This window comes from Taudactylus pleione, unplaced genomic scaffold (assembly GCF_031769625.1).
Source record: "Taudactylus pleione unplaced genomic scaffold, aTauple2 ptg000027l, whole genome shotgun sequence".
NCBI lineage: Eukaryota > Metazoa > Chordata > Amphibia > Anura > Myobatrachidae > Taudactylus > Taudactylus pleione.
The window spans coordinates 2,245,661-2,389,839 of NW_028284429.1; the positions used below are offsets into that span (position 1 = coordinate 2,245,661).

Genomic DNA, 144,179 nt, shown 5'->3' on the forward strand with positions numbered 1-144,179 from the left:
TCATCACTACTACTCTACTATGCAGCTTAGTGCTCACTGCTACTCTACAATGCAGCTTAGTGCTCATCGCTGCTACTCTACTATGCAGCTTAGTGCTCATCACTGCTACTCTACTATGCAGCTTAGTGCTCACTGCTTCTCTACTATGCAGCTTAGTGCTCATCACTGCTACTCTACTATGCAGCTTAGTGCTCACTGCTACTCTACTATGCAGCTTAGCGCTCACTGCTACTCTACTATGCAGCTTAGTGCTCACTGCTACTCTACTATGCAGCTTAGTGCTCACTGCTACTCTACTATGCAGCTTAGCGCTCACTGCCACTCTACTATGCAGCTTAGTGCTCATCACTGCTACTGTACTGTGCAGCTTAGTGCTCATCACTGCTACTCTACTGTGCAGCTTAGCGCTCACTTCTACTCTTCTGTGCAGCTTAGCGCTCACTGCTACTCTACTATGCAGCTCAGCGCTCACTGCTACTCTACTATGCAGCTTAGCGCTCACTGCTACTCTACTATGCAGCTCAGCGCTCACTGCTACTCTACTATGCAGCTCAGCGCTCACTGCTACTCTCCTATGCAGCTCAGCGCTCACCGCTACTCTACTATGCAGCTTAGCGCTCACTGCTACTCTACTATGCAGCTTAGTGCTCACTGCTACTCTACTATGCAGCTTAGCGCTCACTGCCACTCTACTATGCAGCTTAGTGCTCATCACTGCTACTGTACTGTGCAGCTTAGTGCTCATCACTGCTACTCTACTGTGCAGCTTAGCGCTCACTTCTACTCTTCTGTGCAGCTTAGCGCTCACTGCTACTCTACTATGCAGCTCAGCGCTCACTGCTACTCTACTATGCAGCTTAGCGCTCACTGCTACTCTACTATGCAGCTCAGCGCTCACTGCTACTCTACTATGCAGCTCAGCGCTCACTGCTACTCTCCTATGCAGCTCAGCGCTCACCGCTACTCTACTATGCAGCTTAGCGCTCACTGCTACTCTACTATGCAGCTTAGCGCTCACTGCTGCTCTACTATGCAGCTCAGCGCTCACTGCTGCTCTACTATGCAGCTTAGCGCTCACTGCTGCTCTACTATGCAGCTCAGCGCTCACTGCTGCTCTACTATGCAGCTCAGCGCTCACTGCTGCTCTACTATGCAGCTCAGCGCTCACTGCTGCTCTACTATGCAGCTCAGCGCTCACTGCTACTCTACTATGCAGCTCAGCGCTCACCGCTACTCTACTATGCAGCTCAGCGCTCACCGCTACTCTATTATGCAGCTTAGCGCTCACTGCTACTCTACTATGCAGCTCAGCGCTCACTGCTGCTCTACTATGCAGCTCAGCGCTCACTGCTGCTCTACTATGCAGCTCAGCGCTCACTGCTGCTCTACTATGCAGCTCAGCGCTCACTGCTGCTCTACTATGCAGCTCAGCGCTCACTGCTGCTCTACTATGCAGCTCAGCGCTCACTGCTGCTCTACTATGCAGCTCAGCGCTCACTGCTACTCTACTATGCAGCTCAGCGCTCACTGCTACTCTACTATGCAGCTTAGCGCTCACTGCTACTCTACTATGCAGCTTAGCGCTCACTGCTGCTCTACTATGCAGCTCAGCGCTCACTGCTGCTCTACTATGCAGCTTAGCGCTCACTGCTGCTCTACTATGCAGCTCAGCGCTCACTGCTGCTCTACTATGCAGCTTACTGCTCACTGCTGCTCTACTATGCAGCTTAGTGCTCATCACTGCTACAATACTATGCAGCTTAGTGCTCATCACTGCTACTCTACTATGCAGCTTTGTGCTCACTGCTACTCTACTATAGAGCTTAGCGCTCACTGCTACTCTACTATGGAGCTTAGCGCTCACTGCTTCTCTACTATGCAGCTTAGCGCTCACTGCTACTCTACTATGCAGCTTAGTGCTCACTGCTACTCTACTATGCAGCTTAGCGCTCACTGCTACTCTACTATGCAGCTTAGTGCTCACTGCTACTCTACTATGCAGCTTAGTGCTCACTGCTACTCTACTATGCAGCTTAGTGCTCACTGCTACTCTACTATACAGCTTAGTGCTCATCACTGCTACTCTACTATGTAGCTTAGTGCTCACTGCTACTCTACTATGCAGCTTAGCGCTCACTGCTACTCTACTATGCAGCTTAGCGCTCACTGCTACTCTACTATGCAGATTACTGCTCACTGCTACTCTACTATGCAGCTTAGCGCTCACTGCTACTCTACTATGCAGCTCAGCGCTCACTGCTACTCTACTATGCAGCTTAGTGCTCACTGCTACTCTACTATGCAGCTTAGCGCTCATCACTGCTACTCTACTATGCAGCTTACTGCTCACTACTACTCTACTATGCAGCTTAGTGCTCACTGCTACTCTACTATGCAGCTTAGTGCTCACTGCTACTCTACTATGCAGCTTAGTGCTCATCACTGCTACTCTACTATGCAGCTTAGTGCTCATCACTACTACTCTACTATGCAGCTTAGTGCTCACTGCTACTCTACAATGCAGCTTAGTGCTCATCGCTGCTACTCTACTATGCAGCTTAGTGCTCATCACTGCTACTCTACTATGCAGCTTAGTGCTCACTGCTTCTCTACTATGCAGCTTAGTGCTCATCACTGCTACTCTACTATGCAGCTTAGTGCTCACTGCTTCTCTACTATGCAGCTTAGTGCTCACTGCTACTCTACTATGCAGCTTAGCGCTCACTGCTACTCTACTATGCAGCTTAGTGCTCACTGCTACTCTACTATGCAGCTTAGTGCTCACTGCTACTCTACTATGCAGCTTAGTGCTCACTGCTACTCTACTATGCAGCTTAGCGCTCACTGCCACTCTACTATGCAGCTTAGTGCTCATCACTGCTACTGTACTGTGCAGCTAAGTGCTCATCACTGCTACTCTACTGTGCAGCTTAGCGCTCACTTCTACTCTTCTGTGCAGCTTAGCGCTCACTGCTACTCTACTATGCAGCTCAGCGCTCACTGCTACTCTACTATGCAGCTTAGCGCTCACTGCTACTCTACTATGCAGCTCAGCGCTCACTGCTACTCTACTATGCAGCTCAGCGCTCACTGCTACTCTCCTATGCAGCTCAGCGCTCACCGCTACTCTACTATGCAGCTTAGCGCTCACTGCTACTCTACTATGCAGCTTAGCGCTCACTGCTGCTCTACTATGCAGCTCAGCGCTCACTGCTGCTCTACTATGCAGCTTAGCGCTCACTGCTGCTCTACTATGCAGCTCAGCGCTCACTGCTGCTCTACTATGCAGCTCAGCGCTCACTGCTGCTCTACTATGCAGCTCAGCGCTCACTGCTGCTCTACTATGCAGCTCAGCGCTCACTGCTACTCTACTATGCAGCTCAGCGCTCACTGCTACTCTACTATGCAGCTCAGCGCTCACCGCTACTCTACTATGCAGCTTAGCGCTCACTGCTACTCTACTATGCAGCTTAGCGCTCACTGCTGCTCTACTATGCAGCTCAGCGCTCACTGCTGCTCTACTATGCAGCTCAGCGCTCACTGCTGCTCTACTATGCAGCTCAGCGCTCACTGCTGCTCTACTATGCAGCTCAGCGCTCACTGCTGCTCTACTATGCAGCTCAGCGCTCACTGCTACTCTACTATGCAGCTCAGCGCTCACTGCTGCTCTACTATGCAGCTTAGCGCTCACTGCTACTCTACTATGCAGCTTAGCGCTCACTGCTGCTCTACTATGCAGCTCAGCGCTCACTGCTGCTCTACTATGCAGCTTAGCGCTCACTGCTGCTCTACTATGCAGCTCAGCGCTCACTGCTGCTCTACTATGCAGCTTACTGCTCACTGCTGCTCTACTATGCAGCTTAGTGCTCATCACTGCTACAATACTATGCAGCTTAGTGCTCATCACTGCTACTCTACTATGCAGCTTTGTGCTCACTGCTACTCTACTATAGAGCTTAGCGCTCACTGCTACTCTACTATGGAGCTTAGCGCTCACTGCTTCTCTACTATGCAGCTTAGCGCTCACTGCTACTCTACTATGCAGCTTAGTGCTCACTGCTACTCTACTATGCAGCTTAGCGCTCACTGCTACTCTACTATGCAGCTTAGCGCTCACTGCTACTCTACTATGCAGCTTAGCGCTCATCACTGCTACTCTACTGTGCAGCTTAGTGCTCACTGCTACTCTACTGTGCAGCTTACTGCTCACTGCTACTCTACTATGCAGCTTAGTGCTCACTGCTACTCTACTATGCAGCTTAGCGCTCACTGCTACTCTACTATGCAGCTTAGTGCTCACTGCTACTCTACTATGCAGCTTAGTGCTCACTGCTACTCTACTATGCAGCTTAGTGCTCACTGCTACTCTACTATGCAGCTTAGTGCTCACTGCTACTCTACTATGCAGCTTAGTGCTCATCACTGCTACTCTACTATGTAGCTTAGTGCTCACTGCTACTCTACTATGCAGCTTAGCGCTCACTGCTACTCTACTATGCAGCTTAGCGCTCACTGCTACTCTACTATGCAGATTACTGCTCACTGCTACTCTACTATGCAGCTTAGTGCTCATCACTGCTACTCTACTATGCAGCTTAGTGCTCATCACTGCTACTCTACTATGCAGCTTAGCGCTCACTGCTACTCTACTATGCATCTTAGCGCTCACTGCTACTCTACTATGCAGCTTAGCGCTCACTGCTACTCTACTATGCAGCTTAGTGCTCACTCCTACTCTACTGTGCAGCTTAGTGCTCACTGCTACTCTACTGTGCAGCTTAGTGCTCATCACTGCTACTCTACTGTGCAGCTTAGTGCTCACTGCTACTCTACTATGCAGCTTAGTGCTCACTAATACTCTACTATGCAGCCTAGTGCTCACTGCTACTCTACTGTGCAGCTTAGTTCTCACTGCTACTCTACTATGCAGCTTAGTGCTCAGTAATACTCTACTATGCAGCCTAGTGCTCACTGCTACTCTACTATGCAGCTTAGTGCTCATCACTACTACTCTACTATGCAGCTTACTGCTCACTACTACTCTACTATGCAGCTTAGTGCTCACTACTACTCTACTATGCAGCTTAGTGCTCATCACTGCTACTCTACTATGCAGCCTAGTGCTCACTACTACTCTACTATGCAGCTTAGCGCTCACTGCTACTCTACTATGCAGCTTAGTGCTCACTGCTACTCTACTATGCAGCTTAGTGCTAACTGCTACTCTACTATGCAGCTTAGTGCTCATCACTGCTACTCTACTATGCAGCTTAGTGCTCACTGCTACTCTACTATGCAGCTTAGTGCTCACTGCTACTCTACTATGCAGCTTAGTTCTCATCACTGCTTCTCTACTATGCAGCTTAGCGCTCACTGCTACTCTACTATGGAGCTTAGCGCTCACTGCTACTCTACTATGGAGCTTAGCGCTCACTGCTACTCTACTATGCAGCTTAGCGCTCACTGCTTCTCTACTATGCAGCTTAGCGCTCACTGCTACTCTACTATGCAGCTTAGCGCTCACTGCTACTCTACTATGCAGCTTAGCGCTCACTGCTACTCTACTATGCAGCTTAGCGCTCACTGCTACTCTACTATGCAGCTTAGCGCTCACTGCTACTCTACTATGCAGCTTAGCGCTCACTGCTACTCTACTATGCAGCTTAGCGCTCACTGCTACTCTACTATGCAGCTTACTGCTCACTAATACTCTGCTATGCAGCTTAGTGCTCACTGCTACTCTGCTATGCAGCTTACTGCTCACTGCTACTCTACTATGCAGCTCAGCGCTCACTGCTACTCTACTATGCAGCTTAGTGCTCATCACTGCTACTCTACTATGCAGCTTACTGCTCACTGCTACTCTAGTATGCAGCTTAGTGCTCACTTCTACTCTACTATGCAGCTTACTGCTCACTGCTACTCTGCTATGCAGCTTAGTGCTCACTGCTACTCTAGTATGCAGCTTAGTGCTCATCACTGGTAATCTACTATGCAGCTCAGCGCTCACTGCTACTCTACTATGCAGCTTACTGCTCACTGCTACTCTACTATGCAGCTCAGCGCTCACTGCTACTCTACTATGCAGCTCAGCGCTCACTGCTACTCTACTATGCAGCTTAGTGCTCATCACTGCTACTCTACTATGCAGCTTACTGCTCACTGCTACTCTACTATGGAGCTTAGCTCTCACTGCTATACTACAATGCAGCTTAGTGCTCATCACTGCTACTCTACTATACAGCTTAGTGCTCACTTCTACTCTACTATGCAGCTTAGTGCTCACTGCTACTCTACTATGGAGCTTAGCGCTCACTGCTACTCTACAATGCAGCTTAGCGCTCACTGCTACTCTACTATGCAGCTTAGTGCTCATCACTGCTACTCTACTATGCAGCTTAGTGCTCACTGCTACTCTACTATGCAGCTTAGTGCTCACTACTACTCTACTATGCAGCTTAGTGCTCATCACTACTACTCTACTATGCAGCTTACTGCTCACTGCTACTCTGCTATGCAGCTTAGTGCTCATCACTGCTACTCTACTATGCAGCTTAGTGCTCATCACTGCTACTCTACTATGCAGCCTAGTGCTCACTGCTACTCTACTATGCAGCTTAGTGCTCACTGCTACTCTACTATGCAGCTTAGCGCTCACTGCTACTCTACTATGCAGCTTAGCGCTCACTGCTACTCTGCTATGCAGCTTAGCGCTCACTGCTACACACGTATTGTATGAGCTGTAACAAATAGAAAACACTGAGATGACTGGAAAAGAGATCACATATATTATATTGTATTTGCAAGTCTGTATTTAAATACAGGGTTAGTGTTAGTGTACTTACCTGATGGTGTCATGATTCTGAATGCCGGGGTCCCATACCCAACCCCAACAGCCGCAGCGTCGGCCATGTTATCTGTTGTCACCATAAATGTGACATCATGATTGTATATTAATACTGCTGCCATTTTTACTATGGTATCTTGTGTCTTTCCATAGGGAATTTACAAAGACCATTAAACGCCCCTTTGGACTGAAATACAACCCGTACACCCAAAGCGTGAACATCCTTAAAGACACCAGGAGCATCACCACCGTGGTGAGCGACCTGCGCCATGAACTAGACATCGTCAGCGATGCCCTGAACAAGATGAACGTGCAGCTCGGCGTTTGACGGGATGCGGCTGGCGAGCCTGGAGGTCTCTAGCGTCTGACCCTCTGAGCCACCTCTTATTTATTACATAGAGAGCTGAAAGACTTGTTTGTGTCCGGATATTGTTTATCAGTGACATTCTATCCTAGCACTCGCATGTTACAGGCCCTTCCCAGAGATTTATTTTTGTAAATGAATGACTTTCTGTAACATGCCTGCACCGATAACATTGTAGAGGAGATGTTCCAAGGCTTGAATCATCTCCCCCTGTGTGTCCAAAGTAGCATCAGGAGGTGACAATGGTCCATGCTTTAATGTTGCTTTATCTGAATGTTTCAGGTACAGCCCACACCTCAAAAAAGAAATAAGTTGAGACAATACTTCCGGCATCTACAGAACTTGTAAAAAGAATAATCATATTAGACGTGATGTAATGTGCCTACGTTAGTCATCCCTGATTTTACTGATGTGCCCGCATAGAGCAGCACCTGCGTTATTCGCTACGGCCACAAGATTTTGATGTGCCAAGCCACATTTAGGGGCAGATGTACTAAGCTCTGGAAAGTGATAAACTACCAACCAATCAGCTCCTAACTGCATTTTTCAAACACAGCCTGTAGCATGACAGTTAGGAGCTAAGTGGTTGGTAGTTTACCACTTTCCAATTTATCACTTTCCAGAGCTTAGTACATCTCCCCCAAAGTCTGTAAAGTGACAGGTAGAAGCTGATGGTTGGTACTTTCTCTCTCTCCAAGCTCTGATAAATGTCCCTCTAAGGGGGAGATTTATCAATCCTTCTAAGAGGACAAGCGTAGGTGTTACCCTTAGTAACTAACCAGACTCTAGCTACTATTTATCTAGTACACTCTATAAAATGATAGCTTGATGCTTTTTAGTTGCTCATATTGTCCTTTTAATAAGGTTTGATACATCTCCACCCAAGGCTGAGATCTCTACACCATCTACAGGACAATCAGGACCCTGTCCCCAGATGTCACGTCATTGACACCAGCGATTAGTTGACTAAACAATAAATTTCCAACCTGGGGACATCCGGGAAATAACGTAGCGGAGGGACGCGATGCGATGGCCTCTGCGCAAGTCTCTGGTGCTTCAGCTGAACTGAAAAACAGCAAGCATGGCACTTTACCCCTTCTCTGATCTATTGTCCTAGTACAATGGCTGGTACGGTGCCCTCGGCTCTGATAGTCTAATCCTCGCTCAGCAGATAAATGGATTACTGAGACAGATCCCTGCACGTGCACCTTATGTCACCGCTTATTATTAATCCGGTCACCAGTCACGTTCATAATGCTCCATGTGACGGTTTAGAGGAAAATTGTACCTATGTTCAGCTCTCCCCGTTTATCTCCCAGCCTGGGCGGCCGCACAGTGCAGATATTAATTTCCAATATGGCTGCTCTCCTGACATTTTTTAAATGGAAGCCATTGTCCTTACTGTGATCACTACCTGGTGGCGACACTATTACTGATATTTATGTAAAACAGACATAAGTTCAAAGGTCAGCGAAATAGTGGGCACCCCCCCCCACCTCCTGGCATTTCTGTCTGAAATGGTTTCTGGGGGTATTTAAGCTGGTCCTCCGGGCTGAAGAGGTTTCCCCTGGCATGATAATACCAGCACCCAACAATTCATTCATCCCCATTGTAGCAATTAGGCTCTAGACAGAGCTTTGTGTTGGTGAGGGCTCTGCCTCTCTCTTTCTGCGTACACGCCATTTTGGCGGAGCCTGTTGTGAACGACAAACACTTCCACCATGTTTGACAAATGAGGACGGACAAATTCTCAAAGTCTTTGCAGCAGACGTGTCAGCCAGATGCCATGTTTGTTACTGATTGCCATGTTTAGTTATTTAGCAGCGGTACGGGCCATTCCACAAAGGACCGAGGCACCAGCAACTCATTTTCCGCTTTTGCGCTGTCGTTGATTGGAATCGCCATTCCTCTCTGTATTGGTAAATCGCACTTTCTGCAATTTTTAGAGCTGGGAGAAATGACAGAAGCAGCTAATTCTGCCCTGCGGGGTGGTTAGGAAATAATAAGGTAGAAATTTGGGCAGAATAAAAATTCAGATCGGGGCAAAAATGAAGGAACAGTGAAGACCAAACTCTACCAGGAAACTTCTACCCCCCCTAAACTCCATATTTGCTTTTTCTATGTTTATTAACACACAAGCAGAATGGTGATCTCTGTACAAACGGATTCCAATTAGACCTAAGCACAAAGCATTCAGGGCCTGATTCAGGTGTCGCCGGACGTAGTGGAGCGATGTTTTGCAGCGCACGTGTATCCCGACTGCGTCCGTGCACAGTCACACTTCTAATTTCAGGTGCACGCAGGGAGGAGCGTACTGAACATGTAGTGGGTGTTCCTGGGTGGTGACAGGGAGGTGTTTTAGCGCATGCGCGGCGATGGTCCGTCCTATGGGCGTGTTAGGGGAGTGTCTCAGGTGTGTGGTTGCATGCAGGAACGCTCGACCGCTGGCGTATGATACATGGAGACACTGCGTCTGCCATAGGGCTGCTGCTTGTTTCAATGGTGGCGTCTGTATTACTGCGGGTACAGGCGCTGACAGCGGGCGCCTCTGTCCTTGCACATTTGGACGCACCCAAGCAAAGGGCTTTATAGTGGCTTTTGCATAAAATCGCAGGCGGGCGACCTCCATTAGACGCAGCTGCGAGCGCTACCTCGTCCAGCGCTGAATCAGGCCCTCAAAGTTATTCAAGATAGAGCAATAATAACATAAGGGGACTTTACTGTTATTGTATACGGCATGAAAACAGCATTTACTGCACTAAGGACCCTGGATTACAACGACTTTTCTGTTTATATATCAGACTCATTTTGTTTGTGTGACATAAATACTTGGATCATTCTATTTGGCTTTTCAGTTCATATGTTTCTTTTCTTATTGAAGCCCCATTAAAATGAGATACATTGATTGTATGATCACACCGTGCCTGCATTTTATCATTTGTTTTCAGTCTATTTTTTTCTAACTATATATATTTTGTCATGTTGTTGTGTTTGTTTAGAGCTATTTACAAAAATAAAACTATACGTATACTCACCGCTGTGTATTAATTATTATATTATTTTGTCTGTGTCGCACACTGACTGACCTGTTGGTCTTGCTCTGCGCACATTATGATGCTGCGTACACGGCAGACTGGACTGACATGGAACCCAGGACCGTGCTAAGGTTCGTATTGTCTACGCGCTGGCCCAGTACTCCGCTGTTCTGGATCTTTGGGCGCATGTGTGAATTGGCAGGATGTCATGTGCACGTGTAATCAGGGCCGGATTAATAATGGGGTTGATGGGACTACGGCACCAGGCCTCCATATCAAAATAGGCCCACCCGTGAGGCAGTGGCAGATGAATAATTGAATAAACCTGTGAGAATCCGACAGCGGGAGGATGACATTTTGCCTCGTTTTGAGATCCGAGTCACGCGGGAAACCTCGAGCCATGTTCAGAGTTCGGGTGGGTCCGGCTCTCTGAGTACTGTATATATGACTTGTGGTAGCGGTGCCAGATGCTTGAACAGCGGTAATAGCACGATAATATACCAGTTTGCTTAAAGCTAGGTGGAAGACGTCTGTCTCCCACTGTGCCACTCTCTCACAGTAAAGACAAGATGCCCCCACACATGCTCAGTAGTACCTTTGGTGGCCATCTTAGAACAGGGAATGAAGCCTTCCTAGGAGGAACAAAATGGAGGCTGCAAAGTAGCTTACTTCCTTATCAACAGGTACCACCGAAAAAGCCGCTACCAGCACTGGGCCGGCTGGGTTGGTGACAGAATAACAGAGAAACCTGCAGCCTGCGTAAATTATGCAGAAATTACTTCCAAGTATAGATGTGGCCGGCTGTGTTTAAATCAAATGCTTTTTTTTTTTTTTATAGAAAACCTCTATTAAATAGTTTTTGTAGAATTGATACCTACCCACACACAGGAGGACACTTCATTAGGAGATAACCAGACCGGAGGCTAAACAATCTGCATATTTATGAAGAGCACAATATATCCATTGTGGGACATACTCCAGCGTTATCCAAAGAGAAATGCAAATTGATTTACATAGATGCATGTTCCATTATGCCCGATTATTAGTATTACTTTTGCATTGTTATTCGTAGGACCTGTGATAAAATGTCAGACGTCTAGGCCTGGTCTGTCCAAAGGTCGGCCCACGGGCCATAGGTGACCCTGAGCGATTTGTGGCTGCTTGTGCCTTTCACATCTCCACATATGTTATCTACAAACTAAAAATAAAAGTGGCTTCTGGTGTTTTATACAATGTGAAGAATTCTGGGTTAATTTACTTACCATTTAGTGAATAAACCCCTCTATCTCGACTTTCAGATTTCCCATTTTTGTTTAATCCTTTAAACCAAGTCTTGGAAAGAGATAACGGGCCCGATTCAGACCCGCACGCTAGATGCGTTCGCGCAGCAGTCTGCTGCCAAAGTATGCAAATCCCGCGATCGCACGGCAAGACATTAGCATGCCCACTATGTCTTGGCATGCCATCATGGTGTGTATTTAGACGCCCACCAGCCTGTCACAAGACACCAACTTTCCCTTAGTAATACATGTCATCTCCAGGAAGTGTATGAAACAATCGGTAACATCGGACCCATACGCTTACCATACCCTACCGCAAGCACCGCGAGTGCTGCTGTGTGTAATTCTGCCATGTGACATGTATGCTGACACTGCTTCTTAATTATGTACACCCATGAAACGGCGTTTAGACGCACAGACGCGCCTGCGTGCGCACCACCACACCCCCGTTACCATTCACCATCCCCTGTCGCCACCCACAAACGGCACGTCCTATCACTCATTCTAGCGAGGTGTCTTTGTACAGGGTGCGAGCGCTTCTCGATCGCAGTGACTGGTTCGCGCACACACACTGCGTCTTATACGCATGCGCAGATTGTAAATATCGGCAGGTTACGTGCGAATGCATCCTAGCGAGCGGGTCTGAATCGGGCCCAAAGTGCACAGAGATAAAGTACCGATCAATCAGCTCCTAACTTATTTTTCAAACACATCCTGTAACATGGCAGTTCGGAGCTGATTGGTTGGTACTGGCTTAGTAAATCTCCCCCTTATGTGAGAAGGTGTTCCCAGGAAAGCTGAAATGGTGCACAGAATTATGATCAGCATCCAATCTTAGTTACATCTCTTTGTGGGAAACAGAAGCAAAACAAAAAGTGCTCATTGTAGACCAGAATAATGCATATAAAGAGGTCAGTAAATTCTAAACTTACCCTTCTCAGGGGTTGCAAAGACTTGTAAAGAATGAAGGAACTTTCCAGAGAAAGTGCGCAGTGAAGCTCACGAAACGCATTACAGTGGTAGAATACTAGATTTTATTCAAGACTTTGAGAACATTTAAGGGCAAGACCGAGATAAGAGCAACACAAATTTGATTATTCATATCTGCTTAGAGGCCTGGAATGGGTGCACTAAACAATTGCATGTGACTATGAATATTCAGAATAGTTAGTGGATTATGGTGAATTTAATCATTTTCATTGGATCCTGTGCGGAGTTTATATTGGCTAATTTTATGTTATTGATCATTTTTTACATTTACAAACTAAAGCTATTTTAAATTTGTTTACAATGTTTATATTAATATTTTTTTTGATCAATACAGTACATTCAATTGAAAGCTATTGTTTGGATTCAGCAGTGCTCTCTATTTCTACTGTATTCACAATCAGGGTTGTTACATACGTGATTCACTTTTCTGGGGATAAAAAGAGACCCTGTCATGTGACCTTTTGCAACAAAAAATATGAATCCATTTGATTTGTAAACATTGATGTAAAGTGATAATAGATTATATTACAGCCTAAATGTGATCAATCGCTTACATCATTTTAGATAATAAATCACTATGTATGAAGTCAATAATACAAACTGTAATAACAAACTGTATTCTGAAACCACATGACTAGGGGGTCATTGTAACACCAAAGTATCTGTTAGTATTCTGGTTAGTCTGATTCAGGGAGGGACGATAATCCAATCGCAACTGCATTCTCTCACAGATAGATTTGCTACAATATACTAATGTAACACCCTCACCTGTTTAGTGTGGTAATGTCTATCAGGCGTCTTACCAATTTGAGTTCAGTCCCAGAATAGAAAGTATCCTGTTCTTCATACAATGTATAAGACCAACTAGTTGATTGGTTGGAATGAAAATCTGGTAACGTATGGGAGTAACTGATGATCAGCAATTTGCTCCTAAATGCCAGAAAACAGATGAAAATGGTCGTTAGACAAGTTTGTTAAATGTTTGATCTAAACAATTTGTTCATACAACAGTTTTTGTCCATTTTCCGGCATTTGGGAGCAAATTGCTGATTGTCGTTTGATTTAATACGTTACCAAATTTTCATTCCAACCAATCAACTAGTTGGATGGTTGGATGAAATTTGGTCTAGTGTGTGGCCATCTTAAGTCTATCTGCTGAGTTTGGCAATTATCAGCTAATGAAAGCAACAAGCAGGCTGAAGTTAAGATAATACTGAACCCAAACACTGATTAATGGGCAATTGGCTGATTCTAGTCTTTGAAGTCTGCCTAGTAAACAGTCCAGCTCTACTGGCAATACAGGTCCTGCAGTGTGGTAAGATGTGCTAAGCCTAACATACAGTAAGCAATTATGTCTCACTGTAGCAGACCCTCCAACATGACCCGTTCCTTTAGGTACAAAGTACTCTGCTCCTGGACTTCCTTCTCAATTTATGATTGCAGCCACCTGTATTAAAGCACCTTTGCAGGGTTAACCCGGGTTGCTTCTGGGTGTAAAAGGGGCCAGAGCCCGGGTCGGGGGACCCAGCAATCCAACCCAGGTAACTTGCAGGGTTTAAAACTGGAACAACTTGTGAAACCCTGCATTGTAAACGGCACGATCTGGGTGACGATGACACATATTGGGCCGCATGCCGCCCGATGACGTCATCTCCAAGCAGAAGAGCCGGGTCAACAGACCCGGCTCTGGTGTGAACGTCACCGACTCAGGAATATCCTGGGTCGACGCCGCAGTATGAAGGGGTTAAGTTCCGAGTCTGATCCGGTATTGAACCCTGTTCCAACCCCCGAGTAAAGGCCCCCATACATCAGCAATTGATTGCAGCAATCGTGTAATTTGCAATCGATTGAAAAAGGGAAAGATTTTTATACACAATCGATTGCAAATTGCACGATTGCTGCAATCAATCTCTGATGTATGGGGACCTTAAAACCTGGAACTTTGGTGTAAAAGAAGTATTAATTGATGATTGCAGCCATCTGTGGTGAAACACCTGCCTCATCTTTTAGCTAGCTCAGCACAGGTGTCTGCAATCATTAATTAAGAGAGAAATCCAGGAGCAGAGCATTTTGTACCGGGTGGAAGGGGCCATGTTGGAGGGAAGGCTTTAGGGGTAAATTTACTAAGTTGACGATTTCTATTTGATGTCATCCGAGATCAATCTCGGAATTCATTGTCCGTATTCATGTGTTTAATTTTTTGAACAGGTTACTGAATTTACTAGGCTGCCGAGTTGCTGTCATATTGTTCGATATTGTATTCTTTTGTATTATTCAGGGGTGTATTTATAATAGGTGCAGGGTGTGCAGTGCATACAGGCCCCTGAGTCTAGGGGACCCGCACCGCACACGCTGCACCCATACTTTTTTCTTCATACTTACCTCTCCGATGTCCCACGCAGTAGCGCAGCTGACATCACTGGGGAACTGGCTGCCTCGACGTTTTCCAGGTGAACTGCGCATGCGCAGTAGACTCCGGGCACATTCTAGTGCCCAGAGTCTACCGCTGCTGTCAGTTCGCTGACAGCAGCCGGGGAGAGAGGAGGAGGCCCCAGACGGGGAGTGAACACGGGCCCCCTCCTCTCTTGACCACTTGCCTGGCATGGGTGTAACAGTTACGCCCACACCAGGCTTATCTTTAACTGACATAGTCGTCATGGTGACCAGTCAGAAATGCCCAGTAGGCAGCTGCAGGAAGTAATCCCCTCTAGTGTGTCCCGATCACTGCTGGCCACTGTGATGGGGCACCCGGCAGGACCCCCTCCCTGTGCAGCTGCAAACAACCGTATTTTCAACAGAAGCAGCAGCTGTATCTCATCATGGGCAACAACTGTTTCCACTGGGGCCTGATTTACACAAACAACATCTTAATCATCAGCATCCTCATCATCAACATCCTTATTAGTGTCAGCTATGCAAATCTCCTCATTATGGTGCAGTTCCACAGAAGCATCCTCAATTTCAGCATGTTGACTTGTGCTGCTCATCCCCACATTTGCAGAGGATGCACAAGTGGTGGAAGGAGGCTTCTCTTCGAGTACAGTATTGGAAAGGTCAGGCTCACACATGGCACTCGCCAACACAATTAAACTGTCCCTAGGGATTTGTGACATTTCTGAGCGCACAGTTGGTTCCTGTGCCTTAATGATTTACATTTTTAAACATCTACAGGGAGAAGGGCTTACATCATCATAAGAGGCAGAACCACCAGTCATAAATAAAGGATCAAGGTCTTAGCCTTTCCTTGCCGCTTTCAGTAGTGAAATTCATATTGCCAATTTTCTGTCTTTCTGCAACTAACTTTCCCTTTAATGTTTTTTTCTTTACCATTGTAAAATGATTGGTTCTTTGATTTTAGATGCCCTGACTTAAGCCCTGTATGCCCTTGGGCATCGGCTTTAGTAGATGATGTAGACGGACTATTATCGTCATGACTGGTGGCACTGGCAGCAGCTCCAGCACTAGTATGTGGTTCCTGCTCTCCACTCAACTGATCATTCTCCATATCAACAAACAGAATGAAGTGGGTTACAGCACACACATCAATTTGTACAAATTTTAAATATTACACTGTGGTATCAATGACTTACGGTGTCACAATATTTTTATGAATACGAAAAGAATAACACACTGCACTACCACTTACAGTGTCATTATAATATTTTTTATGAATAAGAAAAGAATATCACACTGTGCTAACACTTAGGGGTAAATTTACTAAGAATCAAGTTTGGTCGAGTTTTTTTTTTTTAAACTCGATTTGCATCGCCAAAACTCGGGTGAGTTTTTTTTTTTTGCATTGCAAATTTACTAAGAAGCGAGTTTAGCTGAAAGTGAGTTTTTCGATGGTGAAACAAATCGAGATTTCTCGCCCGAGTTGCAAGTGAAGATGTTATTACTCACCCGAGATTGCAGTTATCTCTCTGCAAATCTCGCCCGAGCTAGCAGCCTGCACATATCAGTGAGATATGTGCTGGCTGCTTGTGTTGTACCTGTAAAAAACAGGTTTGTTTGTTAAAAAAATGACATGAGGTCCCCCCCAAAACACTAACCAGCCCTCTATTTGGCAGCCTGTCCTGGTACCTAAAATTACGGGGAACAAAATGAATAGGGTTCCACTGTAAATTAGGTACTAGCACCAGGCAGCAGGGACAGGGCTGGTTTTAAATATAGGGGTACTCCTATGCAGATTTTTTGCCCCTATATTTAAAACCAGCCCTGTCCCTGCTGCCTGATGCTGGTACCTAATTTACAGTGGAACCCTATTCATTTTGTTCCCCGTAATTTTAGGTACCAGGACAGGCTGCCAAGTCTGGGACTGGTTAATGTTTTTGGGGGGGACCTCATGTCTTTTTTTTAAATAAATTAAATAAATATTAATGAAAAAAAAACAAAAAAAAATATTGATTTATGTATGTTTCAGCAAAACTCACAAATCTGGAGGTGTAAGTTTAAAACATCAATTTGGCAGCGAGTTTGCAGGCATCTTGCCCGAGATTTTAATCTCAATTCTTGGTAAATTTGCGAGATGTATTTCTCACATGTTAAAAAAAAAATGATTTTTCCCGATGGTGAGTTAAGGCGAGATTTCCATCTCGGGTGAGAAAAAAGTGAGAAAACAAAGCTCACTAAAAAACCCATCCGAGTCTGCCCTTAGAAAATTTGCGAGATGAAAAACATGCCTAAAAACACCCGAGATTGTCATCTCGACCAAACTCGATTCTTAATAAATTTACCACTTACAGTCTAACAAGATTTTTTGAGTAAAAGACTGCGCTACCACATACAGTGTCACAATATTTTTTATGAATAAGAAAAGAATAACACTGCGCTACCACTTACAGTGTCACAAGATTTTTTATGAATATAACACTGCGCTACCACTTACAGTGCCACAAGATTTTTATGAATAAGAAAAAATAACATACTGCACTACTGCTTACAGTATCACAAGATTTTTTTATGAGTAAAACACTGCGCAACCACTTAGTGTCACAATATTTTTTATGAATACGAAAAGAATATCACACTGCGCTACCACTTACTGTACAGTGTCACAAGATTTCTTATGAGTAAAAAACTGTGCTACCACTTACAGTGTTACAATGTTTTTTAGGAATAAGAGAATAACACACTTCACTACCACTTACGGTGTCACAATATTTTTTATGAATAAGAATAAGACACTGCGATACTACTTACAGTGTCAAAATATTTTTTTATGAATAAGAATAAAAGAATAATACACTGTTCTGCCACTTACAGTGTCACAAGATTTTTTTATGAGTAAAACACAGCGCTACGACTTACAGTGTCACAATATTTTTTATGAATAAGAAAAGAATATCACACTGTGCTACCACTTAGAGTGTCACAAGATATTTTGAGTAAAACACTGTGCTACCACTTAGTGTTACAATATTTTTTATGAATCGAAAGAGAATAACGCACTGCGCTACCACTTAGTGTCACAAGATTTTTTATGAGTAAAAGACTGCGCTACCACTTACAGTGCCACAATATTTTTATGAATAAGAAAAGAATAACACACTGCGCTGCCACTTACAGTGTCACAATATTTTTAATGAATAAGAATAAGATACTGCGCTACCACTTACAGTGTCACAATATTTTTTTATGAATAAGAAAAGAATAACACACTGTGCTGCCACTTACAGTGTCACAATATTTTTTATGAATAAGAATAACACACTGAGCTACCACTTACAGTATCATAATATTTTTTATAAATAAGAAGAAAAGAATAACACACTTCACTACCCAGGGCCGTAACTAGTATAATGCGACCAGTGTCATGGCACAAGGCACCGCAGGGCAGGGGGCGCTGTTCGGGCCTGTCAATTTTCTGTTTATTAATCTCACTTGTAGCTTCCTCTTCTTTTATCCCCAGCAGCTCCTGGCCGCCCCTATCTCTTCCCTGGCCCTTCCCCATGAGGCCATGGCCCTCTCTCAGGTGCACTATATTATGTCCCTATTTATCCCCAGCATCTCCTGGCCTCCCCTATCTCTTCCCCGGCCCTACCCCATGAGGCCATGGCCCTTTTTCAGGTGCACCATCTTATGTCCCTATTTGAAAAAGATTGGGGGGTGCGCCAAAGCTCTCAGGCACAGGGCACCAAAAAGTCTAGTTACGGCTCTGTCGCTACCATTTACAGTGTCACAATATTTTTTATGGATAAGAATAACACACTGCATTGTGACTTACAGGGGCATATACAATTAGCCGTGGGGTTTACCCCGCGACTAATTGTCGCGCTGGTGGTAAGTCAATTAGTGGGGATTGCACGTGTCCATGAGACCCCGTGCGCGAGTCCCCCGCTGTCGTGCTTTACCTCGCACCTCTCGCAGGTGCAAGGTAACAGCTGCACGAAGCCGCCCTTGTTGTCCTCACGCGCGAGACAATAACACACTGTTTCCGCACTTCTCGTGGAAATAGTGTGTTCCCGCGCGCGAGAGCACATTTACCGGCGCGGGGAAAAAGCTATTTTATTGAATAGCTTAACCCCGCGCCACGGAACTTTCGAGCCCCAATTACTCGCAGAAGAAGTCCCGCGGGTAATTATATATCCCCATAGTGTCACAGTACGTGGATGATAAACGGTGATCTGGGCAGCAGTGTCACCGAACAATAATAGTGTAGCTAGCACACACAAAAAAAACCTGAAAAAATATTTTATTTTTTATTTTTTTTGTGCAATGCTAATTTTATTTAACTTTTATTTTTTTACACTGGGGAAGAGCACCCCTGGACGAGGCAGCAGCGCCTTGATGAACATCACAGCACCTGTTTATGGACAACAACCTGCAGAGTCACAAATACGTGGATGATAAACTGCGGTCTGGCTGGCAGTGTCACCGAACAATAATAGCATAGCTAGCACACACAAAGAAAAAAGGAAAAAAAAAAGATTTTAATATGATAATTATTAATTTTAACATTTATTTATGTTTTACACTGGGGAAGAGCAACCCTGGACAACACAGCAGCCCTTTATGAACTGCAGCCCTAGCCCCTTTGATTGACTGGACAACAGTGACACAGCAGCACCCCCCACTTTATGTACTGCAGCCCCTGCCTGACAACACTGAATAACAGAGAAGAACAGAGCACGTCTGTTCTGTACACTCTCCACAGCGGGAGTGAAAATGGCACGATCACCGGAACCTTTACTGAATCCAAAACCCGCAAGAATCCGACAGCGGGAGGATGGCGTTTTGCCTCGTTTTCGGATCCGAGCCAGGTGTGAAAACCCGAGCCGGACTTGGATCCTACTCGGAATTGCAATGTTCGGGTGGGTCCGGTTCTCGAAGAACCAGACCCGCTCATCTCTCGTTTCGACTATAATAATTATCAGAAAAATTAAAAGAAAGTATATATATATATATCTTCTTTGCATTATTGTAATAATTTTTATCGCCAAAACTCTTGAGTAAAAAGTGTATGGCAGGTGAGGCACTGCCTCCCCTGTCTACCTTTTCCACACATCCCTGATCAAAACTCACCAAAATTCCAGCACTATATACTGCTGCACCTTTGATGGGCCACTAACTAGTCCCTATATAATAAGTGAGAAAACAAGTCTGTCTGTCTGTTTGTACTTTAAACATGGCCAGAGTTTTGGACCTAGCGCCACTAAAATTTGGCAGGTGGTGTAATTTGACCAGGACTAGGCTTTTGCCTAGGTTTGAACTTTGTCAGGGCTACACACTGTCACACATTCCCTAAAAATGGGCAGACTCTTAAATGACATGTTTCAGGGCCTGCTCCAGTGGAAATTGGCAGTCTACCAAAAACCTGTGTGAAAGCTACAAATGTATCCTTTTAACCTCACAGTCTGAGCAAGTGTCAAACTTTATGACTCATGCAAGTTCATATTAAATCCATGCCTCATCTGACCTTATTATGGGATTACAACATTGTGGGCCACGTTCATGAAGAAGAACACTCTCTCCTATAGGTGCTCCACCCCCTGCAGAGCCCCTTCCACTATAGGTGTCCCACACAATGTAGCAGAGCCCTGCACCACCGGTAACATGGCAGGTATCTCAGTTCTGGGGTAGAGAGTGGTCTCTGTATAGTTGCCATGTCCCAAGAAATGGATGGGGATCTAGTGCGACTCCGCACTAAATCCCCGAAGTCTGAGCTGCTGGAGGCGTTGTGCCGGTCATGCCGGCCAACAGCATATACGGCCAAAGAAGCAACACAGCAGGGCTCCTGAAGTGGCCGCTAGCAGGAGCAGTTGACAGCTTCAGTTTTTGAGTTCCGCAGTGGAACGCAAATCCTGGAAGCGCCACAGACGACAGATAGCAGATGTAGGAATCGGCCTGGGCCCAGCGGGAACCTTCCCGCTTTTCTGGTGGCCCAATCTGCCTCTTCTTCCATACAACAGAGCTTTCGAGTCGGTCGAGCACTACCGCATTCACATCTCCCATATGAGAAAAAACCTGCTCAAGCCACCCAGTTTCCTACATGCAGCCTCCAGCTTTAACTCTCGGGTTCTGCTCCGTGTCCAGAGAATTTTTGCACGCAAATTTATTTTAAAAATATTTATTAATTGTATAACCGGAATGGGATTGAAATGCCGGCCGCTGTTTAGCAGATGCCCGACAGGAGGAGATCCCGACTGGGGCAGGCAGGTATCCAGGGGTGCCTAATCCTACACCCCCTCCCCGTACCCTAAACCTAACCCTCCAGGGGGGGTGCCTAATCCTAACTTCCCCCCGGTGATGCCTAACCCTCCCTTCTAGGGGTGCCTAACCCTAATCTCCCCCCAAACCTAACCCCGCTAAGGGCCCTAATCCTAACCCCCCCGTGGCTAACATTAAGGGCGCCCCGGACTTACCTTCATTCGGGCTGGCGTCCTCGGCGTTCCGACGTCGAGATTAATATAGGCGTCTGTATTTCGATGCCTATGTTAACTCCCTTGCCGGGATTCTGCTGTCGGGATTGAGACCAGCGGCCATGCGGTCGCTGGTATCATAACTACATCCCGTATGACCACATCAGTGATTAAATATGTGTAAAAAGAAACTAAATTGAGGATCGAGGAGCATGAAAAATATATTTTTATCCACATTGATAATGCTAAAACATTATTTTCCATAATTCTAACCCCCTAAGGCGACTGAACATGTTCAATTAGAAAACTGAGGGGGTAATTTGCAAAAGAAAGTAGCAAAATGAGATATGTTTTGGATATTCAAACTCCAAACTCTCCATCAACAGTGTCTATGTGTCTATGAGCACATTTTAATGATTGATGCTCCTCTAATTAATTCCACAGGATCATACAAATTTAGAAATATATCATTAAGTATCTTACGGTATATTATATTGCATTGTACATGTGTTTTTTATTTTATTGTTGTTGGTTAGTTGTTTTTTTTTTTGTTATTTTTCTGTCAGCATATCATTTCACTTCACATTGACTTACTTCATATTTCCTTTTTATGTCCATTCCTTCCTTTAACCATGACAAATTGACACATATCTATTTTAATTTATTTAATTTATCAATTTTTATGTATTTAATACTTCCTTAAATCATTAATACAGTATTATTTTAAGCCTATACTAGAGATATACGTAAGCACCTCTACTGTAATTTTGTACCATTGTATAACAAATTCCAAAACTACTGGTGCTCTTAAGGTCAACCACTCTATTGCCCTGTATTGATCCTGCAGCTCACAAAGTGTGTCCTCCAATCCACTAAAAGTCCAAATATACAGAAAAAGAATATGTGAGCGCTAGTCCAAGACAGTGGGTGAATAAAAAAAATACATATGCAGTATCACTTTAGAAGATTTAGAAAAAAAGACAAATAGGCATAATACAGCAATAGATATTTCTAAAGCCAGACAAACAATATAAAAAGTATCAATGTTGTTTAATTTGTTTTATTATAATAAGCTGACACCTTGTGGGTCTTTATTAATAAGTAGAGTCAATCCGCGTACGGAGTGGTAGAGTAATGATAGTAAATAGGTTTCTTCACTTATTGTCCTTAAATAATACGCTGAGCTGCATATTGTATGTCCCGTGCAGTGATACTGCATATGAATATGCATTTTATTGTTAATAAATAATTTTTTATTCACCCACTGTCTAGTTCTGGCGCTCACATATTCTTTATTCTGTATATTGTATAACAAGGATGTATTTCCCATTTATGATTTACCACTTTACTTATGACGATGACTATAAAGCAATATTAACAGAGCAATTTAGTTAAATCCAAATGCATGAAGAGATGAAAGTGATGCTATAATCTCACAGGAATACCATAATAATCCTCAAATGTAGCCACTCTCTGTCTGCATTATACTCTCAGCATTGGGGAGTTGCTGCCTTTCCTACAAGATGGCGGGGGCCTCCTCAGGATTTCCAGCTGAGATTTCCGATTTCTTTTTGTTTTTTATGTTTTTTTTTTTACTTTTCTTGTACTTCTCACTTATCACAGCAATACAGGATGTCTTAGCGCAAAAAAGAGTCACCAGAGATGTGTAACGGTAACTCACACCTCCGGCAACCTCTGTCCCACCTGTATTGCATCTGCAATAGAAAATGGCTGCTGGGCGCCTGCATTAAGCTTTCTCGAGATCTTGAAAAACACCCCCGATTTCATTACCAGTGAACTGCGCATGCTGGAGGAGGTCTGGCGGCTGTACTCATAAGTAACTACACCAGCACCTGCAGATGGTGCTATGTGTAAATAGACAAGTGATGAAAAGCTCACCTAAGTGGCCATCACAGTTTACCAAAGTGAGGGGCGATGGTGAGTGGGTACTACTTACCTGAACTCAGGCTGGTTGAAGGGGCCTGGTCAGCGTTCATCCCCACTGCTCTGCCCACCGCCACCGGCTATGCCTGTATAGCAGCGCAGCTACAACGGCACATCGGGCAGTGAGAGAGAGCAAAGACCGCTGCTGGAACAGTCTTCACTCACCTGCATGCGTGCCGCTGCATCTACTCTGCTATATAGGAGTGGCCAACGGTAGTGGGCAAAGAGGAGAACTGTTACTGGTGGGCGGGATCACGCTGAACGTCCTGTGGTGAGCGTGAGGCGGCACCGTTTGGAGTGGATGTTACCATGCCTCCCAGTTTTGGCCACGTACCCAAGTACCCAGGTACATCAGGGTTCTTGACGGCCCTGGCTTCACTACCATAGCTGGCTGTGGCATTATTAGGAGAAGTCAAAGGCTACGCCGGAGAAATCTCTGGTCTGCCTTTAATACTATTTGGAAAAGTGCTAATAACCTCTTTTTTGGAGGCTGAGGGCAAAATTTACTAAGCGGCGGTTTGACAGCGGGTTCTATTCTATTCTAAACCCCAGGGGTTTGGTGGCGGTTTTGCAGCGGTTTCTAAATGACAGCCCTGTTCTATTCTATTCTAAAATATGTTTTGATGGCAGTTTTGCAGCGGTTTTGGCCTTAGTAAATCTGCAGATAGCAAAACCGCCACCATACCACAGTCAAAACACATTTTAGAATAGAATAGAACAGGGCTGTCATTTAGAAACTGCTGCAAAACCGCCACCAAACCCCCGGGGTTTAGAATAGAATAGAACCCGCCGTCAAATTGCCACTTAGTAAATTTTGCCCTAAAAAGCAACAAAAAGGGGTAATAACTGATTGATACGTTTGACCTGATTTGACACCATTCATTCCACAATGTGATGCCTGGGCTACCGCAAATGAGCCCGGCTAGTGTGGTTAATCTGGTATGTACAATATATATATATATATATATATTATATATATATATATATATATACTGTATGCTCGGTAGTGTGTGGTTTGGTCTGGAAGGGCGCACGCAATTGGTGGGAATATATTGGTGTAATATGAGTAGTGTATGTTGTTCTGCATTTCCAATAAGCCTGAACCAATAGAAATAAATATAGTATTAAAGGTGGATCCAGATAAATTAAACATGACAGTTTATTGTGACACATTCATTCTGTATATATATATACAACATGATTCTAAAACATAACTTTACTTATATTTATAAAATTCTCATATCAGTCTATCTAAATAAATGAGAAAAAGAGCTGTCCAGATAAAAAAAAAAGAATGAAATCATCCAGCAATCTATGTATATAGTGGAGGAAGGTTGACTTTGGTATTCAGTGTGAGCTGTAGGAAGGCTCGTCCAGTGTATAAATCTGGTATGTACATACTGTACATTACTTCCTGAAATTAACCTGATTATTGGCACCATTAAGTTATTTTCATGCAGATTTACGGTTCTATTTACTAAGTAGTGTTAGGAGATAAAGTGAAATGAGATAAGGTACCAGCCAATCAGCTCCTAACTGCCATCTCACAGGCTGTGTTTGAAAAATGTCAGTTAGGAGCTGATTGGCTGGTACCTTATGTTCTTTTCACTTTATCTCCTAACACCATACTGGCCGACATTCAGTTCCCTCCTTCTGGGAGGGAGCTGAATGCCTGCAAACAGTGGGGCGTGGCCGGTCAATGGGTCAGTTTGGGGGCAGGGCACATTGGGGGCGGGGCACATTGCAAAGCAGGGGGCGGAGACACGATGACGCGATTCAGTGCGAATCGCGTCATCGGGCTCCCCTGCTGCGGGGTTTTCTAGTAGGTAGTCGGGGGGGCAGGCGGCAGCCGGGAGGCTTGCCTGCCTTTCCGGGGGGTCAGGAGCGGCACCCGATATTCGGGAGGCTAGGCAAGCCTGCCTAACACACCTTAGTAAATAGACTCCTTAATGTGATCTGCGGATGCTTGGATTATACACATATGCGATGAGGTGGCCCCCTGTGTGCCTGCCCCATCTGCCATCTTGGGACATTTATATTCTATGCCCTACTGATATTTCCCTAGAGTTTTCATACATTCATATCTTCATAATGAGATTGTGTGAGGTATCATTATTGTATAGTGGTTTTCTATGTATATCCAGGGCTATTTTTCAGCAGGAAGAAGCGGGAACTCAATTCCTGAACCTCTCATTAACTATGACGTAATGTCCTGGGCCAAAATGTACCTAATTACCAGAGGAATTCATCATTCCTCCTCCCCATAAGTATCTATTCCAAAAAGCTGTCATTTTTGCGATGACTGCCTTTCGGGAAATAGATACTTTTCCCTACCTAGTCCTACCTTACCGCAGCTGTAATCAGTGCTGTGTCTGCGCCGTTACATCCGTAAAAGCACTGCCTGCAGCTGCGGTAACTGTGTGTCCCCACAAACTTTACTGTGTTCTGCTGGGAGAACACAGTGTCAGCACAGCAGACGGAGCCTGAGAAGTGACCAGAGTGACGGAGGGAGCCGGCGGAGGACCTGCCCAGCTGACAGCAGGGAAGTGTAACCCGCTATACGCTACCTGACAGTGGCGTATAGTAACACCATCAAATTCCGAAAATACATAATTTTTGGAATTTGATGAATAGCCTAATTTCTACATCCCCCGTACTAATGTACTAATGTATGGGGAGTGTGGAAATGAACGCAGGGGGACTTACCCAGGAGATATCAGTGATATTTCCTGTGTTAAGTCTCTTCATGAATACTAAAATAATGGTAATTAAGGAAAATGTCCTTAAAAACATTATTTTAGTGTTGATGGATACCCCTGAATCTCCATTGGTCACTCTCTGAAGTATATAATTATAGTGTCCTGGCAATATTACTCTGTTACAATGGCAGGAGTCTTAAGAACCATCTACAACATTATAAAAGTATATATAAGTGCGCGTTTACATGTCTTTCACTCCCTAATGTATATTTAGACGAAAAGCGCAGAGAAGGTAAATTTATATTTTACTATGTTTTACTAATATTTTCCATCTGTGTTTTGCAGCACTTTTCTGGTTTCTGAAGTAAAAAATGAGAGATTCTCCTCGTGGTCTGGGAATGTGGCTTCCACAGATTGGTTGTGGCCTATGTGGCTGATGGGACCTGGCCTGTAGTGTCCCAATTTTCAGATTGGAAATTTTGCATTAATGTGAATATTACCAAGGTCATTTCAACCTGAATTGAACATTTAAAAAATAGTTTAACAATACTATTAACACTAGCGTTCATACTAGCTGTGTCTGGTAGAGGTAATGTTGGGGGGCAAACAGGGTACCCCCAATAAACCCACTTCCAGCTCTGGGCAGACTGGGCTGGTGACAGCATAACAGATAAACTGCAGCCAGCATAAACTACGTAAATTATGCGCAAATTGCTTCTAACTATAGATGACACCGCTGTGTTTAAATCAAATCATTTTTTTTAAAGAAATTAAAGCATTTGTTTTTATTTATAAAATACCTCCCTAAAATGTTTTTTGCAGAATTGATACCTTGCCACACACAGAAGGACACTTCATTAGGAGATAACCAGACTGGAGACTAAACAATCTGTATATTTATGAAGAGCACAAAATGTCCATTGTGGGACATACTCCAGCGTTATGCAAATGAGAAATGCAAATTGATTTACATAGATGCATGTTCCATTATGCCCGATTATTAGTATTACTGTTGTATTGTTATTCGTAGGTCTTGTGATAATGTCACACGTCTAGGCCCAGTCTGTCCAAATGGGCCAAAGGCGACCCTGAGCTATTTGAGGCTGTCTGTGCCTTTTAGATCACCACCGATTTTGGGGTCTATTCAATATGTTAATTATCATAATTTGCGGTGAGCACCAGAGCTATTTATCATTGCTCCGGCGCGGAGACACTTGATCCGCAAATCATCTGTCTACCCGAATGTTTTCACAGCTTCTTTCAACGCAGGCGCACAAGAGCTCTGACGTCTGGCGGAATGAGCCGGACAGGGGTGATGGGATCAGAAAGAGCGGGTGTGCAGGGATCCCGCAGTCAAGCTCCGAAAATAATATATTTTCGGAGCTTGATGAATTTAGGTCCCCATAATAGTGTATGGGGACAGCGGGCCACATCGGAAGTGAAAGGTAAGATCTTTATGATGAATGGACCCAATACTTAATTTCTCCATAAGTAGGTGAAATTGTTAATTTTAAGCTGCTTTGTAGAAATGAAGTGATAATAAATAGACCCCTATATCTCCAAACTAGAGATAAAAGTGTCTGGTGGTGTTTTATACAATGTGAAGTATATGGGGTTCATTTACTTCTTTAAAAGGCAAAACACCGCACTTATACTCGCCAGGAAGCATTTGCAAGTTGCCACTTAGTGAATAAACCCCTCTCTCTCTGCTTTCAGCTTTCCCATTGTCATATAATCCCTCAAACCGAGCAGAAACATACACTGAGGGGGATTTACTATTATTATGCTAACTAGTATGGAGTGGCCCCCACACTCTGACGCTGGGCACTGCGATCACGCACGCACCGAGGAAACCATCGCCATGTGAGTGACAGACTGCCAGCTGACCATAAACGGGGCAATTTCTGCTCAGTTTTGATCGATATCACCAAACTTATTGTTCATAGTAACTGCTGGGCTCATCCTATCCTATCACATGAGGGGGGTCCTCAGGAGGGGCTTGCGTGCAGCTGCTGTGTGAGCCCCCGCCGAGCATGTCCTCAGTAGACTATGGCATGGGTGCCATTTTCCCTGTGATTTCTGTAGTGCACATGCACAGAGCTCCAGAAACATGGCGCCATGTGAATGTTCTAATGCTCTCTCTGATCTAGGGCCTGATTCAGCAAGGAACGCACAGGAGAGAACGCACGCACTTGTTTTTGCAATGCGCTTGCACTGCGCGTCCGCAAACTAGCCAGTGCGATCGGGGAAGGGTACGCAGACTACACACAGTGTGTACGCAGACCCTTCTGATATGCATTTACAGGAAGTGCTGTTTGTGGGTGAGGTGACCGGGTGTGGTCAGGTGAACGCAGGCGTTATAACGTCGTAATAGGGGCGTGCATAATTAAGGCAGTGCAGCGGCATACGCAGCCAATACCGTAAGCTGTACACAGGAAGTGGGCAAAATCCTGGGTCACCCACTATTATGCTAATGGGTCCGATGCTTCTCGATGTTACCGATGTTTCCGCTGTCTTGCGTGCTGAGCAGTAAAAGGGAGTATAGGGAGATGGGCGGCTTAATATGGGGCTGGACGTCTGCAACTTGTGCTGCGGTCTCCGTGCGTATGCATTGATTAGCATATTCGCACAGCGGACAGGGGCGTGCGTCTGCATTGTGCGTTCCTTGCTGAATCAGGGCCCTAGTCTCGTGACTGTTACGATGCTCTGACTGAGGATGGACCCTAGACCTAGGAATATTTACTGTAAATCCCCTGATTGGGTGACAGACTGATCTAATCCTGCAGGTGATGCAATGCTGTGATTGGTCACAGGTTGGTCTCCATCTATCAATGCGCAAATGTTTTTACAATAAATCTCCACTTAACACAGAATTAGTAAAACTCGTATAAGAACAGAAATGTATTAATTGTTAACTTTTATTTGATACATTTTCATCACAGACTGTTTTGTCTGGAGCGATTGCTACCTGCGCAGTCTGCAGGTAACGCAGTAAGGCGCTGGTATAGCTCTACGTGTTCACTGCCTGGCAGGAGAAATGGGGTGCAGGGATGTTGTAAGTACTTTTTCTTCCCCAGGTAATTAGAGCACAATACTACAGTATATTAGTGAACGCATGGCGCAATGCCGTATCTATAATGGGTGCAGGGGGGATGTAGTCGGCATCCCAAACGCCAGGATCCCAATACCGGCGCTGAAATCCCGACAGCTCGGGCTCCCGGCACTAGTATCCCGACCGGAGACGAGACGCAGCCGACCACTTTAGGGGGCGGGGTCAGACTGTCACCTAATTAGGTCTCGTCACTTTAGCCCCGCCCCTCCATACAGAGCGGCGATTCCGGTATTATCTCTCCCCATCCTGCCCACTTCATTAGGAAGGGAGCGGGATGCAGGAGATCTGGGCACTCTTTCAGGAGCCTCCCGCATCTTCTGGGAAAGTAGGCAAGTATGTAACGATGGCACGCTAAATGCAATATACAACCTATTATTGCTCGGTCATACACCAGATTGAATAGTGTGTACGGCGCACGCGATATATCGTTCCATTGCAAAGTGCCATTGACTGGGTACACATCGCACAGTGGGCCCGATTCAGAACCGCTCGCTAGATGCGTTCACACGCAGCCAAAGTATGCAAATCCCGCGATTGCACGGCAAGGCATTAGCACGCCCACTATCTTTTGGCGTGCAATCACGGAGTGTATTTAGACGCCCACCAGCCTGTCTTAAGACGCCCACTTTCCCTTAGTGATACACGTCATCTCCAGGAAAGAGTATGCAACAATCGGTAACATCGAGTACCATCGGAACCGCACGCAGCACTTGTGGCTGACCATACCCTACCGCAAGCACTGCGAGTGCTGCAGTGTGTAACTCAGTCATGTGACGTGTACTATGACGCAGCATCTTAATTATGCACGCCTCTGAAATGGCGTTAAGACGTACAGACCTATCACTGAAGCTAGTGAGGTGTCTATGTACTAGGGGCGATCGCTTCATGATCGCATGGACTGGTTCGCACACGCGCATTGTGAAGCGCACATTGCAAACATCGGCAAGCTACGTGCGAACGCAGCCTAGCAAACAGGTCTGAATCGGGCTCAGTGTGTACCCAGATTAAGATTCCAGCACTGTCAGCGGTAGTTACCTTCACATATTACTGCGTTTCCAAATTGTGTTTTTTATATAAATATGTGTGAAGCACAACGGGATATGCTAATTATAAATAATATATAAGTGTAACCATGTTAATAAACAAAAAATACATATGTGACAGATAAAAAAGTAATTTTTTATTTAATATTATTATATTATTTATGAATTATTATAATATATGAGAGTATGGATAAACTCTTTATTTTCATTTTTATGCAGCATCACATGAGTAAACAAAAGGGGGATTATTTTGATTATATTGCAGTTTAGTTTTTGGTTTTGTGACATCCAGCTGCCACACTGAGTTATTTGCGCAGCGCGGGACGGTCTCTCGCTGCCAGGATGGAGGTGTTAGTATTAGTAAATGCCCAGGACAGGGGAACTAGCTCCTCCCAGGGTTGTGGTTTCCCCACAAGGTCTCACATTACTGATGGGACATGAAAGTGAGAGGGAGACCAGATAGTGCAGACTGGGTGACAGGGATCCTTCCGTGTCCCAGACACAAGCCACAAGTGAGGGCTGGAAATCGGGACTATGCCCCCTCTGCTGCTGCTCATCACAGCACTTCTCCTGGGGAAGGTAGGACCCTCACTGGTGACAACTGCTATTCTCATTCATTTCCAAGGGAATCACCTGTGCTGTCCACACTCATATATACATATATATCATACTGCACTGTGCACCCAGGTATATGGGATCTATCTATCTATCTATCTATCTATCTATCTATCTATCTATCTATCTATCTATCTATCTATCTATCTATCTCATATGTATCTATCTATCTCCTATGTATCTATCTCCTATCTATCTATCTATCTATCTATCTCATATCTATCTATCTGTCTCTCAAATCTATCTATCTATCTATCTATCTATCTATCTCATATTATCTATCTATCTCATACCTATCTAACTACAGTATCTATCTATCCATCTATCTCATATGTATCCTTATCTATCTATCTATCTATCTATCTATCTATCTATCTATCTATCTATCTATCTATCTCATATCTATCTATCTATCTATCTATCTATCTATCTATCTATCTCATATCTATCTATCTCATATTATCTATCTATCTCATACCTATCTAACTACAGTATCTATCTATCTATCTATCTATCTATCTATCTATCTATCTATCTCATATGTATCTATCTCCTATCTATCTCATATCTACCTATCTATCTATCTATCTATCTATCTATCTATCTATCTATCTCTCAAATCTATCTATCTATCTCATATCTATCTATCTATCTATCTCATATTATCTATCTATCTCATACCTATCTAACTACAGTATCTATCTATCCATCTATATCATATCTATGTATCTATCTCATATATATCTAATATCTATCTATCTATTGCATATCTATCTATCTCATATCTATCATCTATCTCATATCTATCTCATATTATCTATCTCATACCTATCTAACTACAGTATCTACAGTCAGGTGCATAAATATTGGGACATTGACAGAATTTTCATTTTTTGGCCTCTATTCACCACCACAATGGCTTTGAAATGAAACAAACAAGATGTGCTTTACCTGCAGACTTTCAGATTTAATTTGAGGGTAATTACATCCAAATCAGGTGAACGGTGTAGGAATTACAACGGTTTCTATAAGTGCCTCCCATTTTTTAAGGGGCCAGAAGTAATGGGACAAACTAAACAATCCTAAATCTAACTTTCACTTTTTAATACTTTGTTGCAAATCCTTTGCAGGCAATTACAGTCTGTAGTCTGGAACGCATAGACATCACCAGACGCTGGGTTTCATCCCTGGTGATGCTCTGCCAGGCCTCTACTGCAAATGTCTTCAGTTCCTGCTTGTTCTTGGGACATTTTCCCTTCAGTTTTGTCTTCATCAAGTGAAATGCATGCTCAATCGGATTCAGGTCAGGGGATTGACTTGGCCATTGCATAACATTCCACTTTTTAGCCTTAAAAACTCTTTGGTTGCTTTTGCAGTATGCTTCGGGTCATTGTCCATCTGCACTGTGAAGCGCCGTCCAATGAGTTCTGAAGCATTTGACTGAATATGAGCATATAATATTGCCCGAAACACTTAAAAATTAATTCTGCTGCTTTTGTCAGCAGTCACATCATCAATAAATATAAGAGAACCAGTTCCATTAGCAGCCATACATGCACACGCCATGACACTACCACCACCATGCTTCACTGATGAGGTGGTATATTTTGGATCATGAGCAGTTCCTTTCCTTCTCCATACTCTTCTCTTCCCATCACTCTGGTACAAGTTGATCTTTGTCTCATCTGTCCATAGGATGTTGTTCCAGAACTGTAATGGCATTTTTTAGATGTTGTTTGGCAAACTCTAATCTGGTCTTCCTGTTTTTGTGGCTCACCAATGGTTTACATCTTGTGGTGAACCCTCTATATTTACTCTTGTGAAGTCTTCTCTTGATTGTTGACTTTGACACATATACACCTACCTCATGGAGAGTGTGCTTGATTTGGCCAACTGTTGTGAAGGGGTTTTTCTTCACCAGGGAAATAATTCTGTCATCCACCACAGTTGTTTTCCGTGGTCTTCCGGGTCTTTTGGTGTTGCTGAGCTCTCCGGTGCATTCTTTCTTTTTAAGAATGTTCCAAACAGTTGATTTGGCCACACCTAATGTTTTTGCTATCTCTCTGATGGGTTTGTTTTGATTTGTCAGCCTAATGATGGCTTGCTTCACTGATAGTGACAGCTCTTTGGATCTCATATTGAGAGTTGACAGCAACTGATTCCAAATGCAAATGTCAGACCTAGAATCAACTCCAGACCTTTTACCTGATTAATTGATAATGAAATAATGAGGGAATAGCCCACACCTGTCCATGAAATAGCTTTTGGGTTGATAGTCCCATTACTTTTGGCCCCTTATAAAGTGGGAGGCACATATAGAAACCGTTGTAATTCCTACACCATTCACCTGATTTGGATGTAATTAGCCTCAAATTAAATCTGAAAGTCTGCAGGTAAAGCACATCTTGTTTGTTTCATTTCAAAGCCATTGTGGTGGTGAATAGAGGCCAAAATGTGAAAATTCTGTCAATGTCCCAATATTTATGCACCTGACTGTATCTATCTATCTATCTATCTATCTATCTATCTATCTATCTATCTATCTATCTATCTATCTATACATCCATCTATCTCTCTCATATCTATTTATCTGTCTATCTATCTCATATATATATCTATCTAATATCTTTCTATCTATCTATATTCTAAAATATTGAATATACGCTAAGACAGCCTAATTCGTTAATAATGGAGTTGTATTAATAATTGACAATCAATTTATATTAGTTAATGAAGCAGCTATCTTCAGGTAAAGTCTCTATGTTAATACCGGTAGAGACAGGGCTAAAACTCTGTAAATAAAGATTCTAAGGAGCGCTAATTAGTTATTGTTAATTTTCCCAACTTGCAATAGTCATTAACGTAATAGATATAACAGGTACCAATAAGGAGGTAAAGGATGATTTTCAAAATACACTAGATTAGTTATAGAAACAAATACACATATGTATTAATATACAATAAAAGTAATACATTTAAGATTTTTCAGTATTATACAGTACATAAATGGAATGTCCTTATTGTAGACCATAAACCTGTTAATGCCCCATTTCCGGGGGAAAATTAAATTATAGCTTGAACCTCACCAATTCAGGTTAGCGACAGTCAACCAACCCAAATCATAACGCAATTTAATAAGGAGAATAGGACAGTCAAAAGAATCCTATCCTAAGGCATTGGGGTATTCTACAAAAATATCCGATACTTGGACCCCATCTTTCAGAGAGACCTACAGTTACATTTAGAAAAGCGGCAAATTTCAAAAGTATTTTGGCCCCTACTGAGTTACAGGTGGAAAACAGAAACCTACAGCCTCATAAGTTTGATTTTTTTTTATCTAGGAGAACAGGTAGTTATCCAGGTAACAAATGTATGTGCTGCAAATAGATGGAAAAATCCCCAGAGATACGTGATGAAGAAAATAAAATATATAAAATAATGGCGTACTTGCAATTCCAACTATGTTATCTATCGAATTACTTGTGGCTGCAATCTCCATTATGTAGGAGAAACAAAAAGAATCCTTAAGATAAGAATACAAGAACATCTAAGGAATATTAAGAATAAAATGTTGACACATAGTCTACCTAGACACTTTTTGGAATATCACATATTCATATGTAAGCAGCTTAAAGTTCAATATTTTAGAATTTGTAAAAGAAAAGAAAAGGAGGAGGAAATAGAGACGTCCAACTATCAAAAAGAGGATCCTTTTGGACTTATACAGTACATTAAACACCTTGACACCTAAGGGTCTTTATGAGGGAGTCAATATAAAGTAGCTTCCTTCATGTGACCCTTATTGTTAATAAAGTAAAATAAATAAAAAATTTAAAAAGTATATCTAAAGTTGAGAGATTAGTGCAACTTATTTTATTGTGCTGTTTAATACTATACTGTATGATGAAGCCCTTACAAATAATAGGTTAAACCAGGTTATTGGAGATAAGTTCGGCATATTAAGGATGTCTATAATATAAAATTAGGAATATGTCTGATAGTTGGTCTCAAGGATTTTATATTTTGACAAAATTGTTATATATATATATATATATATATATATATATATATATATGCTATTTAAGATCTGTTGGTATGAGGCTGCACCTCTGTGTTCTATATGATTTTATTTCTGGCTTTAAGTGTATTATTATAAAAATATGAAAAATGCATTTAATTTGGTATTTAAATCTGTTTTAGGACTTTAAGTATATTAAATGTATTTATATTAGGTATGTATCTATTGTATTTAACATAGAAAAACATAAAAAATAATATTTTCTAAGATAAAAGAATGTAAAATATTGGTCATCTGTGGGACCCTAAATAGAATGAATGTCCTTTCATGTAGTGGATTCTTTGTATCTGCAAATTATTGATGCTGGGGATATCAGTTTCCATAACAACGAGATGCCGTTGGACACAGGTACGGCGCGGTATCCTAAAACTGTGAGCCCATATGTCCAGCCTTAATATGTGCTGGTTCATTATTGGTCATAGGGTGGGAATAGTCGTGCGGCATGTGTGCCTACATTGTACCCAGCCTTGGACCACGCGTGCGCCAGAAGAGTGTCGCTGCTTGCCGGGCAACAGTGGACCGCACCAGGTAGTAAAGTGCGTTCCACTGAAGGGAAGACCGAATGCGAATGCGCCATTAGAGCGTGAAAATGGATGCTGGGCACCAATGGAATGCACTAGGAAGTAAGGTGCGTTCCACTATTAGGAAGTCCGCGCCACTTTAGAAATGGGACGGTGCAGATGTTATTGTTGGCCCCTGTGGCAATATGCTTTATTTAGCAGCACATAGTTGCTGCATTTTCATTGGTGGACATTGAAAAAAATGGGAAAGAGGGGCGGAACACACTCAGGAAAGTAAAAATCAATTGGAACGCAATTACATTAATTAACAGTTGTTCAGTTGTTCAGTTGTTCTATTTATAAGATATGCTTAATATACATTTTATTGGAGTTTTTTCAGAACAAATAAAAATAAATCAGTTGAAAGTAGTTATTAACCACAAATAATATTTTACATCAATAAAACTGATACAACACCAATATAGGAAGTGATGTAATCGGAAGTCAGGTATATAAGGGGAATTAGGGCCTAGTATTTCATTCACATCCTAATTTACATAGGGATCACAAGGGCTGAAGAATTCACTTCTGTTTCTATGTAAGTGTCACAAACTCACGGGCAGATTGTGGATGCTACCCGTATTCAGGGAATTGGCTAGACCTATCCCTGAGGCGCGGAGTCTAATGTGCCGGCGGTTTTCACCAGGGACCCTCGCAAGAAGGTATGGACTTGGCTGCGTCCGACACACAAGTCGCGGCCCTCAGGTTAGGTTTCCCTATACAGGTGATGGCAACTTGGTCGGTATACAGGAGACTTAACATAGTCAACTAGCCGGGTCAGAACCAAATGGACGAGACGGTACCAGGGAGCAGCCATAAAAGGGGTCACAGGGAATAGCTGAGGTCAGAACCAGATATCAACGTAGAACCAGCGGTCAGGCAGAAACAGAGTCACGAACACGCCAGCGGTCAGAACCAATGATCAAGATATGCACAGGAACGCTGGAGTATGGTAATGCAGCGTATACTCTGGCACTGGTGTGCTCCCAGGAACTTCCTTATATAGGTTAGAGTTCAAAACTAGCCCCAATCAGCACTTCCTATTACGGTGCCTGTCCCTTTAAATCTTTTAGCAGAGCAGCGCGCGCTCCTAAGGAAGCCGCGGCCGCCTGCACACAGCCGCTGGGGGAGAAGAGGAGCAGCTGACAGCGGGTACCGGGGATCTCCCGCCCGCTGTCACACACCAGCCAGAGCTCCAGCGTCGCAGGACCAGGTATGAGCGACCTGGATTCGGCAGCGCCGTGACAGTAAGTAATCATTATAGTTCCTTTACATATAATTTTTAGATTGGTCCTTAAGACCTTTTCCACTTGTTAAAATATAAAAAGTTTAAAAAACTATTTTGAAAAAAAAATGATAAATCATAATATGGGTAATATAAAAGTATATATAGTATATAGATATCTTCTAAACGAATACTGAAATAACAATACATTTTTTTAAGTATTGTTAGGACTGGTTACGAAGGAATCTTTCACATTAATTGAGTGTGGGATAACAACAAGAATAATTTGTACGTAAAATTCTATTAAAACTTATTCATTTATAAATTAGGTTTCTTTTACTCATATCCAAGCAATATCTATATCAGTATTCAAGTGTTGCCCAAAATTGGGAGTCCAGTGGCAGGCCGCAAGCCTTTGGGAAAACAAATAATTTGTAAGTAAAATTCCTAATATATGGGTACACATGTGTATATATGTATAGGTACACGTGTTGTGTATATAAGATCTATTAATACTAATTAATTTATAAATTAGTTTTCTTGCTCACATTCAAGCAATTTCTATTCAAGTGCTGCCCAAATTGGGAGTCCAGTGGCCAGCCGCAAGCCTACAACAAGCTGAGTTTCCTGGAGAGTTTTTCTTATATCTTAAAATAAGTAAATTAGGGGTGACACAGTTGACCTCTATTAATATGTATTTGTGACTATTTTGAAATTGGACAACATATGCACATTCTAGTTAATTTTAATGCTAATTAGAACCAATTTCGTAGATAATTTAACTGGTTTGATGTAATGGGAGCTTTTGTTTTAACTAGTCATATTAAGATACCTCATCTTTCTTGTTCAAGAACCCCTGAAGAAGTCGTAATTGACGAAACGCGTTGATTGTTGCTAACCTGAATTGGTGAGGTTAAAGATATATTTGAATTTTCCCCCGGAAATGGGGCATTAACAGGTTTATGGTCTACAATAAGGACATTCCATTTATGTACTGTAAATTACATTTATTACTTTTATTGTATTTTAATAAATTTGTGTATTTGTTGCTATAGCTAATTTAGTGTATTTGGAAGATCATCCTTTACCTCCATATTGGTACCTGTTATTTCTATTATGTTAATGATTATTGTAAGTCTGTCTATATTATATCTATTTTTTTCCCCTTTTTTGTGGGTGGGGGGGGTGGAACACTAACATGGGATGAATTTACACCCCTGGATGTACTATATTCTTTCACACTGCCATGTGTTTGTGCTGCTGCTTTGTTGCTTACTTTAGCCAGTCAGCTCGCTGCAGCCTTCGGCCAATATTGGAGGAAACAGAATTGTGAGCTATGGGGTGGTCTGGCCAGAAATGACTGGAAATGAATGTTATTGATATTAATAATAGCTGGAGTGACCTATTAATCAACTCAATGACCCCTCGGTGTGTTCTTTCCCACCCAACGCCAAAGAAAAAAAGGAGAAAAGATAACGTCCAAAAATTAGCCAAATATATAGAGGCGGTGAGGAAGGAAAAGAGAGAGAGGAAGAGAGTGAGGGGTAAATGCTGAAAAGAGGCAGCTACCTGTTGGGAACGGACCTGTAAACTACAGCTCCTCCCTTAAACCCACCCCTAATCCTACCATTGGATAACTACCAAAACTTATTAACCCTCTACTAACCATGCAGTTGTACATACAACTGTTCTAGGGTTTTAAGGTGCGTCCTACACTGTGAGTGCCCTCTGTCTCTATAACTGAATGAGTAGGTGAATTAATGGTGTATATGTAATAAGCCCCAATTTGCAGAGCAATTTCAGCAATACAGCTGCCTGATTTAAAGTGGCAATTTGTTTTAAGGCAAAACCAGGTTGGTAATCCATAATTCACCATTGTCAAGTTTATCACGTTTTACATTTTATGGTTGTTGTGGTTTTGTTATTTCTCCTCAGTTTCAACTTTTTTTTTTTACATTATTTAGCTTTTGTCATGGAAGAGACGTTTTTTTAATGTATATCCATAAACCTCATAGATTTAAATACATTTTAGAGGATTAGACCTAACTAGTCTGCGCCTCCATTCTTGTATAGTTTCTATGTTTCCAGTACACTCACCTGCGCACCATAGGGTCTAGTCCTTAGGGCCTCATTTATCAATGAGTTTTATTATTCACAAGGAGTGATAAAACTCGCTGTGTATGATAAATGATGCTCCAGCCAATCAGCTCCCAACTGTCATTTTAGAAAGTGTGAGTCCATAATCACTAAAACAATATATATAGTATGATTCCTACCTTTGTGGACATTCTATCTAGTGTGTCCATCTGCTCAGATGTGTCCAAGGAGGAGCCTAAGAGGCGAAAATTATTTCTCCTTTATACAGTTATGTCTATCGCAGTCATTCTGAAACAGAACCCCATTATGAACCTAAGTACACACATTTAGTCACAGCTCAGATCATTAACATCTCTGAATGAGTAGGTTCCGGTAAGTACAGTATGTGGTAACATAACTACTAATATATGTTGTTCTACAACTTGATATCTGATCAGCAGACTGATAGATTTGTCAAATAGATGATTATTGGTCCCATCAATCCCTAATGCTTCACACAGGTGACCATATAGGGCAACAGACGGCAATCAAATTAGCTGGTCAGTAAAACAATTGTTTGGAGTTGTATACAGTATGTATCACCCTGAAAAGATACAAGCGTATGCGATCGATATTTCCCAAATTCAAACCATCGTACGCCCACATATTGGGCGGGATGTACTAACCTTGCAGTGTACATCTCGCTAGTCACCGCAAAATGACTAATTGCATATGTACTAAGATATGCGATTAGTATTGCAAAGGATAGCGCTTGCGATAAGAGCTGCCCTTTGAGAAACAGCCGACGCCGGGAGAGGGGCCCCCCCCCCTCCGAGCCCTGGGTGCTTCCTGCTGGTGAAGCGTTGGGTGCGAGATGCGGTAAGAAGCCCATAGGCTGCCATAGGGTAACGCCAGGTTTTTCTGGCATTACCCTCCGCACCGAAAATAGAGCGGCCGGGGTTTAGTACATATGAAAACGGGGTTTTTACCACATTTTTCCTTTAGTACATCCCAGCCATTCAATGCTAAGCTAGCAATGGGATGGATACATAATGCAATTGCAATGCAGTAAACATAGCTTATAATTTATTCAATGTGTCACACTGTTTATAGGGATTCCAAGTCATAAATTAGCCCCAATAATACACATTCCAATCCAATGTTCTGTTCTCTTATAGTGTTGGTCAGTATAGAAAGTTCTCATGTGGCGAAAATATACTCAGACACGGATAATAATAAAGATAATGCAGGGCCGTAGCTAGGGTAGTGCGGCCGGTGCCATCGCATAGGGCACCACAGGTCAGGGGGCGCTGTTTGGGCCTGTCAAAATTCTGTTTATCATTCTCACTTGTAGCGTCCTCTTATTTCATCCACAGCATCTCCTGGCCTCCCCTATCTCTTCCCTGGCCCTTCCCCATGAGGCCATGGCCTTCTCTCAGGTGCACTATATTATGTCCCTATTTATCCCCAGCATCTCCTGGCCTCCCCTATCTCTTCCCTGGCCCTTCCCCATGAGGCCATGGCCTTCTCTCAGGTGCACTATATTATGTCCCTATTTATCCCCAGCATCTCCTGGCCTCCCCTATCTCCTCCCTGGCCCTTCCCCATGAGGCCTTGGCCCTCTCTCAGGTGCACTATATTATGTCCCTATTTATCCCCAGCATCTCCTGGCCTCCCCTATCTCTTCCCTGGCCCTTCCCCATGAGGCCATGGCCTTCTCTCAGGTGCACTATATTATGTCCCTATTTATCCCCAGCATCTCCTGGCCTCCCCTATCTCTTCCCTGGCCCTTCCCCATGAGGCCATGGCCTTCTCTCAGGTGCACTATATTATGTCCCTATTTATCCCCAGCATCTCCTGGCCTCCCCTATCTCCTCCCTGGCCCTTCCCCATGAGGCCATGGCCCTATCTCAGGTGCACTATATTATGTCCCTATATATCCCCAGCATCTCCTGGCCTCCCCTATCTCTTCCCTGGCCCTTCCCCATGAGGCCATGGCCCTCTCTCAGGTGCACTATATTATGTCCCTATTTATCCCCAGCATCTCCTGGCCTCTCCTATCTCTTCCCTGGCCCTTCCCCATGAGGCCATGGCCCTCTCTCAGGTGCACTATATTATGTCCCTATTTATCCCCAGCATCTCCTGGCCTCCCCTATCTCTTCCCTGGCCCTTCCCCATGAGGCCATGGCCCTCTCTCAGGTGCACTATATTATGTCCCTATTTATCCCCAGCATCTCCTGGCCTCCCCTATCTCTTCCCTGGCCCTTCCCCATGAGGCCATGGCCCTATCTCAGGTGCACTATATTATGTCCCTATATATCCCCAGCATCTCCTGGCCTCTCCTATCTCTTCCCTGGCCCTTCCCCATGAGGCCATGGCCCTCTCTCAGGTGCACTATATTATGTCCCTATTTATCCCCAGCATCTCCTGGCCTCTCCTATCTCTTCCCTGGCCCTTCCCCATGAGGCCATGGCCCTCTCTCAGGTGCACTATATTATGTCCCTATTTATCCCCAGCATCTCCTGGCCTCCCCTATCTCTTCCCTGGCCCTTCCCCATGAGGCCATGGCCCTCTCTCAGGTGCACTATATTATGTCCCTATTTATCCCCAGCATCTCCTGGCCTCCCCTATCTCTTCCCTGGCCCTTCCCCATGAGGCCATGGCCCTATCTCAGGTGCACTATATTATGTCCCTATATATCCCCAGCATCTCCTGGCCTCTCCTATCTCTTCCCTGGCCCTTCCCCATGAGGCCATGGCCCTCTCTCAGGTGCACTATATTATGTCCCTATTTATCCCCAGCATCTCCTGGCCTCCCCTATCTCTTCCCTGGCCCTTCCCCATGAGGCCATGGCCCTCTCTCAGGTGCACTATATTATGTCCCTATTTATCCCCAGCATCTCCTGGCCTCTCCTATCTCTTACCTGGCCCTTCCCCATGAGGCCATGGCCCTCTCTCAGGTGCACTATATTATGTCCCTATTTATCCCCAGCATCTCCTGGCCTCCCCTATCTCTTCCCTGGCCCTTCCCCATGAGGCCATGGCCCTCTCTCAGGTGCACTATATTATGTCCCTATTTATCCCCAGCATCTCCTGGCCTCCCCTATCTCTTCCCTGGCCCTTCCCCATGAGGCCATGGCCCTCTCTCAGGTGCACTATATTATGTCCCTATTTATCCCCAGCATCTCCTGGCCTCCCCTATCTCTTCCCTGGCCCTTCCCCATGAGGCCATGGCCCTCTCTCAGGTGCACTATATTATGTCCCTATTTATCCCCAGCATCTCCTGGCCTCCCCTATCTCTTCCCTGGCCCTTCCCCATGAGGCCATGGCCCTATCTCAGGTGCACTATATTATGTCCCTATATATCCCCAGCATCTCCTGGCCTCTCCTATCTCTTCCCTGGCCCTTCCCCATGAGGCCATGGCCCTCTCTCAGGTGCACTATATTATGTCCCTATTTATCCCCAGCATCTCCTGGCCTCCCCTATCTCTTCCCTGGCCCTTCCCCATGAGGCCATGGCCCTCTCTCAGGTGCACTATATTATGTCCCTATTTATCCCCAGCATCTCCTGGCCTCTCCTATCTCTTACCTGGCCCTTCCCCATGCCCATGAGGCCATGGCCCTCTCTCAGGTGCACTATATTATGTCCCTATCTATCCCCAGCATCTCCTGGCCTCCCCTATCTCTTCCCTGGCCCTTCCCCATGAGGCCATGGCCCTCTCTCTGGTGCACTATATTATGTCCCTATTTATCCCCAGCATCTCCTGGCCTCCCCTATCTCTTCCCTGGCCCTTCCCCATGAGGCCATGGCCCTATCTCAGGTGCACTATATTATGTCCCTATATATCCCCAGCATCTCCTGGCCTCTCCTATCTCTTCCCTGGCCCTTCCCCATGAGGCCATTCCCATTTTTTGGGTACATTATGTCACTTTGAAAAATGAGGGGGGCGCCAATGTTCTTTCTGGCACAGGGCACCAAAAAGTCTAGTAACGGCTCTGAGATAATGCGATTACCAGCAAATACAGCTTTCCAAATCCATTAAACATAAGTCATAAGGGGATGTAGTTATGATGCGGCCGCCAGTCTCAATCCCGAGAAAGAAATCCTGGCAAGGGATTTAACATAGGCGTCGAAATACCGATGCCTATGTTAATCCCGACCTCAGAACCCAGAGAGGACACTTAGCCGGGTATGGGGGGATAGGTTTAGGGACCCAAGGGGGGGACATAGGGTTAGCCACCCCCCCGGGGAAGGTTAGGGTTAGGCTAGGGAAAGGGGGGGTTAGGTTTAGGCACTAGGGAGGGGGATAGGGTTAGGCACCCCCCCGGGAGGGTTAGGTTTAGGGTGCGGGGAGAGGGGGTTAGGCACTTATGAAGGGAGGTTAGGGTTAGGCAGTAGGGGGGAAGGTTAGGGTTAGGCACCCCTAAAGGAGGGTTAGGGGGAGAGAGGGGTAGGGATAGTGGACTTACCTTTGCTGTCGGGATTTCAAACCATGGAACCATCAGGCTGCGGCAGTCGGGATTTGAACCGCCGGGCTGGAGTCCGGCTGTCATTCATACTGATTCCGTCATAGGATATGAGTTTTATACACAAATTACAATCAGACACGGCAGTCTGAATGAAGTTATACAGTTACCATCATGGATACCAGGGGTGGGGAGGGCGGTCGGCGTGTGCACCTGCCTGACCACATCCATAAACTGGATTCGCGTTTCGTCTACTGTGAGTCTTGTTCACCATGTTTCCTGCGATCTGTTAGACAGTGTAACTATGTTGCATTAGTCCTGGATCAACAAGGTAGAATACTGAGTTGAATATTATTGCAATCCTGACAAATAAGCAGAATTTGTATTGTATACCAGACATATGCTTTGAGCATTATCTGGTAAGGTATATCCCACTCACCGCTGTTCTGTAACCCACTCACTGCTGCTCCATAATGGGGAGGGAGATAAAGGGGTCTATTTACTAGGCCTTGGATGGAGATAAAGTACCAACCAACCAGCTCCTAACTGTCATTTTTCAAACACTGCCTGTGACATGGCAGTTAGGAGCTGATTGGCTGGTACTTTTTCTCCGTTCACTTTATCTTCATCCACGGCTTAGCAAATAGACCCCATAGTCCGCTCCCCGCTGCTCTGTAATAGGGAGGTATACCCGCTCACCACTGCTCTGTAACAGGGAGGTATATCCAGCTCACTGCTGTTATGCACAGGAAGGTGTATCTTACTCACTGCTGCTCTGTATCAGAGAGGTACAGTACAACCCGCTCACTGCTGCTCTGTATCAGAGAGGTACAGTACAACCCGCTCACTGCTGCTCTGTATCAGAGAGGTACAGTACAACCCGCTCACTGCTGCTCTGTACAGGGAGGTCTATCCTGCACACCACTGCTTTGTGACAAGGAGATATAACCTGCTCAGCACTGCTTTGTGACAAGGAGATATAACCTGCTCAGCACTGCTCCATAAGTGGGATATATATATAACGCACTTACTGCTGCTCTGCACTGGGAGACTTGCCACTGCTCTGTAATAGGGAGGGAGATATATTGCACTCACCACTGCTCTGAGCAGGCAGGTACACATCCCGCTCACCTCTGCTCTGTAAGAAGGGGGGGGGGGGGTATAACCCACTCACCACTGCTCTGTACAGGAAGGTTGTTCGCTCACTGCTGCTTTGTAAGAGGAAGGTATAAACCCGCTCACTGCTGCTCAATATCATGACGTATAACCCGCTCACTGCTGCTCTATATAAGGAGGTATAACCCTCTCACTGATGCTCTATATAAAGAGGTATAACCCACTCACTGCAGCTCTATATAAGGAGGTATAACCCGCTCACTGCTGCTCTATATAATGATGTATAACCCACTCACTGCTGCTCTATATAAGGAGGTATAACCCTCTCACTGCTGCTCTATATAAAGAGGTATAACCCTCTCACTGCTGCTCTATATAAAGAGGTATAACCCGCTCACTGCTGCTCTATATAAGGAGGTATATCCCGCTCACTGCTGTTCTATATAATGAGGTATAACCCGCTCACTGCTGCTCTATATAAGGAGGTATAAGCCACTCCCTGCTGCTATATATAGGGAGGTATAACCCACTCACTGCTGCTATATATGGAGGTATAACTCGCCCCCTGCTACTCTATATAAGTAAGGTGGTATAACCCACTCACAGGTGCTCTCCATAAGGATGTATAACCCACTCACTGCTACTCTATAAAGGGAGGTATAACCCGCTCACTGCTACTCTATAAAGGGAGGTATATCCTGTACATAATAAATCCCAGCTGCTTAAACATTTTGTATAAGTATATATTACACTGTCGGGTTTGAACATTACATCTGCAGTCTAAAGAATGTAATCAGACTTACATTATGTAGCCTTTTCTCTAACTACAGTCTGTTCTGTTTATTCCAGGTGACGTCTCCTTGCCATGGTGAGAACGTTCATCCTTGCCTGCAACTTTTCTTTTACATTTGTGTTTATTTTAAAATGTGATCTTATCTAGTGGGCAAAATAAATGTGATAAATTATTGCACTGTATGTTCAGTTAGTGATATAGCTTATAGCTACCTGCGTATAAATGATGGGTAAATCTTGCTATTAAACACCAATCACAGCTATTTTACATTATGTTAGGTTACTGTACCTAATCAGCTGTTTCACTATACTGTGTAAACTGTATATTAGATTATAATGTAATCACTACTGTAGTTCACTGTTTACCATATAAACCACTAGGGAGTCACATGAACAAGTTATACAAGGTGACTTCAAACATCCATACTAATTTATATAGTAGTTATATAGGTTTATACATCATATACAGGGGCTGCTGGGTATACAGTGCTTATAGTGGGTCGCCCAAACCCAAAGCTGGTAGCTTCTGGGAAATGGCGATATCATTAATACCTGGACACTGTTAGGGTGCTGAGGACCTGTAACAGTGTAATATATTGTATGACAGTCTGTATATAGTATGAAAACATTGACATTGTTCCTGTCTGATTTCTCTATTACAGGCGTCACTGAATGCCGGACAGTCATTATCCAGACCTTCACCTCCCAGATAAATGTCACAGGACTGGCAGACGGATTTACCGTGCAGAATGTAACCAGTATAGATGGGACTCTGGTGCTGGCATCTGATAACAGCACTAATAATACATCACTGATGAGCTTTGTGTCGGGTACACAATATATTCTCTACTATGGAAATGCCTCAGTCAGCTGCTGCCGGAACTTCACTACCAGTAAGTGTGGGGGCGCGGGGGTCATACACTGGCAGGTTCTGTTATTGCCCCTCTGTATGTATAATGTGCATCGCTACCAGTAAGTGTGGGGGCACTGGGGTCATACACTGGCAGGTTCCGTTATCGCCCCTCTGTATGTATAAAGTGCATCGCTACCAGTAAGTGTGGGGGCACTGGGGTCATACACTGGCAGGTTCCGTTACTGCTCCTCTGTATGTATAATGTGCATCGCTACCAGTAAGTGTGGGGGCACTGGGGTCATACACTGGCAGGTTCCGTTATTGCTCCTCTGTATGTATAATGTGCATCACTACCAGTAAGAGTGTGGGCACTGGGGTCATACACTGGCAGGTTCTGTTATTGCTCCTCTGTATGTATAATGTGCATCGCTACCAGTAAGTGTGTGGACACTGGGGTCATACACTGGCAGGTTCTGTTATTGCTCCTCTGTATGTATAATGTGCATCACTACCACTAAGTGTGGGGGCGCTGGGGTCATACACTGGCAGGTTCTGTTATTGCCCCTCTGTATGTATAATGTACATCACTACCAGTAAGTGTGGGGGCACTGGGGTCACACACTGGCAGGTACTGTTATTGCTCCTCTCTATGTATAATGGGCATCACTACCAGTAAGTGTGGGGGCACTGGGGTCATACACTGGCAGGTTCCGTTATTGCTCCTCTGTATGTATAATGTACATCACTACCAGTAAGTGTGGGGGCGCTGGGGTCATACACTGGCAGGTTCCGTTATTGCTCCTCTGTATGTATAATGTACATCACTACCAGTAAGTGTGGGGGCACTGGGGTCATACACTGGCAGGTTCTGTTATTGCTCCTCTGTATGTATAATGTGCATCACTACCACTAAGTGTGGGGGCACTGGGGTCATACACTGGCAGGTTCTGTTATTGCCCCTCTGTATGTATAATGTGCATCACTACCAGTAAGTGTGGGGGCTGTGTGGTCATACACTGGCAGGTTCTGTTATTGCTCCTCTGTATGTATAATGTACATCACTACCAGTAAGTGTGGGGGCACTGGGGTCATACACTGGCAGGTTCTGTTACTGCTCCTCTGTATGTATAATGTGCATCACTACCAGTACGTGTGGGGGCACTGGGGTCCTACACTGGCAGGTTCTGTTACTGCTCCCCTGTATGTATAATGTACATCACTACCAGTAAGTGTGGGGGCGCTGGGGTCATACACTGGCAGGTTCTGTTACTGCTCCTCTGTATGTATAATGTGCATCACTACCAGTAAGTGTGGGGGCGCTGGGGTCATACACTGGCAGGTTCTGTTATTGCTCCTCTGTATGTATAATGTGCATCACTACCAGTAAGTGTGGGGGCGCTGGGGTCATACACTGGCAGGTTCTGTTATTGCTCCTCTGTATGTATAATGTGCATCACTACCAGTACGTGTGGGGGCACTGGGGTCATACACTGGCAGGTTCTGTTACTGCTCCTCTGTATGTATAATGTGCATCACTACCAGTAAGTGTGGGGGCACTGGGGTCATACACTGGCAGGTTCTGTTATTACTCCACTGTATGTATAATGTACATCACTACCAGTAAGTGTGGGGGCACTGGGGGCATACACTGGCAGGTTCTGTTACTGCTCCTCTGTATGTATAATGTGCATCACTACCAGTAAGTGTGCGGGCACTGGGGTCATACACTGGCAGGTTCTGTTATTGCTCCGCTGTATGTATAATGTGCATCACTACCAGTAAGTGTGGGGGCACTGGGGTCATACACTGGCAGGTTCTGTTATTGCTCCTCTGTATGTATAATATGCATCACTACCAGTAAGTGTGGGGGCGCTGGGGTCATACACTGGCAGGTACTGTTATTGCTCCTCTGTATGTATAATGTACATCACTACCAGTAAGTGGGGGGGGCGCTGGGGTCATACACTGGCAGGTTCTGTTACTAGTCCTCTGTATATATAATGTGCATCACTACCAGTAAGTGTGGGGGCACTGGGGTCATACACTGGCAGGTTCTGTTATTGCTCCTCTGTATGTATAATGTGCTCTAGACACAGGTTAGGTTTGTGTTTAGGGATAGCTCAAAAAAATTCAAGGGTTTGTTGTTCATTGTGTTAGAGGTAACAGCTCACTGTGGGCCTGATTCTGACCCGCTCGCAAGCACTCGCAAGCGGGTCGATGTTGGCCCAGTGCGCATGCGCACGACGGAGCCGGCTCCATCGTGCGCATGCGCGAGACCCGGATAGCGACGGGCAAGCCGTCGCTTCGGGTCTCGCTACAAAGGGGGCGTGCTGTCGATGTTGAGTGACATCACGCCCCCTTTGGTGGGCGGGCCGGGGGCGTGGCTGCCCAGACTAGGAGGTGTTCCCATGGGAACGCCTACCGTCTAGGGCCGGCCCCAGTGACATCACAAGTGATGTCAGTGGGAGTGCTTTCGGCTCTGTTAGTGCCGAAAGCACTCTTGGGCTTGCGGCAACGAGACCCTACCACAAGGGTCTCGTCGCAAGCCCGATGGTCGCGATGGTCTTGACCATCGCAACCATCTTCCTGGCCACTCGCTGTAGCTGTGGGTGGTCACCCACAGCTATGCGAGCGACCAGGAGGCCGCTCTAAAAAAAGAGAAGGATGGCCCTGATTCAGAGCGAGCGCTCTGTCAGAGCGTCCGGATCTGAATCAGGGCCTGTGTTAGTAATGATGAATAACATACAGTATATGCAGAAAAGAAGGCATAGTAGAGAATATGTTTGTGCTTCTTAAAGGACAAGCTTAAAATTAAAAGAGAATACTCTATATTTCATGAATCTAGTATTTTCTGTAAAAGTTTATAAAAAAAATTAAAAAACAAAATTCATTATAAAAACGGTATTTTTTTTTAATATAATTGAATCAATAATGATTCTGTTATCCATCACAAGACCAGTGGTACATCAGCTTCTAACAGTGTTCTTGTGTTGGGTTTAATAAGAACTAGCCCACCTTAGCAAGACCTCTTCCTACGAAAGAATTTTGTAGGGTAGCGCAACGGTCATATGCAGACCAGTGTTACCTGCTGGGGATGCACATAAATGCCGTTCCAGAAATTCTCTATTACAGTGACGTAATCAGGATGGCGTTCCGATACCTTCCTCCTGATAATCCAGGAATCAGAAAATCTCACTGGAGCGCAAAGGTGCCCTAATCCCATACCTAAACATTACAGTATGTCCCCAGCGGCCTCACTGCTATGGTAGCTGTGCAGGAATTTGAAACAGAGCTGCTCTCATGAGGGCTGGAGACCGGCTGCGCAGCGAGACTCTGAAACAGAGCTGCTCTCATGAGGACTGGAGACCGGCTGCGCAGCGAGACTCTGAAACAGAGCTGCTCTCATGAGGCCTGGAGACCGGCTGCGCAGCGAGACTCTGAAACAGAGCTGCTCTCATGAGGCCTGGAGACCGGCTGCGCAGCGAGACTCTGAAACAGAGCTGCTCTCATGAGGCCTGGAGACCGGCTGCGCAGCGAGACTCTGAAACAGAGCTGCTGTCATGAGGACTGGAGACCGGCTGCGCAGCGAGACTCTGAAACAGAGCTGCTCTCATGAGGCCTGGAGACCGGCTGCGCAGCGAGACTCTGAAACAGAGCTGCTCTCATGAGGCCTGGAGACCGGCTGCGCAGCGAGACTCTGAAACAGAGCTGCTGTCATGAGGACTGGAGACCGGCTGCGCAGCGAGACTCTGAAACAGAGCTGCAGCGCCGGCTGACACCGGACCCCAGATAGGTAAGAATAATTATATTGATGCAAGGGTTGTGGTATGGGCCCCTCTGCACCCAGGGACCAATGTGCGCAGCACACCACCCTGCACCCATTATAGATAAAAAATGCCCCAGATGCCGTAGCATGATTTGCAGCAATTTGAAACAGAGCTGCTCTTATGAGGACTGGAGACCGGCTGCACAGCGAGACACTGAAACAGAGCTGCTCTCATGAGGACTGGAGACTGGCTGCACAGCGAGACACTGAAACAGAGCTGCTCTCATGAGGACTGGAGACCGGCTGCACAGCGAGACACTGAAACAGAGCTGCTCTCATGAGGACTGGAGACCGGCTGCGCAGCGAGACACTGAAACAGAGCTGCTCTCATGAGGACTGGAGACCGGCTGCGCAGCGAGACACTGAAACAGAGCTGCTCTCATGAGGACTGGAGACCGGCTGCGCAGCGAGACACTGAAACAGAGCTGCTCTCATGAGGACTGGAGACCGGCTGCGCAGCGAGACACTGAAACAGAGCTGCTCTCATGAGGACTGGAGACCGGCTGCGCAGCGAGACACTGAAACAGAGCTGCTCTCATGAGGACTGGAGACCGGCTGCGCAGCGAGACTCTGAAACAGAGCTGCTCTCATGAGGCCTGGAGACCGGCTGCGCAGCGAGACTCTGAAACAGAGCTGCTGTCATGAGGACTGGAGACCGGCTGCGCAGCGAGACTCTGAAACAGAGCTGCAGCGCCGGCTGACACCGGACCCCAGATAGGTAAGAATAATTATATCGATGCAAGGGTTGTGGTATGGGCCCCTCTGCACCCAGGGACCAATGTGCGCAGCACACCACCCTGCACCCATTATAGATAAAAAATGCCCCAGATGCCGTAGCATGATTTGCAGCAATTTGAAACAGAGCTGCTCTTATGAGGACTGGAGACCGGCTGCACAGCGAGACACTGAAACAGAGCTGCTCTCATGAGGACTGGAGACTGGCTGCACAGCGAGACACTGAAACAGAGCTGCTCTCATGAGGACTGGAGACCGGCTGCACAGCGAGACACTGAAACAGAGCTGCTCTCATGAGGACTGGAGACCGGCTGCGCAGCGAGACACTGAAACAGAGCTGCTCTCATGAGGACTGGAGACCGGCTGCGCAGCGAGACACTGAAACAGAGCTGCTCTCATGAGGACTGGAGACCGGCTGCGCAGCGAGACACTGAAACAGAGCTGCTCTCATGAGGACTGGAGACCGGCTGCGCAGCGAGACACTGAAACAGAGCTGCTCTCATGAGGACTGGAGACCGGCTGCGCAGCGAGACACTGAAACAGAGCTGCTCTCATGAGGACTGGAGACCGGCTGCGCAGCGAGACACTGAAACAGAGCTGCTCTCATGAGGACTGGAGACCGGCTGCGCAGCGAGACACTGAAACAGAGCTGCTCTCATGAGGCCTGGAGACCGGCTGCGCAGCGAGACACTGAAACAGAGCTGCTTTCATGAGGACTGGAGACCGGCTGCGCAGCGAGACACTGAAACAGAGCTGCTCTCATGAGGACTGGAGACCGGCTGCGCAGCGAGACACTGAAACAGAGCTGCTCTCATGAGGACTGGAGACCGGCTGCGCAGCGAGACACTGAAACAGAGCTGCTCTCATGAGGACTGGAGACCGGCTGCGCAGCGAGACACTGAAACAGAGCTGCTCTCATGAGGACTGGAGACTGGCTGCACAGCGAGACTCTGAAACAGAGCTGCTGTCATGAGGACTGGAGACCGGCTGCGCAGCGAGACTCTGAAACAGAGCTGCAGCGCCGGCTGACACCGGACCCCAGATAGGTAAGAATAATTATATCGGTGCAAGGGTTGTGGTATGGGCCCCTCTGCACCCAGGGACCAATGTGCGCAGCCCACCACCCTGCACCCATTATAGATAAAAAATGCCCCAGATGCCGTAGCATGATTTGCAGCAATTTGAAACAGAACTGCTCTCATGAGGACTGGAGACCGGCTGCACAGCGAGACACTGAAACAGAGCTGCTCTCATGAGGACTGGAGACCGGCTGCGCAGCTAGACACTGAAACAGAGCTGCTCTCATGAGGACTGGAGACCGGCTGCGCAGCGAGACACTGAAACAGAGCTGCTCTCATGAGGACTGGAGACCGGCTGCGCAGCGAGACACTGAAACAGAGCTGCTCTCATGAGGACTGGAGACTGGCTGCACAGCGAGACACTGAAACAGAGCTGCTTTCATGAGGACTGGAGACCGGCTGCGCAGCGAGACACTGAAACAGAGCTGCTCTCATGAGGACTGGAGACCGGCTGCGCAGCGAGACACTGAAACAGAGCTGCTCTCATGAGGACTGGAGACCGACTGCGCAGCGAGACACTGAAACAGAGCTGCTCTCATGAGGACTGGAGACCGGCTGCGCAGCGAGACACTGAAACAGAGCTGCTCTCATGAGGACTGGAGACCGGCTGCGCAGCGAGACACTGAAACAGAGCTGCTCTCATGAGGACTGGAGACCGGCTGCGCAGCGAGACACTGAAACAGAGCTGCTCTCATGAGGACTGGAGACCGGCTGCGCAGCGAGACACTGAAACAGAACTGCTTTCATGAGGACTGGAGACCGGCTGCGCAGCGAGACACTGAAACAGAGCTGCTCTCATGAGGACTAGAGACCGGCTGCGCAGCGAGACTCTGAAACAGAACTGCTTTCATGAGGACTGGAGACCGTCTGCGCAGCGAGATTCTGAAACAGAACTGCTTTCATGAGGACTGGAGACCGGCTGCGCAGCGAGATTCTGAAACAGAACTGCTTTCATGAGGACTGGAGACCGGCTGCGCAGCGAGATTCTGAAACAGAACTGCTTTCATGAGGACTGGAGACCGGCTGCGCAGCGAGACTCTGAAACAGAACTGCTTTCATGAGGACTGGAGACTGGCTGCGCAGCGAGATTCTGAAACAGAGCTGCTCTCATGAGGACTGGAGACCGGCTGCGCAGCGAGACTCTGAAACAGAACTGCTCTCATGAGGACTGGAGATCGGCTGCGCAGCGAGACTCTGAAACAGAGCTGCAGCGCCGGCTGACACAGGACCCCAGAGAGGTAAGAATAATTATATCGGTGGGTGCAAGGGTTGTGGTATGGGCCCCCCTGCACCCAGGGACCAATGTGCGCTGCACACCACCCTGCACCCATTATAGATAAAAAATGCCCCAGATGCCGTAGCATGATTGACATGCTGCTGGCATTTGTGGATTTGGGGGTGGTGACAGAAAGTTATAGAAAACAGGGGGCGTGCCTAAGTAAGCGCAGCTTCACAGACCCCCGCTGTGTTATTTACCTGGACATCCTGAGTAACCTGAGGGTTATGCAGATGTGCGATATTCACACAGTTGATATGGGATGTAGTAGGGATGCCAGAGGTCAGAATCCTGGTGCCGGAATCACGTATCCAACCCAGTTGTTACGATGCTCCATCTTCAGAAGCAGCAGCAGATCACAGAAGCCGGCCTTGGGGTATATTTATTAAAGTTCGATTTTGCATTTAATGTTCCATTTAGCTCACCTAAAAATGGAATCAAATCGAATGTAGAAATCCCTGTCAAAATCCCACATTTACTAAAATTTGATTTTGGAATCCTTTTCTAAATTGAATTTGATTTGGTTCAATTTTGAATAGTGATTTCTTGTTCGATTTTGCATGACCATGTCCAAATTGAACACCAAATCAAAGTTCAAAATAATAGACCTGCTTCATACTGGAATTTTTAGCATGTGCACAGATGCATGCACAGATCAGTAAGATCCGTGCATGCTTCTGTGTGTAAAAAAATTGAAGAGTTAAAAAAAACTATTTAAAAATTTACGTGAGGTCCCCCCTAAAAGCACAAACCAGCACCAGGCTTTTTTGAGCTGGTCCTGGTTGTGATAATATGGAGGACACAAGGCATAGGGGTCCCCCGTATTTTGCACAACCAGCACTGGGCTCAGTGAGCCGGTCCTATTTTTGGACAAAAAAAAATGCAAAGTCCCGAACCCACGGACATAAGTACTTTCCTCTAAGGACGAATGTCAGCTCACTGAGCTAACTGCGGCATTTCACTTAAAAATGCATGGGCTGAGCATTCATTGACTGAAAAAGGCTTGCCTCCGCCTCTCTCAGCCAATGAGTGATTCCACCATTGCCTTCAGTGGTGAGAACCACTAGGTTCTCCAAGTACCAGCATGCAGGGGAGGCTTGCTGGGACCATACACAATCTACTCAGCACCCACTGACTAGGGATGCCAGGGATAGCCCCAGGCTATCAGCTCAGATCTGGGGTGTCCTGGAGTGGGGTGACACCTTTATTGGGGGGTCCCCACCTCCCCAGGGACCGCCGGTCAGCACTGACTAGTGGTCAGGTATAATGCTTTGCATTACACCTCCGCTAGAAATAGTCCATTGCTGATTTTGGAAAATACAGAGGACCCCTATATCTTTTGTCCCCTGTATTTTTAAAATCAGGACTGGCTCACTGAGCCCAGTGCTGGTTGTGGAAAATATGGAGGACCCCTCTGCTCTTTTGTCCCTCGTATTTTCACAACCAGGACCGACTCAGAAAAGACTGGTGCTGATTGTGCTTTAAGGGGGGACCCCTCATAATTTTTTTTACATTCCAACACTTTACAACCTTTTTACGGACAGAAGCATGCACGGATCTCACTGATCCGTGCATGCATCTGTGTAATTCACAGGCTGCACTGCTGCATTGATTCTGGTTGCAGGGTGCTGTTCCAGGCACCCTGCAAGCCAGAAGCAAGGGCTGTGGGGTGGTGACGATGCCGCTCACAGAGCCTCTGTGCTGTGTGTGTGCGGCACCAGTTGCCCATAGCTAGTTACAGCCCTGCCACTACCTAGTCATCTCCCAGCTAGATTATTGCAATCTCCTGCTGTTTGGCTTTCCTCATGATCAGCTCTCCTCCATAGAATACATCCAAAATACTGTGGTGAGATTGACCATTCTATCTTGCCACTCCATGTCCACGACACCACTACAACCACTGTCTTCCCCACTCCTCCAAGATCCAGTTCAGGCCCTGCCTCCTTACCTTTAAGGCCCTCTCCATTAAAACCATCATCTCCTCACCCCCTTACATATCTTACCTTGTCTCGAAATACATCTACTTTCGCTCCTCTGATCTTCCTGAGAACTACGCCTTTCTTCTGTCCTGGTAACCACCTCACACACCTGCATCCACTTCTCTTGTGCTTCTCCTCTCCTGTGGAAATCTATACCCCACCGATCAAGCTCCCTGCCAACCTTCAATTAATCCCTCAAAACTCACATCTTTAAAATTTTCTTTTGAAACTCAGGTTCCTCAACCTCTGTATGCTGATTGGCTGACTGGCAAGATCAGTATTTTAAGGGTTTCATTCAGACAGCGTGGTTCAGAGTCTCATACAGAAAATATCAATGAGTACGGAAGTCCTGTATTTCTAGTTGTGAGCTGAAGGAGTTCTCCACGTCATGACATCATACTTTGGGCTTAGATTCTTGATGGTCCAGGTCTCAGCATTGTTGGCTTCCTTATGGTGTACAGCATGTTCAGCCCCCATACATCCCTCTGATGGTCCCACTATCTGGTGCTCAGGGCTCTGAAACATACATCCAGTAATGTGAATTTGGTGGCCCAGAAGTCCTTAATGTGGAAAGCTGCATTCTTCCTGGCTATTGCCACAGTTTGGAGGATTATAGAACTGGAGCTTTTATCTGTTTTCCACAAGGACAGAAATATTTTGAGGACTAAGACCAATTTGCAACTCCAAGGTAGTCTCTAGGTCCTACTTAAACTAGTAGGTATTGGTTTGGGGTACAGTATGCACTGAGATTGACCTTTGAATGAAGATAACTTGCTTCACTCCTTGGATGTTGCTCGGGCTCCTACGATTTATGTCCAAAAGACTATGGAGGTACCTTGGTTAGACAAGCTCGTTATCTATGATTCCCACAAAAACTTATAAGCAGAAAATAGCTATGTGCATTATCTGTGTAATCCACCAGATTTACATTGGGGCCAGCAAGCCATTTCCGAAGAATGTAAGGGCTCATTCGGATAGGTTGGTGGGAGCAGCAAGACATGGGGTGTCTGCTAAACAGCTGTGCAGGGCGACCACCTGGTCTTCCATACACATGTTAACAAAATTCTATAGACATGACACCTTTGTGTTCAACAGCTTTGGGCATAAGGTAAGGCTGCCCAGGAGCACTCCCACCCTTACGAATATCTTTGGGACATTCCCAGTTTGCCCGTCCCCAAGGATAACAGAAATATAGACCCTTTTACCCTCCTTGTTTCTTTGATTCTTTCATGACAGTGATTTTTCTTCTCTGCCTTCTTTTTGTCCTTTGGAGCTTTACTTAATGAAAAAATGAGTTTGCAAGGCAGCCTATCAGGGTCCAGTATAATTGCCCAGTCTCCTCATACCACTTGCTCTACCCAGTGTTCCCCATGTAACCAGAAAAAGGACTGAACGTAAGTACAAAGATCACTTATCAATTGTTGTTAGTTAATGATGAGTGTATTATACTGCACTGTAATAATAAATTACAATAAATATCCTTTCACCATATATGTCTGTGTTTCCATCGTTTTAGAGCCATTGTCGGTGAAGTCACTAAGTACCGGTAATGTGACTTCATATTCTGTGTCCCTGATGTGGAGTAAACCCAATGAGTATCAGGCATCTTACACCTACAGAATCCAGACAAATGTCACATCACCAGCTACAATGATAAATAATACAACAGTGACAAATGAATCAGCTACAATAATGAGTCTAACAGCAGGAGAAACATATACATTCATGGTATATACAAGAGCTGGTGATAATGTCACTGAGTCTGACCCTGTGTCAGTAACTACCTGCACATGTGAGTACAGACGGACTGGAACATATGAGTTATACCTGTATATTTATAAGGTATGCGGTCGGGAAGCCGGCGGACCTAATCCCGGCAGCTGGCTTCCCGACTGTCATATCCAGGCAAGGGTTAGACCTACGCCGGTAGCCCGATGCCCGGCATCCCAATCAAAGGGACACCAGCCACCGAGCGCGGATAGCCGCAGAGGGGGGGGGGTGTAGGGAGGGTTAGGTTTAGGGTTCCCGGGAGTGACTTAGGGTTAGGCACCCCCCTGGGAGGTTAGGTTTAGGCTAGGGGAAGGGGGGGTTAGCGTTAGGCACCCCCTCGGGGGACTTAGGTTTAGGCGGCGGGGAAGAGGGGGGTTAGGTTTAGGCACTTAGTGGGGGGATTAGGGTTAGGCACTGGGGGGAAGGTTAGGGTTAGGCACCCCTAAGGGAGGGTTAGGGGGTAGAAATAGGTTAGTATATACTTATCTTTGATGATTGGGATTTCCTCCTCTGCCGGGATGCCGCTGTCGGGATTCCAACCGCTGAGCATGGGTCCGGTGGTAAATCATACCGATTCCATTTATAGATACCTTTGGGTAAATTTACTAAGATTCGAGTTTGGTCGAGTTATCAATCTCTGGAGAGTTTGGTCATTTTTTCCCACTCGCAAATTTATTGTCAAACTCGGGAGAGAATCTCCTTTGCTACAAGAAACGTCTGGAGAGTTAGCAAACTCTCTTCAATTCATCATCGGCCAAACTCGAGTAACTTTTCACCAATGAAGATAGGTTTAGGGAATTTAGCAATTTCAGAGTTGCAAAACTTTCACGAGAATGGACAAAACTCATGTCCAAATTCATGAAATCAATTCACCTGCCTGTGAGCTGCGAGTTCAGCAGCAACATACACAGATCAGCGTGATCCATGTGTGTTTTTGCCTGTAAATAGTCAAAAAAGAGTGAAATGTAAAAAAAATAATGTAGGGTCCCCCTCAAAAAGCATAACCAGCCCCGGGCTGCTCAGCCAGTCCTGCTTCCTAAAAATACGGGGTAAAAAATGAGTAGGGTTACCCCATATTGTAGGAGCCAGCACTGGGCTGCTGAGCCTGTCCTGGTTTTAAAAATAGGGGGGGGGAATTGTGTAGGGGTCCCCCACTTTTAAAACCAGCACTGGACTCAAATCCGGCCGGGGTGTAATGCCACAGTCAATCACCTATCACCGGGTCTCCTTGGCCAAAGCATTATCACCCTAAGCCGATCTGCCCAAAACAGGGATCTCAGAGGAGGCGGGGACCCCTCCAATAAAGGGGTCCCGCCTCTCCCGGTCTGAAGTCCGGGGCTCTTCCCCGCACCTCTGGGCTGTCAACTATTGTATTTTACAGTGGAACTACAGGTGCCAGCATGCCAGCCCTTTGGCACTTGTGGTACTACAAGTGACAGCACGCGGCCAGCACCCGTACCACCAGTTTAAAATAAATTGTTAAATTACCACAAAACTCACACACCGTGTCAAGTATAACTTTATTACACACACCTACTTATCCCACTGCTGCCAGGTGATCTGTCCACTTGTCCATGTAGAAATCCAATTTAAGTACCTGGAAAAAAGATCATATACTCACCTCTAACTGTGCTTCGGTCGCCTTTGCATCCATGATACTTGGCAAAAAAAAACAACGAATACCGTTCCATGCCAGACAAGTATACGTATATATGTTACCACACATACCTATACCTCGCAAAATAACAAATACAGCAGTCATCTGAAATTCCTACGGGCCGCCAGCCAATGAGAGGCCACTTAACATGTAGCGGGCACTCATTGGCTGTGACACATGTGAGTCATCTATTTATTAACATTATTTTTACTAAAATAAAGGGAAAAAGGGTGTTTTTACTCCAAGCCCTAATTATCACATATTTTTAGTAAGCAGATCGCCTTACCCATAATTGTAATGGGAAATGTGATCTGGCTAGAGTTACAAAAACAAACTGTGAAAAAATACCGGGGGAAGCCCTGTGATAATAACGCCACCTGAAGATGGTGTTATCCAGGGTTTCCCCCAGTTTCCTGACTCCTGCTCTGCTCTAACAGGCTGAGCAGAACTGAGTCCCAGTAATCAGATATATGGTCTAAATAGACCACAAGCTGATCACTGCAAAATAAATAAATAAAATAGTAAAAAAAAAAAAAGAAATTACCTGCATCAAGGGTGATCGGTGCTCCAGTGATGTCCTCCGAGGCTCCCATCAGCTGGTCTACCAGCTCCTGCACTGTGACCTTGGTCAGCAGCTGCATAGAACAGCTCACTGGAGTCACAGTGCAGGATGGGAGACCAGCTGACCGGAGCCCCAGAGGACATCACCGGAGCACCGATCACCGGAGGTAAGTGTAATCCGAGCGGGGGTGCAGCCGGTTCGCAGGGATCGGGGGGTAGCAGGGGGAGGGAGTTGCGCCTACCGCATGTGCTGACACAGTCCCCCTGTATTTTTTCCGAAAAATACAGGGAGAAGTGCCCGGAGGGGATTCACAGGGACAGAGCTTTATCGCAAGCTCTGTCCTTGCAAAGGAGTTTTGATAAATCCCTGTGATATTTCCTAAATTCGCAATGCAAATTTAGTCGGTAATATCGCACTACAACCACATCTTAAATGCAGATTGTAGTAAATAGAGCCCGTTATCATGATCATTGTTCATTTATAAGACGCCACAAAACTCGACAGCATTGGACAGGCAGCTTAAGCAAATTATTCATAGATAACGAACAAAAACATATGAGGTGTCTGAAGAAGGTGCAGACATGAGGTAGAGGCCGGAGATGGCCTGCCGGGCAATATGAGCTAGAGTGATTCCCAGTACCGCACCTAGGGGGAGGAGTTGCTGGATTGCCCCTGGTGGCCCTAAGAAGCAAGGGGCCAGCTGGGGGACACTAAAAGGATAAGCATACTAAGCCCTTAATGCAGGGAGCCAGGCAATGCTGAATACAGCCAAATACCTGAGCCCACAGCGCTCACGGGAAGGGAGGATGACAAGTCCGGGCAGCATGAGAAGAGATTGGAAGACTGTGTGGCGCATAAGGAGAGACTTTAAACCTGAGAGGGAAATGCAGGTAAGACGGCAGTCAGAGAAGAGAGAGAGGTGGGTAACCTGTGAGGGGAGAGCTGTGTTGTTGAAGGATCAATGCTAGAGAGTGGGACGGAGAATCTTACGGCTCGGGAAAGCACAGGAAATCTGAGACGTCACTTTGAGAAGAACATAAAAGTGCTATTGATATCATCATAAACTCGATTTTTGTGTTAGAAGTTAAAAACATGTCATTCCTTTATTAATATTATTAGCCAGTACTGTTGTGTAATTAATTGCATTACATTTTGAATTTACATTTGTAATAATTTGTTTTGATTAACTTCAAAGTGTCGGCGGCATCAGAATAAATGTATAGAACCCAGGGGGCATCACCCAAAATGTTTGGGAATCACTGAGGAAGAGGGATGGGTCTGTAGCTGGTGCTGCCCAGGGGGTATAGTGTCAGGTGGGGGGTAGGATAGGTTACAGAACATCCGAAAGATGACAGATTGGGGAGAGTCTAGTTAGGTGAGGAAGGGAGTTCAATAAGAGGGGTGTCACATGGGGGAAGTCATGTGGGTGGGGGATCAGTCTCATCGCAGCATTTAGGTTTGGACTAAGCGAGGTGAGGGAAAGGCTGGACAGAGGCGATGGCAGTGGAAGGTGGGAGATAATGAGAGCATGTAAATTGCATGTATCTAAAGATGTTTAACTTTTCTTCAGTTCCCGGACTCGCTGTCCCCATCACACTCAACAATTACAAGTCTGTTAATGTTCTTGGAGTCTCATGGATGACACCAGCAGGAAAAGTGGATCGTTATCAAATCAGTCTAACAGGAGCCATAAATATCACAGCACAAACTAATTCTACACAGACACAATGGGATATGACAGGGTTATTACCGGGCAGAGAATATACAGTCACTGTACAGACACTTAGCGGTAACTGCAGCCAGACATCCGCCCCAGTGACAGAGGCAACATGTGAGTATGACCGGGGTCACGTGACCTTCTTATCATGTGATCGTACATAGATACTGCACTTATTGTCCAGTTAATGTCTCTATCACACATGTATTGTCATTCATCTCCTGCTTACTGTTTCTGTTTTGCATTATTTTGAACATAGACTGTATATGTCCTCACTTATTGTCCTGTTAATCTCTCTATAACATTTGGATTCTCATTCATCTGACTGTATATGTCCTCAATTATGTGTATTTCTATGTTTTTACACAGATCCAACCCAACCAGGTAACATAAACTTTATCACAGTTGGAGTAAACAGCGTCACACTATCCTGGGGAGAGCCAGTCACTATGACAGGTGTAATAAAGTCATATAATATAACTTATGGGAAATCTTCAAGCACTTGGACTGTATCAAGTAACACAACAAATATCACCCTTCAGAGCCTGACATCTGGGACTAATTACACCATTACTGTGGTAACAGTCGGAGCCCGAGGCTATCAGAGTTTACCCGAGAGAGGATCTGTCTACACAGGTAGGTTTCCATCCTCTGAGAGCTGCGATAGATGATAATTGTCTAGTGCCTTGCATAGGCTGTGTGTCAGCTAGCAGATAGACACATTCAACTCCATTACTGTGCCAGAACACAGCAGGCTCCTCCCTGTATATGATGGAGGACAAGCCTCCAACAAGTCTGAGCACATCAGATTGGAGTTCTGGGCTCCTCCTGAGGGAGAAGGCATTCAGGACTGTAGATATAAGGTAGCTGAAGCAGGTGGTGAGAGAACAGAGTGAGAATGGAGGGAAGGGAAAGCAGAGGCCGGTGGAGAGAGATACAGTGACAGAAGAACATGTAAGAGGTTCTGTTTTTGGATTCTGCTCTTTTTTACTTCTGTCATAATCTTTCTCTCAACATGCGAAATAAAAAGAGCAGTACCAGAGCCTCTTCTAGTAGGGTGACATCAGTAACACTTTTCACCTGTCCTAAATTGCCTATAGGGTAGACTGGGGAGGAAGCCATTTGCCAATCTTGTAACAAATAGGCCAGATCAGCGCCTTTCCCATGGCTATGGTTATCAGGGCTGACCTGGTGGAACCTCTTGGATAAAAAATTTGCCATGGCTTGCTCGGCTGGTTGGTCACTCTCCAGCCTTACCTGAGAAAAATTGGCCCTCAGTTTCTTCATGTAATTATTAAGGTGCAGTATCTGCATAAGGTGGTACTTTTGGAAGCCATTTCTGACTTTTTCCCATGGATGAACCTGTGTTTTCCCCCCATGGACACCTAGGTGAGAGCAGCTAAAGTAACAGGTACTGAAACAAATAATTCAGTTTTTAAATTCTTCACAGGTAGTTATGACTGTACCACAATATCAGAAAAGATTTGAGTTTAATTCCAACCTTTTTCTAGTTCAGAAGGAAGATTTGAAACTTAGAAGATCTAAAATGGGTCAACAGTTTTAAAAATGGAATCACTGAGATCTCTCATTCAGGGTAGGGAACCAAGCTAGAGCCTACTATACATTGATATAAAAGATGCTTATTTACATTTTCCAATGTGGGAAAAACATTAATGCCCTCTCAGCTTTACCACCCAATCTCAGCACTTGGCTCATACACAGTAGACGATGTGCTGAGAGATATTGGTGAAAGATATTGGGTGTACACACTGAACGATATCGTTCAGTAACGTCATCCTGTCACATCCCTGAACAGGCACTTTCTGCCGATATCATCAGATTGGCCTGCATGTTTGCACGACAACAAACATCGTTAACAACCCGCGGGAGCGTGCATCGTTTGTCGTTTGGTGCATACACACTGAACGATATATCGTAGAACGATATCGGTTATATAGTTCACTTTTATCATCTAGTGTGTATGCCCCATTACAGTTTATCACCCTTCTATTCGGTCTAGCAATGGGCACCAAAGGTTTTTGCAAAAATCATGGATGACCTGTTGATCAAGACTGAGGACCTCATTCAGACCCGCTTGCAAGCGCCTATGCGCTAGCAAGCGGGTCGATGGTGGGGCATGGCGCGTGCGCAAGCCCCAGAGCAAGAGAGAAATTCTCTCACTCCGGGGCTGTCGATGTTGATCGTCAGCTCGCCCCGTTTTGTAGGCGTGGTGGGGGGGTGCTCAGGCAAACGGAGGCGTTCCTGAAGGAATGCCTGCCGTTTGTAAGCGACCCTACTGACATCACCAGTGATGTCAATAGGGTGCTTCCTGCTCTGTTAGAGGAGACCCTTGCGGCAGGGTCCCGTCTACCGCAAGCCCCGATGGTCGCGATGGTCTTGACCATCGCGACCATCAACCTGGCCGCTCGCTAAAGCTGTGGGTGGTCAGAGGGCGGCTGCTCCTTTCTTTGTCTTTGTGTTCGCACCCAAATAACTATTCGAGTTTTGGATTCTCACTCAATTATCAAAAGTTCAGTCTAGTTCCCACACAAAGGATGATTTTCTGGCTGTTTCTCTTCAAGCCATCCTAAATAATAGAGTGTGTTTTTGCTGATTGGCAAAACTTCGGCCTTACCGAATCTTTTCAGGTTTTTAATGGTTCTCAAAAGGGTTTCGGCCTGTCATGCCATAAAGGTCCCTTTGGAAATGGAGGCTATATCTAAGGTATTTCAATTTGCACAATTCCAATACTAGGTGAACATTTTAATGAAATAGGCCCTGTCCAGTCAGTTCTTCAGGTTGTTCCCAAGGACACGACTGTCTCTTCTATGGAGAAAAAGGATGGACAATCAAAGCACGGGTCATGCGATCTCAATTTGGAATTGGACAATTGAAACAACAGAGTCTATAGGGCTGATGGTCAGTGGGCCTGATTCACTATGGATTGCAATACTGCGTACACATGCAGTTCAACTGCGATAGCAAACCAAACCACTGCGTTCGCAATGCAATCTCAGCACCACATAAGGACACCCACTTTACCATACGTACATCCGTAATACTTCGCAGAATAGTGAAACCATCGGTACAATTGAGTATCATCGGACCCATACGCACACGGCACTCCCTGTCAATCACTCTGCGATGGGTCTGCATAGCCGCGGCGATTGCAGTCCCGATCGCAGCGGCTGCGCATGCGCACTGCAATGCATACGCATGTACAGAATGTAACAATCGGCCCGATTCCGTGCATATTAGCAACTGCGATCCGTGCTGAAACAGGCCCAGTAATCCATCAGCACCACCTTCAAGAGCTTTGGACAAAGAAGGCATTAGTGTTAACAATCAATGTACTGGATCTCAGAGTGGTCTTGTAAAAATTCAACATCTTTTAAGAGGAAGACTAATCAAATTCAGTCCAACAATGCCACAGCAATGGCAGATATCAATCACCAGGAAGCAATAAAAAGTTTCCAGGTGATGAACAAGGTCAAAAGAACCATCTACTGGCCAGAGCACCATGTTCCAGCAATCTCTGCAGCCTTGATTCTGGGACCAGACAACTGAGGAGAAGACTTTCTCAGCAGAAATACTCTTCATCACAATGAATTTGTAGTATGTCAAATCAATTAATGTGTAATAAATATATTTCAATAGTTGCAGATTTTCCTGTACTGTGATCCCATTGAAACATTTTTTATTTATTTATTTGAGTTTACAGAACTGGGTTGCACCCACTACATATGACTAGGCAATAGTGAATATTTGAGAGTTTTGAATTTATTAAGCTTGATAACAAGTTTATTATTTCAAAACATTTTGTTAAAACTGTATGATGTGCTGTTATATGTATTATAAACTATAGTAAATACCCTCCTGTCATATTTGTCTGTTTCCGCCATTTTAGAGCCAATGTCGGTGAAGTCACTAAGTACCAGTAATGTGACATCATATTATGTGCCCCTGATGTGGAGTAAACCCAATGAGTATCAGGCATCTTACACCTACAGAGTCCAGACAAATGTCACATCATCAGCTTCAATGATAAATAATACAATAGTGACAAATGAATCAGCTACAATAATTAATCTAACAGCAGGAGAAACATATACATTCATGGTATATACAAGAGCTGGTAATAATGTCACTGAGTCTGACCCTGTGTCAGTAACTACCTGCACAGGTGAGTACATGCAGACTGAAACATGTAAACTTATCAGTGAGACTTGTATGGTTATATAATGATATTGATCTATATAGTGATTTATTTGATCATTTTCTAGATCATTAGCTGTAATAAAATATATTGTTTGGGTACATAACAGATATGTATCTGATAACGTGTGATTTTCTTTTCTTTTAGTTCCCGGACTCGCTGTCTCCATCACACTCACCAATTACAAGTCAGTTAATGTTATTGGAGTCTCGTGGATGACACCAGCAGGAAAAATGGATCATTATCAAGTCAGTCTAACAGGAGCCATAAATATCACAGCACAACCTAATTCTACACAGACACAATGGAATATGACAGGGTTATTACCGGGCAGAGAATATACAGTCACTGTACAGACACTTAGCGGTAACTGCAGCCAGACATCCGCCCCAGTGACAGAGGCAACATGTGAGTATGACCGGGGTCACGTGACCTTCTTATCATGTGATCATACATAGATACCGCACTTCTTGTCCTGTTAATCTCTCTATAACATTTGGATTCTCATTCATCTGACTGTATATGTCCTCACTTATGTGTATTTCTATGTTTTTATACAGATCCAACCCAACCAGGAAACATAAACTTTATCACAGTTGGAGTAAACAGCATCACACTATCCTGGGGAGAACCAGTCACTATGACAGGTGTAATAAAGTCATATAATATAACTTATGGGAATTCTTCAAGCACTTGGACTGTATCAAGTAACACAACAAATATCACCCTTCAGAGCCTGACATCTGGGACTAATTACACCATTACTGTGGTAACAGTCGGAGCCTGGGGCTATCAGAGTTTACCTGAGAGAGGATCTGTATACACAAGTAGGTCTCCATTCTCTGAGAGCTGCGATAAATGATAATTATCTAGTGCCTTGCGTAGGCTGTGTGTCAGCTAGCAGATAGACACATTCAACTCCATTCCTGTGCCAGAACACAGCAGGCTCCTCCCTGTATATGATGGAGGACAAGCCTCCAACAAGTCTGAGTACATCAGATCAGAGTTGTGGGCGCAGGGTCAGCTATTCTGCAGTTGAAGCATGGCAACCAATCTGCAGGACAATATGCTGTGCAGTTCCGAACCATTTCCGCAGAGTTAAGATGGAAGATGGAACCTTGGTTGCTGTATTTAGGCAAGGTTTACCAGAGCAAATCAAGGATGTACTGGCGTCCAATTGCCAACATCTCTGGATGACTTGACATCTTTGTGTATCCGGGTAGATCTTCGACACAGAGAGAGGGCATGACAGAGGGAAGAGTCTCGGAACTTCAGCTTCAAGCTCACCCCACGTTTCACAGCTCCAGTTGAGTCTCCAGAATAGACCATGCAATTTGGGAAGTCACGTCTTCCTGCCGCAGAGAGGGAAAGGAGGTTCAAGAACAAGCTGTGTCTGTACTGTGGCGAACCAGGGCACCTTCTCTCTGGCTGTTCTAAATGTCTGGGAAACAAAAAGGGTTAACTGGTTACCCACAGCTATACGAGCGGCCAGGAGGCTGGTTTAAAAAAAATGCGGCCGCCCTGATTCAGAGCGAGCGCTCGCTTTTTGCGAGTGCCTCTGAATCAGGGCCATAGTGAGCCATTGGCAGCATGTATATGAAGTACTGTCACAACTCCGGGCCAACCAGCTTTTCTGCAAGCTAGATAAATACTCCTTTGAGCAAAAGGAGCTGACATTTCTGGGTTACATCATTTTAGGTTCTTGCCTTCTTGCCTTCGGATGGATCCAGAGAAACTCACTGCCATTGTCAACTGGCCTCTTCCAATTGGGTTGAAAGCGATATAATGCTTCTTGGGTTTCTGCAACTTCTATCACCAGTTCATCAGGAACTACTCGTCTATTGCAGCTCCCATTACTGCTCTTACCAAGAAGAGTCAAGATACCCGGGTGTAGCCTTCTGAGGCAGAGGAGGCTTTCATCCTTCTAAAGCAGTGTTTTATTTCAGCACCCATTATGAGACAACCAAATTGTGACCAATCTTTTTTTCCTGGAGGTGGATGCCACCATGGTTGGAGTTGAGGCAGTGCTTTCGCAGAAGGATGAAGTGGTATTCCTGTGGTTTCTTCTCCCATAAGTTCTCTGCTCTGGAGAGGAATTATGTCATCAGGGATAAAGAACTGTTTGCCATCAATTTGGCCCTTCAGGAATGGCGATACTTATTGGAGGGAGCAAAAATTCTGGTGACAATTTATACCGATCACAAGAACCTGACGTACCTCAAAACAACTCACTGCCTAAACTACCATAAATCCAGATGGTCATTATTCTTCGATCAGTTCAATCTGGTGGTTATCTACCATCCGGGTAACAAAAACATCAAAGCCAATACCTTGTCCTGAGCATTCAGTTCTGTTGAGGTGGACAAAGTAAGGGAAGACAAGCCCATTCTGAAGGGATGCAGTCAGGAAGATGACGGTCGAAATGCCGACCACCAACTTCCCGACTGTGCATTCCCGACAGGGGACTAATGATAGGCAATGAAATCCCGACGCCTATCATTATCCCTATGCCAGGAGCCTGATGCCCGGCATACCGAACGAAGGACAGCCGCGGGGGGGAGTGTTAGGTTAAGGGCTCCCGGGGTGGACTTAGGGTTAGACACCCCTAGGGTCAGACTCGGGCAGGGGTTCCCAACCATGGTCCTCAAGGCACACTAACAGTCCAGGTTTTAAGGATAGCCATAATTGAGTACAGGCAACTTAATTAGTACCTTAATTATATTGATTAAACCATCTGTGCTTTAGCATGGATATCACCAATACCAGGGCTGTTAGTGTGCCTTGAGAACTGAGGTTGGGAATCACTGGGCTAGGGGAAAGAGGGGCTAGGGTTAGACACCCCCAGAGGGAGGTTAGGGTTAGGCACCCCCCCAGGAGGGCTAGGTTTAGGCTGTGGGCACAGGGGGGGTTAGGTTTAGGCACTTATGGACGGGTTTAGGGTTAGGCACTAGGATGGGAGGTTAGGGTTAGGCACTAAGGGAGGGTTAGGGGGGATAGGGTTAGTGTTACTTACCTTAATCCCCTGTCAGGATCTTCACTGCTGCCGCTCTTCTGGCGTCGGGATTTGAACAGCCGGACATACATCCGGCGGTCATTCATACTGGTCCCCATTCTGAAGCCTGCTTGCTTTGTGGCAGTTACCAACAACGTCAATATTCTGCTGGGAAAAACATTCATAGCACCTGAACTAAAGGCGATGCTACTTCAGTAGGCACATTCATCACGCTTTACCAGTCATGCAGGCGTGAGAACTCTGGAGCTGATCATCGGGAATTATTGGTGGCCAACAGTATGAAGTGATGTCAAGGACTTTGGGACAGCTTGTTCTACCTGTGTACAACACAAGGTTCTACCTCACCCTCCCTCTGGTTCACTATGTCCATTATCAGTGCCTGATCGTCCCTGGTCCCATATATCCATGGATTTTGTCACTGATCTACCATCTTGCCAAGGTTTCAATACCATCTGGGTGGTGGAGGAAAGATTTTCCAAGGGTTCTCATTTTATTCCATTAAAAGGTCAACCCTCTGCTCCAAAACTGGCATTCATAAGAGAAATCTTCAGACTGCACGGGTTCCCCAAGGACATTGTCTCAGTCCGCAGGGTACAATTTATGTCAAAGTTCTGGAGGTCACTATGTAAATGCTTTGCTGTTAATTTGAGTTTCTCATAAGCCTATCACCCTCAAAGCAATTGTCAGATGGGAGTGAGTAAACCAGGATCTGGAGAAGTTTATTTGATTGTTCCAGCCAATGAAGATGTTTGGGTAACCTTGCTGCCTTGGGCTGAGTTTGCCCACAATAATCTGTTTCATGAGGCATCGGGTCACTCTCCATTCTTCATCCAATATGGTCTGCATCTTGTGTTATCGGAGTTACCAGCCCCCTGGTCAGTTTCACTACCAGTGGTCCAGGGTACAGTGAACCATTTCCTGAAGATTTGGAGAGACGTTAAGAGGAATTGTGCAAGGCCTCTTCTAGGTACAAACTGTTTGCGGACAGGAAGAGGAAGAAGGGTCCTTTACCAAGTCCTAGGGACAAAGTCTGGTTGTCAACCAAACATCTGTGAATGAAGGTGCCCACAATGAAGTTTGCTCCCAGGTTTATTGGGCCCTTTCAGATCCTCCAAGTGATCAACCCGTTGGCCTACCATCTGAGGCTGCCCGGCACGCTTAAAATACCGAATGTTTTCCATATCTTCCAATTGAAACCATTGGTTCTCAATTGATTTTTGACACCCTGCAATCCTCCTTTGGCTATTCCAGTGGACCATCAAGAGGAATATCAGGTAAAGCAAATTTTGGACTCTAAAATGTCTTGAGGTATGGTTCAATTCCTGGTGCCCTGGAAAGGATATGGTCCCAAAGAATGCTGTTGGGTCAAGGCCTCAGATATTCACACACCTCAACTTCTTTGGAAATTCCACCAGAAGTTCCATGGCAAGCTATTTGTGGGGTGTTTGGTGCCAACCCCAAAAAGGGGGTAATGTCACAGCACGCCAGACACCGGCATGCACTTAATGGGTCTGGCAGCGCTAGTCAGCAGCAGGGAAGTGGGTGGGGAGTCCCTGGTGCCTGCTGCTGTGTACCCCGGTCCATTCTCCCAGAGTTTCGCGCCAAAGTGCAGGGGGCCGCAGCTCCCCAGGGGGCGATGCCGCTGACCTGAGTAAAATGTAAAGAGTCAAATCCTCCCACAGGTGACGTTACAGGCGGTGCCTAATTCAAGCCTCTCTCTATATAAGAAAGTCCATGGGTGCACTCCTGTGCCAGAGTATAGGCTCCCAAACATACTCAGTGATTACTACGGCTCATTCCTAGCTTTGTTTGTGACCTGATTCCTTCGCCTTCCAGGTACTGTGCTTGGTATTCTGGTTTTGACCTTGGCCATTCTCCATGACCTGTTTTTGTCTGCTGCCTGGTACCGTCTTGTCCATTCGATTCTGACCCAGCTTATCATCTACATTGTAAGTCTTCATCGTACTCCGCTCCAATCCAGAGCACACCAGCACCTGTATTAGGCAAACAAGTCTGAGGGCCATATCCTATGTGTCAGATGCAGCTAAGTCCAAACCTCCTTGCAGGGGTCCCTAGTGAATACCACTGGCACATTCGACTCCACTCCTTAGTACTAGGTCTCGCCATTCCCAAAATATGGGCTAGCATCCACTACCCTTCCGTGAGTTGTGACACATTCTCAATTTGGAATTGGACAATTAAAACAACAGAGGCTGTAGGGCTGGTGGGCAGTAATCCATCAGCACCACCTTCAAGATCTTTGGACAAAGGAAGCATGAGTGTTATTAATGTACAGAATTTCAAATTGGTTAAAAATTCAACATCTTTAAAGTGGAAGACTAATCAAATTCAGTCCAGCAATGCCACAGCAATAGCAGATATTAATCACCAGGGAGCAACAAAAAAGTTTCCAGGAAATTGAACAAGGTCAAAAGAACCATCTACTGGCCAGAGCACCATGTTCCAGCTATCTCTGCAGCCTTGATTCCGGGACCAGACAACTGGGGAGAAGACTTTCTCAGCAGAAATACTCTTCATCACAGTGAATTTGTAGTATGTCAAGTCAATTAATGTGTAATAAATATTTTTCAACAGTTGCAGATTTCCCTGTACTGTGATCCCATTGAAACTTTTTTTTTTTACTTGAGTTTACAGAACTGGGTTGCACCCACTACATATGACTAGGCAATAGTAAATACTTGGGAGTTTTGAATTTATTAAGCTTGATATATTCTTTCAAAACATATTTTTTAAAAACATATGATGTGCTGTTAGCTAGTTATATGTATTATAAACTATAGTAAATACCCTTCTGCCATATTTGTGTTTTGCCACCATTTTAGAGCCATTGTCGGTGAAGTCACTAAGTACCAGTAATGTGACGTCATATTCTGTGTCCCTGATGTGGAGTAAACCCAATGAGTATCAGGCATCTTACACCTACAGAATCCAGACAAATGTCATATCATCAGCTACAATGATAAATAATGCAATAGTGACAAATGAATTGGCTACAATAATGAATCTAACACCAGGAGAAACATATACATTCATGGTATATACAAGATCTGGTGATAAGGTCACTGAGTCTGACCCTGTGTCAGTAACTACCTGCACAGGTGAGTATAAGTGGACTGGAACATGTAAACATATCAGTGAGACTTGTATAGTTACAGCAATACTAGTGTTTACATGCAGCATCACTTGCGTGGATGTTTGTTATTGCTCTGCTCAACTAATTTTACAAAGACAGTAGTGGCATCTAATATTGTGATATATATATTATATTGTAGACATTGATCACAAAACGTCTTCGTAAACAATATTTGCAGATTTTCCTTCAGGGATTAACACAAAAAGATTCTTGGGCCTCCTAACTTGTGAGCAAGCCAGTTAACCTACTGTAAGGTTGCGAGTAACATGAGCAGCAACTCTATGATATGTAGTATTTGTCTTGGTGACCCATCTACTGGATTGGCATGCATACTGCAATTTCATGAGTCAAGATAAGCTGCCTGATTGGTGCTTAATATATAGTTGGATTTTCCTGTGAAAAAGATCTTGTGACATACATCTGTGTATTTATATATGCATACATATATAATTGTTTGCATTTGGGGCATGCAATATACTATATACATATAGTAATTTTGGACTTGAGAAGCCAGTGCAAATTCTGATAAAAAAAGCTGCGCCGAGTCTCGAGCGTCTGGTTTTTCCTTTATTGCTCCACTCCCTGATGTCACATTGAGATAATACATACTGCAGTTTCCTTCTAGGTAACTTAGGTATAAAATATTGAAAACGCATTCCATATTCATCCCGTAGTTTTTGCGTGATGCTGGAATGAACAGACAAACAAAAATTCCAAAGAATTTTTCTTTGTCTCCATATTCATACACAGTCCCAAGGAGTACATTCCTGTACAAAATGTCTATGTACAGACACAACCATTACAACTTTATTACAAGTATAGATAATGATATTGATCTATATAGTTATATACAATGAAATTGATCAATATGGTGATTTGTTAGATCATTTTCTTGAACATTAGCAGGAATAAAATATGTTTGGACCACTGACAGATATGTATCTGATAACGTGTGATTTTATTGTTAGTTCCCGGACTCGCTGCCTCCATCACACTCAACAATTACAAGTTGGTTAATATACTTGGAGTCTCATGGATGACACCAGCAGGAAAAATGGATCATTATCAAGTCAGTCTAACAGGAGCCATAAATATCACAGCACAACCTGATTCTACACAGACACAATGGAATATGACAGGGTTATTACCGGGCAGAGAATATACAGTCACTGTACAGACACTTAGCGGTAACTGCAGCCAGACATCCTCCTCAGTGACAGAGGCAACATGTGAGTATGACCGGGGTCACGTGACCTTCTTATCATGTGATCATACATAGATTCTGCTGTGTCCGTTCAAAGACTTTATTTGTCAATATTAATTTCACAGTCACCTTTTCAAAATGATTTACTGACCAGTCTGTAAATAACACCGAGGAACAAGAAAATGTTTTTGGTATTTTCATTTATTGAATCTCTGGACTCACATACAGTAGTTTAATATTTGTATCATTGTGTTTAACAGGTCCTTCACCGCCAGGATCTATAATCTTTAATGCAATTGGGACAACCAACATCACACTATCCTGGGGAGAGCCAGTCAATATGACAGGTGTAATAAAGTCATATAATATAACTTATGGGAATTCTTCAAGCACAAGTAACGCAACAAATATCACCCTTCAGAGCCTGACATCTGGGACTAATTACACCATCACTGTGGTAACAGTCGGAACCCGGGGCTATCAGAGTTTACCCGAGAGAGGATCTGTCTACACAAGTAAGTTCTATTTTTCCACATCTAATATTTAGCTAAACTGATACCTACTGTAGCAATATTTTGTTCAGCAATTTTAAATGGAAGAAGCAATAATTTAAATATAGACTTTGTTTTAGCGTTTAATTACATGAAAATATACAAAAATGTTACAGAGCGTTTACCTGCGTGTGTACATTTTAGGCACAAATCAGCACTATCATCATAGCAATGGATATCTAAAAAACCACATTGGGGTAAATGTAATAGTCTGCGACTTGCAGGCACCGGCGAGATCCCGGGCAGTCTGTCCGATGTTTTAAAGTGGCAATCATTTAAAAGACAAAGCCAACCTGGTGTTGTCTTTTAAATTGTTGCCACTTTAAAACATTGGCCAGACTCGCCGGGTTCTCACTGATACCTGCAAGTCGCAGATTATTACATTTACCCCATCGTCACAGAGACCCTTCCTAAACATATTGGTTATTACACATAAACATACGGATATAGGGAGCACAATATGTACTCAAGAAATTCATATTTACAAATTGGCTGAAGAAGTGGCTACTGACAATTATAGCTCCTCTCCCTTTAAAACAACAGACAAGTCCAAAGACCATTAAAGAAAATATAACGTAAGTCTATATCTGTGGCTGTTTTTTGAGTCACACATGTTTTATACTTATCTAATACAGTGTACATACAACTGTCCAGTGGCAAGAAACAGTTTTCAACCCTCCTGATTTATTCTATTTTTTTATTCTATTTTTTATTTTTGCATAAACTGTATGTCACACTTATTTGTTACAGATTTTCAAACAAAATTGAATATAAGACAAAGACACCCAGAGGTAACACAAAAAAAAACAGATTTTAAGTGATGAAAAATGTCATCCAACACCAACCAGCCCTGTGTGACATAGTAATTGGCCCCTTAGTTACTCATCCTACCAATGACTCAAATTGAATTGAGTTAAATAACTAGACACTGATTTAGACTGGATCTAGATCATGATTACTGCTGGCCCTGTTGAATCTAAAAATCACATCAAACATCAAATAGAACCTTTCCAGCTATGTGAAGTTGGCTACAAGGTCTGAACAAGCAGCAAAGTACAGGATGCCACGGTCCAAAGCTATTCCAGAAGAGATAAGAAAGTTATAGAAATATATCAGCCTGGAAAGAGTCACACAGCCATTTCTAAGGCTCTGGGACTCCATGGAACCACAGTGAGAGCTATTACCGCCAAATTGAGAAAAGATAGAAGAGTGGTTAATCTTCCCAGCCTGCCAAAATCCCTCCAAGAGTGCATTAACAACTCATCCAGGAAGTCAAAAAAGAACCCAGACAAACATCTAAGGAACCGCAGGCCTCTCTCGCCTCAGTTACTGCCAGCATTCAAGATTCCACCATAAGAAATAGACTAGGCAAATTTGGTATCCATGGGAGAGGTGCAAGGCATAAACCACTGCTAACCAATTGGAATATAAAGCCTTGTCTCACATTTGCAAAAAAAAACCACACTAATAACCTCCAAGCATTTTGGGTTATGTTCTGTGGACTGATGAGTCCAAAATTGAACTTTTTGGAAGACATGGGTCCGGTTACATCTGGCGTAAAGTCAACACAGTATTTCACAATAAGAACATCATGCGAAGAGTAGAACATGGTGGTGGAGGTGTGATGGTGTGGGGATATTGCTGTTTCAGGACCTGGGTGACGTCCCCTTAATTGACAAAATCATGGATTCTGCTCTCTACCAGAATATTGGTATAATGTCCAGGCATCAGTCCGTGATCTGAAGCTCAAGTGCATTAGGGTTATGCATCAAGACAATGATCCAAAGCACAAGAGCTCAAAAGAAACCAAATTAGGGTTTTGGAGTGGCCTAGTCATAGCACTGACTTGTATCAAATTGAGGGGCCTATTCATCATTACTAAAAAAATCGATGAAGGTAATTAGCTTTAGAACTCGCATGGAGTTCTACCTAATTACTGGAGGAATTCATCATTCCTCCTCTCCATAACTATCTATTCCGTAAAGCTGTCATTTTTGCGATTACAGCTTTTTAGTAAATAGATACTTTTCCCTATCTGCTCTAACTTACCGCAGCTGGAATCAGTGCTGCACATGCGCCGTTACATTCACAAAAGCGTTGCATGTGCAGCACTGCCTACAGCTGCGGTAATTCTGTGTCCGTCCGCTCCCCATCCCCCCTACCTGGCTGCCTGTCAAAGGCTGCAGCCGCGGACCCTGACCTCCCGAAGATTTTTTTTTTTCTAAACTTTACTGTGTTCTGCCAGGAGAACACACAGAGCAGCATCCAGAGCCGGAGGAGGGACCAAGGAGCGACGGAGGGAGCCAATGAGGACATGCCCAAATGAAAGCAGGTAAGTATAACCCGCTATACGCCATCTCAGAATGGAATGTAGTAACACCATCAAATTCTGAAAATACATTATTTTCGGAATTTGATGAATAGCCTAATTTCTAAATCCCCATACTAAAGTACTAACGTACTAATGTATAGGGAGTATGGAAATTAACGCAAACGGACCTAACCAGGATACAGGATATCAGTGATAAACTGCTAAAAGTGGCACAAGCAATTATTAAGTTTTTTCACATGGGTGATGCAGGTGTTGGATAACTGTTTTACAGTACTTCAATAAATGAAATGAACATTTAATAACTATTTTGTGTTTCCTCAGGGTATCTTTGTCCATTATTCAATATTTGAAGGTCTGAAACAATTAAGTGTGATATATATGTAAAAAAAATAAAAAATCAGGAAGGGGGCAAAAACTTTTTCACGCCACTGTAGTTCCTGCTTCTAGACACATCCGGGGCAGTAATGAGGGCGTCATGCACCTGTCCTATAAGACATGAAAAGATATGCCTCCTGATGGATGTGTCTTAGTGATACGGGCACAGCTCTAATGGGCATGGCTGACTTACGTCTCCTCAGCGTTACCATGCTGAACTTACACGAGAGCCCACCTGACCCTCCACTCCGAGCGCAGGTGGCCACCAATGCACGATGCAGGCAACTGAGAGACAGACGCAGCTTACACACAAATCTTACACCAGGCACAGTTTTACTTGGTGTAAATAGACCTACATCCAACTCTAAATTGTTAGGTATCAAAATGTATCAAATATTGCAAATACATTGTGATACATCCCGGCCATATGTGCCTGAATACTGGATTTATTTATCACCGGTATGCAAGTAAACTTGCCCACCCGGACAGCTCTTGTGATATAGAACTGTCCAATCATTGAAAAAGCTTCTAGGTTTATGACATGAGAGCCCAAATATACATGTGCGGCCATCAGCCTGTGCAACGCAAGCTGCGAGCCTTCGTATCCCTCTCCGGGGAATGGCTTTGTGAAGAGAAGCCCATAGGCGTCTATAGACAACACCAAAAAATCTCACTCCCTATTATGGGATCATTCTGAATCAGAGGAATCTCTGGGTCTGATTCAGAGCCGGACGCTATTTGCGCTCGCTCGTTCAGAAAAAGGGGGTGGCTATTCAAATGAACCGTTCGCTCTTTGCGGTCTGTTCACGCCTGTAAGTCTGAACGAGCGAACAAAACTTGCGGTCGTAATTTTGAAAAAGACGCCCAATGGCCGCTCGCACCATACGTTATGTCCGCTATTTATTAGATTAATCGAGTACATCGAACAGCGTATGAACTGCTCGCTATTCTTGTGGTTGGTTTTTCCTACCGCTATATTGCGAGCAGTTCTGACTTTAAAATAACCCAGTGACGTGGTCAATGACGCTGCTGTATTAATTATGCACACCCATAAAACGCCCGTTTTGACCTTCAAGCACGCCTGCGTTCTGATCTCCACTCCCCGTTTTCAAGCACCTTCCCCTGTTACCACCCACATACGCCTCCTCTTGTCACTCCAAATAGCAGGCATTCGCTATTTAGCGAACAAACGATTTTCAGATTCACTGACTGGTCCGTGCATGCGTATTACAAACCGTACGCATGCGCAGATGTGCGAACATCGCTCGGAATGAGCGAACGGCCGCTTACGAGCGGCTCTGAATGAGACCCTCTGTGCACGGACGCAAACAATGAGTTTCTGTATACAGCGCATGCGCAGATGCAAATTTTTGTGTATGTCGGACAGAACTACACAACTGTCACTCAGGAACAGCTCCTACAGAGCATGTTCAGTAACCAAGCCTGTGCGGGTTCCAGAGTGTTGCCCGTTTTGATTGCAGCTTTTTGGCTGCCCTCATTTCTTCCTAGTTTCCATGCTGAATGATTAGATTGCCACCTGACCTGACATTTAACTCACGGGGGGGTGATTCAGCAAGGATCGCAATTGTAACGCTGCAGGCAGGCTATAGGTATATGCACGCAGGCAGCTTTGCAATTCCGTCCTTGCTATAATGCAAATGCAGCAGGAGGTGTATGACACCCCCTGCTGCATTTGCGACCCCAGCACTGCGACGGAGGTGGCAGACTGGGATCATCATCGTGAACATCGTGGGATCACCATCGTGTTAGTGGGAGAGATTTCGGCTCTGTTAGAGCCGAAATCTCTCTGGGGCTTGCAGCCACGAGACCCTAACACAAGGGTCTCATCGCAAGCCCGATGGTCGCGATGGTCTTGACCATCGCGACCATCTTCCTGGCCGTTCGCTATAGCTGTGGGTGGTCATCCACAGCTATGCGAGCGGACAGGAGGCCGTTCTAAAAAAAAAATAAACCGGCCCTGATTCAGAGCGAGTGCTCTGTCAGAGCGTCCGGCTCTGAATCAGGGCCTATACTCTCTATTATAGTTTTTTTCCAGTGTTGTTTAAACTCCGGTGTTCGGTGTCCACGACAGCAGCACAACCATACCCGCATGTCCATCTGCAGTGTTTCCAGGCAGAGTCCCCATACCAGTACTCACAGTGAAAACCATACACTGGGTCGCGACCTGGGTCCACTCTGAGCCTGATTCAGACCCGCTCGCGAGCGCTCTCAAGCGGGTCGATGGTCCCCCACTGCGCATGCGCACGCCGGCTCCGGCGTGCACAAGCCCCAGCGAGTAACAGCAGCTCCGTCGCTCCCGGGCTCACTACAAGACGGGGCGGCTGTTGATATTGACAGTTCGCCCCGTTTTGTAGGCGGGGTGGCTGTGCAAACGGAGGTGTTCCCGAAGGAACGACTGCCATTTGGGGACGGCCCCACTGACATTACGAGCTCACTGGGGCTTGCGGAAGACGAGACCCTACCACAAGGGTCTCGTTGCAAGCCCGAAGGTCGCGATGGTCGAGACCATCATGACCATCACCTGGCCGCTCGTAAAAGCTGTGGGTGGTCACCCACAGCTTAGCGAGCGGCCAGGAGGCCGGCTCCAATAAAAAAATACAACGCCCTGATTCAGAGCGAGCACTCTGAAAGAGCGTCCGACTCTGAATCAGGGCCTCTGAGTATAGTCCACATCCTCTTGTGGGGATTCCTGGTGAAGTCCGGTGGGAGTCTTAGACTCCATGCCAGAGTATTTGGTTGTTTCAATGCCATCTGTTTGCATTTATCATCTGTGTGTGCATGGGTATTCTGATACAGTTGCTGTCTGTCTTGAGCTCCAGCGTTATTGCAATGTACTCTGTATATCTCATTGCATGCTACACACTGTTCCCACTAGTGGCGGTACTCCCGGAGACAATGGAGTCATATGCCGCCGGTCGCCAGCCCTGAAGGGGGCACCTGGCTCCATTGTCCCCTGGCTGTTTTGTGCACTGCTGAGGAGGAGCTGTATAGAGAAGGAGCGCCGCTGATCTGCGCTCTACCTCCAGAGGCGTAACTACGGAGGGTGCCGGGCGCCTGCTGAGTGTGTTACCAGCGAGCGCCCGGCTCCTCCTCTCCTCTCTCCCCCCCCCCACTCCTGAGCTCCGGCTTTCTGGGTGCCGCAGTGCACTATGGAGCGGGCGCCGGGGACGGATGGCAGCAGCACTGGAGTGGGGTTTAAGGTAAGTATTGTTTTTTCTTTTTTTGTATGTGTGCGCGTGGGGGTGGGGGGGCACTACTGAGGGCATTACAGGGGGCTTACTGCTGGGGGCACTACAGGGGGCTTACTACTGTGGGCACTACACAGGGGGCTTACTACTGGGGGCACTACAGGGGGCTTACTACTGTGGGCACTACACAGGGGCTTACTACAGGGGGCACTACAGGGGCCTTACTACTGGGGGCACTGCAGGGAGCATTACTACTGGGGGCACTACAGGGAGCATTATAACTGGGGGCACTACAGGGGCCCTTACTACTGGGGGCACTGCATAGGGGGACCACTACTGGGGGCACTGCATAGGGGGACCATTACTGGGGGGCACTACACAGGCAGGCACTGCATAGGGGGACCACTACTGGGGGCACTGCATAGGGGGACCACTACTGGGGGCACTGCATAGGGGGACCACTACTGGGGGCACTGCATAGGGGGACCACTACTGGGGGCACTGCATAGGGGGACCACTACTGGGGGGCACTACATAGGGGGACCACTACTGGGGGGCACTACATAGGCAGGCTGTAATTCAGCAACTTTTAGCATGTAAAAAAAAAAATACACAATATACATATAACCTTGTAAAGACTGTGTGTGAAGTATTGTTACAATAATGTTTTAATCATTCCACAGGTCTTCCATATCCGCCTACGAACGTGCGGGCCGCTCTATCCTCGTCAGGTGCCGCAATGAATGTTACATTCCTGGCTTTCGATAGCTCTAATGGACCCATAGTGGCGTATGCTCTCATACTGACAACTGAGATAAGTGGTATAAATAGCGTCCGATATTTATATTCATTATTTATATAAGAAGCCGTGAAGAATAATAAGACCATACTGTGCGTGGCCATTTCTTTGGCGCGTGGAATGGAACGTGGACATTCAGAATGTAGACACCAGAAAGTCGTCATGGTCTGAATTTTGAGTTGGACGTTATGTCAACATGGGCGTTATTTTGACATGATCATAATGTCGACAATGTGCATGGCGACAGTTAGAATGTCATCATAGCGTTATTACAGTGTTTGAGCCCTAACCCTATATATATGTATACATATACAGTATATACATATACAGCCTTATTAGCACTAGAACTCCAGAAAGCTGAGCTTCCTTAGTACAATATACTCTCTCTCTATTAATAATCACATTTGCAATGCCATCTGGGTGCGATGCTAGGACCTGAGTCGGATGCAGGGGAGCAATGTTTTTCATATGTGCATGCGTGATGATTGTGTTAGGACAGAGTCGCAGTACACGTCTGTATGCATGGTATCAGGGCGATGTGGTGCCTTATGGGAGTGTCGCATGCAGAGACGCTAAACCACTCGCACAGGAGGCCATGGACAGACAAAGAAACTGCATCTGCCATAGGGCCGGTGCAAGTATCAATGGTGTAACCGATGATGCATCTAAAGAAGCACCAAGCGGCGTTTCAGCACCTACAGATTCTGACAGTGGGGATCTCAGTCCTTGCACGTTCAGACGCCCGGATCTACACAGGGAAGGCAGTAGCGCACGCAGGGGGGGTTTCTGGGTACTCAGAAATTCCCCCTGTCAGACTGGACTGCAGGCACCATGTTCTTAAGCCCTGCCCCCTCACGGCAAATTGCCGCAATTCACAGGTCAATATGGAGAAGGCGGAGCCAATATGACACAATTTCATTTGAATATAGTCATTTGTCCCCGCCCCCTCATCGATTGACCCGCGAATCGCAGCATTTTGCATTGAGGGGGAGGGGCCTAATTAAATAGTGCCAGCCTGCTTATTCCTGTACCGATCTGATGCAAGGTAAGTTTGTTTGTAATATATATGTGACATGTGTGTGTGTATATAATATGTGTGTGCGTGTAAGATGTGTGTATATTTATATATGAATGTATATCTATATGCGTGTATATGTATCTATGTATGCATACCTCCCAACATTTGATTTTGCCAGCCAGGAACTCCCCCGCGCCCTTCCGAAAAGGAGCCGTGGTCTGTCCATAAAGGGGGCGAGACCTGTTGGCACACCCCGTTTACATCGCTAATGGGCGTGTCCAGCATTTCCGAGATGCTGGGCTGCCCACAGGCTTCCTCCCCGCACATGTGCACGGCATCTATTCTCGCTCTGCTTCCTTCCCACCGCGGGACACTGCGGCCTGCGGGTGGGACAGCGGGCCAGTCTCACAAAAACGGGACAGTTGGGAGGTTTGATGTATGTTTATATATATATTTGGAACCCCCCCCCTAAAAATCCTGCATTTGCCCCAGGAAGGACTTTGTAGCAGCATTAGCGCCCAACCCCGAATCAGGCGCTTAGTCATTTCCTACATGGAAACATACTGTAGTAAGAACCGGTATTGGGACACGTTTCATGTAACATCCTCATGGACGTCCTTGCTTGTATGTGTTACAGGTGACGGCCCGCTTGGAGGGATTTTATCTAAAACTTACAGTGATTTTGAGAACCAGACAACAAGCACCTACGTCACTTGTGTCATTGACCCCAGGCTGAGACGGAGCGATGATGGACCACAGGAGATAGACGTGGGAGTCGGTGATGACACTAAGACGCATTCCTACATCAACGGACCACTGGAGCCACAGTTACAGTACCGGTAAGCTCCCTAGTGAGGGGATAGCACTTACTTGGTGGGCACAGTATGAGTGGAGCCTGGGAGAGAATATCGGTTAATAAAAAAATGATTATAAAATATATAGATATAAAATGGATTAATATGTCTGTCCATGATTTTAGTATATGAGACACTATGAAAATCCTCAGCGCAGCTGAGGATTTTAAAGCCACTGGTCAATGAATAAGAGCAGGAAGCATGTGCTGAGCAGATTTATATACTAATATAGCATACACCGATCAATTAGTGAAAGTTCAGTATAAGTGTAGCCAAGCTGTCATATGTACTATTTAGTAGCAAACACTGTCGAAGGTGGACAAGCTGAAACTGCTGGGCAGTATGATGTATGCACACTGGGGTAGGGAAGCATATATAAAAAATACATTGACCATGCAGGTTGGAAATACGACTGGACTCAGCCCTTATCTGATGGTAATATCCACTATCTTAGTGGGTGCAGGTGGATGTATTGCGGACAGATGCTGATGGACCTAGATCTGTCACTACCAGTGAAGCTGCTCACTGGGGCAGCCGATTTTCGAATCAATGATGAATTGCTCCAGCGTCCGCGGCGAGTCAGGGTGTTAATTATCAGGATTCGGACCTCGATAATTAACATCTTGAACTCACACTGGTGTGAAGACAGTGCAGACAGATAGTGGAGATGCTCTGCCTTACAGAGCTACATCTGAACTAGACCCTCTCATTGTGGGACTTTTGGTGGCTGGCAATAATAAAAGTTAATGAGCCAGTGACATAGGGGAGAACTGGCCGCTGGGCCTGTATGGTGGCACTGCAGAGTCATTAATGAAATGTTACTGTATAGAGCTCCCCAGTAACACTCAGATGTATCTCTCCATTTTCAGGGTCAGCATAGCAGGATTCACCGCTATTAGCTATGATCCATACAGCGATACCATCCTGGAGGAACGATCTACTGTAACTTATACCAACTACACAGAATTTATTTCCCCCATACCTGTACCTACCCCAGGAACAGACGTGTCTAACACAGGTATAGTACAATCAGGCTACTGTGTTACTGAGGTACAAAGATGTCGCTGTGCACTGGCTGATGCATACTGTCAGAGAGAGTGTTATACACATTACACTGGTGGCCATAATGGTGGGAATGTATCAAACTACCCAACATCATCTACATGCATTATATATATGTATAATTCATTCCAGAACTATAATGAACTCAATGGTTCCAGAGCTATATGTCACATATGGGTTCCAGAACTATATATCACACAATGGTTTGCAGTTTTCGCACTGTGGGCCCTATTTTGAGTGGCAGCTGCTGTGACTGCTTTAGCGTCTTTTGCCGAAGTCGTGCCTGCGACTTTATGCGAATATCTGCCCTTCCCCTGGTGTACAAGCATTTGTCTGTGAAAGAACTGGGGTGTACACCCATAAGACGGACCATATCTCTGCATCTGAATAGCTACCTCCCAGTCACCGTCCAGGAACCAAGGGCGAAACTATCTATAATGGGTGCGGGGCACACAGGCCCCTGGGTCCAGGGGGCCCACATGGCACACTCTGCACATATATATAGTTATATTAACCTCTCTACAGTCTCCAGAGTGCTGCTCTGGAGAATATGGGAAAGAATTCTGGACTGCACACCCTAAATATATATATACATATATAAAGGGAGGTGCTACCTGATGAAACTAATTGCAGGCACAGAAACAGACAAATCTCAGGTGCACAACTCCAAATTATTAATTATATATAAATGCAATAAAATTTTGCAATCATTAGAGGTTTTTAGCATAATCATGGCCAAGGGTATGGGCCTACCCACCATATCCAGGTAACCTCTTTAGGGTAGGTCCCTAACATACTAGGGTTCAAATCCAGAGTGCAGGACCCCCCAAAACTGGCCCAGCCAAGCTGCCCCAGGGCACCACCATAGTAAGAAAAGTGCAGTGTAAAGAGATAGTTAGGAGTAGCTGGAGCTGCATATAAAGAATATAAAAAAAAGTGAAGTACATATATATTAAACATAGAGTGAAGGGTTAAAATGTGTTTTAAAGGAAAATGTGTTATAATGTGGCGCCCTGAAAGATCAACCAATGCAATCCAGGGGGACCCACGCCCCAAAAATGAACCAAAGTTGCACTACAGTATATAACTTGTAGGACTTACCTAGAGTTGTGCCTAATACCAGTGTGCATATACATTACCAGACTCCATGCTTTTAAACCTGGATTGCATTGGTTGATCTGTGTGGCATAATGTGTATAAGGGGCACTGCTATTGTGTGACATGTGTATAGGGGGCACTACTATGGTGTGGCATGTGTAAAATGGGCACTACTACTATGAGGCATAATGTATATAAGGGTCACTACTACTGTGTGGCATAATGTGTAGAAGGGGAACTACTACTGTGTGGCATGTGTAAAAGGGGCACTACTGTGTGGCATAATGTGTATTAGGGTACTAATGTGTGGTATAATGTGTATAAGGGGTACTACTGTGTGGCTTAATGTGTATAAGAGGTACTACCATGTGGCATAATGTGTAAAAGGGGCACTATAAACTGTGTGGCATAATGTGTATATGGGGCATTACTACTGTGTGGCATGTGTATAAGGAGCACTACTCCTGTGTGGCATGTGTAAAAGGGGTACTACTGTGTGGCATAATGTGTATTAATGTGTGGCATAATGTGTATAAGGGCATTACTACTGTGTGGCATAATGTGTATAAGAGGAACTATGACTGTGTGGCATAATGTGTATAAGCAGTAGAACTGTGTGGCATAATGTGTAAAAGGGGCACTACTGTGTGGCATAATGAGTATAAAAGGCACTACTGTGTGGCATGTGTAAAAGGGGTACTATTGTGTGGCATGAGTATAAGGGGCACTACTACTGTGTGGCATAATGTGTATAGAGGCACTACTTTAGGGGCCAGTAAAGCTGCATCCAAGGACACAGATCCGCACATGCGCAGATCACCAAACATCGGGTTTGCATGCAGTTCTGAATCAACCCCTCTGTGTGTACAGTGAAATGCATGCACCTTATGAGTTTACACAAGGGATTCTCATGCACGTAGCAACAGTTTGCTCAGCTCTGTGCACTTCGGCCATACGTGTGACTCACAATCAGACCCTGTATCGTTGTTGTCAATTAGGTATAAATGCTACTTTGAGCTTTGTAAAGTTAATATTTTGACCTGAGCCCATCTTGTTTGTGGTACATGCAGCCTATGCAGTATTTATTATTATTCGTTTCATTAGATGTTTGTCCATATTTTATGCTGATAACTGATTGATACCAATACGTATTTGCAGCTTCTATTGTAGGAGCTGTAATCGGAAGTCTTGTGGTTTTGTCTGCTCTCATCACTTTGGGATGTTTCTTATGGAGAAAGAAAAGGTAATCCTGAACTCATGGGCTTGTCACGTTGTGTAACATGTCTGTCAGGCTACATGAGTATATGAGCCTTGGGGGGCACATTTACTAAGCGGCAGCTTGGGCTTCAATTACAAACCAATGGGTATCGTCAATGGTTTAGTCCTGAAAGATGCAGCATATACCAAGCATCGGTTTTGACTGTCATGTGAAAGGCGCCGGCGATGCCCATCGGTCGGCCGGCGATGCCCACAGCAATTCTGGCGTCAATCTGTAGCGCATTGTGAAGTACTGCACAGATCACTAGAACCCCCCCCCAAATCATTAACCAGTCCTGGGCCTCTGAGCCCAGAGTGGCATTTAAAATTAAGGGGGAAAAATGGCTTGGGGTCCCCCTATTTTCCAATTACCAGCACTAGGCTGAACCAGCCAGGGCAGCTGACGCTATAGCTGGGCCAAACACACAGCATGGGACCCCCTGTCATAATGGCAACTAGTCCCAAACTGGTCAACTCAAGGCTGGAATCCCTATGGAAGTGGGACTCCTCCAAAAAAAATGATTAGCTGTTTGGGTTTGGCTGGCTATATGGCAGGTGGACTCCATGCTGTATGTCCCGCCTTGCTATAGTGTACACTACACTTTCAGGTTCAGCCTAGTGCAGGTTATTGGAAAATTGGGTCCCCAATCTGTTTCAATACCAGCCTAGGCTCAGATGGGTTTTATTGCTGACTGGGGGCATCCGGAGGACTGCGCTGCACTCTGTCAAGCCCCCTTCTGCATGGTGTAATGACATCATGTGCGTGACAGCATGCTCAGGGGGCAGGGCCGGCACAGGGCGCAATTGTGCCCTGTTATGGCTCTGGCAGAAGCAGCACAGATGGTCGGCCAGACAAGGGGGAGAAGTTGCCCAGGAGGCCGTATGGTCACTGAACAGCTTGGTGATTCATATCTGGTACATAATTGGTGGCAGTAGGCAACACCACCTTTTAATACATGTTACGTGTAGAACAGTTTTCAGAAATACTCCCTACTATTGTGATATTATTACTGATCTGCAGGTGATCATTAGAATAAGGAGCATTGGAGATATAACCATATTCTATATTTATATATGTTTATTGTTCATCAATGCTTAATGTGTTGTTTTTTTTTACAGACAGAGTAGACAAAAAGGAGAGGCTTTCTCTACAGGGTAAGTGTGCAGGGCTGTGATATGTGGGTGTAATAATAACTCAGAGGGGCACATTTCTAAAAACTACAGGTAACTGAAGAAACTGATATTGCTCATATGGTCAACATCACCGCTACCTGCACCATGACCGGTAGAGGCGCCTTCATAACTGTCTCCTAGAATGTTTAATCTGCTCTCAAATAATCCTAGTGGTTGGTGGTTGCAGTTAGAATAGCCAATTGGTTCATCAGAATCCTACGGTAGCGTATTTTGGCACGAGTGAGCTGATGAGCGTGGGAGACAAGCACCTGTACGTTTATACACTGTGGCAGAAGTACCGGTACTGCTGGAGGCGCAGCTGCCAAGGGGCAGTGGTCCATCAATGCCAGGTCACCATCCTGAAGCCCCTATGCTGCACACAGGAGAGCGGAGTGGGTGGCCTCTTCCAAACAGGCAAGGTCCAGTACATGCCCAGACGATGCCCTCACTCTTTTTCTGAGAAGAACAGGACTGGCAATAGACATCATGAGTCCCAGTACACCCATTTATTTTTTTTTAGGAGCCCCCCATCCCCAGTTCCCTGGCAGGTACAGGTCAGGCATTTGAGAGTCTACCTTACGTATATGTAGTTTCTCTGCAATGGGAAACCTTTGAAGAAATTGTTCCTCACAGAGAAAAGATGGCGACTTCCGGAAAACGCATGTAAGCATAGGGATATAACCAATGTCATCATCATATAGCAGAGGATCAACCAGATAATACATAGAAACAGAAGTTTTATTGCAGGGCAAAATGTGAACTTCCATAATTAAACAATTTTATATTATTAAACTGTATTTTCTAATTTGATACCATTTGTATCAGTAATGTTTTTTTAGAATGAAGATGACCTCCCCCGAGCAGTTTCTTTCTAATCCTGCCAGTTGTAGAAAATCTCCAGCCACTTCCACACAGTTCTCTTCAGCCTCATCCCTCGTGTCTCTCCAGCCTCATCCCTCGTGTCTCTCCAGCATCATTCCGCCGTGTCTCTCCAGCTCCTTTCTGTCTCTCCAGCTCTAGCCTCCTTCTGACTCTCCATCTCCAGACCCATTCTGTCCCCACAGTGTCTCTCCAGCCCCATTTATTGCACTGCCGATGCAATAAAGCTACAGCAGCTCCCAATCTCTGCTGATCACTGTAGCAGCACAGGCAACAGTTACAGCTAGGTTCATCTATGGGCCCATCTGGGGCCCCCTAGAGCCTCAGGGCCCAGTACAGCTGTGCCCCTAGTCTCCCACTGTTACCGGGCCTGGAGAAGAAAGATGGGGCTCAAGAAACTGGAGAGTCAATGTCTGGTCCTCGCTGAAATTTTGCTATAGGGCCTGGTGATACAGAGAAACCATTCCTGTACTGACTGGTTTGTAATGTGAAGTGAAAAAATACATGAAAGCAACCATATAATTACCGATTGTCAGCCTAGGCCCTTTATTTTCAGGAAATAATAAAGGTGACAAGATTCCCTAGAGACATAATCACTGTACACCATTATATTAATAACACACACAGCAATGATTATGTCCTAATAAACAAGGGAGGGGGTAGCGCGGCACCTAACCTGTGCACAGACGGAACACCATGGTGGCACCAAACACTGAGCCGAGCTTCCAGAGAAGTGTTTCTACAGATGCGTTATACAGTGGAACATTGGAAGCGGAAATAGCTCCCAGAAGGCCGAATTGTGTAACATTGAATAGGAGATTCAATTGGCTGATTCAGAGGCGCTCGCAAAAGGCGGCCCTTCTTTTTTTAGTTGCGGTCTCTTGGCCGCTCGCATAGCTGTGGGTTACCACCCACAGCTTATGCGAGCGGCCAGGTGATGGTCGCGATGATCAAGACCATCGGGCTTGTTCCTGCAGGAAAGCCTCCGTTTGCCTAGCCACTCCCCCTCCCCGCCTACCACACGGGGCGAGCTGTCGATCAACATCGGCAGCCGCCCCTTTTGGATGCGAGCGCCGGAGCGAGTGCTTTTTGCGCTAGCTCTGGAGCTCGCGCATGTGCAATGGCACACCATCGACCCGCTTGCGAGCACTATATGCTTGTGAGCGGGTCTGAATCAGGTCCATAATGCAGGTTATCAGGGAAGGAAACCTTTATTATTACATAGAGATGCCAGCAAGGATTCCCTCACGTAATTGCCTCAATGTGTGCCTCCGCACATCCAGGAGGCTCTGACGTAACCTCATACGTACCTGAATCTCACCCTTAGATTGGCTCTATGGTTCCCTACACTGACACCAGGATTTCTTATTTTTTGCAGCACTCCTGACAGTGACTCTCGGAGGAGGTACGTGGTGGTCATCTCTCTTATGTACATACAAACACGTGATCATATATAGGGCCTGATTCAGCAGGGATCGCAGTTGCTTATACGCACGCAATCAGCCGAGTGTTGCATTCTGCGCATACGTATGCATTGCAGTGCGCAAACTAGCAATTACGTATGGGACTGCGATCACAGAGGCTACGCAGACCCATAGCAGAGTGATTGACAGGAAGTGCCGTTTGTGGGTGGCGATTCGGGGGGTGGTCGGGCAAACGCCGTTGCATGAGCGTGCATAAATTAGCCACTGCAATACCATACGCAGCTTCAGCTGCCATAGCGTACTTGGAAGTTAGCAATTTCTGAGTAAGGTCTGGGCTTGTGCAAGTGTGTGTATGGGTTCGATGGTTTCGCTATTTGGATGAGTATTACGGATGTGAGACAATGGGAAGTGGGCGCCCTTATGTTAGGCTGCGTTCGCAGTGCGAATGCAAACATTTACATTTCATTGCTGATATTAGTAACTGCGCTGCGTGCGTATATGCAGAATAGCGCTGCGTGCGTGAATCAGGCCCTGGGTAAAGACATACGGTCACTATATAAATAGAATGTCCCTTAGTGTAATATACGATATGCACTTTTTAGTTCTATTTTGGACATCTGAGAAATGGCTGTAATTAAACATTTCTATTACACCTTCCAGGAAACGAGCTGTGAGGAGAGAGGACTATGAGGGAATGTTTCACACACTGACAGCGGATAACTACAAAGGCTTCATCCATGAGTATGAAGTATGTACGGAACCAAGTGTGACCCACTCATAGATAATCCAACCACGTCTTTTTTATGTACATTAAATTAAGCTTTTATAACCAAATACAACACTATGGGTCTGATTCAGTACTGATCGCACTTGCGTGCGCAGCTGCGTAATCGCACGCAATGCAGCTGCAAAAAATATGCTAATATCTGCCACCGCTCAGCCAGCATAGAGACGTCCACTGCTGCATCCGTAATACCTCGCAGTCATCGTTACCATCGAAGCACATCGGCCCAACACGCACAATTACAGCAGGTCTGACCCGTCGCAGAATCTGCAAGTCTCCTCGCACGCAGAGGGCTCTCAGGCTGCGTATGCAATCGCAGTGGCCAGTTTATGCACGCCAATGCAGCGGCATTCAAACGGACAGGTACTGCTGCGTTTCTCCAATCACGCCCCCATCACCACCCCCAAACGCTCACGACCTGTCACTCACTCTGCCATGGATTCCTATGTGTATGCGTGATCGCAGTGCGATTGTAGCGCACATGTGCAGTGCGGTGCATGCGCAGTACTGAGCAAACGCTCGATCTGTGTATGCAGTTGCATTTGTGATCGCTGCTGAACATGGCCCTATATTCCAGGTCTGACTTCCTGTTGGAAATGGTGCCCTACCCTTACATTGCGCCCCCATCCCTACTACTTTCCTTAGTAGGAGAGAGGTGGGGGCTGCATTCTCTCCTCAAGAGAATAAAAGTGTGGCGCTGGGCTGTGACATCATAGCCCAGCGCCACATTCCCAGCGTATCAGAGACATGGAGAAACAACTGCCAGCAGCATCACACATAGGTATCTGCTGGCTGCTTATCCTTGATGTCAGATCCAGGGGGTCCGTGTAGGGGATTAAAAACACTGGATTAGTTATATTCTGCCACTCATTCAGTGTTATAGGCACCCTCCAACCACTGGCGCCCTAGGCAACTGCCTAGCTCCACCTAATGCTTACACTGGCTGTATAACACCTATAAAACTGTCCTATAACACTGCTTACATTACATTATTTTTAGTTTAAGTCCTGATTTAGAGATGGACGGAATAGCAGAGCAGCACACAAGCATCTGTGCAATTCCGTCCATCTCAAATGCATCAGGAGGTGTCTCTAGGAAACAGATACCTCCTTACTGCAACTGCGATCCCAGCGCTGCAGCCTGGGATCACCAACGCGACCGATGGTCGGGCATCGGGATGGTTGCTCCTTTGGCCAGGCTGCGTTAGCTGAAGCTTACCACAGCCTGGCCAGGTCCTGGCAGCTGCGAGGCCAGGAAATCTGCGTCCACCAATGCAGAGCCTGGCTTCTTCCATCCTGGAAAACAGGGGCCCCCCAAACGTCACAGCCTGTCAATCAAGCTATGGCTGGGGGTGTGGGGTCTCCAAGCGAGACCATAAACCGTTGGAGATTTGCGCTAACCATTGGGTTATTGTATATCTTTGAATCAGGCCCTTAGTCTCTAAACATATATTAATTAGTCAAAAAGTTTAATCAGTATAGATTCTATATTTAGGAAGTTACATAATGTGGCCTTAATGTAATTATTTTCTACTCAGAGTCTGCAGGATGTCGGCATTTCACAGTCGTCCTCCTTAGCTCTGCATCCAGCTAACGCAGGAAAGAACCAAACAAATGGCGTCTGTCCATGTAAGTGAATGATACTCCCAATGCACAGTCATTTACTGGGACACTAGGGAATAGCTGCAGCTACATTTACTGGGACACACGGGAACAGCTGCAGCTACATTTACTGGGACACACGGGAACAGCTGCAGCTACATTTACTGGGACACTAGGGAACAGCTGCAGCTACATTTACTGGGACACGAGGGAACAGCTGCAGCTACATTTACTGGGACACGAGGGAACAGCTGCAGCTTCATTTACTGGGACACGAGGGAACAGCTGCAGCTACATTTACTGGGACACGAGGGAACAGCTGCAGCTACATTTACTGGGACACGAGGGAACAGCTGCAGCTACATTTACTGGGACACACGGGAACAGCTGCAGCTACATTTACTGGGACACACGGGAACAGCTGCAGCTACATTTACTGGGACACACGGGAACAGCTGCAGCTACATTTACTGGGACACACGGGAACAGCTGCAGCTACATTTACTGGGACACACGGGAACAGCTGCAGCTACATTTAATGGGACACACGGGAACAGCTGCAGCTACATTTAATGGGACACACGGGAACAGCTGCAGCTACATTTACTGGGACACACGGGAACAGCTGCAGCTACATTTACTGGGACACACGGGAACAGCTGCAGCTACATTTACTGGGACACGAGGGAACAGCTGCAGCTACATTTACTGGGACACGAGGGAACAGCTGCAGCTACATTTACTGGGACACACGGGAACAGCTGCAGCTACATTTACTGGGACACACGGGAACAGCTGCAGCTACATTTACTGGGACACACGGGAACAGCTGCAGCTACATTTACTGGGACACACGGGAACAGCTGCAGCTACATTTACTGGGACACACGGGAACAGCTGCAGCTACATTTACTGGGACACACGGGAACAGCTGCAGCTACATTTACTGGGACACACGGGAACAGCTGCAGCTACATTTACTGGGACACTAGGGAACAGCTGCAGCTACATTTACTGGGACACACGGGAACAGCTGCAGCTACATTTACTGGGACACACGGGAACAGCTGCAGCTACATTTACTGGGACACACGGGAACAGCTGCAGCTACATTTACTGGGAAACGAGGGAACAGCTGCAGCTACATTTACTGGGACACACGGGAACAGCTGCAGCTACATTTACTGGGACACACGGGAACAGCTGCAGCTACATTTACTGGGACACACGGGAACAGCTGCAGCTACATTTACTGGGACACACGGGAACAGCTGCAGCTACATTTACTGGGACACACGGGAACAGCTGCAGCTACATTTACTGGGACACACGGGAACAGCTGCAGCTACATTTACTGGGACACACGGGAACAGCTGCAGCTACATTTACTGGGGCACACGGGAACAGCTGCAGCTACATTTACTGGGACACACGGGAACAGCTGCAGCTACATTTACTGGGACACACGGGAACAGCTGCAGCTACATTTACTGGGACACACGGGAACAGCTGCAGCTACATTTACTGGGACACACGGGAATAGCTGCAGCTACATTTACTGAGACACTAGGGAACAGCTGCAGCTACATTTACTGGGACACACGGGAACAGCTGCAGCTACATTTACTGGGACACACGGGAACAGCTGCAGCTACATTTACTGGGACACACGGGAACAGCTGCAGCTACATTTACTGGGACACTAGGGAATAGCTGCAGCTACATTTACTGGGACACTAGGGAACAGCTGCAGCTACATTTACTGGGACACACGGGAACAGCTGCAGCTACATTTACTGGGACACACGGGAACAGCTGCAGCTACATTTAATGGGACACACGGGAACAGCTGCAGCTACATTTACTGGGACACACGGGAACAGCTGCAGCTACATTTACTGGGACACACGGGAACAGCTGCAGCTACATTTACTGGGACACGAGGGAACAGCTGCAGCTACATTTACTGGGACACGAGGGAACAGCTGCAGCTACATTTACTGGGACACGAGGGAACAGCTGCAGCTACATTTACTGGGACACGAGGGAACAGCTGCAGCTACATTTACTGGGACACACGGGAACAGCTGCAGCTACATTTACTGGGACACACGGGAACAGCTGCAGCTACATTTACTGGGACACACGGGAACAGCTGCAGCTACATTTACTGGGACACACGGGAACAGCTGCAGCTACATTTACTGGGACACACGGGAACAGCTGCAGCTACATTTACTGGGACACACGGGAACAGCTGCAGCTACATTTACTGGGACACACGGGAACAGCTGCAGCTACATTTACTGGGACACACGGGAACAGCTGCAGCTACATTTACTGGGACACTAGGGAACAGCTGCAGCTACATTTACTGGGACACACGGGAACAGCTGCAGCTACATTTACTGGGACACACGGGAACAGCTGCAGCTACATTTACTGGGACACACGGGAACAGCTGCAGCTACATTTACTGGGACACACGGGAACAGCTGCAGCTACATTTACTGGGAAACGAGGGAACAGCTGCAGCTACATTTACTGGGACACACGGGAACAGCTGCAGCTACATTTACTGGGACACTAGGGAACAGCTGCAGCTACATTTACTGGGACACACGGGAACAGCTGCAGCTACATTTACTGGGACACACGGGAACAGCTGCAGCTACATTTACTGGGACACTAGGGAACAGCTGCAGCTACATTTACTGGGACACTAGGGAACAGCTGCAGCTACATTTACTGGGACACACGGGAACAGCTGCAGCTACATTTACTGGGGCACACGGGAACAGCTGCAGCTACATTTACTGGGACACACGGGAACAGCTGCAGCTACATTTATTGGGACACACGGGAACAGCTGCAGCTACATTTACTGGGCCACACGGGAACAGCTGCAGCTACATTTACTGGGACACACGGGAACAGCTGCAGCTACATTTACTGGGACACACGGGAACAGCTGCAGCTACATTTACTGGGACACACGGGAACAGCTGCAGCTACATTTACTGGGACACTAGGGAACAGCTGCAGCTACATTTACTGGGACACACGGGAACAGCTGCAGCTACATTTACTGGGACACACGGGAACAGCTGCAGCTACATTTACTGGGACACACGGGAACAGCTGCAGCTACATTTACTGGGACACACGGGAACAGCTGCAGCTACATTTACTGGGACACACGGGAACAGCTGCAGCTACATTTACTGGGACACACGGGAACAGCTGCAGCTACATTTACTGGGACACACGGGAACAGCTGCAGCTACATTTACTGGGACACACAGTATGAGCAGCAGCTACATTTACTGGGACACACGGGAACAGCTGCAGCTACATTTACTGGGACACACGGGAACAGCTGCAGCTACATTTACTGGGACACACGGGAACAGCTGCAGCTACATTTACTGGGACACACGGGAACAGCTGCAGCTACATTTACTGGGACACACGGGAACAGCTGCAGCTACATTTACTGGGACACACGGGTACAGCTGCAGCTACATTTACTGGGACACACGGTATGAGCTGCAGCTACATTTACTGGGACACTAGGGAACAGCTGCAGCTACATTTACTGGGACACACGGGAACAGCTGCAGCTACATTTACTGGGACACACGGGAACAGCTGCAGCTACATTTACTGGGACACACGGGTACAGCTGCAGCTACATTTACAGGGACACTAGGGAACAGCTGCAGCTACATTTACTGGGACACTAGGGAACAGCTGCAGCTACATTTACTGGGACACTAGGGAACAGCTGCAGCTACATTTACTGGGACACACGGGAACAGCTGCAGCTACATTTACTTGGACACACGGGTACAGCTGCAGCTACATTTACTGGGACATGAGGGAACAGCTGCAGCTACATTTACTGGGACACTAGGGAACAGCTGCAGCTACATTTACTGGGACATGAGGGAACAGCTGCAGCTACATTTACTGGGACACTAGGGAACAGCTGCAGCTACATTTACTGGGACACACGGGAACAGCTGCAGCTACATTTACTGGGACACACGGGAACAGCTGCAGCTACATTTACTGGGACACACGGGAACAGCTGCAGCTACATTTACTGGGACACACGGGAACAGCTGCAGCTACATTTACTGGGACACACGGGAACAGCTGCAGCTACATTTACTGGGACACACGGGTACAGCTGCAGCTACATTTACTGGGACACACGGTATGAGCTGCAGCTACATTTACTGGGACACTAGGGAACAGCTGCAGCTACATTTACTGGGACACACGGGAACAGCTGCAGCTACATTTACTGGGACACACGGGAACAGCTGCAGCTACATTTACTGGGACACACGAGAATAGCTGCAGCTACATTTACTGGGACACACGGGAACAGCTGCAGCTACATTTATTGGGACACTAGGGAACAGCTGCAGCTACATTTACTGGGACACACGGGTACAGCTGCAGCTACATTTACTGGGACACTAGGGAACAGCTGCAGCTACATTTACTGGGACACTAGGGAACAGCTGCAGCTACATTTACTGGGACACTAGGGAACAGCTGCAGCTACATTTACTGGGACACACGGGAACAGCTGCAGCTACATTTACTGGGACACACGGGAACAGCTGCAGCTACATTTACTGGGACACACGGGTACAGCTGCAGCTACATTTACTGGGACACACGGTATGAGCTGCAGCTACATTTACTGGGACACTAGGGAACAGCTGCAGCTACATTTACTGGGACACACGGGAACAGCTGCAGCTACATTTACTGGGACACACGGGAACAGCTGCAGCTACATTTACTGGGACACACGAGAATAGCTGCAGCTACATTTACTGGGACACACGGGAACAGCTGCAGCTACATTTATTGGGACACTAGGGAACAGCTGCAGCTACATTTACTGGGACACACGGGTACAGCTGCAGCTACATTTACTGGGACACTAGGGAACAGCTGCAGCTACATTTACTGGGACACTAGGGAACAGCTGCAGCTACATTTACTGGGACACTAGGGAACAGCTGCAGCTACATTTACTGGGACACACGGGAACAGCTGCAGCTACATTTACTGGGACACACGGGAACAGCTGCAGCTACATTTACTGGGACACACGGGTACAGCTGCAGCTACATTTACTGGGACACACGGTATGAGCTGCAGCTACATTTACTGGGACACTAGGGAACAGCTGCAGCTACATTTACTGGGACACACGGGAACAGCTGCAGCTACATTTACTGGGACACACGGGAACAGCTGCAGCTACATTTACTGGGACACACGAGAATAGCTGCAGCTACATTTACTGGGACACACGGGAACAGCTGCAGCTACATTTATTGGGACACTAGGGAACAGCTGCAGCTACATTTACTGGGACACACGGGTACAGCTGCAGCTACATTTACTGGGACACTAGGGAACAGCTGCAGCTACATTTACTGGGACACACGGGAACAGCTGCAGCTACATTTACTGGGACACTAGGGAACAGCTGCAGCTACATTTACTGGGACACACGGGAACAGCTGCAGCTACATTTACTGGGACACACGGGAACAGCTGCAGCTACATTTACTGGGACACACGGGTACAGCTGCAGCTACATTTACTGGGACACACGGTATGAGCTGCAGCTACATTTACTGGGACACACGGGAACAGCTGCAGCTACATTTACTGGGACACACGGGAACAGCTGCAGCTACATTTACTGGGACACTAGGGAACAGCTGCAGCTACATTTACTGGGACACTAGGGAACAGCTGCAGCTACATTTACTGGGACACTAGGGAACAGCTGCAGCTACATTTACTGGGACACTAGGGAACAGCTGCAGCTACATGACTTCTGTCACATTATAATTCAGCTGCGACTTTTGCCATTTACATTGAAAATTAATTAAATAACATGTAAAGGTATACATGTCTTTTTATATATAGGCTATTAGTGACATTCTTGATTACATACCTGACAGTTCCTGTAGTCAGATTTGTGCCGTTATCCTGTGTTTCTTTGTGTACACCACCTTCCTGTAGTTGAGCAGACAGCCCTATGATAAGACTGCTTATTATTAATGCATTATTATCTATGCTATGCTGGTTCTTTTAATAATCACTATTGCTCCATTACATTGTAGATAATAAAACTCGTGTCAGACTGTCAACCTTTCAAAACTCTATCATGGGATACATTAATGCCAGCTACATTCCTGTAAGTACTGTGTATGACCACTGAGGATGAACGATGGAGCTGGCGGGGTGATCGAGGATGGATTATAATAATGAGGAGAGATGATGATAATGAGATATAACAGCATGGTTGGGAGTATGGGCAATAATATGATATGTGAGGATGGATTATAATGAATGAGATGATGATAATGAGATATAACAGCATGGTTGGGAGGAGTATGGGTAATAATATGATATGTGAGGATGGATTATAATAATTAGGAGAGATGATGATAATGAGATATAACAGCATGGTTAGGAGTATGGGTAATAATATATGTGAGGATGGATTATAATAATGAGGAGAGATGATGATAATGAGATATAACAGCATGCTTGGGAGTATGGGTAATAATATGATGTGTGAGGATGGATTATAATAATGAGGAGAGATGATGATAATGAGATAACACAGCATGGTTGGGAGTATGAGTAATAATATGATATGTGAGGATGGATTATAATAATGAGGAGAGATGATGATAATGAGATATAACAGCATGGTTGGGAGTATGAGTAATAATATGATATGTGAGGATGGATTATAATAATGAGGAGAGATGATGATAATGAGATATAACAGCATGCTTGGGAGTATGGGTAATAATATATGTGAGGATGGATTATAATAATGAGGAGAGATGATAATGAGATATAACAGCATGGTTGGGAGTATGGGTAATATATGATATGTGAGGATGGATTATAATAATGAGGATTAAAAAGGACAACATTGCAAAGCATTATGAATGAGGAAGGAGTTATTATGAAGATGAACCTATCAGCATCCGCTATATTCAAGTATATACAGTATCTACATCCTACACTATTATCACCTTACTCACTGTGGCATCAGGAGGATCCCCCTCTACGCTCCGCTCCCCCTGCAATCAGTGGTAGTGACTAAGAGGATGCACCGTCCAATGCATTGGAGTTAGGGGAGTATATGAATAGTTGTATAAATAAAAATCATATACATGTGAGCAGGGTGGGTGGATAAAAATCCCTCTCCTTCTACTCTCCCATCCTGTCCTCTCTTTCCTGGCACCCTGTCCCCTCACATGGGATCAGACGGGGCCCGGTGCTAGAGATGGCGCCTGGCCAATAATGGCTGTGCCTACGCTTGGCATATTGCGCATTGTTAAGAATGTGCGTCTGAAAATGGGGCGTTGCTCTACCTCTCTGACTGACCCGTGTTCCCCAGACAGGCCTTGTCCCGGGTAAACAGTACATTCCCCGCCCACCTTCTAGTCGCCTCTGCTTGAGATCCTGTCCCCTGACACAACCCACTTCCCCCTTTTTAAAATTCTGGTAAGAGAAATACAAAATCTATTTTTTCAGTTTTTATGGTCTATTTATTCATTAATAGGAAAAGTCAACAATCTTTTGCATGTCACAAAAAATGAATGCATGCCATTTATATATAACAATAACATCACGAATGATCATTAACAATATATGATGACGGAGTATCGATGATGATAGCTCAGGGGGGATTATTATAAACAAGGGTGGAAGCAGATAACCATAAATAATAGCCTGGATGAATAATATACTGTAGGATACTGCATAATAACTATATAGATGACTAACCATGGGTGATGATAATCGATGGAGGACTGTGGTGATTGATGAATGAGTCTGGATGATGATAAAAGGTAGATGATAATTCCAATGTCAATAATACCTAAAACAGCCAAAGTGTATAGTATAAAATGTAAGAAATAGCAATGTTTCTTATGATTGGAAATAGTAGTATTTACCATTCTATAGGTTATGCTATATTATATTTTATTGTTGCGTTTCAGGGGTACAGAACTAAAAAGGAATTTATTGCTGGTCAGAACCCTTTGCCGGGAACAGTGAATGTCTTCTGGTGCATGATCTGGGAGAAACGCATAAACACTATTGCCATGCTGTCCAACTGCCTAGAAAATAGCAAGGTGCAGTAATAAAGTCTGTACAGTATCATGTTCTGTACAGTACAGGTTGAATATCCATTATACAAATATTCCGAAATACGGAATATTTTTAGCATGACTGAGATGGTGAAAACTTTGATTTTTGATGGTTCAATGCACACAAACTTTGTTTAAGGCACAAAATTATTAAAAATAAAGTATAAATTGACCTATAGGCTGTGTGCATAAGGTGTATATGACACATAATTAAATTTCATGTATGTACACAAACTTTGTTTGAGCCACAAAATTATTGAAAATATTGTATAAAATTACCTTCAGGCTGTGTGTATAAGGTGTATATAAATCATAAATGCATTCTGTGTTTAGATTTGGGCCCTATACCTAATATGGTATGCAATTATTCCAAAATACGGAATATTCCGATATCCAAAATACCCCTGGTCCCAAGCATTTTGGATATGGGAGACTCAACCTGTAATACATTCTATACAGTATCATGTTCTGTACACTAATACATTCTATACAGTAATACACTCTATACTGTATAGTATCATGTTCTGTACACTAATACATTCTATACAGTAATACATTCTGTACACTAATACACTCTATACATTATGTTCTGTACACTAATACATTCTGTACAGTAATACACTCTATACATTATCATGTTCTGTACACTAATACATTCTATATAGTATCATGTTCTGTACACTAACATTCTGTACCATAATACATTCTATACAGTATCATGTTCTGTACACTAATACATTCTGTACCATAATACATTCTATATAGTATCATGTTCTGTACACTAATACATTCTATACAGTAATACATTCTATACAGTATCATGTTCTGTACACTAATACATTCTATACAGTAATACACTCTACATTATCATGTTCTGTACACTAATACATTCTATACAGTATCATGTTCTGTACATTAATACATTATGTACAGTAATACATTCTATACAGTATCATGTTCTGTACACTAATACATTCTATACAGTAATACACCCTATACAGTATCATGTTCTATACAGTAATACATTCTATACAGTATCATGTTCTGTACACTAATACATTCTATACAGTATCATGTTCTGTACATTAATACATTATGTACAGTAATACATTCTATACAGTATCATGTTCTGTACACTAATACATTCTATACAGTAATACACCCTATACAGTATCATGTTCTATACAGTAATACATTCTATATAGTATCATGTTCTGTACACTAACATTCTGTACCATAATACATTCTATACAGTATCATGTTCTGTACACTAATACATTCTGTACCATAATACATTCTATATAGTATCATGTTCTGTACACTAATACATTCTATACAGTAATACATTCTATACAGTATCATGTTCTGTACACTAATACATTCTATACAGTAATACACTCTACAGTATCATGTTCTGTACACTAATACATTCTATACAGTATCATGTTCTGTACACTAATACATTCTATACAGTATCATGTTCTGTACATTAATACATTATGTACAGTAATACATTCTATACAGTATCATGTTCTGTACACTAATACATTCTATACAGTATCATGTTCTGTACACTAATACATTCTATACAGTAATACACTCTACAGTATCATGTTCTGTACACTAATACATTCTATACAGTAATACACTCTACAGTATCATGTTCTGTACACTAATACATTCTATACAGTAATACACTCTACAGTATCATGTTCTGTACACTAATACATTCTATACAGTATCATGTTCTGTACACTAATACATTCTGTACAGTAATACACTATACGGGATCGGTATGGATGACCGCCAGACCTATGTCCGGCGGTTCAAATCCCGACGCCGCAAGACCAACACCACTGGCACTGAAAATCACAATCGGTAAGTATGGTAACTATCCCTAACCCTTTCCCTCCCATAACCCTAACCCTCCCTTAGGGGTGCCTAACCCGCCCCCCATAGTGCCAAACCCTGAAACCTCCCTAAGTGTCTAAACCTAACTCCCCGTCCCCGCAGCCTAAACCTAAGTCTCCCAGGGGGGTGCCTAACCCTAACCTCCCCTGGGGGTGCCTAAACCTAACCCCCCTTCCCCTAGCCTAACCCTCCCGGGGGGGTGCTGAATCCTAAGTCTCCCCCGGGAGCCCCTAACCCAACCCTCCCCCTGCAGCTGTCCACGCCGCCTTACCTTTGGTCGGTATGCCAAGCGTCGTGCTCCCGGTATAGGGATAATGATAGGAGTCGGGATTTCGACACCTATCATTTGTGCCCTGTCGGGATTACACAGTCGGGAAGCTGGCGGTCGGCATTTCAACCGTCGGTTTCCTGACTGCATCACCTCTATACAGTGTCATGTTCTGTACACTAATACATTCTATACAGTAATACATTCTATACAGTATCATGTACTATACACTAATACATTCTGTAATGTTATATTTAACTTGGATTTAGGAGTGGCTATTTTCTTTCTGCTTGACTCATGCATTTAGATAGATCTAAAATCTATCTATATATATATCTAAGATTACAAGCTTCTGGCTGCTTGATGTTCATTGGTTTATTTAATTTGCACATATATATATATATATTTACCACTTGACTGCTGTTTGTATGTGAATTTCCTTAAGCCCGGAGAGTTACACTCTTTTGACCAGCTATATTATTTATAATTCATATATATATATACATATATTACACACACACACACACACACACATATATATATATATATATATATATATATATATTACATATACACACACACATATATTTATATTACACACACACACATATATATATATATATTATATATATATTACATATACACACACACACACACACACACACACACAGACAGCGGGCTACCTTCCTTTCAGCTCTCAGGCTGACTGCTCTGCTCCATGTCCACGGCCGCCCGCCCAGATGAAACGCTGAGGCAGTATAAACGGCTCCTTGGGGCGTCTGACTCAGCTGCTCTGCCCTGCACGCACAGCACGCAGCCTGGGTTCTGGTCCGACCAGTCACAGTCTCGCCAGATTTCATCTGCACGTGGCCTCTACTGGCTGCGGCGTTTAAGGACGCAGCCGCTATCACTGACACGCCGGCAACCCTCCCCTAACATGCTCATGGGACAGGCTTTTTTGTGTTCACCTCCCAGTCACCGCCCATCACTTTGCCGCCCCATTTCTGATACCATCTGTCCCGATCGCAACAGCGCCTTTGTGCGAACGCTTTGTAACGCATGCGTCGCACAGGTTTCCAGAACTTTTCGGTCATGCGTGGTTGCAAATAATTGCTAAACTATGTGAAAAGATGCAGACGCATGCACAGTACTTATAACATTGGCCAATCGCGTGAACATCGGCTTTGCATGCGATTTAAAATCGATTCGGATTTGACTCTGTTCTTTTCGCTAACTTTACGCAAGTTCGGATCTGAAAATGAGGCAAAATGTCATCTTTCATGGACCTCTTGGATCTCTCGTGGCGGAAAGATGTCAAATCCAAACTGCTCATCTCTAGTTACTGTTCTGCAGAGCATCTTACATTATGTTACCCGTGTACAGTCTCTGACACTGTTGCTGGCACCATATCACCCGCTTCCAGCAATGAAACATGAATTATTCTGTTTATTAATAAGACTCACTCACGATACCACTGAATAATGTATAATTTTAGGTGCAAAGCACAAAGTATTGGCCCTCCAGGGAAGGCAAGACGTTTGGGGACATAATAGTGACTCTGATATCAGAGAACGTCCTCCGTGATTGGGCGATCAGAGACTTCATGATGACAAATGTGAGTACGGGATTGTCTCATATTAGTAGCAGCTGATACTGAGTGGTTATCAGCCTGTATGGGATGAGAACTATGGTTGTTTAAAAGGGATTTCTATTGGTTATTACTGTATTATTGTTCCATGTCTTCCTCATTATCAGCAGTGTGGCCATGACCCCATTCCCACTGGGGCCAACACAAATTACCAACTGGGGCACTTTCCATTAGGGATGGACATCGGAAGCCGATGGCTAGCAATCATTGATGTTTCCATTTTGATGGAAGTACTTTTCTCATCGATTAGCGGGAATTTGATCATTGCCAGCCATCAGATGCAGCTTTCCGATGCCCATCCGATGGCTGGCTGTGAGGGAAGCAGAAACCACTGTCCCACATAGAAAGCAGTGGAAGAATAAATGCTGTGTTAGGGGACATTACAGTGTTAGAGGGAGCCTGGGGGGCAGCCCAGCAACTCGGAGAGTGCTGGGCACGCCCCTACAATGACGTGAACATGGGTGCCGTGAAGATCGGCCACCATTCCCAGATGCTATGTTCCCCTTTTTTCAAGTCCTTGACCCAGAAGAATCCTTGAGCGATATGCCTGCTGCTGCTGGGAGTGGATTTTCATCCCAGAAGGGGACCAGGAAGACTACTAGTAGTACTTTAAAAAACAATTGACTGTTAAACAATCATTGGCAAGGGGGAGCAAGTATGACAGCAGTCACCCAGTGTTAAGGCTCAGGTATGACGATAGGGTATAGTCCGGGAACAGCTGATAAGATTTAGAGTAGCGGAAGCCTGTGAGCCCGTAGGACGTGATGTGGCCTTCAGGCAGTGCAGCAGCCTTGAGGCCTGGAAGTGACTTGGCTGTCTGTGGCCTGTGGGCCAGTAAGATGAGATGCAGCCTTTGGGCCGGTAGCAGCCTCTGAGCTGAGTGGCAGCCTTGAGGACTGGGAAACCTTGGCTTGAAATATCAGTCTCTGGGCAGAGTTGCAGCTTTTGGGCTGTGTAGCAGCCTTGAGGGCTGATAGACTTGACAAGATGACGCTGAGATGCGCTTAGTGCCGCCGGGATGACACTAGCGATAGTACACAAGATTGCGTACACAGGATGCTGAGGTGCGCTTAGTGCCGCTGGAATGACACTAGCGGCAGTACACAAGTCTGTGTACACAGGACACTGAGGTGCGCTTAGTGCCGCCAGAATGACACTAGCGGCAGTACACAAAATCGCATACTCTGGTGTGCGACCTGTGCCGCCGGGTTGACACAAGCTGCTGGATGCTGGATTGCGCACTCTGGACACAGAGAGCAGGACTGCAGACCGTGCCGCCAAGATGACATGAGCGGCAGGTAGTACAAATGCGGACCGCGCCACCTAGATGACTGAATACAGGAACCCTCACTAGAACCAGAAACATGTGAAACGCTACCATTGGCATCGGAGCAGCGTTCACAGAAGAAGGTCATGGACGCAGGAGCCAATCCGGGCCGATCCCAGAATGATGGCCCAGCTTTCGCTTTGCACCGCATTAGCAGTGTGGCGGCTTGATAACTGACGCCATAACATCTATGCTGGTATTAGATGTGCGTCCAATATCCACCAATAATGCAGTGGGTTCTAGACAGACAGTTAATTGAGGTCCTGTGTTCCTGATACCAAATCCCATCAAGATTCGACTTCACTAGAAAAGAAATTAAAACCTTAATTAGTGGCCTCCAAAATGGCGTTGTACCCACTGTCCACTTAACCACGGATATGTGGACATGCTGAACAGAGCAAATGCAAGATTTAAGAGATAAGGATAAAGTCATACGTTGTGTCTTTCTTCCCAATGGACACAGATCTGAAGCGATGGAAAGAGCTGTTGGCACGTGATGCAGCGATGGCTTCTCCATTAGTTTCTCCAGCAAGTGCATCTGCCGAGAAAAAAGAAAACTTTGCCAAAAGACCCACTGGTGATGCAGATGAGTCAACACAAAACAAAAACTTTTTGGATGGATGCGCTGCAGGTGATGTAACAGGAAGGAGATTCTTAGATAGCTATGTTTCCTACCCTCACTTTACAAAGGGAACAGATGACATGAGAATTGTTGTCCAGATTTGGGTAGAAATAGTTCCACACATAAGAAGTGGATTTTTTTTGTCTTTTGCCAAGGCATGACAATAGCCTTTTCCTTATCAGAGGAGGTTAGGGATAGGCACCCACCCGGGGGACTTAGGTTTAGGCGGCAGGGAAGGGGGGAGTGGGGTTAGGCACTTGGGGGGGGAGGTTAGGCACCCCTAAGGGAGGGTTAGGGGGTAGATTAGGGTAGGAAATACTTACCTTGGGACGAACAGGATTTTCACTGCTGCCGGGATGCTGCTGTCAGGATTTGAAATCACACTGAGTCCCATGTAGAGATTGATAAGTTTTATCCGGTTTCTCCAGAAACATTCATGTAAGCCCTGTTTACTGATACAAAAGTTCAGCTTTTCCTTTTTATTGCCGTTCCTTTTTCATTTTATGTGAAAAAACGATTCTTTAATTTCAAATGAGTCCAATTCCCGGTAAGAGGCTGCTTTGACATGACCATAAATACAGCACAGGGACAGACGTGGCTGGAGCTGACCGAAGTGTTTTTCTCATGTACAACTCTACGTGGCCCTGTTGCGTGTCACATCAAAATTAAATCTAATCTTTTCATGTAGACCACAGGAAGAAAAATTGCAAAGGTCGTCTACAAGGCAATATTAGAAGCCCTTGGTTTAAAAAGACTATCGCCGCAAATTAAAAATTTCTCACGTGAGAAGCCGGGGCGGGTCGCTAGTATACAATATACAACAAATGCACCATGTTTGTGTCTGTAGATTTTTGGGACATAAAAGCCATCATTAGGTAATAAGGGACAAAGTAATTTATTAAGCTGTGCAGAGAAAACTGCAGGAATTGGCATGTCACAAGTTAGTAGGAAGATTTTTACATAAGTCATACTGAGGACATGTGCGCTGACCCTCGTTTTTTGGATCTGGCTTTTTTTTTTTTTTTTTTAAATAAGTTGATAAAAAGTTTTTAAAAACCATCTTAAATAATTACATTTTTGGAAACCAAAACCCGAAATTATGATTTAAAATCCGAATTCCGAACTGCAGGAAGATCAGAACCATGACTATGATTTATCCGGATCTCTTCAGGAGATCAGAACCATGACTCGGATCTGTCCGGATTCACGAAATTTGGGTGGATTTGGATTTCTGGAGTATCGAACTATTTATGATGGGCTCTCGAGGAATCATTTAGATCTAAACTTAAAAAAGTCCCTTTAGCATATGGATAAAGAGAAGTCTGCAGACAGATTTGCCTGCGCACTTCTGTTCCACGCCTTTATTTTGTGTTGCATGTATCTTAATATATGTACAATCTAACATCTGGCAAATTTATAGGTATAACAATCATAACCTTCATGTAAATTATACCTTGTCCTAAGCTAATGAACTTAAAGAGCCATGTAACTAAAACTAAGATGCATTCCAAAGAGCAGACACATACTGTAACCTGCATAACCTGGGTGTACTGCGTTAGCGCGTCACTGCCTCGGATACACCTTTCCAAGGCCAAAGTCTTTAGATGCGGGATAAGTGCAGCTCGTAATACAGATGCAGGTTGGTCACAATAGGCCCTCAATGTGCAGCACAATAATTTTTGTTTGGCTCCCATGTACCTAGTTGGCTCACATGTGCGCATTAAGGTATGTGCCTACTCTCTGCTTGGACAGACACCTGCACTCACTGTAAGAACACCTAGGTGTTCAGGAAGGTGATAAAGTCTGAATAGACTGAAAAGTCAAATCAACCAGGGGTACAGGAACCAGAGGCAGGGGAACAGGAAGCAGAGGCAGGGGCACAGGAACCAGAGGCAGGGTTAAACACACAGAACAAGGCTGAGTCTGGCTGTTACACCCTCTGCCCACTCTGCTGTATGTGAATGAGCCAGGGGCGGGGCTGGACTGCTGACAGCTGATCTTAGCCGGTGTCAAGTCTCTTAGACGGGCCATCCCAACGCGGTTGTTGCTGATGTCACAACCACATGACCGCTACGGCAGGCCCGGTCAGCTACAAGTGTTACTATCCACGTGGGCATAGAGGGGGAATATAAACCTGTGGCAAGTAAAGTGAGCTACCTAAAGTGAGCTACCGTGCCTGAAGCGTGGCGAGCGAACACTTTTGTCCCCCCATTCTAAACCTTGCCCCTCCTCCATTGGTCGCAGGTCATGTGGTTGTGACGTCAGAGTGCCTGTAAAGCATCTTCTTCTAGACCTAACCATCCCGGCACATGTTAGTTACACACTGACTGTCACAATGATGTGTTGAATTGAAATGTAAGCTGCGGGACTTGGAGCCTGTGGTGGCACCGCGACGCAGGGCTACTGGCTGACAGCCTAGTAGCTCTGTGCTGCAGACAGTGCAAACGTCAAAATAAAACTTCAGGCCCCCGGCTACCATGTCTGCCAGGAAATCGCTATCCTCGCCAATGATGGTAAAACCCTCGGCTATCGTCGGATGACCATTGATTGTTTCTAATCATCGATGGTAGATGGCCATCCCTACTTTCCTACCATTAATGCAATAGTAGATTGGTAATTAACTGTGCGGGACCACACGGTGGCGACTTTCATTGTGCATTTAGTAAATGTAGCACTATGTGTAATGCTTATACCTAATGCCACTTGTTTCCCTAATTAAGGTTAAGAAAAATGAAAGTCGCCAAGTACAGCAATTCCATTTTATGGCATGGACTGAGAATGGGGTCCTGAATGAGCGAGTTGTCCTGATTCAGTTTGTAAACCTGGTCCTACAGCATAGAAAAGAGAATTCTCCTTCATCTCCTACTCTGGTGCATTGCAGGTAGGTATCTTTGGTCTGCTCCAATAATCACATAGGGCTTAAAGCTTCCGATCAAGACTTGTGGCCTATTTATCAAGCAATTCTGCCCTTAAAATATATACATGGAATCTGCTGTCTAGTAAGTAACAATGCAGGAAAAGGTGTAAACTAAATCTAGGACTAAGGGGTCTATTTAAAAAACAAAGTTTAAAGCGGCACGAAAAGGCAAAGCAAAAAGCAGCGTTTCTTTAATCACTAATATATATATATATATATATATATATATATATATATATATATATACATATATATATATATATATATATATATATGTGTGTTATAGGACAGCTCTTGCAGTAAAAGGCTGTCCCAGAGAGGCCATTTCAAACATGTTTTGCATTTAAATGCTCTGCGCATGTGGTGATCCACGTCAGATCGACGCTGATCAGCAAAGCCGGGCAGGGGGAGCAGAAAAAGAAGACACACAATACCAATTAGAGATGGTGCTGTGTTTCTCAGAAAAGATGAAGGAAGCTTCTTTTACATAAATACCATTCCAACACAGTCCCCCGTTATATATAATGGGGGCTGCGGGACTGTGATAGGAGAAATGAAATGTAACTAAATACAGAGAAAACTAAAGTATGGCTTTCTCAGGGCTAATATGCTGGATAAAAGCCTCAGTTTGGTTAACTAAATAAACCCCTAAATATTGTGTTATTACATCTAAAGCCTTAGGGCCTGATTCAGAGCCGGACGCAATTAGCGCTCGCTCGTCCAGAAAATAGGGGTGGCTATTCAAATCAACCGTTCGCTCTTTGCGGTCTGTTCACTCCTCTAGGTCTGAACGAGCGAACCAAACTTGCGGTAGTTTTTTAAAAAAATACGCCCCCTGGCCGCTCGCATCCTACGTCATGTCCACTATTTATTAGATTAATCGAGTACATCGACCAGCGTATGAACTGCTCGCTATTCTTGGGGTTGGTTTTTCCTACCACAATCTTGCGAGCAGTTCTGACTATAAAATAACCCAGTGACGTGGTCAATGACACTGCTGTATTAATTATGCACACCCATAAAACGCCCGTTTTGACCTTTAAGCACGCCTGCGTTCGGATCTCCACTCCCCGTTTTCAAGCACCTTCCCCTGTTACCACCCACATACGCCTCTTTCTGTCACTCAAATTATCAGGCATTCGCTATTTTGCGAGCACATGAATTTCGACCGCACTGACTGGTTCGCGCATGCGTATAATGATCCGTACGCATGCGCAGTTGGGCAAACATCGCTCGGAGCGAACGAGCGGCCGCTTACGAGCGGCTCTGAATCAGGCCCTTAATTGTCTATTCTAATACTGTGTATATTGCAGGGTTGGGGCTGGGAGATCTGGAATATTCATCGCTCTTGATCGCATTATTAACCAGTTGGAAGATGATAACACTGTGGATGTGTATGGAACAGTCCATAACCTGCACTTACATCGCCCCTCAATGGTGCAGTCAGAGGTACGTCTCAGCAACTCCACTGTGAATTATCAGAATAAGGGGTCATTTTACGAAACTATATTTGGAGTAAAACCTCCAAAAAAGGACATTTTGGAGGCAGTCACAAAAGCAATCACCATAGCGGTCTATGGGGCCAGCAATAATGGGCAATTTACCAAACTCCGAAGTGCTTAGCACGTGTACTGGCAAGAAACGCTTGATAAATGCCATTTTACATGATTTCTTTTTTACGTAATATGACGTAATATGCTGTGATAAGAGAAAACAAATAGCCCCTAATTCTAATCAATAAAATAGGTTACAGATATATTTAGAATTTTATATTGTAATTTACCAAACAGCACTAGAAATATAGAATGTAAATCACCCGGTCATTTAGGGTTACACAGTATAAGGGACAATGGGCTGATTCAGGGCTGGACGCTATAGCTGCCACAGCTGCCACTTGTTTTCAGCTGAGTATGTGTGGAGATACGCTAATGGACCAGCCCACCGGAGCCATCGCAGCTGTCCGCAACTGTATACATATACGCAGCGTCGGACGCAGATCAGGCAAACATCGACTCCTTGAGTGAGTCTGATGTCACTTAGAATGGCCGCCGTAACTGAGACGCCGGAGCCATGTCAACTGCGTAAGGGATCGCAGATGTGGGACGTGACAAGTCCCCGAAACGGTTGAGACACGCCTACGTTTATAGCCAACACTCCCCTTTGCATTCCCCAAACGCTCCCTGCCTGTCAGTCACACAGTGAATAAAGAATCGCAGCTTGAAACTATGGTAATGTACCTCGACACATGCGCAGTGCGAGTCAGAAGTATGCGCAGCGGGAAAATAATCGCTCCATTTCCGAAAACATTGCCATTGCGTACAATGCTGATTGAGGACCAATGTCTTAGTATAAGACCACAAGTCTTTTGGGTATTTAAGTCACACTACAAGGCTTACGTTAGGCAGAAGAATTGGTAATGAGCAGCTAAAACAGACAATATCTGGCAAAGTGGTGGGAACTACTGGTTATTACAACAGTAAAATAAAAGTACATTATCAGAGACGGTACTTTAAGCATCTGGGTAATTTATTATGAGGAGATAACGCCTGCAGTCCCTCTGCTATCAGCTATAGAAGCAGTCCCCATACATAGCTATGCTATCAGCTATAGAAGCAGTCCCCATACATAGCTATGCTATCAGCCATAGAAGCAGTCCCCATACATAGCTATGCTATCAGCCATAGAAGCAGTCCCCATACATAGCTATGCTATCAGCCATAGAAGCAATCCCCATACATAGCTATGCTATCAGCCATAAAAGCAGTCCCCATACATAGCCATGCTATCAGCCATAAAAGCAGTCCCCATACATAGCTATGCTATCAGCTATAGAAGCAGTCCCCATACATAGCTATGCTATCAGCCATAGAAGCAGTCCCCATACATAGCTATGCTATCAGCTATAGAAGCAGTCCCCATACATAGCTATGCTATCAGCCATAGAAGCAGTCCCCATACATAGCTATGCTATCAGCCATAGAAGCAGTCCCCATACATAGCTATGCTATCAGCCATAGAAGCAATCCCCATACATAGCTATGCTATCAGCCATAGAAGCAGTCCCCATACATAGCTATGCTATCAGCCATAGAAGCAGTCCCCATACATAGCTATGCTATCAGCCATAGAAGCAGTCCCCATACATAGCTATGCTATCAGCTATAGAAGCAGTCCCCATACATAGCTACTGTATGCTATCAGCTATAGAAGCAGTCCCCATACATAGCTATGCTATCAGCCATAAAAGCAGTCCCCATACATAGCTGTGTCTATGGGCCCTGAGATGATGGGCAATTTACCGAACACTTTATTACTAAATTATCTCCCAAAAACTAATTCCTGGCCCTGCCTTGCCCCCAGTTACTTCCCACTACACTGCTCAGTTATCTTCCCTACACTGATTTCTTCCTTCATCCCTATCACATCAGTAGTCCTCTCTTGGCTAAAACCAGATTAGCAAAAGGGCAGATGGGACTTCACATTCAGCCCTCCACAAAAAAATAGGCCTATCATCATGACAGCATGATGATTACCAGCCACAGTTGCCCATAAAGTATTACAATGGTACTTCTATTTTCCGCACAAAATAATGCAATGTTTGTACGTATTTAGGAAGATATTGGGGCGGTTATTGCACTCCACGCCCTCATAACATTGGTCACATCCACACAGCACTGGTCACACCCACACGTCACTGGTCACATCTACTCTACTTCTAACAATAGGCCCTTAATCTATTTCATCCCCAGGCCCTTAATCCAGCTCTGCCCTTGTCCACATAACGCTCCTTCTGCACAGTCGCTTTCCACCACCAACACCCTTATCTCCTCCATGCTGCTGCACCGCACCTCGGACTTTGCAAAGATCTCCCTAGATACTATTTCAGGTAATTTATTTGTACACAATCATCTCGACCTTTACCCAGTGAGTTTAGTTTGATCAATAGAGTGCTATCAGTTTGCTCAAGAATAAGAGGAGAGTTGGAGAAGCAGCAGCCACAGCTTGGAGGGGTCTGAAGAGATCCCTCTGACCTTTGCATAGGCGCTGAAATGCACACGGGGGGGGGGGGTGCGGCTCTGCCAAGAGACTGCACATTACACTCCTATTCATGCTGTGTAGCCTGTTTCTAGAATGCACCAGCCCTCTGCTCAACTCTGGTGCCGCCTACTCCTCCCTGGTGGTCCCGCCATCCTCTTCCAACCTGGTGGCGGCCTCCGGCTCTACCTCCACCCAGCAACAGGTTGGAGCACCAAAGTTAAATTATAATTTGTCCCCCCCCTCAAATCATAAAAATGATCTGAAGCCCCACTATGCAATGTACGAGAAATGGCGACTTGTCCTGCAGATAACGCATCTGCTTATGGCATTAGCTAAAGTATACCTACAGTTTTTGGAATGTGATATATAGAAAAAAATCCTACATACAACGCTATTGTGAGATCTTGGGACGGTGGTGCACTAGCAGGTTGCATTCGTGCAGGAGATTTGTGATAACTCCTGCATTGGCCTGTTGATACTGTATATGGGAACGAACTTATAGTTGAGAAAAAAATGCAAAAACTCTTGTCTACAGAGTGTGGGGCACCTTAATATGTATATATGGATAAATTACTCTGTATTTAAAATTTCCATGTGAGAATTACAGTACAATATCTATCTATACATTCGTAAGTGTCAAATTATGTAATAAGATCCCCAATTTTTGTACTAGAATGGGCATGGAGATGCTCTCAGAGGAGATGGTACAGTACTGTGATGTGTATACTGTCATTAATTAAAATTAAATAACATACTATGGGGTCTATTTACTAAGCAGTGTTAGGAGACAGAGTGAAAAGTGATAAGGTGCCAGCCAATCAGCTCCTAACTGTCAATTTTCAAACACAGCCTGTGAGATGGCAGTTAGGAGCTGATTGGCTGGTACCTTATCACTTTTCACTCTGTCTCCTAACACTGCTTAGTAAATAGACCCCTATGAGAGAAATGTCTGTGGTAGCTTACAGGATGCTGCAATAAGTATTGATGCAATAAGATAGACTGTAACCAGATCTCCTGTGACAGGTAAAGGTAACAGGAGAAATCTTCTCTGCCTCTCTTCTATCTGACCAGCCAGCAGGTAACACTTCCCGGCTAACCCTCTCTCTCACCCTAGGCCCAGTATATATTCCTCCACCAGTGCACGTTAGATATCGTAAGGGGACGAACTGAAGCAAAGAGCGGTCAGGATAACAAGTCAGACAAAGAAGAGAGGATATATGAAGATCTCCCCATCACTCCTCCCTCCGAGTCACCATTACAGAATGAAGAGTCTGTCTATGACCTGTGTCTAAATTGATATGTACATTATTGAAATTAAGTCATTGGGTGACTTCCAAAAGAGCGGTGAAATTATATATTTTTTTAATACATACATACATACATACATAGCGTTCCCGCTTGGCTGTTTTAGCGGGGCGCGGCGCCCTGCCCTCCTTCTGGAAGGCAAAAAGCACCCTGCCCTCCAGGAGGAGGGCAAAAAGCGCCCTGCCCTCACAGCCTGCGGGAGCCGTTCTCACCCGCGGGACGCAGTGTCCCGCGGGTGGAGAAACATGCGGTGACCCGGTCACCGCCGGAGAATAGATGTCGGGCGCATGCGCCCGGCATCTATTCTCCCTTTCTACAGAGCTCGGGGGCTGCCCGGCATGTCCATAAGCGCCGGGCACGCCCCCAAGTATGACGAAAAGGGGTCGCGTCTTATAGACACGCCCCCTTTTCATGACCACGCCCCATTTTCAGGCACGCGCGCCGAAGCTAGAGGGAACACTACATACATACATACATACAGTATATGATGAGTCTCCCATATCCAAATATTCCGAAATATAAAATATTTTGAATTATGGATTTTTTTTTACCATGACTGAGATAGTGACACCTTTGCTTTTTGATGGTTCAATGTACACAAACTTTGTTTAAGGCGCAAAATTATTAAAAATGGTATAAAATTACCTTCAGGTGTATATATGAAACATAAATGAATTTCATGTATGTACACAAACTTTGTTTGAGCCACAAAATTATTGAAAATATTGTATAGAATGACCTGCAGGCTGTGTGTATAAGGTGTATATAATGACCTGCAGGCTGTGTGTATAAGGTGTATATAATGACCTGCAGGCTGTGTGTATAAGGTGTATAGAATGAGCTGCAGGCTGTGTGTGTATAAGGTGTATATAATGACCTGCAGGCTGTGTGTGTATAAGGTGTATATAATGACCTGCAGGCTGTGTGTATAAGGTGTATAGAATGAGCTGCAGGCTGTGTGTGTATAAGGTGTATATAATGACCTGCAGGCTGTGTGTGTATAAGGTGTATATAATGACCTGCAGGCTGTGTGTATAAGGTGTATATAATGAGCTGCAGGCTGTGTGTGTATTAGGTGTATATAATGACCTGCAGGCTGTGTGTATAAGGTGTATATAATGACCTGCAGGCTGTGTTGGTATAAGGTGTATAGAATGAGCTGCAGGCTGTGTGTGTATAAGGTGTATAGAATGAGCTGCAGGCTGTGTGTGTATAAGGTGTATAGAATGACCTGCAGGATGTGTGTATAAGGTATATATAATGACCTGCAGGCTGTGTGTATAAGGTGTGTATAGAATGACCTGCAGGCTGTGTATGTATAAGGTGTATATAATGACCTGCAGGCTGTGTATGTATAAGGTGTATATAATGACCTGCAGGCTGTGTTGGTATAAGGTGTATATAATGACCTGCAGGCTGTGTGTATAAGGTGTATAGAATGAGCTGCAGGCTGTGTGTATAAGGTGTGTATAGAATGACCTGCAGGCTGTGTGTATAAGGTGTGTATAGAATGAGCTGCAGGCTGTGTGTGTGTATAAGGTGTATATAATGACCTGCAGGCTGTGTGTGTATAAGGTGTATATAATGACCTGCAGGCTGTGTATGTATAAGGTGTATAGAATGACCTGCAGGCTGTGTGTATAAGGTGTATATAATGACCTGCAGGCTGTGAACCTCATTCAGAGTCTCTCGCTAGATGCGATCGCTCGCCCCCAGCGTATGCAAATTTGTCAAAGTGACGCCATGGGAAGCAATCGTTCGCCAAGGCATAAGCACGCCCACCATGTCTTTGCGAGCGACCAGCGTACGCCCAATCGCACATGCAGAGCCGCCCACCAGCACACGTCATCTGCAGGAAGTGTATTAAAACATTGGTACATCGAGGACAAATCGGAAGCGATCGCAGCGCTTGTAGTTGCCTTACCCTACCGCAAGAACTGCGAGGACTTCAGTTTAAAAAACAGGCATGTGACATGTACTATGACGCTGCCTGTTAATTATGCACGCCTTTGAAACGGCATTGGAACACTCAGCACGCCTGCGTTCGCACCTCCACTCCCCCGTTATTAGTGTCCTGTCCCTGTTACCACCCTCAAACAGCCTCTCCTGTCACTCATTACACTGGGCTGTCTTTGCTGGGCGAGCGAGCGACCTGCGATCGCACAGAGTAGTTCGCGCATGCGCAGAACGAAGCGTGCGCATGCAAACCATCGGGCTGCTTGCGAGAGACTCTGAATGAGGTCCTGTGTGTATAAGGTGTACATAAAACATAAATGCATTCTGTGGTTAGATTTGGGTCTCATTCCCAGGATCTCTCATTATGGTATGCACATATTCCAAAATACGGAATATTCCAATATCCAAAATACCCCTGGTCCCACTCAACCTGATAGAGATATCTATCTATCTCTAAACCACCGCTAATATGTATTCTACATTTATGTATTTGATTGTGATAAAGAACAGTGCCATGATGTGCCCTCTTCCCCTGTACACAGGGCCTAATTCAGACCCGCTCGCGAGCGCTCGCAAGCGGGTCGATGGTGCCCAAGTGCGCATGCGCACGACGGAGGGAGCTCCGTCGTGCGCATGCGCGAGACCCGAATAACGACGGCCAAGCCGTCGCTATGGGTCTCGCACCATAGGGGGCGTGCTGTCGATGGTGAGTGACAGCACGCCCCCTTTGGTGGGCGTGCCGGGGGCGTGGCTGCCCAGACGGAGGCGTTCCCATGGGAACGCCTACCGTCTGGGGCCGGCCCCACTGACATCACTAGTGATGTCAGTGGGAGTGTTTTTGGCTCTGATAGAGCCAAAAGCACTCCAGGGCTTGCGGCAAAGAGACCCTACCACAAGGGTCTCGTCACAAGCCCGATGGTCGCGATGGGCTTGACCATCGCGACCATCATTTTGGTCGCTCGCATAAGCTGTGGGTGGTCACCCACAGCTATGCGAGCGGCCAGGAGGCCGCTCCATTTTAAGCTAGGATGGCCCTGATTCAGAGCGAGCGCTCTTGTCACAGCGTCCGGCTCTGAATCAGGCCCACAGTGCGTAACAGACGTGTTTTTTCTCTTTCATTACAAATATTTATCGGAATATAGCATACAGTCATCCACAGTAACTACAGGCTACCAGGGAAAGATGAATAAAGCAAACCAGCCAATATCATAATCCAAAGAAGAACATGTCCTGTACTGTATGCATGGTTATTGGGTGTAAAAAAGAAAAAAAAAAGTTTGGAGATTGGTTAGGAAGAGTGAGCAGAGCCCATAACCAGCCAAGAGTTAACTACACAGCCTCAGATTTTCTCCTTTTAGCCATCATGACTACTCCAGTGTACACTGCCGAAATAAAATTAATTTGCTGCACTCTATGGTGGGTAAGGAGCTCAGTAAGAAACGTATAATGAGATATGTGTTCAGCCAATGGCTGGGACCAAGCGCTAGATGTAAATGTTCTGTGGTATATTAATCAAGATGTATTAATGTGGAAATGCTAAAAAAATTAAATAGTAATAAAAATATGTAAAATAAAATAGAATAAAATGATTAAAATAAATGGGGCACAAGCAAAATAAACAAGACAGAACAAAACACACAAAACAAGCTTTGCAACAGCAACAAATAGTAAACAGTGGTGATTTGTTGCCACAATGTGTTTATAGCCTTTTAGGAATAAGTGGTGTAGCGATGGGAGGTACGGTGACTACGTTACTGAAAGATGAGGATGCTTCACCCTGGTGGAGCTAGAAGTATTACTAACTGTCCCTACCTGCGGATGGTGTTCTGCTTTCCCGTAGTTGCCGCGGGTGTGCAGCCAGGACCCAGTCGAGTAGCCGTGGCGTTGCTTGATGACGTCAGATGCCAGGTTAAGCTTCGTGGGGTCCCGCTTCCTCCTGCTAGTAGTCGCATACACTAACGTTCGGGTCCAACGCGTTTCACATCCAAAGATGCTTTTTCAAGGATAGCTGGTGTCTTTCCTTTAGTTCTTTAAACAGGGAATCTTTATTGAAACAATTGAAAATGTCCGGAACCGGAAGTGCCTTTTAATTTAAACCTTTTATAATTTTATTATTTTCAATCCCCCCCCTTTATTTATCATACTTCTAGTGTTTTCTCCCCATTTTTATAAAACGAATGCACAGCAATTTATAGTCTTTAAAATAATGGCTTAACAGGACATGAGGTTGCCGCTATTAAAGGGCACTTCCGGTTCCGACCATGAAACGTATTGGCCCAGAACGTGAGTATATGCGACTACTAGCAGGAGGAAGCCGCAAAGCTTAACCCGGCGTCTGACATCATCAAGCAACGCCGCGGCTACTCGACTCGGTCCTGGCCACACACCCGCGGCAACTACTGGAAAGAAGAAGAACACCATCTGCAGGTAGGGACAGTTAGTTATACTTGTAGCCCCACCCGGGTGAAGCATCCTCATCTTTCAATAACGTAGTCACCGTACCTCCCATCGCTACACCACTTATTCCTAAAAGGCTATAAATACATTTTGGCAACAAATCACCACTTTTTACTATTTGCTTTGTTCTGTCTTTTTTATTTTGCTTGTGCCCCATTTATTTTAATAATTTTATTCCATTTTATATATTTTTTTTTACTTTTTATTATTTTATCTTTTCCACATTAATACATCTTGATTAATATACCACAGAACATTTACATTTAGTGCTTGGTCCCAGCCATTGGCTGAACACATACTCCAGAGTACAGTTGTGAATTAAGGGCCTGATTGAAAGATGGACGCAAAGCCGATTTTTACACAGATTGAGTGATTGTTAGGCATGCGCATGCCTGCCAACCGCAACTGCGCATGTGAAGCGATTGTTTTTGAGTTTACGCCCACATCCAGTTGTAAGGTAAGCTGATTGGATGGTCGATCACATATATACGGAGGGGGGTGTATTCTAGAATGATCGCGGGGTGAACACCTAGAATATCAACGTATCTCACCTTCTACAGTGTTCCAATAGATTCCCATATGCACGCATTATGGCTAAGTTCCCTATTACCTAAGGTTATCCATTATCTCAAGAACTAGAGCCAATTTAAAAAAAAAAAAACACTTGAATTTTTTAAAATATACAAGAGATTTTCAATAGAGCGCTTCACACTGCTGCCGCATCTAGCACTAGCACCCGACAGCTGGATGCAAGATATAACTAATATGCAAATGGTGTGTGAACACCGTGGTAGAATATGCAGCGCTGTGTTTAAATCCAATGTCATATCAATATACCAGATCGAAATATTCATGAACAACATCAGGAGAGAAAAACAGGAATAATATATCCATCAAAGCAGTCACTCAAAAAAAACTAGATGGTTATCTACAGCGCATGAGCCGCGAGTTAATAGCTCAGGAGCACGTCGGATAGCGTGGGGAGAGCAGACAGGTCCCGGGTGAGAGCCGAGCCCTCAATATCATCTACTGCCCAGAGGATTTGCCAACCTGGTATTATCAGGTGACATAGGATTTCTTCTGTGGATTTACCCTCACTATCATAGACGGAGCTTATTACGCTGTCAATTGCTGGGTCCCTGCAGGTCCGGTAAGCTACTCCAATTTTGTCTTACACGAAGTTACCATCATTGAATGACACAAATGTGATTTGAAGCAGGTCCACCCTTTTTTAAAGAAGATTTGCTTGGAATTCTGTTTCCTATTTTTATTGTGACTGTTTTTGAATTTTTTATTAAAAATATTTTGTTGGGAGAGTATCGAGACTTTACACTGATTCTTTGGTGAACTATTATAATCTAACATGCCCTTCAGGACCTATATGTGAAAATTGGTTTGAGGAATATAGGCCCTCATTCAGAGCCGTACGCTCTGAGCAGAGCGCACGCTCTGCATGAGGGCCGGGCTCCATTTTCATGGAGCGTCCTCCTGGACGCTCGTATAGCTGTGGGTCACCACCCACAGGCTATACGAGCGTGCATTTTGATGGCCGCGATGGTCGTGACCATCGCGACCATCGAAATTGCGAGCCGGAGCCTGCGGTTGAGGTTTTCAACCGCAAGCTCCGGAGTGATTTTGGCTCTATCAGAGCCAAAATCACTCCCACTGACATCACTAGTGATGTCAGTGGGCCGGCTTCTGATGGGAGGCGTTCCCGTGGGAACGCCCCCGTCAGGGAGGCACGCCCCCGGCACGCCCACCAAAGGGGGCGTGCTGTCAATCAACATTGACAGCACGCCCCCTTTGATAGGACACAACGAGCGAAGGAAAGTCCTTCGCTCGTCGTGTCTGGCGCATGCGCACGACGGAGCTCCCTCCGTCGTGCGCATGCTCAGTGCAGACCATCGACCCACTTGCGAGCGGACAGCCGCTCGCGAGTGGGTCTGAATCAGGCCCATAGTCCCTCCTTTTTTGAGACTTCAAAATCGCCCAGGACGACTATGAAGTAATTTATGGGAGTTGTAGAACATTTAATATTACCGATATATCAGTATAAGATGTCATATGGTGACTTTACTACAAGAAACATCCTTGAATTTCCCTTTTTTTTTTGAGTGACTGCTTTGATGGATATATTATTCCTGTTTTTCTCTCCTGATGTTGTTCATGAATATTTCGATCTGGTATATTGATATGACATTGGATTTAAACATTTAAACACAGCGCTGCATAGTCTAACACGGTGGTCACACACCATTTGCATATTACTTGAATTTTTTAATTCGCAATCCCAAAATATCCTAAATTTGTTCAAATATCCATAGCAACTAAACCAATGTTTTTAATTGGGCTGTGAAATCAGATACCTCCAGGAGATAACCTTGAGCAGTAAAGGCCTATTAGAAGGTGACCTAGACTATCAATGTAATGACAACTGGATACCAGAAGGTGACACTAATATTAACACGGCTCATTATTACATTTTGTTTATAGGGCGCCTCAAGTGTTTCGCAGCGCCGTACAGAGAGCAAATCACTATACAGCGTAAAACCGTACAGTACAAATAGCACTACAACTCTCCACACAGCCACTGATGCAATGTGTGTAATTGACAAGTACAGCAGCAGCTGAAACCTGTAGCGGTCAGCTTGGGAGCAAATGACGGCTCTAGTTCGCCTGAAAAAACAAAAACAAATGATTAGGGTCCAGAGAGCCCAAGGAGGAAGTGTTGCAGGTGTGCAAGAGAAGTAGTTGATGAGAACAGGAGGGAGGAGGACCCTGCATATGGAGCTTATGGGTTAGGGAGAGACAAATGGAAGACATGAGGAGTGAGCCAGTGTTAGGGGCGTTAAGACGTAGAGACGCAGAGATATGGTTAAGTAGCGGACGGATTGGCTTTAATGAACAGGTGGGTATTCAGCACCCGCTTGAACAATGCAGGCTGGGGGATAGTCTGATGGAGAGAGGGAGATCGTTCCAATGGTGGGGGGCAGCTCGGGAGAAATCTTGAATTCTGGAGTGAGAAATGGTAACCAGAAAGGCAGCAGACATTGGCTGACTAGAGAGGGCGGGAGGGAGTATGTAAGGAGATGAGGTTGGGGATGTAGGGAGCTGTGGAGTTAGGAGTTTGAAAAGGATTCTGTAGGGGAAGGGGAGCCAGTGAAGGGGTTTGCAGAGAGGGGAGGCAGATGTGGAGTGGTGGGAGAGGAAGATTAGTCTAGCTGCAGCATTATGTACGGATTAGAGAGGCGAAAGATGGGAGCAGGGAAGTACAGTGAGGAGAAGGTTGCAGTTGTCCTACTGAGAGATGACCAGTGAGTGGACAAACGGTTTTGGTGACACCATGGGAGGAGAGGAAAGGTCTGATTTGAGCAATGTTGCGGAGCTGGAAACAACTAGATAGGGCAAGAGATTGAATGTGGTGGGTGAAGGAGAGGGAAGAGTCAAGAATGACTCCCAGGCAGTGGAGTTGGGGAACAGAGGAGATTGTGGTGTCAATGACAATGATAGAGAGGTCGGGAGGAGAGGAGACTCTAAATTGAGGGAAGACAATGAGTTCAGTTTTTTCCATGTTGAGTTTGAGAAAGCACTTAGACATCCAGGAGGAGATGGCAGAGACGTAACTAGACATCTGAGAGAGAGAGAGAGAGAGAGAGAGAGAAGGGAAGGGTAGAGATCAGGAGAGGAGATGTAGAGTTCAGTGTCATCAGCATAGCGGTGATACTAGACGCCAGAGGCCTACAGTAAATAGTACAATTTATACAGAGACTGAATCACGTGAAGTGACACCAAACAGAATAGTAGCTGATATAGTGATCAGTCTGAGAATGGTCAGAGGAAGCCGTGGTCAGAGCCAGTGATCAGTCTTAGAATGGTGAGAGGAAGCACACCCCGAATGCAAGTTATATATGTATGCATACAGAAATACACACACACACACATATATATATATATATATATATATATCTCAAGATCTATTTCGCAGGAAAATCAGACTATATAATAAGCACTAATCAGGCAGCTTATCTTGACTCATGAAGTTGCAGTATACATTTTAATCCAGTAGATGGCGCACCAAGACAAATACTACATATCGAGTTGCTGCTCATGTTACTTGCAACCTTTCAGTGTTACTGTAGTTAAATTATTAGCAGATTTGGGATCTACAAGACAAGATTTGTTTGACTAAAGTGAACTTATAGACTTGACTGTGAGATTAATTGCCCCTTAAATTGGATTTTGTGGTTTACATAAAAAAAAAAAAAAAAACCTGTGGATTCCTATTGTTTACATAGACATTTTTTTTTAACAATTTCTACAATATAGAATATACATCACAATATTAGATGCCACTACTGTCTTTGTAAAAATTAGTTCCGCTGAGAAATAACAGAGTGAAGCTGCGGGTAAACACCAGTATATACAGTGTGTGTGTGTGTGTGTGTGTGTGTGTATGTATATATATATATATATATATATATATATATATATATATATAGCGTTCCCGCTAGGCTGTTTTAGCGGGGCGCGGCGCCCTGCCCTCCTTCTGGAGGGCAAAAAGCGCCCTGCCCTAACAGCCTGCGGGAGCCGTTCTCACCCGCGGGACGCAGTGTCCCGCGGGTGGAGAAACATGCGGTGACCCGGTCACTGCCGGAGAATAGACGCCGGGCGCATGCGCCCGACATCTATTCTCCCTTTCTGCAGCGCTTGGGGGCTGCCCGGCATGTCCGTAAGCGCCGGGCACGCCCCCAAGTATGACGAAAAGGGGAAGCGTTTTATAGACACGCCCCCTTTTCATGACCACGCCCCCTTTTCGGCCACAAGATTGCCCTCTCTAGCTCCGGCGCCCTGCCTGCCGCCGGAGCTAGAGGGAACACTATATATATATATATATATATAGAATGAAAGGCATATGGTGCTACACCTTTACACATAAAAACCCATGCCAATGGGAATAAACAGTGATAAAGTTCAGTTTCCAATATTTGGCATAATATTAACAACACTTCCTCAAACACTTATTGGAGGGTGGTGGCTCACTTCTTTAGTAAACTGATAGGTAAGTTGGTATAGAAAATCTAGATAAAATGGAGATAGATAGAACAAGCGCCTGATTGTGTAATATATTATGATAAATATAACATGTGTCTCTATCGTGATATGTGTACCAGAAATACGCAGTTTGTTTCCTTAGGCATTACACAGCACTTTTGTTAGGTGATTTCTCCTAGGTCTGCATCAAACCAGAACTCATAGATGAAACATGCAAATGTAAGCAGACATCTTTATAGTGCACTATATCAGTTTAAAATGGGAACATTTATTAAACACCACACATAAAGACGTACATAGGTATAGCTGATCGGTTTTCAAAAGGATGCGGATAATTCCTAAGGAAATTATATAGTCCAGTATATGGAAGAGGTAAGTAGAGATATGTAGTCTCAATGCCTTTCATCAGTATTCAGGTTTCTTTTACATTTATTAGAGGTGTGCGCATACCCCCATGTTACAGTTTTGGTTCTAAATCATCATCATGGTTTGGTTTTGTCAAAACCACCCTCAAGTGTTTTTGGTTTGGGCTTTTGAATATGCATTTCTTTAAACCTTGATAAAAACAGCTACAATCATGCTTGTTTAGTCGCGCTAACCGGCATTCTCCGACTAAAGTGCACTTAAGTTGGATTTCTGCTCGCACCTCAGGAGGTGCCTCTAAGATTAATTCTATGGGGTAAATTTACTAAGATTTGTGTTGGTCCGAGATTGCAATCTCGGGTGAAAATATAACTTTTTTGCTTATCGGGAATTTACTAATATTAAACTTGGATGATTTACTCATTTATTGGGGGTGAAATCGGTTGTGTTAATGCTGCAAATTCGGCCGTTTTTATCATTAGAAATTAATACACCATCGGCTCAAATCGGATGAACTTTTCATTCACTTCTGCCTAAATTGGGCATTTACCATTATTCGTTTTGCTTTTTTCGGCGGTTTGTGCAGCCTAACGGGACCAATACGATTCTTAGTAAATTTACCTCTATGAACCAGGGCTGGATTAAGGCTTTGGGGGGCCTGGGGAATTTAAGACAGGTCTAAAATCTTATCATCAATCATTAGAGAATTACGGTGCAATTAGGTGGTTAATATTAAAGATTCTTTCTCAAAAGGAATATTTACATTTACATAAAACAATTTTATTCCTTGTATGATCCTGATGATGGGGCTGACACTCAGAAACATTTATGTTCTCTAATACAAGTGATTTCTGTATTTAATATGACTCCAAGAGCCGTTTCTATGGATTTACATATATACAGTGCCTTACAAAAGTATTGCCCCCCCACCCTCCCTAGCTTTTTTACCTTTTTTGTTACATTACAACCTGTAATTTATTTTTTTTAATCTGAATTTTATGTGATGGACCTGCACAAAATAGTCTAATTTGGTGAAGTGAAATGAGAAAAAAAAAATATAAAAATAGAATCTTTATAAATAAAAGTCTGAAAATTGGCATGTGCAAATGTAATCACCCCCTTTGCTATGAAGCCCCTCAAAAGTTCTGTTGCAACCAATTACCTTCAAAAGTCACATAATTAGTGAAATTAAGTCAGTATAAACACACCTTTTCTGAAAGGCCCCAGAGGCTGCAACACCACTAAGCAAGAGGCATCACACCATGAAGACCAAGGAGTTCTCCAAACAAGTCAGGGACAAAGTTTTTGAGAAGTACAATTCTCGGTTGGGTTATAAATAAATATCCAAATCTTTGATGATCCCCCGGAGCACCATCAAATCCATCATCAAATGGAAAGAACCTGGTACCACAACAAACCTGCATAGAGAGGGCCGCCCACCAAAACTCACAGACCGGGCAAGGAGGGCATTAATCAGAGAGGCAGCACAGAGACCAAAGGTAACCCTGAAGGAGCTGGAGAGTTCCACAGCAGAGACTGGTGTTTCTGTGCATGTGACCACAATAAGCCGTACACTCCATAGAGCTGGGCTTTATGGAAGAGTGGCCAGAAAAAAGCCATTAATTAGTGATAAAAATAAGAAGACACGACTTGAATTTACCAAAAGGCATGTGGGCGACTCCCCAAATGTATGGTGTAAGGTGCTCTGGTCAGACGAGACTGAAATTTTACTTTTCGGCCACCAAGGAAAACGCTATGTCTGGTGCAAACCCAACACATCCCATCACCACAAGAACACCATCCCCACAGTGAAACATGGTGGTGGCAGCATCATGCTGTGGGGATGTTATTCAGCAGCAGGGACTGGGAAACTGTTTCGAGTCGATGGAAAGATGGATGTTGCTAAATACAGGGATATTCTTGAGCAAAACCTGTTTCAGTCTGCCTGTGATTTGAGACTGGGACGGAGATTCACCTTCCAGCAGGACAATGACCCGAAGCATACTGCTAAAGCAACACTCGAGTGGTTTAAGGGGAAACAGTTAAATGTGTTGGAATGGCCTAGTCACAGCCCAGATCTCAATCCAATTATGAATCTGTGGTCAGACTTGAAGATTGCTGTTCACAAGCGGAAACCATCCAACATGAAGGAGCTGGAGCAGTTTTGCCTTGAGGAATGGCCAAGATCCCAGGGGCAAGATGTGGCAAGCTCATAGAGACTTATCCAAAGTGACTTGCAGCTGTAATTGCTGCAAAAGGTGGCTCCACAAAGTACTGACTTTAGGGGGGTGAATAGTTATGCACGCTGAAGTTTTATGTTATATTGTCCTAAATGTTGTTTTATTCACAATATAAAAAAAACACAACGTCACAGTTGTAGGCATGTTCTGTGAATGAGATGATGCACACCTTCACACAATCCACTTTAATTCCAGGTTGTAAGGCAACAAAACATGAAAAATGCAAAGGGGGTGAATACTTTTGCAAGGTACTGTATGCCCTCAGCTGTACCGTGGTACAGTATGTTCCACTCTCTCTGTATCCATACGTAGCTGTGCCTGTGCCCGGCTCCTGCCCCTCCCTTACAAGTCTCGCCCTCTTCTTCTCTGCAGCTTGCGCACCAGCCAGTCACTGGGACCACTGTGCTTAAACTAGACACACAACAGTCACACATCTATATTGTGCCCAGGTAGAACAGAACAAGTTTTCCATCACATGTGCACCTACCCAGCATAGCAGTGCTATAACATCAGGCTCGGAGAAAGCAAACAGCCGGAGCTACTGTACACGCCACATGAATGTGTCTATTTAAATTACGTTTTAAACTACCGGACCTCCAGATTTGGAAGATGCCTCAACTTTACATCCCCAAAAGGACATTTTATATAACAATGACTCTCCCACTGCCGGGCATCCCAGTATAAATAGAACATTGGCGTTAGTCGCTTGCCAGTTCTGGTGGCCAGTTTACTTACTCTATCCAGGAATATATGGAAAGGAAAATACCCAAGGTCATACACATAAAACACGGATATTTGATCTTGTAATCTTGAATTTTACCACTGGATGTCACAGTTTCCAAATAAACAGTTTCAATGTTACATTAACAGTATGCTGCATTTACTTACAGCTATTTATATAGTGCACACATAACAGCACAGCATACTTGCCTAAACCCCCGGAAGTGTATGCAGATCTCCTGCATCACAACGGACCCAGCCCCTAACTTACTTTGGTGAAAGTGGGTGGTCAGGAGGGGGCTGATGATGCGATTTCCTCTGAATCACGTCATCGTAGCCCTGCCCCCTGCTTTATAATGATGGAAATCTTGGCATTGTATAGCGGGCCACGATGACACAATAGTGCCACCACATCGCCTAAAATTACCAGCACCTCGCAGAGGGGGCAGCCAGAAAGTTGGCAAGCCTGCTCTTACTGAAATCAGTGGCCTTATTGGAGATTGGGGTAGAGACGGATAGGCCGGCAGCTTATAGTCTGAACTGCAAACACAACCAAGTGGCTCGGCCTTTCTACCAGAGAACGGTGATGAAAAAATGGTAATGATAATAAAATTGAATTAGTAAAGTCCCTCATAGGTAGACTGGGCCCCACTGATGTGTAGCCACACCCTCTATCACTGGAGGGTGGGGCCTAAATGGCACTGGTCATTGTAGCAGTGCAGCCGCTTGCCGGGCAATCATCAAGGATGTGGCTGTCCCGGCCAGCAGCAGCTACACAGAAAACCGGGGCACAAGCAATGCACTACTGGGTAATAAATCCCAGTAGTCCCTGCAGAGGAGCATGTGCTGAGCTCTGATTGGAGGAGCCCATCACTTGCTCCTCTGACCTGTGTAGATCAGCAGCAGCACAGCCTCATGGGAGTGACACATTGTGAGGCTGCTGCTGTGCCGGGTGCCTGAGGATGCTGTGGCTTATAGTGGTGAGTACACTATGTGGGCACCAGTGTGGCATAATGTGGGGGCACTACAGTGAGGTACTGTATATTGTGTGGGCACTACAGGGTGGCATAATGGGCACTACAGTGTGGCATGATTTGGGGGCACTACAGGTGGCATAATAGGCACTACAGTGTGGCATAATTTGGGGGCACTACATGTGGCATAATGTGTGGGCATTACAGGTGGCAAAATGGGCACTACAGTGTGGCAAAATTTTGGGCACTACATGTGCCATAATGGGCACCACAGGTTGCATAATGTGTTGGCACTACAGGTGGCATGAGCACTACAGTGTGGCATATTTTTTTGGCACTACAGTATGGCATAATGAGTGTGCACTACACTGTGGCATAATGTGTGGTATAATGTGTTGAGCACTACAGTGTGGCATAATGTGGGGCACCACAGTTTGGCATAATGTGGAGGCACAATATGTGGACACTACAAGTGACATAATGAGCACTACAAGTGACATAATGAGCACTACAGTGTGGCATAATGTGTGGGCACTACAGTATGGCATAATGTGTCGGGCACTACAGTGTGGCATAATGTGTGGGTACTACAGTGTGGTATGTGTATGTGTTGAGCACTACAGTGTGGCATAATGTGGAGGCATTACAATGTGGATACTACAAGTGGCATAATGAGCACTACAGTGTGGCATGTGTGGGCACTACAGTGTGATGTGTGGTCACTACAGTGTGGCATAATGTGGGGCACCACAGTTTGGCATAATGTGGAGGCACAATATGTGGACACTACAAGTGACATAATGAGCACTACAGTGTGGCATAATGTGTTGGAACTACAGTATGGCATAATTAGTGAGCACTACAGTAATGTGTCGGGCACTACAGTGTGGCATAATGTGTGGGTACTACAGTGTGGTATAATGTGTTGAGCACTACAGTGTGGCATAATGTGGAGGCATTACAATGTGGATACTACAAGTGACATAATGAGTACTACAGTGTGGCATAATGTGTGGGCACTACAGTGTGATATGTATGGGCACTACAGTGTGGGTTTTACAGTATGGCATAATGTGTCGGGCACTACAGTGTCAAATAAAAATTAAGACCCAGGTATAAGCGCTGTAAAAACACATCAATGTAATACTCATGTAAAAACTAAAGTAAAATTAATTATCAATCCAAATACTCTTCCAATTTCTTATTTTCTTTTCACCATGTACTCACATACAGCATCGGATGTTCTCTCCTATATAGGTTTCTTTTAAGTTGGTCCTAGATATGGATGTCCACACAATCTTCATAGATTCAAACAGTTTTAATAATGAAATGTACAGACAATGGTCACAATAAAAAGGATCCAAAATGAGGGCTCAATGTGAAATGTCCGGAAACATCACTGTCTCCAGGATCAGTCACTAAACATCAATAGCATCAAAACCGTGGTTCCAAATAGGTCATGTGCCAATGCGTTTCTACCCGCAGGTCTTTGTCAAGGCACTACAGTGTGGCATAATGTGTGGGTACTACAGTGTGCTACAATGTATCGGGCACTACAGTTTGGCATAATGTGGAGACACTACAGGTGGCATAATGGGTACTACAGTGTGCTATAATGTCGGGCACTACAATGTGGCATAATGTGGAGACACTACAGTGTGGCATAATGTGTGGACACTACAGGTGACATAATGGGCACTACAGTGTGGTATGTGTGGGCACTACAGTATGCCAATGTGTGGGCACTACAGTGTGGTATGTGGGGTTACTACAGTAGCATAATGTGGGGGGGCACTACAGTTTGGCACAATGTGGGGGTACTACAGTGTGGCATAATGTGTGGGTACTACAGAGAGGCATAATGTGAGGGTACTACAGTGTGGCATGTGTGGAATTACAGTGTGGTATAATGTGTCGGGCACTAGTGTGGCATAATGTGTGGGCACTACAGTGTGGCATAAATTGTGGGTACTACAGTGTGGCATAATGCGTGGGCACTACAGTGTGGCATAATATGGGGGTACTACAGTAGCATAATGTGGGGGGCACTACAGTGTGGCATAATGTGGGAGGCACTACAGTGTGGCACAATGTGGGGGCACTACAGTGTGGCATAATGTAGGGGCACTACAGTGTGTCATAATGTGTCGGGCACTACAGTGTGGCATAATTTATAGGTACTACAGTGTGGCATGTCTCGGGCACTACAGGTGACATGTGTGGGTACTACAGTGTGGTATATGTTGAGCACTAGTGTGGCATAATGTGGAGGCACTACAGTTTGGTTACTACAAGTGGCATAATGAGCACTACAGTGTGGCATAATGTTTGGGCACTAGTGTGATATGTGTGGGCACTACAGTGTGGGTTCTACAGTATGGCATAATGTGTAGGTACTACAGTGTGGCATAATGTGGGGGGCACTACAGTGTGGCATAATGTGTGGGGCACTACAGGTGGCATAATGAGCACTACAGTGTGGCATAATGTGGGTGGCACTACAGTGTGGCATAATGTGGGGGCCACTACAGTGTGGCATAATGTGGGGGCCACTACAGTGTGGCATAATGTGGGGGGCACTACAGTGTGGCATAATGTGTGGACACTACAGGTGGCATAATGGGCACTACAGTGTGGTGTGAGGGCACTACAGTGTGGCATAATGTGGGGGCACTACAGTGTGGCATGTGGGGGCACTACAGTGTGGCATAATGTGGGGGGCACTAGTGTGGCATAATGTGGGGGGCACTAGTGTGGCATAATGTGGGGGGCACTAGTGTGGCATAATGTGGGGGGCACTAGTGTGGCATAATGTGGGGGGCACTAGTGTGGCATAATGTGGGTACCACAGTGAGGTATAATGTAAGGGTACTACAGTGTGGAATACTGTGGGGGGCAGTAGTGTGGTATAATGTGTGGGCACTACAGTGTGGTACTAAAAGATCTCAGCGCCTAATGACCACCTGCTGATAGTTCTCTATGCACACCTGCAGCTGAATACTAAGAGGTGTTGCCAACCTCACAAAAAGGACAAATAAAGAAAACAGATTCTGCGCTGGAGTGCAAATTCCAATTACTATTTATTCCATATTAGGTCCTACTAAAACGTCATAAATATCACACCATGTATAAATGGAACAATAAACTCTTTAGCCTAAATATGCAAAATCTGAAGTAAATAAGATAGGCTCATTAACTCTATCAAGTTAAATAATGATCCATATATAACATGTAAACATATCAGTTTAAAATTAGGATTACATACCAATACATTAATAAACAGAATAGAGCCTGTGTGTAGGATTAGACGCAGATAAAATAATAGAACGTTCCTTATACCTAGGTGGTTTATTCCAGAAGCACCACTTAGTAACAATACAATGAGAGTCTTGTTTTCCAGATTTCCTCATAAGCACATGGGAAAATAAACAATCAGTGTAAAACCTCCGGGTATAATTCTGGTATACTATGCACGGTATATAGATGACTTGTTTTTTATTTGGTATGGGGATCACTAGTCTGCGGACCAGTTCACTAAATATTTAAATCAGAATAATATGAACTTATGTTTCACTTCACACTTTAGTCACACATCTATTGATTTTTTGGATGTCACTCTATCTGTGGAGAACAATAGAATCATATCAACTTTGTACACCAAACCAGTGGACTGTTGTTCCTACTTACATTATGATAGTGGACATTACCGCCCCTGGATCAATAATATACCTAAGAGTCAGATGGGGCGGATTAGACGTAACTGCACAAGGAGTCCGAATGTTGAAACCCATGTGACAAACTTGCGGGAACATTTTCTAGAAAGAGGATACCCCGATAGACTAATTGATAAAGCACAGGATCATGCAGACAAAGCCTATAAACTACACGAAAATACCATCACTGATAGGTGTGAGAGTGGCACTACTATAACTAATTTGGACTAACGAATCTGTTTTCTTTATTTTCACTACAGTGTGGTGCTGTATAATGTGTGGGCACTACAAGTGGCATAATGAGCAGGCATTACAGTGTGGCATAATGTGGGGGGCACTACAGTGTGGTAAAATGTGGGGGTACTATAGTGTGGCATAATGTGGGGGCACTACAGTGTGGTAAAATGAGGGAGCACTACAGTGTGGTAAAATGTGGGGGGAAAGTATAGTGTGGCATCATGCGTGTAAACTACAGTGTGGTATAGTGTGGGGACACTACAGTGTGGCATAATGTGTGGAGGCACTATAGTGTGGCATAATGTGGGGGGCACTACAGTGTGGTATAATGTAGATGCATTATTCCGTGGCATAATATGGGGGGGGCACTACAGTGTGGCATGTTAATACATGTACTGACAAGCATTGCAAGGGTTACTGGGTGGCTCACCTCTACCTGACCCCTCCATACTCACCACTACCTATCTGCACTATTCCCTTCCCTCTGCTGTTCGTATGATCCCCCTGGCCCCTCCATACCAAACACTGCACTGCCTACATGCACACCACAACCTCCCTTGCCCATATAACTGACTGTCATGCACGAGAGTTTATAGTTTTGTATTTTTAGTATATTAAAGGATCAGACATTATACCATTACTTTTTCCATTATAGTTGGCCACACCCCTCCAGTGACTGGCCACACCCCTTTGTGGGCCTCTATTATTGCGTTCCCCTGTGGACCCTTCATGCTCCAGTCTACCGCTGCTCATAGGTTATATGACTGACTTGCATAGAAACATACATTTATTTACAACATAAAAACAAACTACTACGTACACACCAATAATTTGAGCGTAACATTTAATTCTATTCCAATTGTAATAAAATCATGCACCAGGTCTAACACCCCTCATTTACAATCAGACCCTAAATCTAGTCCCCGCATTTAAAAACAAACCCCAGATTTCACAGACTCCCACCTCCCTGAATAAAAAGGTATCCGGTCATTAGGTCTACAATATAAAGGTAGACAATACAAGTTAAGCGGCCATACACGGTGCGATAAAGCAGCCGATCCGACAGATTGGTAAGATTTGGCTGCTATATTGCACTGTGTAGGGTCATGATGCGATCCCAAGCAGCGCTATGCGGGTGGGGGAGAGGGGAGCCGGCATATCGGGTGGTCGGCCACACGATCGCATAGTGTGTGGGGACCACCCGATATGTCGCACGGTGCCCATCGCATTGTGTATGGCCGGCTTGAGACAGGCAATAGGTCGACAGGGTCTGAAGGTCGACTAATAAGGTCGACAGGGACAGAAGGTTGACAGGGCCAATAGGTCGACACAACAAAATGGTCGACAAATGATTTTTTTTTTTTGTTGGTTAGGGACTTACCGGAAGGTTAGTCACCAGGAGGGAGGGTTAGGGTGAAGATTAGGTCTAGAAAACAAAAAAAAGTGTTGACCATTTATGTGTCGACCTTCAGACCCTGTCGACCTTCTTACTAGTCGACCTATTGCATGTCTAACTTTTTAATGTAGACCAGGCATGTCAAACTCGCGGCCCAAAGAAACATTTATGAAGCCCACCAGTGTGGGCCCTAATACATACATTATGCGGCTCAGTCACCCCTCCCGCGATTGGAGCTGAGCGGCAGGGGTGACTGGGCCACATAATATTTGTGTTTACTTGGAACGCTGGTCTCTGAAGCGATCAGAGACTAAAGAAGCCTCTGATCGCTTCAGAGGCCAGCATTCGTAGTGATGCAGTTCGCGGGTGCGAGGAGCCTGCCCTACTGGATTTAGTTAGATCCAGTCAGCAGCAGCATCTACGTGGGAGCGGTGCCCAGCGGTCAGCGTGAAGAGAGGTAAGAGAGAGGTTAAGTATTGCACAGGGGATTGGGGCCTGTTCTATACTGGGAGAGAGCACAGCATAAGGCAGGGCTCGACAAATTTGTCTACAATCTAGGAGACCGGATGAAAGTGTAGGAGCCAGACAACCGTTCTAAAAAAAAAAAAAAGTTAATCATTTACTAAATCAGCCCTGCCGTGCTAGAACACTGGGAGCCGAGCTCCCAGTCCCCAGCATGGGGCTTTCAGCTCTGCCGCCTGGGACCATGCCCCAGCTGCTGTAGCTGTACCTTTACTCCCAGCAGCGCTCAGCTGCTGTTCCCCTTCTTAGTGCTGGGGGTACAGGGAGCTTGCTCTCCCTGTCCCCTGGCATGCAGGCACCTTGCCCATGCCTCATCGCACAGGAAGCCGGCTTGTCCAGTCTTCCTGTGTGCTGCTCTCAGTCCTGCTGCGCTGGGACATTCGTGCCAGCAGCAACGGTTTCCTGCCACCTTCCATGCTGGGGATCGGGGAAGCAGGCTCTCCCTTTCCCCCAACGTGTGCACAACTGGCCTTGTGGAGCTGGGGGCGCGGGAGCTAGGCTCCAGGTCCCCAGCTGGGAGCGCACAGCGGCTTCGTGCACCCGGTTCCCACCCCCAGTGTGGAACTCAATTTGACCGCCCTTTAATGCTGGGGCGCCGGGAGCTGAGCTCCCACTCCCCAGCAGCCCGCTCACAGCCCCCTTCTGCATCGCTGCGCTGTGGAGCTGGGGGCGCCGGGAGCTAGGCCCCCGGTCCCCAGCACCACACAGGTAGCCGGCTAACCCGGTCCTCCCTGTGTACCACTTAGCCCTGCAGTCCGGGACACTTGTGCCGGCTGCAGCGGCTCAGCCACATGGTCGCCTATCGCCACAGCCACCGGAGATGATGGGGGTTAACACTCCGTGCTGCTGTGGCCACAGAGAGGGTCGGGTGCAGCAGCAATAAAACATTTTTTTTTTTTTTAAACACCCAACGCCTAGCGCCGTTAATACATTTAAAACATGGTGCCTAGCGCCCTTTGAATATGGTGCCACTGCATGGGGGGGGGTAACCCCTTCAGTGCCACTACCCCATACCTCCCAACATGACCCTCTCCAGGAGGGACACAGTGCTCTGGTCCTGGACTTCCCTGGTAATTTATGATTGGTGGTGGCTCCAGGGGCGGGGCTGCAGCACAGTCCAAAATTCAAATAGTGGAGTCACACCAACTGCCAGTGAGTCCCAGCCAGTGATGTTGGGCAGTGTGTGAGATGACAGTTGGTGACTCCCCTATTTGACTTTTGAACTGCGCTGCAGCCCCAGCTCTTACCAGGGAAGTCCAGGACCAGAGCATTGTGTCCCTCCTGGAGAGGGTCATGTTGGGAGGTATGCTACCCCACCAAATCACCCCCCCCCATCGCTACCCTCCGCAGCCACAATCCCCGGCCATGCATAGAACCTCTTACCGGAAGTCTATGCAGCTGGACAGCCGGGATGGAAGAGAGAGCAGTGTCACCGCAGGCAGAGGAGTCAGTGCAGGAGACACGGTCAGCGCATGCACTCCTGTGAAATGGCAGCCCATGAATCTCTGCTGGGGCACTGCTTCCTCCAATCCTCCCTCCCTGAAAAATCTGGTCGCCAGGCAACAAAGTACAGTCGCCCTGGCCCCCGGGATTTGTCGAGCCCTGGCATAAGGGGTATTACTGGGGGCACTACATAATGAGCACTGCCTAAGGGGCTCTAATACAGGGGGCATACCATAAGGGGCGCTACTGGGGGCACTGCTTAAGGGGCTCTAATACAGGGGGCACTGCATAAGGGGCACTACTACAGGGGGCACTGCATTGGTTTATCATTAATAATAACCCTTTCAAAATTGCATAAGACTTTCTTTTCTTGTGGCCAATGCACTCTTAGACCTTGAATATTCGGGCCGGTTGGTATTTTGAGTTTGACATGCCTGTTGTAGACCTAGTGATCCATAGCAGAATAATAAGCACACCAAAAATGTTTTCCCTACTCCCTCACAAAGAAAAAAAGAAAAACCGTAAGATACCCCAGGTCTGTCCCTCAAAGTATTAGCCCAAATCTCCCCCCTCCCTCATTAAAAAAAGCATATTCTAGATCTGCCACCATCTTTCATTAAAAATCATACCATAAATGTGCCTCCTCTTATTGAAAGAACACCCTAGATCTAACCCCCATCTCATTAACAATCATACTGATTTATTGGCAGACCCTATAGGTGCTATAGATGGCAGCGGTGTGAGATGGAGGTCAGTCTTCTCGGTAGATACCTTAACCAGGACTTAACCAGGCAGAACAGGTTTACAGGAAGACACATGGCTAATGTAGCAGGTATTTATATCAGGTATAGCCCTGTAAATAATAATGCATGTAGCAGATCCAGCCAGGAACATATAGGGCAGCGCAGGTGTGACAGATGGGACATAGCATTCCCGCTAGGCTGTTTTAGCGGGGCGCGGCGTCCTGCCCTCCTTCTGGATGTATAGTAGCGATGAAGGTCCGGGGTCCTTGTGCCAGATGGAGAGACAGCTCAATCGGACGCTCTCCCCTAACAAGATTTTATCCCCTTCATCATTAAAATCATAGCCCAATCCCGAACCCCCTCCTCCTTCAGAACCCCCTCCCCCAACTCCTTCATTAGAATGGTGCCACTAATCTGTACCTCTCTCATATAAAATCATAGGGGTTCATGTGTCAAGCAGTGAAAATAGTGGAGAATTTGCCCATAGCAACCAATCAGATTTGAGGCAACAATCATCAACATAAATTTTTTGAACCCAGACAGATCCGAGTCGTGGTTCTGATATCCTGAGGAGATCCAGAGAGATCAGAGTCATGGTTCTGATCTCCTGAGGAGATCCAGAGAGATCAGAGTCATGGTTCTGATCTTCTGAGGAGATCCGGACAGATCAGAGTCGTGCTTCTGATCTTACAGTAGTTCAGAATTCGGATTTTAAATCTGAATTTCGGGTTTTGGATTGCAAGAGTTACATGATTTTAGCTATTTTTAAAAACTTATCATTTTGTTTTTTTAAACTAGGATCCAAAACCAAAGAATGAAGATTAATCCAGATCCAAAACTAAAACACGGGGGTCAGCGCACATCTCTAGCCGCCATGCTCCTTCATTGAAAATCAAGCTCCTTTCAGACCCATCAATGAGGCAGCACAATCAATGGACTTGCCCTGCCTTCATTCTTTTGTTGTCTCACCTTACACTCCGATTGGTGGATAGCTCCACTCCACCATTGTGAGGATGCTGCCCGGCTAAATTCATAGCACAGGGGGCATGCTCTGCGCAATGGAGGTCAGTCCACACGGCAGATATGTAAACTTAACCAGTGAATGGTTTATTAACCAGTAGAAACAGGTAGCAGAATAACAAAATTAATAGTTTGCAGCAAGTACAGGATGCCAGGATATCCAGTTGCAGTCAGGAGCATACAGGGTAATGATTGGCATTGCAGTGTGCCTATGGTACACACTCTGTAAGGACTTATGTACAGTGGTGGTAGCAGGATAGGTAATAGGCACAGTGGTGGTGACCCAGTAATTTGGGGTCTGTATAGGACCTCCATTAGTGGGGACACTTGAGGCACCTCGGTTACTTAGTAGCGTTCCCGCTAGGCTGTTTTAGCGGGGCGCGGCGCCCTGCCCTCCTTCTGGAGGGCAAAAAGCACCCTGCCCTCCAGAAAGAGGGCAAAAAGCTCCCTGCCCTCACAGCCTGCGGGAGCCGTCTTCACCCGCGGGACGCAGTGTCCCGCGGGTGGAGAAATGTGCGCCCGGCATCTATTCTCCCTTTCTGCAGCGCTTGGGGGCTGCCCGGCGTGTCCGTAAGTGGCGGGCACGCCCCCAAGTATGATGAAAAGGGGACGAATCTTATAGACACGACCCCTTTTCATGACCATGCCCCCTTTTCAGACGCGCGCGCCTTCAAGGTTGCCCTCTCTAGCTCCGGCGCCCTACCTGCCGCCGGAGCTAGAGTGAATACTACTTAGGATGGAGCAGTAGAGGAAGAATGCGCGGAGAGCCACGCATGTGCAGTTGGCAGGTCAGAGGTCACGCTTCCAGCTACTGCTCTTGGTCTTAGTTGGGATGGTCATTGGTAGGTTAACCATTGATGGTACCATGGGTGGTTGACATCGATGGTATGAATCCATCTGCTGTGTCGTCCCTGTTTTAAAACTAACCTGGCAGCGGACAAATCAAGGAGTAGGGTCTTTGCAGGCTGTATTGGGACGGAGCTAAACTCTGTGCCCCAGCACATGGAGAGAGAAAAAAAAAAAAAACATTGCTTGGCTCTGTGTCATAGATGGCGGTGAACCATTGGATCTCCGCCAGCAATGGCAAAATCCAACATCGGTATTTAGCCATCAATAGGCTCGATTCTATTCTGCGTGATGTAAATAGCTCTGGGAATCAGCACCCGGAGCTATTCAATACACAGCGCAGCTAACCCCGACTAAGGATTTCTTCTCACACCCCTCCGGGGATGCGAGCAGAAATCCGACAAAAGTCCCCGGCGCGAGGCTGTTTTCTGTCCTTAGCGCCGGGAAAACAGCATCGCGCCAGGAAGTTAGGTCGAGGAATGCCCGTTCTCGCGCCTAAAAACCCTGTTTAAGGCGTGAGAACGAGCCTTCCCCGACCTAACATTGCGATGGATTGAATAGCTCCGGGAGCTATCTCCCGGCACTATTTACATCGCGCTCAATTTAATCGAGCCCAATGTTTGTTAACCATCGATGGCCATCCCTAGCGGCGAGTGCTCCCTCTAACAAGTTGCTTCTTACAGACACAGCCTTAGTGACGTCGCACAGGTGAATGGATCTTACCTAGTGCAGTTATATATTTTGCGTCTGGCCCTTTTCTGGTCAGATTCTGCCATAAGTCAGCATCTATAATACGTTGCAGTACAATAATATTCTGCGTGTGACGCACTTGAAATTATCTGATAACTAAATAACATTGAACTGACTGGAAAAAGAGCGTCATGCATCTGCTGTGTAAGTAACACGGATGAGGCATTTTCCCATCTACAGCAGCGATTTTCAACCACTGTGCCAAGTGTACCACCAGAGAAGCGCCGCCAGAGGCTTCTAACTTTGGGCCCAGGCAGCGCTGGGCTCTTCCGGGTGCTGGAGCGTGATCATTGGTCACGCACGCCGCGTCGCCCGTACAGTGCTCTCAGTCACTGCTGCTGTACCCACTTCTGCCGCTGAGGGAAAAGGAGCGCCTCTCTCTGCCCCTGTATATTTTTATGCTTTCAGTGGGGGCCAGTGTAATTGTTTTTTTATGTGGGAACAATGTGATTATCTATGTTGGGGCCAATGTGTACTAGCTTGCTTTCTGTGGGGGAGAGTGTGATTTTTTTTTATGTGGGGACCAATGTGTATTTTTTTGCTTTTAGTGGGGGACAGAGTGATTGTTTTTTTTCCATTTGGGGGGATCAATGTGTTTTTTTTATTTTGCTTTCAGTGGGGGCCAGTGTATATGTGGAGACAATGTATATTTTTTGCGTTCTGTGGGGGCCAGTATGATTGTTTTTTTAAGTGGGTGTCAGTGTTTTATTTTTTTCTGAGGGGAATAATGTATTTGTTTTTTTCCCCCTGGGGACCCATGTGAATGTTTTTCTCTGTGGGAGACTTATGGTGTGCCGTGGCAATTTTAAAATATTTTTTGATATGCCGCGAGTTGAGAAAGGTTGTAAATCACTAATCTACAGTACCTAGAGCACAGTGATCATATATACATATACTATGCGCCCTAAGAATATTTAAGGGATAAATTAAAACCACTTTAAAGATGCTTACACACGGAACAATATTGTGCACCATTTTGACACATCAGGGCGACAAATCGTGCAAATCGTGAGTGTCCACTCAATATAATGATGCCGATGTGCATACCCGCGGGTCATACATCGTATCACCAAATCTTACCTGCTGCAGGCAAGATTTGCTGATCTTGTACACGATCTGGCGGCATAGCGTTCAGTGTTTATGCCTGAACAATATGTCATTCGGATCCGCACGATGCATGCATTATAACACAGATGCACGCACGGATCAGTGAGATCAGTCTATGCATCTGTGTTAAAAAAAAAATTAATACAGGAGTATAAAAAAAATAAAGTGTGCCCTCCCCTCTAACTCATATTCCCCATTATAAACCTCTTGTCATCACAACACCCCAAAATGACATGCAGCGAGGTTGTGACTAGGGTGGTTGTCATCCAGTGCACTACTTACCCTGTCACATCTAGTCAGCAAAGCCATGCTCCCCTGATGTATGCCATTTTGGGGGTGTGGTCGCATGTTTTGGGCACACTGGCAGTCCCAAGCCTCTCCCTGATCTCACTGCTGCTCGGTGACCCCAATCCGAGGGGGTGACACTGAAATAGCAGATCAGCTATACTATATTGGTGTCATTTTGTGCGTCCCGTAACCCCCTAGAGATGCCACTGCTGTGAGGCATTATAATAAAGGCTGATATATATCTTCACTCCTGCTGTTGCAGAGGTCATGTGACAGATAAAATCCAGGTAGAACTATGCTTATATTGGGAGCTATAAGAAGGAGATCAGAAAAAAAACAACCTGAGATCTAGTAGTGCCAATGTCCGTAGGCAGACAAGCCAATAAACAGGTTTGTCTAGCGACATTTACCAATACACTGAGAAAAATGTCCAGGTCAAACACCATCTGACAGGTACGTTCATAATTATTACTGAACTGAAATGAGGAAGTGTTCGCACTAAATTATATTCACATCACTTCCTGGTGCAGGCCTGAATTTATTATTAATTTCCCAGCAGAACCTGAAGTTTTCGGATTCTTATGCTACGTGTTTTTGTGCCTCGGGCCACAGGGACATCACTAGTTCTTTGTGAATAGATAGGCTATGAATAAGACTTGCATCTAAACTAGGGGTGAGCGGGTTCGGATTTCTGAAATCCGAACCCCCCCGAGCCCCCCCGATCCGAGTCCGATCCGAGTCAGGCTCGACTTTTCCCGCCTGACTCGGATCTGACATCGAGGCAAAACGTCATCATCCCGCCTTCCGAGTCTCGCGGGTTTTGGATCCTATATAAGGTACCCGCGTCGGCGCCATTTTCTCACTCGGCTGTGGACAGTGAAGAGGGAGGGTGGGAGTTAGTGCTGTGTAGTGTAGTGTAGTGTAGTGCTGCTGTTGTCCACTACTTCAAAGTCCATAGGGGCTGGCTGTGTTGTGCTGTGCTGCTGTTGTTAATAGGGGCTGTGTCCACTACTTCAAAGTCCATAGGGGCTGGCTGGACTGTGTTGTGCAGTCAGTTCTCCATAGGGGCTGTGTCCACTCCAAAGTCCTGTGCAGTGTCCCAGTCCTAAAGGGGTGCTGTAGTGTTGTCCAGGGGGTGCTCTGTCCATCAGGGGTGCTCCCCCCAAGTGCTAAAAAAATAATATATTTTCTGTGTTTGTGAATTGTGTGCGCAGTAGCCGCACGTGCATCAACAAAGTAGTGCCAAGCGTGCGCCTGTGTCATAAGTAAAGGGCCGGCTGGCTTGACCGTTAAGGGTGCTGTAACCCCCGAAAGTACACTCCAGTCCAAACCAAAAAAAAAATTATTTTCTGTGTTTGTGAATTGTGTGCGCAGTAGCCGCACGTGCATCAACAAAGTAGTGCCAAGCGTGCGCCTGTGTCATAAGTAAAGGGCCGGCTGGCTTGACCGTTAAGGGTGCTGTAACCCCCGAAAGTACACTCCAGTCCAAACCAAAAAAAAAATTATTTTCTGTGTTTGTGAATTGTGTGCGCAGTAGCCGCACGTGCATCAACAAAGTAGTGCCAAGCGTGCGCCTGTGTCATAAGTAAAGGGCCGGCTGGCTTGACCGTTAAGGGTGCTGTAACCCCCGAAAGTACACTCCAGTCCAAACCTAAAAAAAAATTATTTTCTGTGTTTGTGAATTGTGTGCGCAGTAGCCGCACGTGCATCAACAAAGTAGTGCCAAGCGTGCGCCTGTGTCATAAGTAAAGGGCCGGCTGGCTTGACCGTTAAAGGGTGCTGTAACCCCTGAAAGTACACTCCAGTCCAAACCAAAAAAAAATTATTTTCTGTGTTTGTGAATTGTGTGCGCAGTAGCCGCACGTGCATCAACAAAGTAGTGTCAAGCGTTCGCCTGTGTCATAAGTAAAGGGCCGGCTGGCTTGACCGTTAAGGGTGCTGTAACCCCCGAAAGTACACTCCAGTCCAAACCAAAAAAAAAATTATTTTCTGTGTTTGTGAATTGTGTGCGCAGTAGCCGCACGTGCATCAACAAAGTAGTGCCAAGCGTGCGCCTGTGTCATAAGTAAAGGGCCGGCTGGCTTGACCGTTAAGGGTGCTGTAACCCCCGAAAGTACACTCCAGTCCAAACCAAAAAAAAAATTATTTTCTGTGTTTGTGAATTGTGTGCGCAGTAGCCGCACGTGCATCAACAAAGTAGTGCCAAGCGTGCGCCTGTGTCATAAGTAAAGGGCCGGCTGGCTTGACCGTTAAGGGTGCTGTAACCCCCGAAAGTACACTCCAGTCCAAACCTAAAAAAAAATTATTTTCTGTGTTTGTGAATTGTGTGCGCAGTAGCCGCACGTGCATCAACAAAGTAGTGCCAAGCGTGCGCCTGTGTCATAAGTAAAGGGCCGGCTGGCTTGACCGTTAAAGGGTGCTGTAACCCCCGAAAGTACACTCCAGTCCAAACCAAAAAAAAATTATTTTCTGTGTTTGTGAATTGTGTGCGCAGTAGCCGCACGTGCATCAACAAAGTAGTGCCAAGCGTGCGCCTGTGTCATAAGTAAAGGGCCGGCTGGCTTGACCGTTAAGGGTGCTGTAACCCCCGAAAGTACACTCCAGTCCAAACCTAAAAAAAAATTATTTTCTGTGTTTGTGAATTGTGTGCGCAGTAGCCGCACGTGCATCAACAAAGTAGTGCCAAGAGTGCCCCTGTGTCATAAGTAAAGGGCCGGCTGGCTTGACCGTTAAAGGGTGCTGTAACCCCCGAAAGTACACTCCAGTCCAAACCAAAAAAAAATTATTTTCTGTGTTTGTGAATTGTGTGCGCAGTAGCCGCACGTGCATCAACAAAGTAGTGCCAAGAGTGCCCCTGTGTCATAAGTAAAGGGCCGGCTGGCTTGACCGTTAAAGGGTGCTGTAACCCCCGAAAGTACACTCCAGTCCAAACCAAAAAAAAATTATTTTCTGTGTTTGTGAATTGTGTGCGCAGTAGCCGCACGTGCATCAACAAAGTAGTGCCAAGCGTGCGCCTGTGTCATAAGTAAAGGGCCGGCTGGCTTGACCGTTAAAGGGTGCTGTAACCCCTGAAAGTACACTCCAGTCCAAACCAAAAAAAAATTATTTTCTGTGTTTGTGAATTGTGTGCGCAGTAGCCGCACGTGCATCAACAAAGTAGTGTCAAGCGTTCGCCTGTGTCATAAGTAAAGGGCCGGCTGGCTTGACCGTTAAGGGTGCTGTAACCCCCGAAAGTACACTCCAGTCCAAACCAAAAAAAAAATTATTTTCTGTGTTTGTGAATTGTGTGCGCAGTAGCCGCACGTGCATCAACAAAGTAGTGCCAAGCGTGCGCCTGTGTCATAAGTAAAGGGCCGGCTGGCTTGACCGTTAAGGGTGCTGTAACCCCCGAAAGTACACTCCAGTCCAAACCAAAAAAAAAATTATTTTCTGTGTTTGTGAATTGTGTGCGCAGTAGCCGCACGTGCATCAACAAAGTAGTGCCAAGCGTGCGCCTGTGTCATAAGTAAAGGGCCGGCTGGCTTGACCGTTAAGGGTGCTGTAACCCCCGAAAGTACACTCCAGTCCAAACCTAAAAAAAAATTATTTTCTGTGTTTGTGAATTGTGTGCGCAGTAGCCGCACGTGCATCAACAAAGTAGTGCCAAGCGTGCGCCTGTGTCATAAGTAAAGGGCCGGCTGGCTTGACCGTTAAAGGGTGCTGTAACCCCCGAAAGTACACTCCAGTCCAAACCAAAAAAAAATTATTTTCTGTGTTTGTGAATTGTGTGCGCAGTAGCCGCACGTGCATCAACAAAGTAGTGCCAAGCGTGCGCCTGTGTCATAAGTAAAGGGCCGGCTGGCTTGACCGTTAAGGGTGCTGTAACCCCCGAAAGTACACTCCAGTCCAAACCTAAAAAAAAATTATTTTCTGTGTTTGTGAATTGTGTGCGCAGTAGCCGCACGTGCATCAACAAAGTAGTGCCAAGAGTGCCCCTGTGTCATAAGTAAAGGGCCGGCTGGCTTGACCGTTAAAGGGTGCTGTAACCCCCGAAAGTACACTCCAGTCCAAACCAAAAAAAAATTATTTTCTGTGTTTGTGAATTGTGTGCGCAGTAGCCGCACGTGCATCAACAAAGTAGTGCCAAGCGTGCGCCTGTGTCATAAGTAAAGGGCCGGCTGGCTTGACCGTTAAAGGGTGCTGTAACCCCTGAAAGTACACTCCAGTCCAAACCAAAAAAAAATTATTTTCTGTGTTTGTGAATTGTGTGCGCAGTAGCCGCACGTGCATCAACAAAGTAGTGTCAAGCGTGCGCCTGTGTCATAAGTAAAGGGCCGGCTGGCTTGACCGTTAAGGGTGCTGTAACCCCCGAAAGTACACTCCAGTCCAAACCAAAAAAAAAATTATTTTCTGTGTTTGTGAATTGTGTGCGCAGTAGCCGCACGTGCATCAACAAAGTAGTGCCAAGCGTGCGCCTGTGTCATAAGTAAAGGGCCGGCTGGCTTGACCGTTAAGGGTGCTGTAACCCCCGAAAGTACACTCCAGTCCAAACCAAAAAAAAAATTATTTTCTGTGTTTGTGAATTGTGTGCGCAGTAGCCGCACGTGCATCAACAAAGTAGTGCCAAGCGTGCGCCTGTGTCATAAGTAAAGGGCCGGCTGGCTTGACCGTTAAGGGTGCTGTAACCCCCGAAAGTACACTCCAGTCCAAACCTAAAAAAAAATTATTTTCTGTGTTTGTGAATTGTGTGCGCAGTAGCCGCACGTGCATCAACAAAGTAGTGCCAAGCGTGCGCCTGTGTCATAAGTAAAGGGCCGGCTGGCTTGACCGTTAAAGGGTGCTGTAACCCCCGAAAGTACACTCCAGTCCAAACCAAAAAAAAATTATTTTCTGTGTTTGTGAATTGTGTGCGCAGTAGCCGTACGTGCATCAACAAAGTAGTGCCAAGCGTGCGCCTGTGTCATAAGTAAAGGGCCGGCTGGCTTGACCGTTAAGGGTGCTGTAACCCCCGAAAGTACACTCCAGTCCAAACCAAAAAAAAATTATTTTCTGTGTTTGTGAATTGTGTGCGCAGTAGCCGCACGTGCATCAACAAAGTAGTGCCAAGCGTGCGCCTGTGTCATAAGTAAAGGGCCGGCTGGCTTGACCGTTAAAGGGTGCTGTAACCCCCAAAGTACACTCCAGTCCAAACCAAAAAAAAATTATTTTCTGTGTTTGTGAATTGTGTGCGCAGTAGCCGCACGTGTATCAACAAAGTAGTGCCAAGAGTGCGCCTGTGTCATAAGTAAAGGGCCGGCTGGCTTGACCGTTAAAGGGTGCTGTAACCCACAAAGTACACTCCAGTCCGAACCAAAAAAAAATTTATTTTCTGTGTTTAGCCGCACGTATATATCAAATCGATATAACATAAATGGAGGACCAAACTTTCTCCGATAAAAATAAAATAGAGAAAGATCAAGAACCACTTCCTCCTAGTGCTGAAGCTGCTGCCACTAGTCATGACATAGACGATAACATGCCATCAACGTCGTCTGCCAAGGCCGATGCCCAATGTCATA

The 144,179-nt window shown here is 45.5% G+C and overlaps 2 protein-coding genes and 1 pseudogene across 2 annotated transcripts in view; all 3 read left to right on the top strand.

Annotated features, from left to right (window-relative positions):
- TPH1 (tryptophan hydroxylase 1) overlaps positions 1 to 10,245 on the top strand; it is a 72,151-nt gene extending 61,906 nt beyond the window's left edge. Inside the window, exon 11 of the mRNA XM_088451764.1 lies at positions 7,001 to 10,245. Coding sequence (XP_088307890.1) covers positions 7,001 to 7,175 — 175 coding nt within the window. The 3' untranslated portion in view covers positions 7,176 to 10,245. The remainder of the gene's footprint in view (positions 1 to 7,000) is intronic.
- A 35,657-nt stretch (positions 10,246 to 45,902) lies between these two features.
- On the top strand, positions 45,903 to 66,675 carry LOC148539143 (receptor-type tyrosine-protein phosphatase eta-like; annotated as a pseudogene).
- A 5,799-nt stretch (positions 66,676 to 72,474) lies between these two features.
- LOC148539144 (receptor-type tyrosine-protein phosphatase eta-like) lies at positions 72,475 to 112,892 on the top strand. The gene is made up of 15 exons (XM_088451796.1): positions 72,475 to 72,659; positions 79,295 to 79,432; positions 81,066 to 81,267; positions 82,152 to 82,300; positions 84,601 to 84,685; positions 85,819 to 85,854; positions 88,130 to 88,156; positions 88,836 to 88,923; positions 90,497 to 90,587; positions 96,728 to 96,801; positions 98,630 to 98,764; positions 102,454 to 102,573; positions 107,276 to 107,436; positions 108,786 to 108,921; positions 112,625 to 112,892. The coding sequence occupies exons 1-15, from the start codon at positions 72,485 to 72,487 to the stop codon at positions 112,805 to 112,807; spliced, it is 1,800 nt and encodes a 599-aa protein (XP_088307922.1). The 5' UTR covers positions 72,475 to 72,484; the 3' UTR covers positions 112,808 to 112,892.
- The last annotated feature ends 31,287 nt before the right edge of the window (positions 112,893 to 144,179 follow it).

Bases quoted from the DNA above. Each gene is read 5' to 3' on its own strand.
- LOC148539144 (XM_088451796.1), top strand. From the start codon at position 72,485: ATGACAGGTGTAATAAAGTCATATAATATAACTTATGGGAATTCTTCA. The intron at 82,301-84,600 runs GTATAGTACAAT...ACGTATTTGCAG, and splicing joins AACAGACGTGTCTAACACAG to CTTCTATTGTAGGAGCTGTA. The intron at 85,855-88,129 runs GTAAGTGTGCAG...TATTTTTTGCAG, and splicing joins GGAGAGGCTTTCTCTACAGG to CACTCCTGACAGTGACTCTC.